At 40.2% G+C, this 144,179-nt stretch overlaps 1 protein-coding gene and 1 long non-coding RNA gene across 7 annotated transcripts; both read right to left on the bottom strand.

The window, feature by feature from the left end:
* Window positions 1-11,178: 11,178 nt before the first annotated feature.
* col7a1 (collagen, type VII, alpha 1) lies at window positions 11,179-86,998 on the bottom strand. 6 transcript variants are annotated; one of them, XM_055010614.1, is made up of 120 exons: window positions 86,592-86,967; window positions 81,981-82,138; window positions 78,625-78,697; window positions 78,326-78,506; window positions 78,085-78,241; window positions 77,891-77,984; window positions 77,617-77,775; window positions 77,171-77,328; window positions 76,679-76,808; window positions 76,432-76,551; window positions 75,324-75,479; window positions 74,965-75,084; window positions 74,717-74,866; window positions 71,983-72,099; window positions 67,619-67,765; window positions 67,406-67,531; window positions 67,160-67,306; window positions 66,682-66,804; window positions 65,593-65,859; window positions 65,333-65,476; window positions 65,111-65,242; window positions 64,820-64,966; window positions 63,592-63,720; window positions 63,351-63,500; window positions 63,124-63,260; window positions 62,872-62,998; window positions 62,612-62,755; window positions 61,391-61,560; window positions 61,096-61,137; window positions 60,864-60,890; window positions 60,731-60,775; window positions 60,433-60,552; window positions 60,289-60,360; window positions 60,160-60,195; window positions 60,017-60,070; window positions 59,835-59,909; window positions 59,424-59,537; window positions 57,563-57,589; window positions 57,418-57,471; window positions 57,220-57,291; window positions 57,077-57,136; window positions 55,842-55,877; window positions 55,715-55,759; window positions 54,859-54,894; window positions 54,715-54,759; window positions 54,575-54,610; window positions 54,398-54,433; window positions 54,230-54,262; window positions 54,069-54,140; window positions 53,907-53,966; window positions 53,684-53,719; window positions 53,515-53,595; window positions 52,563-52,598; window positions 52,331-52,375; window positions 52,147-52,218; window positions 51,965-52,009; window positions 51,835-51,870; window positions 51,638-51,679; window positions 51,352-51,432; window positions 51,154-51,189; window positions 50,995-51,030; window positions 50,603-50,683; window positions 50,464-50,499; window positions 48,838-48,909; window positions 48,649-48,693; window positions 48,203-48,238; window positions 47,837-47,872; window positions 47,211-47,315; window positions 47,068-47,127; window positions 45,263-45,298; window positions 45,142-45,177; window positions 45,002-45,049; window positions 44,860-44,895; window positions 43,852-43,977; window positions 43,475-43,684; window positions 43,353-43,388; window positions 43,219-43,263; window positions 42,987-43,103; window positions 42,826-42,897; window positions 41,373-41,417; window positions 40,495-40,530; window positions 39,154-39,189; window positions 39,004-39,048; window positions 38,866-38,898; window positions 38,677-38,739; window positions 38,507-38,542; window positions 37,901-37,981; window positions 37,715-37,783; window positions 30,288-30,323; window positions 30,134-30,193; window positions 29,976-30,020; window positions 29,856-29,891; window positions 25,529-25,564; window positions 25,385-25,444; window positions 25,147-25,272; window positions 24,967-25,038; window positions 24,673-24,708; window positions 24,518-24,577; window positions 24,365-24,409; window positions 23,873-23,908; window positions 23,691-23,726; window positions 23,322-23,378; window positions 23,154-23,225; window positions 22,662-22,733; window positions 22,503-22,538; window positions 22,315-22,395; window positions 19,913-19,966; window positions 19,609-19,662; window positions 19,438-19,500; window positions 19,289-19,351; window positions 19,027-19,143; window positions 17,971-18,048; window positions 17,494-17,547; window positions 17,310-17,358; window positions 17,077-17,085; window positions 15,975-16,058; window positions 15,485-15,610; window positions 13,903-14,076; window positions 13,274-13,456; window positions 11,179-13,191 (listed from the first exon to the last, which is right to left on the bottom strand). In XM_055010614.1, the coding sequence occupies exons 3-120, from the start codon at window positions 78,686-78,688 to the stop codon at window positions 13,163-13,165; spliced, it is 9,255 nt and encodes a 3,084-aa protein (XP_054866589.1). In that variant the 5' UTR covers window positions 78,689-78,697; window positions 81,981-82,138; window positions 86,592-86,967; the 3' UTR covers window positions 11,179-13,162. The 6 variants fall into 6 exon arrangements, with proteins under 6 accessions (XP_054866589.1, XP_054866590.1, XP_054866588.1 ...); XM_055010615.1 differs by lacking the exon at window positions 81,981-82,138 and having other exon boundaries at window positions 86,773-86,998; XM_055010613.1 differs by lacking the exon at window positions 81,981-82,138.
* A 44,812-nt stretch (window positions 86,999-131,810) lies between these two features.
* LOC129348918 (uncharacterized) lies at window positions 131,811-139,235 on the bottom strand. Its single transcript, XR_008601672.1, has 4 exons — window positions 139,111-139,235; window positions 138,344-138,501; window positions 137,113-137,407; window positions 131,811-132,462 (listed from the first exon to the last, which is right to left on the bottom strand). It is a non-coding gene; the product is annotated as an uncharacterized LOC129348918 (long non-coding RNA).
* Window positions 139,236-144,179: the final 4,944 nt, after the last annotated feature.

Here is a 144,179-nt window from a genome sequence, read left to right on the forward strand (position 1 = left end):
AAAATAAATTAAATCGAAGTAGACCCCCTTGAACCTCCATTCACCCCCTGAGGTATTAATTTTTCATTCTAATCTCGACGGTGCATTATTCTTTGTCAAGCCAATGCTATCACGACTGTCATCATTTAAAAGCCTGTATCCTTCAATTTTATCTACACAATGTGTTATTTCTACCTTTTGCACCCTTGCTATCAAGCTTGAAGATAATATTTTTACAAATATGGCTGCAGCCTAATATATTGCCAAAAAGATTGGCCAGACCAACCACTGTGCATCAAACTATAGCTTCATATGCATTGAAAAGTGCATTAAGAGACCGCATTTGTGGAGGAAGAGTGCTTTGATTGTAGGATGAAAAGTAAGCTGAACTACTTCGTGTGATTTTTCCCAGATTGTACTAAACACCTCACGGTCTCAGCGGAAGGATTTTTAGCACAGTTTATCTGCACTTTTGCCACCCTCTTCTTCCAACTCTCTCCTCCCCCATCCCCTCTGTAACACACCTTTTTCCTTTTCACTGCACCACACACATTGCAGGACACTGAGGGCACCTGTGAGCGCACAGCAGCAACTTTTTTTTTTTTGCAGCAAACATGAAAACTGTAAATTGCCCTTGCTACCAATCTGAATCTCCTGTGAAAACAGTCACATACAAATGCAAAGCTAGCCAGCAATTAGGAGCATCTGCCAAACACCCACATACCATATGCCTGTGTCACTTAGCCAAGGAAAAATATCTAAACATGCACACACAACACTAGCAAGCGAATAAAATACCTATAATGTCAAAGGGGACGCCTCAGAAACAGACACATGCACAGAAAAGCACACAAACACTCACATAATACTGCTTAGATATACTGCAGCTCATACAGTCATATGCCACTGTGACAACTGCAGGGCCCAGAATCAACCAGCAATTCATTAAATTATATCATGCATTTGTAAGTATCGGGGCTTGGCAGCTGTTCTGATAAATTGCATATATTTACTATTTTGATGTATGTAGCTTCTCTTGCATCTACTGTGTGTTCTCCTTCAGCTCGTCTATTTTACCGATTTCTTATATTTCCCACAATGCCTTTCAAGAACACCAAGACAAGGAGCATGAACTTGCTGAATGCAACGGCGGATTGAGGAGGAGCAGCAAAAGCATTATAGAATCAAGTCTTCCTGTTGAGAAACTCAAAGCATAACATCAGAATTAGTCTACAGACTTACATATCTTTGCTTTATCTACTAAGGATTTTTTTTCCTTATGACCAATAAATGTCAGTGCAAAATGATGAGGCCAAAAAAAAACCCCTGTCCCTTTGATTTTAAGGGGTGATATCAAAATATGACATTATTCTCTGATATAGACCAGCATGTAAGTTTTCTGTCAAGCCTCATTGTAGCTACCCTTGAAAGATATCAGTCGGTACTTTATTAATTATCCACAGGAATGAGGGGGAAAAAGTACCACAAAACCACAAGATGCTTGTAAATTCTGATCTTTAGTCTATAAAGCCTGAAGCCTCCAAAGAATGAATCTCAACAGGGTTCAAGGATGCTGCCAGTAATGTACAGTGACCTCCAGGTTGAACCCCCGGAGAGAGATTTCTCCCTACAGGCATCAATAAGGCACCAAATCATTTTCTCCTCCCTGTGGCTTTATTCTTTATTTACAAGGCAGTGGATGTAAACCATCTATGTTCACGTTTCCATAGCAATGTGGAAATGAAACAGTTATTGGGCTGATCATATGCATTAGGTTGTGTGTTTACTGAAGCCTCTGTAGTGTGGATTATTGAGCACATTGCTGTGTCCTGTCTGACAGCAGGCGGGACACTGAGGGGGTCTATGTCTCCGTCTGTCCTGCACAGCATCAAAGACTCTGGCTCAACCTCTGGTAAATCTGGACACAAGTCAAGCCCTGGGGCTTAGACTGGCTGCAGCCCCAGTAATGGTAAACGGAGAGAGGAGGTGGACCTGGTCCTATCAAACATTATGGTGCCTCTAGTGAATGTAATGGGGAGCGCCATCGTCACCATGGTTTATCCTCTGTGGACCATGAATGTCTGTTCAAACTCAAAATCTCAGAGTTTGAGATATTTCAGCCTTGCCTTCTCTAAACTCTGGAAGTAGTTGTTTTGGTTTGACTTACATTTTTAGCACACCAGAAGTTGAATAACACTTGTGAGAAGAGACCAGCTGTTGGCATTCTTGGTATTATATAGAATTAATTAAATTAAACTTAGCCTCTTTTGTTACTTTTCTCCCCTAGTGCTAATGTAATCCTTTATTGCCCCCCAAAACACAAAGAACTTCTATCAAAGACTGGAGGGCTCACAGCAGGGATAATTGACACCTTTTCTCAAGGTTTTAAAACTGATTTTTTTTAGCACTTAGAACAATCCTCAATACACTGTAATAACTGAGACATGTTTAAGCACCAATTTATTTTCAGACACAACTGGATGTGCCCTTGAATGTGGCAGAAGCATGCTGTGGACACAACCATATAGCTGACCTTATTATGTTAGCAGAAAAGACGACCAGCTGGAGCATCCCATAAAACTGAGTCTGTGCAAATTAAAATGTCACGATGTCTCACCATGTCACCTACTGAGTCAGCTACACTTTCTGCTCAGATGATAGGCACTCGAACATAAGAGGCAAGGCTGATCAGATAGAACTCCGAGGAGAAGAAGCAATAAAACCAGCGTGATTAAGAGAGTTCACATTCAGTGAATTTCAACTAATACAGCAAAGCAGAGTGAAGATGCAGACAAATTAAAAAAAAGGCACAGGAGTTGAGACAGTATTGATACAAAAGAGGAAAAAATTAACCATCCAGCTGTCTGACTTGATAACTGTATGCATAAGATGGTAAAAAGCAGAAACAGAGGCTGATTAAAGGGAAGACGCACTGCAATGAAAACCCTCTGCCACTGTGGCTTTACAAAATGACCTTGAGCTGAGGTTTGAGTGAGGCAAATGCTGAGCCAGGGGCATGGGGCAGACGGAGAGGATTATGGGTGAGGTGGAGTGAGAAAGACAGCCAATAAAAAGAACTGAAAAGAAACAGAGAGGGGGAGCAAAATAGATAAAAAGCTAGTGAGAGAAAACGAAAGAAGAGAGGAGGACAACAACCAAGAAGATCCGCTGCAGCCATTTGATCGGAGTCCAGCCAATTACAGTCCTGCATTATGAATGAGGAGAAACAAATTTACCTTTTGCCTGCATAACGAAGGGGAAGCAGGGCACAGAGAGGCGGTTCAGTAAATGCCACCTCTGAAGTATATTTGTATAAGCTCCTGGTGTCCTGCCTAAGGAGGGGGTAGACTGACAGCTTGATTTACCCTCTCATTAGTGTATCCAGGAAGTAGCCCTGGACCTGCACAGTGGGTGTAATATCGACTGTGTCACCGTGACTGTGTGACCCACCACAGCCGGCCAATCATCTTTAGCTGGTATTTGGTGGCACTGTAAACCATAATTTTCTTGACGCTATATGCCCACTGTGAGTCTACTGGCTGCTGCTTTTCAAATAAGTCTAATGGGCTGTGAAATTAGTTTTATCTCTGCACACAATATGGCTATGGAACAATTCTGGACTATCAAGTCCCCCCAAAGGCCGGGTCTGGAAAATGCATTTTCACCCTAAATTACATACAGTGCAGCCATTACAAAGACACTCACGTTCTAAATTTACATATCCATGGCTCAGCTCAGAAGAAATGCGACGTTTGAAGAGTATGTATAACTTTCAATAAGACAGAAACATGTCTTTACATTTGATTGGATGATATTTTAGTCTGGTATGCACTAGCGGGCACAGGCGTCTGCATGACTATGTATTCACCTGTGCTCCTGCAGTCAAATTCAGTCAAGACATTTCTGGTTTGATTGAACCACAAAGGGACTGTGTGATGGATGGAAGATGAGACGTGCACTGACCTGTCACTTCGATCCCCCTGCTTCCTCTCCCAGACCCTTCTTTTCCTGACCCCGGCCTGTGTGGTTTGCTCTCCCTGTGCGCCGTCTGACATCCACAGTCCTGTCTTCATCCCAGCCCTCCTGTTCCTCGTCCACACGTACAGCCTGTCACTTCCCTCCCGTCCCGACTCAGCCACACTTGACTTCTCCAGCGCAGCAGCACCAGCGGCCTCTCCTCTACCCCACCTGCATGCACAAACTTGATAATGGCTTGTGGTCATCTCAAGCATTTTATACAAGCTGCCACTTCTACAAGCTAGTATCTGTGTTTGCTATGTGTTTTTTTTCTTCTTTTTTTATACGCGAGAGCCTAAGGGTGCCATTTGATTCAGAGTGAAGATATCACTTGAAGCCTGCCAGATATAAGGTGCTGAATGAGAGAGAAGGAGCCCTGGAGCCCAGTAATCCAAACTGATACGTCCTCTCAGACAGCTCCCATACATCCATCTACACAGACAAGGAGGAAGTAATCTTCTGCCTCACCTCACCAGTTGTCTCCCATCTCAAGTAAATGACAGTTTCTCTGCATCAGTGTCTTCCTTTTCTCTGCTTTGTCCAATGCAACGTCACAACTTTCAGTCAGTGAGGGGCTTAAATGTAGACACGTTTTAATTAATCAATAGGCAATTACTTAGGGAAGCTGTAGTGATCTCGGTTAAGAAGCAGAGACTGCTAAAGTCATTCAGGTAATGATCTGGGTCCGGAGCTGCGGCACCGTTTGAGTGATTAAGGAGATGCATTGAAGATTATGGTATTTCAAAGCCATTAGCCCAAATGCATAAAGGAGTGTGGTAGAATTAAAAACTGAGGACCAACTATTTAAAATGAAAACTAAAATGTGAGTTGCAGTTGCAAGTTGCAGCAGGATCTCACTGACAAGGATGTCTGGCAACTGAGGCTTGTGGCTAAAAGGGGTCAGTTAAGTCAACAGGCTGCCCTCATAGCTAAGAGTGTAGGTGACATTGCATGTACCACAAACAGTTGTTTTAGGGTTTGAACATCTGCTACTTAGTACACCAGTGGTTTCTTTCTTCCTCAGGACGTTCCAAATGGTTGTACTGGCTATGGCCAATGCTTGTGCCATGGCTGTGATTTTTTCATCTTCTCTCAGCTTCAATATTGCTTGTTTTTCACTCATAGACAGCTTTCTGGTTTTCATGTTGGTTACACCTCTAACTATAGATGCAGTCTGCACAGACAAAAGCCAAATCTGAAACTGAACATAGACATTGAGCGCTATTTATTGTTTGAATAATCAATGTAATAGGACAGACCAGGGAACAAAACACACCTGTCAGTCACATGTTCCAATACTTTTGCTCACATGAAAAATGGATGGGCTTAACCAAAAGGTGCTGTCTTCTAAGTTGTGTATCAGAGCCAAATGTAAATACCTGGAAATAAAAGCTGAAATATTGATCTCTTGTCTCATATTCATTGGTCGATGTCAAACCCAAAATGTTTTCAGTCTACAGCAGCAATAAAGGAATTGGCCTCACTGTTCCAATACTTTTGGAGGGGACTGTATCTACTGTGGCAGTCTCTGCTGTGACAGCAAAGACTTATTTCAGCTCAGTGCTGGAAACTTTAGGGAGACATGAATGGACTGGTTTTATTTTGAACTAAGAATGAAAAAGCAAAGCAGTTGAGAAGACTGAAAAGTGAAGCTCAAACAGGTGAGTGTAACCACCAACTCACTGACTGTTGTAACTCACTATCCAGTGAAGAATGTCAATAATCTCTCCATTGTAGCCCAACACAGAATTGTGTGTGTGCAGTAAACTGTGTGTAAAAATGGCCCAAGCCTACTATGCTTTCATAAGCCAGCAGACTTGGCATTTATATTGTCTGTACATGTCTGTGACATCTTTTATAGTGAGGCTTTATTCTGCTGTTGATTTAATAGAAGTGGAACATTATTAGATTTATGTAGATTAATATTGGCATATAAAGTCTATAGACACCTGGTAAATTGTATTTTTTGAGAGAAGTTCAGAAGATCCGAAACAGCTCAGCATGTCTGTCTGTAAATATAAGGCTGGCCAACTTGCCTCAGCATAAATGCTTGAAACAGTGACAAACCGTGTTGCTATGTGAATTTTATCACCTTTGGACAGAGCCAGGCTAGTAGTTTTCCTGTTTCCAGTTTTTTGTGCTATAGTCATATATTTAGCAGACAAATATTTGGCATCAGTCCTCACACCCAACTTTTGGCCAGGAAGTGATAATGCATGTTTCCAAAAATATAGTATTTATGTCTGAGTTTGCTGCTCCAATTCTTTGAGAGATTCCTGAAACTGGAATTGCATAACTAGTCATGACACTGTAAATGGCTTTTGACATAGGTGTCTGTGACAAAAATGGCTGCATATGATAACTTTAAATTGAAGGGCCTGTGCTGCAGGGGCAAACAGTGGTTACCTGAACCCATCTTGCCTCACTACTGCACCTCACTATCAGGAATAGGTCTAGGTGTTATACCAGTTCAAATAAATAGGAAGTGCCTTACAGGATCCTATCTTAGTGCCATCTCCCCAACTGTTCCAGTAACTAACAATTTCCACCACTCTTTGCTTCCTAGTCAGCTGCAAAATTACAGATTACAGATTTGCTTAGAGTGAAGAGAGGGAAGTGGATCGCTGGAGGAAAGAGACAGATTGAAGGAGGGAGGGAGACAGTAATGGATAGGGATAGCTGGGAAACTAAATAAAATCTCAGGCCATCGGTAGTTTAAACGTAAACTGAAATGGGCTTTTGAATGACAGCATGGAAAGATGAGAAATGGCATGTGCTAATTTAGGCTGAAACGCCTTAGGTATCCCATGAGGGCCTTTTAATAATGCTGAGGCATTGTGACACTCAGGTGGCCTGTGCTCATCACTGCCATAATGAAGAGAATATGCTAATAGCTGACTCATCTGCCGGAGGAAAAATTAGAAAAAGCAAACAACACCGTGCTGTTCTATGTTTATGTAGGAGATGGACAGGAGAGGCAACGTGAGAAGGAGGCAGAGAGGGAGACAGATCGGCACTTTGGAAGGAGGCGGCTCTGCACAACACCAGCAGTTGTTCCACTCAAAATCTCAGAAATTAGACACAGTTAATACACAGCTTATCCTGGTATGACCTTCATTTTGCATTTTTAAAGGTCTCTTTCCAGACTGAATTATTTTTTTATACACATCATTAGGCACAAATCTGTAATGCATAAAAATATAGACTTGGCATCAGTGAAAACAGGAGGCGAACAGAGATAAGACCATGTGCAATAACCATTTCTAAACGAAACAGCTTTGTGTGAAAGTTCTCAGTACAGTCAGGAGCGCAGGAAGGTTAACACAAATGCTCAGATCAATAGACAGAATAAATGCTTAGACTGGCACTACTCTGAGTGCTCAAGTGAAAGACTTACAGGACAGAAAGAACTTCTGATGCCCAGTCCACACTCCAAGAGATAAAGCAGATAAAACATGGGGTCAAAGGACCAAGGGAACCTGCCAAGAACAGCACACATAAGCTTTACACTAATCCCACAGTGTACACTTTTAAAAAATCTTTCAAATTTCTCCTGACACTCACGCATGTGCGTATATATGAGCAAGTGCCAATGCACCTAAGCAGTACCCACACACACACACACACACACACACACACACACACACACACACACACAAACAGCTCCTCTGTTTTGCCCGATGAGCAATATGTGCAGGCAAGTAGGATGGAAATAAAGATAGAAATGATATGGATCATATGCTAATATGGCTGAGAGGGTAAAAGTGAGATTGAGCACATTTCTAGCATGTTTCATTGCTATAGCAACAGCCTTTGTACTTGTGGAGGGAAGTGGGTGGCAGAAAGAAGAGCAAGAGTGAGAGTGAGAGGAGTGACGGCGAGAGAGAGTGATAGAGGGAGAGAGACTTTGGCTTGCTCCGCTCTCTTGGCGAGGTTCTACCAATCCAGCTCTCTGCCAACCCAAGACCCTGGGGCTTTAAACAGTCAAGGTCACTGAAGAGGAAAAATGAACAACTCCTAAACGTGTTTCTGCATACTTCTCATCCAAGAGACAATAGAGAGCAGTTCTGGCTCACACAGGCAGAGGGAGCCACTATTGTGTACACAGCTTGTACATGATTGTCCTCCCTTCTGCTGGTGTGAATTAGACCCACTTCATCATGGTGGCTTAGAAATACCCTTGAAGGGTCACGGATCAAAAGGCTAAACAAAACAATCTAATCCCAATTGGACTTTAATTGGAAGGCACTGTCTTACAAGATTTCCAGTTTTATGGGGAGAAGAATCAAACCACCCACTTCTTCTCTACATACTTAAACAGTTCAAATATGATCAGACTGACTCCTATTCTGTATGCAGAGATTCATAATTTCAATAATATTCCATTATGAGTTCAACTTTTGTCCCAGCAGTACAGCTGCTATGGTGGAAATTACAGCATCAATATGGCGGAACACATAAATGCGGTGCAGCGGGCACTTGGTTGATATTAAATTACAGTTATATCCTACATTCACACTCACACACACATTAGCATAAGTCCGTGAAGGACAACCTTGAGACACAAAATCAGAGTGTGTATGTCTGTTTGTGCTCAGTGACAGAGCCCTCAGGACCCCCAGAGGTAGTAGAGAGAATATCAAATTTGTTATGGTTATTAAACCCCCTCTTGTCTTATGGAGTCACGATTTTGCAGTCAATCTTCTACAACCAAGCCCTTCTATACACACACACACACACACACACACATGCACACACACACACACACACATACAGTCAGACATACAGACAGCTACTATCTTCACATGTCCTTTCAAAGACTTGTGAGACTGCTCTAAAGGCTTTGGTGTCTTGTGTAAAGCTGACTGGTTACGGCTGCTGAAATCAGCGATTGCTGCTATTTTTAGGATATGTGAAATGTATCTGTAGCACACGAATCATGATGAAATACGTGTGTGTGTGTGTGTGTGTGTGTGTGTGCCAGTGAGCAGTCACACACACACACACACACACACACACACACACTGCCATGCACAGAACAGACAGGAGGAGAATCGAGCAGATTGAGGCAAAAGCACAGAGCAGATTTAATGGCAAAAGTATATGTTCAAATCCATATGACTGCTGCATGTGGTGTTGAACTTCCACATTTTGTTTGAGTGAAACAAACCATTCCCTAAAACCTGACAGCAGAATGCAGGTCAGTCATCAGACTGTTTATTACGTAAGTCGGCCTGGACGAAGCTTCGGTGCTTCAGGTAACTTACTGTGGGCATCTTCAGATTGTGGTATCATTGGACGCTGATGCTTTGAAATTGAAAAGTATTCAAGGATATTTTCATTTCAACACTGCTGACACAGTGAGACAGTTATGCATGAGTTTTCTGGTCTTTCTTAGCACATATAGCAACATCCTGCAGAATGTGTTTCATAAACAGCCTCAATATTTTGAAAATTAATTCACTCTGAATTTTATATATAATTTTATGTACTTTGGGGGTTTGGGCTAAGCTTAATAACCACAATAGGAAGTCAAAATGCAAAAAGACTGAGGGTAAGTAAACTTAATCCACTTCTCTCTTTCAGTACAGTTTTGAGATGCTAGTTGTATTTTAATGTCACACTACATTTTTCTCCTTTACATCTCAGAGATAACGTCATTTTGGCAACTTCGGGTAATAGTTTCTTTTCTAGTTATGTGAAAATTCTGCTTACATTTCAATTCATTGGCGCCAACACTTCAGAAATATATATGATAATACAACACTGTAAAAGGGGTTCTTGTAGCACATTTCACTGGTAATTCTTTTGTACTTGTACTTAAGTAAAATCTTGATTGCAGGACTTTTGAGTGTTTTCACATCAGAATATTGATGCTTTACTTCATGTATTTCTACACTAACATACAGTGCACAGTGACCCTACTATAAGTCGACAGTTTGTGGAAGACCATTACATTACAACATGGCAATGACTGTGCACAAAGTATGTACAAGAAATGGTTCTATGAGTTTGGTGTGGAAGAACCCAACTGGTCACCAACTGCAAGCTGGAAATATAATCTAATGACCTCAGTAATGTTCTGGGAGTAAATTGCTGCAGCTTTCCAGAAAACTGATTGCAGGAACATACAAGTGTAATGTTCTGGTCCTCACATGGTGCATTTTGCAGCGTATGCACAGATTTTCTTATTCCTTCAAACTCCAAAGTTTAGAAGCTTTTGAGCTTTGAGAAACTAATTGGAAAGGTTACAATTACAATTGCAAAGCAGCTCTGACACCATTATTTGACTAAATTCAATACTGAAAACCTGAATATTAAACAATACCAGCCTTCAAATAAAAGGCCAACATGACTTCTCTCATAAAAATAGATAGTGGCAGTTTCGTGTGACAGGCCAACAGTGGCCTGTCTTTGTCCATCGACTAAATGATTTGAAGCCTTTTCCATCTATTCATCTTTACATCTGCAATCACTGTCAGCGTGTCACGATCATGTCTTTGCCACAGTGTGCATAATTTGTTCAAGCTGTCACAGCTCCTGCCAACACATGGGAGCCTACAGCATGATGAAGAGCTGACGGAGGTAACTTTTTAAAATGAAGTCAGGCAGAGGAAGAGGACATGGAGTCCACGAAGCTGCGTGAGGCCAACTGAAGTGTGATGGAGATGATATGGAGTCGGCGAGTCTCCAACCAGGGGAAATCAACCGAGAGCAGAGAGCATGGAAAAACCAAGAGAGGAGGAGCCGTGGCCAACAAGCAGAAAATCCTCTCATTAATAAAATCTGCTGATGAAATTAGAACATCTAATCAGTCACACACATCTACACTTGCGCACACGGATGGACGGATGGATGGACACACACACACACACACACACACACACACACACACACACACACAAATTCCTTATCTGCTCATCTTTTCCATTGAAACATTATGTAGTGAATTTCCTTGATTGGGGATATTTTATTCCTGTACACAAACACAGATGATATCAAGAAAGAGAATGTCAACATTACTTGAATCAAACAGACGCCTTATCAGATCTTAGTTGTCAGTGTGTCAACTTATGAGAAGGTCACATAATCAAAAGTCGCGTGCTTTGTTTTTTTTAAACATTGAGTCTTGAGTATGAAAACCTGCTAATGTCGCAAAATGAAATAACACACACAAAGATATATTTTTTTACTCAAACATTTATTAGAAATGTTTAATAAAATGTTCCATAGTAATACAGTTTGTACTACACAAGCGTACGCCTTCAACACAGTATAAAAATACCTTTAAAAATAGCACCTTTTCTCTGGCAGGTAAACATGCAGTCATGAACAGTAACACAACTTCCCCCAAATAATAACAACATTATGTACAAAATATTGGCAGAATATTGTGCTTGATACTTCATATTCAGTACAAATGACAAAACTATATCCAGAATAATAACCCGATATACTTGTGCTTGCAAAGTTAGTTCTGTGTGGAGAAGCGTGAGGAGTTATTTTGGGAATCTGAAGGAAACAGCTCCATTCATCTTTTGCATAGACAGCATCGGAAACTTAGAGTACCTCGGCGGTTCGGATAAGCATGGATGTCTCTTGCTTGATTAAAGTGATGAATTTCCACTATGCTGAGAAGGGAAAAGGACCAGAACATGCACACAAAAACTTGGGGAAAGAAGTCTGTTTGTAAGTTCACTGCAGTCAGAAAACAGACACACTCATAACTTAAAGCTCTTGTTAAAGACTGAAGCTAGGTGCATAAATTATATTTATTTATATTTTCTCTATATATGGTGTATACTTACATACATTTATCTAGATTTATATATACTCCGTTCTGAAACATGAAACATGTCATCTCATTCTTCTTTAACAGAAGTTGGCAAGTGCTTGCTTAAAGGGAATAGTTGGTTTTGTTGTGTTTCTTTTATTAATATTGCAGTGTGTGCCCCGAAGAAATATGAACTGAACAGAATTTATAAAATGTTTTTCTAAAGTGCTTAAAGATAGATGTTGAGCTTTGTATAATTAATTCATTGTTCATAAAGTCTAAAGTTGATTAACCGTCAGATTCAGAGTTTATTGTACTGATTTTCACCTCTAGATCCTGTCTTTTTCATAACAATTACTGCAGCCGCCATTTATTAAATACAACAGTATTTAGCACCATTTTCCAAACAAACGGATGAAAAGACACAATTTCTTAGAATAAAAGTTCAAATAATAAGATAAAATATTACTTCTTCATGCAGTTGACACATGTAAGTTAATTGCTAGCAGAAAAATTTAAAATGTTCATTTAGCACAGTTAGAAAAATAGAACCCACAACCTTGTCTACTTTTATTTACTGAGCTCAACAGTAACTACCAGTTCAGAGAATTTCATAAAAGATGCAGTTTGTCCTGTCATTTGACAAAGTGTCATATTAAGTCATTGATTATTTGAGTACGGTATTTTATTGTGTTGTTCTTTGCAAAGACAACTTTCATGTATTCAGTCATATTTTAGACCTCCATTGACCCATTACTGCATGAAAGAATGAAATGGATGATTGATAATGCTGTGTATTCTCTCTTTTCTCATTGCTTTTATAAGCATTACTTCTAAGAGATCTACTTTATTTGTTGGCCTCCTATATCTCTGTGTTTGGGTGGGCTGTTCAGTTTGGAAATGGGCCACATACATTATATCTCCATATCTACAATTTTATCTAATATACATATATAATTTTTTTGCTGAAATATGTAATCCTCACTCCCAAACAGATGTCATTTTTTCAGCTTTGTTGAATTATCAGAAATAGGGTTAGGATCCCTGTATTGACTGACTGAACTAAAGAAGTTCAAGTACCACAATAGTGTTGTGGTACACTTGACAAAATCAGGGTGGAGCTGGAAAACAAGCCACAAGGCACTCTTCTTCAGTGTGTAAATGTTTTTTTTCTACTGCATATAAAGAAAAATATTTTTGTTTTGTATTTTTTTGCAAGCAAAACCAAGGAGGCATTCTCATATCCCCTGATGAAGAGGGGTAAGTGGTTGGGCTTAAAAAAAACAACAGAAGAACATAAACAAACAAAATCGCAGACATTTGGCAACATGATAATCCATAAAAGTTATACAAAGTCTAACATTCCTGTGGCAGAGGAGGATTTGGCCACAATCATCGTGCTGTCTTTAAAGGACGAGGACCTGCAGAACAGACCATTTGTTAGTTTGCACACATTAAACATCTGACTGAAACCAGTGTGTATGTGCGTGTTTCTTTTTGTACCTTCAGCCTCCCCAAGGCAGACCTCCTCACACTCCTCCAGGTGGAGAAAGCGGTTGTCATTTCCTTCACAACCGCTGTAGATGAAGGGCCTGCAGGCCTGAGCCTGACTGTTAAAGTACCAGCGCAGAGTGTATCGCCCACAGCTCCCCTCCTCCATGGGCAGCAGGCACAGCTCTGCTGGAGCTGCAGCACACATACACGCACGTGAAAAGTTTGCATGCATTGACACAAAGAGAAGGAGAAAAGGGCAGGCCAGGCAAAAAGGAGCAGCGGCAAGGCAGCGATAGGGAGCAGCAGCCTTTTTGCATGCTTGTTACCCAAAACAAGCACGAAGGGGCACCGAGATCCTCAAACCAACCAGTTATTCCAATGCTTTTATGTTTTTATGCCAAGTAACAGGACTAACATATTATTCTTTTTGTCTTATTTTGCTGCATGCATGCATACCTTTCATAATAGTAAAATAACCATAACAGCTTCATTTGTGTAGCATTTTTCACAAGTAAGTGAACGGCTAGTCAGCGAATGCAGCCTGAGACGTGCAGAGAGCCAGACACCAGACGGGCAGGACGGCACAATTAACCCCGAATAAATCCCAGAACAGGTCGACAGCTCATGAACTGCTTTACCTTCCCCTTTGACTCTCCTCTTGGACCTGACTGATCTGGACTTGACTGCTTTCACAGGTGTAACTTTGACTGCTTTCTGACCACCAACTGTTGCCGTTTTCTGAGCGACACCACTTGCTGATTTGTTTGGTTCAAATCTGACTGTTTTCTTAGATTCCTTATTGTCGACCTCACCTGGCAACACACATAGAAACACAAAACATCCACACACAAGCGCAAAACAGACACACACACACACACACACACACACACACACACAAACCAATCAGTCGGGTTGTAGTTACATCCATGCATGTACAGACTCATAAATATATGTAGTGACTGTTGTGTATGTGTGCAAGATATATGCAACTCCCCGGGGAAAAACACAAAGTTGTAGCCATGACCGTGGACATTGCCTCAAATACAGATGCACAGACACTACAAACATTGCAAAGTGGGTGCTTCACAAACATCTTCAACCCAGCAGCAACATAAGATCCACACAGTCAGCAGAGTTGGATACCGAAGAATAGTGTGACCAACCCTTTACCTGACCACATGTGAAATATGATTACAATTTCCCTTTCCGTTTCTGAGTTATGCCATTCAATAATGTCAAAAAAGCATTTTTGCACAAAATAGGATGTTACAGTGAAGCTGACCTTTAACCTTTAGGATACAAAATATCATCACTTCATCTTTTTATCATGTTAGATATTTGTTTGCAATTTTATCATATTCCTGAGTGACCTTCAATGACCTTTGATCGGTTGATCTAAGTTGAAAATTAGCAATAGCTATAATCTCTCAGCAGCTCAGCTTCATGCCCTGTATCGCTATTTGCTATCAAATAAAAAGAATTCAGTTCATTCATATTTTGTGTTCGCAACAGCGTGAAGAACATGAGATCACATTGATGTTGACCTTTGATGTTTGGCCTTCAAAATTTTATCACTTCATGCTTGAGTCTAAGTGAACATTTGTGGCAAACAGGTAGAAATTCCCTCAGGAGATTCCTGAGATGCCACAATCGCAAACATGGGACGGATGAACAACCCCAAAACATCATGTCTGGTGCCAGGGCAGACGTATAAAAAAATGAGAAAAAGACATTAACATGATAACAGGCTGATAAAGACTGACAATCTACACTATCAGCATGAAAGGCCACAGAATGGTGTGTGCTTCTACTAGGCTGGGAGAAAAATACTCAAGGCCAACACAGCGTCTTTTTTATGAAATGAGCACAAACTGAATAGCAGGTGTGTAAGACTGAAACACTCGACTGGTACAAACTGGATAATGCAACATAATTTGACACAGCATTTCAGTTTATCACTTGAAACAGAAAAGTGTACAGGACATATAGTAAGTCTGGGGACAACCTGGTTCTTATCCTCATATTTTTGTCCATTGTTGCTTCTTCATAGCAACATTTCGCTCAACATCTCTATAGTAAGATAGATGTATTTAGTCATAACGTTAAAAAAAAAAAAAAAACATGAGAAAACACCCTGGCTGATGAGTTTTAAAGTTGAGGATAAAGATTAGGTCAGTGTTAAGCTTCCAGTAGAAAAAGACAATAAGAAACACACAGTACCGTCACTTTGGTTGGCAGACGGAGGCAGATAAAGCAGCTCATTCACAGGGTCGTCGTAGGCCTCGATGGAGTAGATGTGCTCGTAGTCTGGATCATTTGTGTTCACCACAACACGCAGCTCCCGGCCTGAAAGAAGAGCGGCATCACACAAGTAGAAGATCCTGCACTCGAATCCTCAAAACCTCACATAGAAGGAAGGACCTTGACAATATTTGCTCAACACAAAAAGCCCCCAAATACAGGTACAGAAAAGTCACCTAAATAGAGCCTAAACCCTCCCACTGAATTTGTCTTGACATAATCAGAGTGATATATAGTTTGTCGGTGGGATGCAAATGGAGTTCTCTGTTTTCTTGATGAGAAAACCACCCAAAGTTCAGAGGTCTCCAAATGTAGCACCACCAGTCACACCTGTTCGTAAGAGGACGGACACACAGACAGACAAACAAGACTGAGGTCAACAGGCACAGCGATGGGAGGAAACACTCACCCTCCTCACCCTTCAGTGCCAGTTGTTGCTCGGGTGCAGGCCGAGCCCTGACGGTGGGCTTGGACCGAGTGTTGGGGCCTGAACCTGAGAGATCCGGATAGGACAGGGAGCAAACAGGGGCACCGAAAGAGCGAAGACGGGATTTAGAGAGCAAGAGGGACCAGGTAGGTGTTACAGGGGGAATGTGGAGAAGCAAAATAAAGGGAAAAAAAAAAGCAAGGACAGAACATTCTGGTAGTAAAACATTTAGACACATGAGCCAACGACAAGCCCAAAGCACCACAAACATCATTCCGCCATTCCAACACAGACACCAGCTACAAGGATCCACCAGGTTTTTGCAAGACCGATCAAAATGATTCAGCCTTCCAGAAACTGGTTGTGATCCTTTAAAGATTGAAGTCGCTGCTATATAGATTTGAGTCACAAACATTTTTTGACTCGACTCCAAGTGAAATCTGGGCTGATTCGATGGAGGACAGCAGACTACAAAACATCACAGAGTCGTTCACTATGAAGCTCGTAACTATTTCTTAGGTAATAGTAAATAAATTAAACATGAGTGAAATTTTGCTTTGGCCTCATTATTTGTAATGCTGCATATTTATTAGCAGCCTGCCTCACCATCGCTTATCTCATGCTGCTGCAACTGCCTCTTCGCAACACTCATGTGGTCGTGCGTTGATTAACAGCAACAAAAAAACCCCAAATATATTATGTAAAGCTGTGGGAAAGTTGAGGTTTTCACGCATTTCTGTTCTATTAATTTACTTTAGCATATTCCATGTTATTTACATTTCTAGTAAATAATTGGTAATAACTGAACAAAGTCCCCAAACATTTATAAAAAAGAGTCTGGAAAATCTCAGTTTTACTCCAACTACCAACTGAAGGATTTTAGACTCTGTTTTGTTTGTGTGCGTGACTTCAAATGCATGTCACTCATTCAAATTCAACACAAACAACAGAAAATGCGTATCAACCTATCCAAATGTCACTACAGACTCTGTAGTGGCATATGTGGTATAGTATACTGCTGTGACTCATGCTAAATCACAGCCCTGCTGTCCACTTTTCTGCTGCAGTTGAGTGGCTCACTCACCTCCACACGCTGAGGATCAGACAGATGGACAGGAAGGAAGCAGAAAGAGAGGGAATAATAAAGGTCAGTTTAAAGAGTCACGGCATCGCTGTCATCCTCTCAGGCTTCTCTTCAATTATACTTCCATAGAGTTAAGCTGAGGCTATGACTCATGTGCTGTGATTACCATCTGAAGTTCAACTCGAGGACAACACTCTTACAAATTAGCAATGCAAGCTGCATGAAAGACTCACCACAGTGCTGACTCATTTCAGAGCGAACGTACTCTCTGATCTCATCCTCCTGAATTCAAAATAAAGAGGGGAACAGGGCAAAACACACTGATAAACACAGCCCTGGTATCACCTCGTTGTAAATATGTGTGTGTAACATTTGGTCTCTTCAGATTGAGCCCCGCGGTAAGGATCAAGCACTGACCGTCATGCCTGGCTCTCCTCGGTCTCCCTTGGTTCCATCTGGGCCCATCTCTCCCTGCAACATGGACAGGTATTAGGACACAGACGACCCACAGAGAGGCTCGCAGCGCATCAATTCATGAGGCCGACACCAGGTGCAGCATATAAAATACCAGCACAACTGAAGTGGAAGGTTGAAGTAACAATAGAAACTTGGCAATGTCCTTGCATGGGATTACTATAAGTCCTAACGAATGGCAAACACAACCTTAATAATATCTGGCGTGGTCCATAAAAATTAACCTGTAACAGCAATGAAAAAAGAAAGTGTTGCCTTCTCCAAAAAATTATTAAAACATGCTGCTCAGTGCTCCAGCATAATTTTGGGGTGTTTTAATGAGGGACACTGGAATTTCCTGACCACAGGTAGCAGTTTCCATCCAATAGTGATGGCCAAGAAAAGAGCCAAGAGACATAAGAAGACAGGTGCAACACTGACCTGCTCTCCTCGTTCTCCCGGGATCCCTGGGATGCCTCTTGGACCAACCATGGCTGGACCGATAGGGCCTCTCTCTCCCTGACACACAGGCAAAATAACATTGTAAAATACAACACGTCTATGGTGGCCTTGTCTCACTGCATCTGCACAGGTCATCTCTGGATATGTGGTATTTAAATGGCTAGTTTTGAAAGCAAACAAAGATGGCAATTAATGTAGCATTATTTATACTCTTATGTCTATTCTCCAAATAAGTTTCTATTAGCTGCATTTACACTTCAAATTTCACTGCTCTCTCATATTCTAATATAGTATTCCACTGACATTCTTAGAAGTTTACAGGTTTTGCCTTCTTTTAAGTTATGGCTTTTCAATCATCTTATCAGTTCTGTAGTCTGCACCAAATAGAAATATCAGTACCCTGGTATAAAATGATGCCACATCCTAAATCAGGAGTGTCTCAGACTGAACAAAAAGGTGCATCCATCAGAGACACTTGATGTGGCCCTGCTCTCCTGTCACCAGCTTTCTTTATTTACTTGATGATGAAGCAGACAAGCCAGTCAAACACAGGGCCCATCAAACTGTCAGTCACCATGAAGCAATACACAGCAACAAAAAAAAAAGAGGCAGGTGAAGAAGAAAGAGGAGAAGAAAGTAGACAGAACAGAAATAAAAGAGGAAGACAAAAAGACTGTATTCTTTTTATATAAGTCTTACATCATACTCTATATGTCAAAACTGTCAGAAGTTTTTTTTATCTTTGTTACCACCACATGGCTCAGACACCTGCCTGCTGCTGCTATGTATTCATGTTGACATAATTGATACTTTTGTCTATTCTTGCTTCTATTGTACAGATTATTTTTGCTGCATCACTATATAATGTGAGCACAGTCATAACCGATGCTGCACTCAAATACTGGTGTGACGGGGCACTGCTGGACCGTCACTATCTTATCTGACCCTCGTCTTAAAAGGCCTCTGCCCCTGCCGATACAACATGTGACCCAAGTGTGGAATTAGCCATCATAAAGCCCAAGTTAGGATAGTCACCTTCTGTCCCTGGAGCCCCTCTGGGCCTTTAGCACCAGCTGGTCCTTGTGGGCCGGTCAAGCCGGAAGCCCCATCCACTCCTCTGGGACCCGGAGGTCCAGGCACACCAGGAGGACCCTGCATGAAGCACAGAGACTGTTAATTGTGGATTTCAAGCTTCCTGTAGTTTTGGGGATGATCACAGAGATCAGGTACAGCATGTAGAATAATTAGAATATAATACATTTTACTGCAACTCCAGCAGTTTAAGTTAGAAACTCACCCTTTCACCTTTCTCTCCCTGAGATCCTTTGGGTCCTGCAACCCCATCAAACCCACGGTCACCCTGAACCCACAAAGACAAATTGTTACACATCTAGACAGTTTTGGGAATAAAAAAATTAATAAATAAAAACTTTCTACTACACATGCCTTAGGACCAACTAGTCCCTCTTTTCCAGGGGTCCCAGGAGCTCCAGGTGGTCCGACGTCCCCCTGGAAAACACAGAAAGCATTACCAGGTGATGACCCGTCACAAGGAAGCGGACAAAGACGTCTAAAACACCTCACAGAGAGTGTTTTGTCTGCACATATTAGTCATACCTGTTCACCTTTTCTTCCTGGTAATCCTGACCGTCCATGAATGCCAGCATCCCCCTGAACACATACACATTTAGTTTTATTTACCACACAATACATGACTCATACAAGTGTGGCTCAGCTTATTTAAATTTATTATTGGCTATAATTTTATTGACCAGTAACCTCGCACACATTTCAGTTTGTTTACTCACTACATAAAAATCCCACAGTATCTGAATGAAATGATCACTGTACAAGTTGTTCATTCATGCCTATTTCTGTGTCTCTTCCTCCCACCGTTCCTCTGTCTGTTTTACTATCCCACCTTTTCTCCCTTGGGCCCGTCGCCTCCACAAACCCCCTTGGGTCCTCTGTCACCCTGGAAACACAAAAGTTCATCATTGAGAGACACATATAAAGAGGTTTGTGAGTCACAGAATGGCAAAAAAAGAGCACTAAATCAGGCAGACAGAGCCCATACAGTCCTTTTACCTATCACTTGAGCTGAATCACTGTGCACATAAACAAATACTAACACAAATGGTGAACACTTGTGCTGCAGGTTGTCGAAAACAACAGATATGATACAGGACCAGATGCTGTTTTGTTCCAATAATAGTCACCGTAAGATTTGTATTACAAACTATTAAAAAAAATCTATATTTGTAACATTTGAATAGAAAATCAATGTAAAATTGACCATCATCTCTAGATAATTATGGAGGTATCTTGTGTTCCAGTTCTGCTTTTTTGCAGTTTGAGTCTGTGTTTCATTCCAGCGGTGCTGCACACTATATGAAAAACAAGGCTAGAATTGCTAGAGGAACTGCAAAATCTGTAAGACTTAGAAAGATGGAAAAGGACACAGGAAAATCTGTGACCAATTAAAAATCAATAAAGATACAGCTGCGGCAGTAATCAGGGTACAGAACGAGCCAAAGCACCACAGATCAGAGGTGCAGTGGTCCTCCTAAAATGATGCCACGGACAGTACTTGCACAACCTAGCTCTGGAAAAAAGATGGGCAAATGCTTCCTACTTGGCACAGGGGTTAAAATAAGTTTCTGTGTCAGCTCAGATCATGTGAAGGACATTAGATAATGCTGGCATTTATGAATGGCGTCCAAGAAAAAAACATTTGTCTGCTCTTTGCCACATAGCTGCAAAACAAAACTTTGTTAACGACATTAAATGAAACATAAAAGAATATTGGGAGCACATTCTATGGTCAGATGAGAGAAAGATAAATCTGTTCGACTCAGATGGGTCCAGCAGGTTTAGCAGAAATCAGGACTACCACAGTGAATGCATAGTCCTGACAGTGAAACACAGAGGTGGTACTGCGATGATATTGCCCTGCAAGTGTGCAGTAAGTGTTGATAATTATAACTGGCCTTTTTAGAGGTTATCTGGCTTTGTTTCTGATTCAGTATCTAGGTATACATCCTTTATATTTGACTGACTTTGTTAAATCACAGTATTAAATAGCTCATATTATGCTCATTTACAGGTTCAGAATTGTATTTTTGGTTGTCTGCTCCAATATGTTCACATGCTTTAATGTTAAAGGAAAAAACATGATTTTTCTTACATTGCAGCAGCATGGCTTCTTACTCTTCATCTAACACATTGTATGATCTCCTGTCTCTTTAAGGCCACACTACTGAATATTCCAGTCGAAGAACTGTTTCCAGTGAGGAAATACTGGTGGACTGTAAAGAAGCTGTTCGTTCTTTGATGGTAAAACTAGGTGCAGGGCAGGTGTTATGGAAATGTGTTGCATAGATACATAAATAAGTAAAAGCCAGGACTTCAAACAAGGCCTTTCAGGTTGGTAAAGAGCAATGTTATCTGCAGGAAAACTTTTTTCAACTTTGCCGACATTTCACACGCACAAACAAGCAGCTATACAACACTCAGGAGAAAAAGGTAAACCCGAAAAAGCAACAATTACTTATTGGAAAAAGAAAATAGAAACAACTGAAAGAAAGCTACTGATTGGTGGGCAAAATGAATTTCTGGCTTTAGATTTTAATATTTGTTAACCGAAACATCTCTCAAGTAGTACTTTTCAGAAAATCCATAAGTAGTCCCCATAACCTTTCAAAGTCCTGAGATTTTCCCATCAATGCAAGTGGAAGCGTCTGACAGTCCTTGTAGCCACTGCTTAAGAGATGACTTTATTGGTATTTACCTAGTATTATTGGTTAAAAGTTCATAATGTAAACAACGGTGTCTCTGCAATGCCTTCATTATTTTGTGGTTGCTGTGTGTCTTCTGTGCTCTGCACGTATTTCTCCCGCTCTATTCAGGTCTCTCTTGGAGATTAGAGGATTAAATAAACGCTATAATAACAAAAAGGAAAAGTCTGCCTCCTCACCTCTGCATCACTGCCCACTTTGAGATTTGATTGGTTCAGCGACTCAAATAGATGAATAGATAAATGAATAAAGTGAAAAGATGATGCAAGCAAATCTCCATTTTCAGATATTAATCACAACAATACTGGGTTGAAAGCAAATATTCGGCATGTATATGTATGACACAATTTGTATTAATCCTCTCCAATTTTATGCTATTATGGAGTTGTGACTGTCATCGCCCACCCCTGAAAAACACTGCAAGGTTGAAACCACACCGCTGCATCTTTAGCATTCTCTTCCACGTACACACACACACACACACACACACACACGTGCACACACGTGCACACGCACAGAAAATTACCTTGATTCCTCTCATTCCTATGATACCAATCTCTCCCTTATCCCCCTTCCACCCTGGCAGTCCATCTTTTCCTGCTAAACCCTGTAAGAAAATTAAGACACAGAAATCATCCCTCCGTCCGTTCACTAACAACAGGAAGCAACATACAGGACATGAAGAAGCTGTATTTGGATGGATGCAACACGGACCAATTCCCCAGGTACTCCAGGTTGGCCTGCCTCTCCCTGCAGAGAGAAAACTGTATTTATAGCGGGAAAAGTACTACCTCTACTGACTACTGACTGGCTGTGTAATTAATCGTGATACTGTTTTATTCACAGTCCTCATCCATGAACAGCGTTGCTTGCCTTCTGTCCACCAGGGCCTCGGGCACCCGGGAATCCAGTGGATCCTCGTTCTCCAGGTTCTCCCCTCAGACCCTGAAATCAAATACACAGAAATGGATATTGATAACCAATAAAATGACATTTTATCTTGGGTTCTGGTTACTGTGATGTCATCAAATTGAATTTTTCTGAGGCTCTATTACAGTTGATAATTTCAGATAAATAACTAATCAATGCTTCAGTCTGCATGGCCACTTCATTAATGAATTTATATTATTCATAAATCATTGTCAACCCAAAATGAAAAAAAAAATGCTAATTTTTGCTTCTCAAATGCAACAGCATCAAGTTAGTTTCCCTGTTTAATATCTATGTTCTTGAGTATCTTTGCATTTTAGACTGTTGGTCTAATAAAATCACCAATACAACTTTGGGTTTTTGGAAATTCTGCTGACTTTCACTATTTTCTGAAATCATACAGTTAATAAATTAAGCTGTAATTAACAAATTCACCTGCTCTCCTGCTGGACCTTCTTGACCTTTCACTCCTTTTTCTCCTTGTACACCTTTGGGTCCTCTGTCACCCTGAATGAAACAATAAAATCCATAACAAGAAAAAAACAATACATCCTGTCAGAACAATAACAAATATTTAACAGTGTGACACATGGTGCTGTTTACTGTTTCTCCTTTGTTGCCCTTTTCTCCAGGAGGTCCTCCCACCAGGACAGTGTCTCCCTGCAGGTGACAGTACAGCTGTGAACAACTGGTTTCACCTCAAAGCCCCCCAAAAAATCAACACGAGGCTTTATCCTTTTGTCTTTTTTACAGACTGTGTGATCGTAATATCACAGCTCATTAACATTGTGTGTATTCATATATTCATCATACACATTACACATTCTCACTGTCAGCAGAATAAGCCACTGCTGACACAATACGTCCTATTTTCCCTCTTTTCTTCAATTTTGTGTCTCAGTCGTCTTTACGAATATAAACAAACACACATGCAGAGAGAGTGAGGCATATTAGATATTAAAATGCAAACACCTTCTCTCCTTTGTCACCTGGTAGCCCGCCATCTCCCTGCAAAAAAAAAAAAAAAAGATTGAGAGGAAAACATTTCTTTCAACCATGTCAATTTAATTGACTACTTTACATGAGCGGAGAGCTCAGGGGACGCAGCTCACATGATGACAGTTAAAAATGAGATAAAGACTGGTAGTGTTCACCTTCTCTCCTCGAACCCCGCGGATCCCGGGGGGACCCTGATGGATGCAGACACAGACCCCATTATAAAAAACATCTCTACACGTTTCTGCACCTAAGATTGTATTTTTTAAAATTTTTCTATTGGTCAGACCACAAATTGCATGAAATAATATGGAATTACAATAATGTCATTACTCTTTGGGGTTCACAGTTTAATTAAACAGCGATCTCAGATAAAAGAGATTTGTAACCCTTTAAAACTGCAACGCTGAAAAAAAGAGACCTCTGGATTCATGCATGCACAGTCCAGGAAATGCATTGTGTAGCTGTGACAAAGGTGTAACGAACAGACTTTCAAATATAACAATAAGATCATATTCCCTGAAACATGCGTGTCTCGTGGTTTGAATAAAAACCCTTGAAGGAGATCTTGAAAGCTCTGGTTGAAAGGCTCTATAAGTGAACATTTTGCTTCTGAGTGAAGGGTAATAGAGGAAACACTTGATATTTACTGTTGGTCCTCTCTCCCCGTCCAAGCCAGCTCGACCCTCCTCGCCCTAAGACATGACAGACGAAAGACGTGCAAATATACCAATGTTAGCGTCGATTCTCTGAAGGCAAATTCATAATAGATCAGTGAGACCGCGGTGTAAATGGGGTCTTACTCTGGGCCCTGGATCTCCTCTCTCTCCTCTGGGACCAGGAACGCCAACACCAACTTCCCCCTGGCAACAGAAATAATATCTATACCCTTCAAAAAAATCCATTAACATTGAAGCAGCAACACAGAAATACTGTATGTGTTGGCTTAAATAGTCACCTTGTCCCCTTTGACCCCAGCAGCTCCAGGAGAACCCTAGAAAACAGTATTGATCATATAAATGACAAATTTCTTTTCTTGTTACCTGTCACTGTCTTCTCTCTCTTGCTCATCCTGAGCTATTTTTGGGACAAAATTTAACCAAGAGAGTGCACAGAAAAGAAGAACTTTTTTGTCTGTAAGCAGCTGTCCAATAACAAACCAGGAATCCTGTACAATCAACAGTGAAGCCAGTACAGAAGCTCTCAGGAGTACGCAGCTAATTATCACAGTATAATAAGATCAGGAACTCACTGCCTGTCCAGCAGGACCAGCAGGACCAGGAGGTCCAACATTTCCTGCACGCCCTGCAAAGCCTTGGAGACCCTGAAAAAAAAGACCACAATAGTTGGAAATTTCACCAGAGGGATGAAGGGTAAAAATATGCTTTTTCTTTTTTTTTTTTTTTTCCCCATTATCAGCGGCTGCACCAACCCTCTCTCCTGGAGGCCCTTGAGGTCCTGGTTGTCCATTTTCTCCTCTCACACCAGGCTGCCCAGTGTTCCCAGACTTCCCCTGCGGCCCTGGAGGACCTGATGGACCAGGAAGCCCTGGATCTCCCTGCAATGCAGTCACAGATTTTATCCTGTGGGCCGTCTGATAGACCATTATTATCTGATTGGAGAGATAAAAACATAGATTTTCTTGTGCTGCAGCACATGTTGTTGCCCACCTTTAAACCTGCAGGCCCATCCCGACCAGGAGGACCTGCCAGCCCGATGCCCTTCTCTCCCTGCAACACACATTTTGTCATTACAGTCAGAGAGAAATTGGTTTGACTTCAGGCATATTAACAAAACATGTGACAAAAGCTCACCTTATCTCCTTTCGGCCCAGGAGATCCCTGTGTACCCTGCATGAAAAACAAACAAAAAGGTGTGAAAAGAATCATTTATGTGGATTTTTGAATATATGCCCAATAAGAAATGACTGGAAAAAAGCAGTCAAACACTAACAACTGAATTACTGCTTTTTTTTTATTAGCATTAATTAAAAAAAGGTGATTTTGCAGCTTGTTCAAATAGTGCTTTACATTTTGCATGCCTCCTAAATATCAGTTTAGCATTCATTTCACTGATAAAGACACGGTCCATCAGTATTGGTATGCACTGTAAGCACGGTTGTCATTACAATTAACAAGCCTTGTGAACCTCAGGAATGACAAATAATCAAAACCTTAGACGTCAGAGAAGATTGGGCTCAGTTACAGCTGACATTTTAGGACAGAAAGTCGACGCTGCTATAGAAATATAGTCAAGTGAAGCAAGATTAAATAATTGGACTGAAAAAAAAGGGTTCTGGTTTAATATGTATGGTGAAAAAAAGGCCTCCCAGCATAAGAGCACAGACAATAGCAATCAGACCATCGTCACGACACTTGCTGCCAAACGCTCTGTCAGTGTCTGACATCCCCGGGGTCTGTCCTCCTATCAGTGTGGTTCTGCTATCAAAATGAAGAATTTATTCATCAGGCTTGGACTGCTAAATAACCCAGGGACTTTACTCTGGCGTTGCTCTACTTCACACATTCCCCAGTGAATCTGATCAGTATGTAGCATCTATCTGCTCACCAGCCACAATTCCAGCCTAAAAGACCCCACAGTGCGCTAATAGAATCCAATCTGACAAACTCTCTCACAAGATCTAATCTTCAAATTAACAGCCGAGTAGAAGGAGACAACCTTGTGAGCACCCAACCACTTGTAGATCAAAGCAAGACATTAAGTCTGCAAATGTCATTTTTAACATTCGCATTCATGTTAATAAAACTTTCTGAAACCTGGATAACCTGGACACACCAGCAGCTCTTACAGAAACTGCCCTGCAAATTATTAATGTTTCCTACTGCAAAGATGCTGAGGTCAAAGAATATCCACAGATCAGCTACAACATTATGACCACTGACAGGTGAAGCGAATAACACTGATCATCTTCTGATAATGCAACGTTCTGCTGGGAAACCTTGAGTCCTGACCTTCAATGTAGATGTTTGACATGTACCACCCACCTAAACACTGCAGGTCAAGCAACCCCCATAGCAGTCCTTGATGCCAGTTGCCACCCTCAGCAGGACAATGCACCCCGACATGGGGTTCTACACTCCCCAGATCCAGATCTTAATTAGCATCTATGGGATGTGCCAGGATAAGCCCGATCTAGGTAAGTCCCACCCTGCAACCCACAGAATTCACTGCCACCATCCCGATGCCACAGGACATCCCCAGAGGTCCTGTGTCTCTCTTCATATGCTGCATATTGTACAAAGACACAACCTTGCATCTGAAATCAAATTTCTTTTTATCTTGCATATAAATAATGTCTTTGACCAGTCTCTTTTCATCTGTGTAGGACCTAGTGGATAAATTAATACAAAACTATCATCAGCTTTTGAACATATCTGTATCTAACCATATCTAAAACATTCCCCAAAACAAAAACCACAATAGAGTAACCAGAAAATCAACCAAATCAAAAGAAACACCGTTAAACGGAGATGGAGAAGACAAGACTTGAGGTCCGATACGTTACCGTAAAAGAACCTCAAACAAAACACAATGCAGCTTTCAGAAACACAGAACGATTTGACTTCTACGGCAGTCCTAAGGTTCATAAACTCTGCTGCTAACCATAACTCTGATCTACTCAATGTTGCTCAAAACAATTAATTTTCTGAGTGTTTTAGAAAAGGGAGCCATCACAATAAATCTCATTCAGTAAAGGCTCATGAATATTTCAGAAAGTGTGCAAAACTTGAATTACAGACCAATCTCCAAACTGCCTTTTCTGAGTAAGAGAAACAGGTGAACATTTCCTCTGTGACAACCCTGTTCCTAGTCTGGTTTCAGGAAACAAGCACAGTACAGCTGGAGCTCAGAATTAACACTGACGAGAACAAGCTCTCCATGTTTGTCCTGTTGGGTCTCAGTGCTGCATTTTGTACTATAGATGATACTAATGTACTGTACAGATTTCAACAGTGATGAAGAAATAATGCACTCGATGCACAACTATTAATCTCTGTAAGCTCAACTGATTACAGTTCCATCAATGGCTTGATTCCACGTATAACTGCCATGAGTCTGTGGATGACTCAACTTTTTACAGCAAAAATCAAAAGAAAACTGAAATCATCTCCTGAGAGAGAAAAACTGTCTGACCACCTTAACTTATCTGCAATGAACACAAAGGAACAGGACAAAAACCTCAGGGTTATCATCTTTTTAATGTCAAGAAATGTGACTAAAGGATCCTTCTATTATTTAGGGAATACTGCCAGAATCAGAATTTCAGATTTCTTTCTTGACACAGAAAAGGTGACATCTGCTTTTATCTTCAGCAGGCTTGACTTTTGACTATCGGCTGAACAAAGCAGTTTGGCTTCATGGCTGTTGTTTTAAATGTGCTAACTAAATAATGGTGACTTGATTTTACTTATGCTCATCTTTCTGGTGTGAGTAATTTAGAAAGCTACTGGTCAAATATAGTTTGTACAGAACTCTAAATGACCCTCAGGGGCTCTGAATCTGCTGACACTTTCGAACAAAATCTTTTTACTGTTGCTTTCTGCTGCTTTAGTGTTTTTACCTGACCTGCCTTATCCTGTAGTTTTAATTCAGTTTTATCTGATTTTATTTTCCTTGCTTTTATCATTTTATCATAAATTCTACTCTCCTTCCTTCCTTCCTTTCTCTATTTATTTATATGCCACTTTTGCACGTCATAAACTTTGTGTTGTTTTCTCCCCTGTAGTTTGTGTTTTGTCCTCTCTGTCCTCTGCCTCCCTGTACATCTCTGCAGGTATCTCTGGCTCTAGAGCTGCATGATCTGATCTGCAGTTACTGGCCTCTCAGTGTTTACTGTTATATTGCTTGTTGTTTCTCTCATCTTGTCTCTCTTTGCTTTTCCCTCAACCCAGCCAGTGGAGGCAAACTGTTGGATTTCGTCCTACGCTATTTGAATGTCATGTCCTCCTGATGTACAGTGCATTGAAATGACATGTTGGGATTTGGCGATGCAAGTCAATTTAAATTGATTACCTGCTTTATGTTCAGTACATCTGTACATGAATTGTACCATAGAAATAATATCTTTATTGATATAGTACTTATCTTAACAACGTTACAGAGCATATAAGATCCTGCAAACATTGTAAAGAAAATAAAGGTACAAAGCCACTAACCACTAAAAATAAAAATAGCCAAACCCATTAAAAGAATAACAGCTAGAATCAGATCCAGTCTGAGGTGGTTTGAGAAAAGCATGTTTTAAGTTTAGATTCAAAAGAACCCACTGACTGAGTCTTTTGTATTTGCTCAGGCAGGTTACTCCATAGCATCAGGGCTGTTATTTGAAAAGCTCTGTCCCTCCTTTGTCTTCAGCTGAGACTCTGGAACAGATAGAAGGCCCCTGTACAGGGATATCACAGTGTGGACAGGGTTGTACGAGGATAAAAGATCTGAGATATACCGAGGATTCTGACCATGGCATGCCCTGAATCTTAAATGGACTTCAAAATGATGATAAAATGTCCTAGAATCCAGTTAAGAGCCTAAAACTATGGTGGTGTGTTCAAACCTATTTACTCTGGTTGAGCCTGGCAGACAGAAAGTTCAGCTGTTTAATTACTTACCAAGGCAAAAACTCTGTTACAGTAATGGAAAGTTTATTATTGAAAAGATTATTATTACATATTTTCCTGTATACCATCTGGACTTTTGACTGAAATCTGATTAACAGAAATGTCATGCCACTAAAAAAAAAAACGAAAAAAAAGTCTGAGATGGATGTGGTTCCAAAAGCTGTGGAGCAAATGATCTTTTATGACTGTAGTAGCACAATCAGCTCACAAACTAACATTTGCCAAGGTCATTACATACAAACTGTTAAGAGGAATCCATTATTTTATCCCATCAGGTTTGTGAAGAACAAAATGTGATTAGTAGTTTGTTCACATCAAATATCCAATTCTCTCTTGATTGTATGTAAAACTACTGATGTTCTAATGGTGGTAATAAATCTTCCCAGGCTTTTAGAAGCACTCAAGAGATGTATTGTATGTCTACATAGCACACGAGTCCATTTAAAAAAGTGATGGCACACACTAAATCCAGGCAATACACAGCTAGTGGAAGCTGATTACTTACATCTTCTCCAGGATCTCCTTGTTCACCAACTGCTCCCTGGTATGATGACAGATCACATGTGAACATGTTGCTACGGTTACATTAAGTATGTGCGCTGCTCCGCATCATGATGGTACTCACTCTTTCTCCTTTGGTGCCAGGAGCACCTTTGTCTCCCCTGTTTCCCTGAATGACAGTAGTTACACAGTCAGTCATAGAGTGTTAATGAAAAAGCACTTAACATTTGCAGCCTGTTTTGTGTTACTGACTGAGAGAGAGCCTTTGGTTTGGTCACTTACCTTTTCGCCAGACAGACCTCTCTCTCCAGCTATGCCTGGCAGCGTTTGACCAGGAAGACCCTGCATCAATCAGAATCAGGAGAGTACTGTCAGCTGCATTCAGCAACTCTGTTCTACTTTGTCAAAGCAGAAACGGCCAATAACGATGACTCACCCGCTCGCCTTTGGGTCCTTGGGGTCCAGCCACAGACTGGAAGAGAAAAATGGAGAAAATAATAGGTCAATGTGTATTAAAATACAGTGGGTTTTTTTGATCAAATTAGTCCAATCAGTATCTTTTCTGGCTCTTGAGCATTAGGAGCCTTAATGTCTTCAGCAATGACAGTAAACAAAGACACTCTCACTGTTTAGCCACTGCACTGAACTGAGTCTCAAAATCTCCCAAACTTTACATTTCTGTCCCACAGTCTTCCCATTTTTGTGAGAGCATGTGCATTAGATATGTTGTGGGGACATCATGGTGTCGACACTGTCACACTGTGTGAAGAGTTTGTTTAAGGTTAGGAAAGGGTTTGGTCTGGTTTAAAGTTAGGATAAAGAGCAGGGTGAAGAAAATAGTAGCTATGATTAGGACAAGGGTAAATCTCCAGGAAATGAGTGTAAGTCAGTGTATTGTCCTCTGAAGTGATGGAAACACACGTACTTGTGCGTGTGTATGACAACAAACGGTGGCAAGCGATCCTGAGCAGATGGAAAAGTGTCGCCTGGTTATTTATCAAACTGCTGTACTCGCTGACAGTGTCACAGTGACTCTGTCCGAGGTGCTGAACCTGAGGCTGTCAGCGGTGGGGGAGCCGTTTAGGACACTCGTCACGATTCATGTCAACATAACCAACAGCAGCACTGGAGCTGAATAGTGAGTAACTCACAAACAACAACCATCTCTGTCTCTTTCTCCAGACAAGAAAACACAACTCTGGCAAAAAGGAGCTCCAGACAATCATGAGTTAAAAATTGCATCCAGAACAGAATGAAAGAGAATCCATTAATACATGTTGTTTTACTTGTCGTTTCTTACAGTAAATGCATCTTTTTCAGGGCCCTACATGATACAGAAAATGTACTATTTATTTATTTAGTTTATTATTATTATTATTATTATTATTATTATTATTATTATTATTATTATTATTATTATTATTATTATTATTATTATTAATTTAAAAAAAATAATAATAATAATGTGTGGGACAACTGTATTGAAGGCGGAGCTGAAATCCACGAAAAGCATCTTCACATAGGTGTTACTACCTTCCAGGTGTGTGAGAGCTGTGTGGAGAGATGTGATGATGGCGTCTTCCGTTGCCCTGTTTGCCCTGTATGCAAACTGATGTGGATCGAGGTCAGCAGGAATAGCAGCCTTAATATGGGATGATATGAGTCTTTAAAAGCATTTGGTTATGATGAGGGTTAGAGCAACAGGGCGATAGTTGTTCAGGCAGCTCACTGTGCTCTTCTTCGGCACAGGGACGATGGTGGCTGTCTTAAGGCAGGTGGGGACTGTAGACTGTAGTTGCAAGAGGTTAAAGATGGTGGTGAAAACCTCTGCTAGCTGTTGTGCACATGACTTGAGCACTCTTCCTGTGACACCATCTGGACTAGGTGCTCCTCTTGTGTTGACTCTGCTCAGGGTGGCTCTGATCTGATGCTACTGCAGCTGGATGGGGGTGTCGTCCCTCTCTGGAACAGCAGTAAAGGTGTGGGCCTGTCCGTTGTGTTGGTCAGATCGAACAAAGAACTGGTTCAGAGTGTCTGCTAAGGGTGCTGTCTGTGGAGTCTGACATCGTCTGACCGTCCTTTAGCCAGTGAGTCTCTTGGCCCCCTGCCACATGTTCCGGGCGTTGTTGTTGTCGAAGTGCTCCTCAATGTGCTGTTTATATTAGCGCTTGGCCATGTTGATGTCTTTCTGCAGGGACCGCCGTGCCTCTTTATAAGCCTGCTGATCTCCTGACTTGAAGGCAGCCTCCTGCACTCTCAGGAGGGCACGCACCTCGATGTTAAACCACGGCTTTTGGTTTGAGAACACGTTGACAGTCTTTGTTGATGTTACACTCTCAGAGCAAAAGTTGATGTAGGAGAGCACAGCAGATGTGTGACTCTCCAGGTCCACCCCTTCGGCAAATATACCCCAGTCTGTGGCATCGAAACAATCTTGCAGGGCTGAGGTCGCTTCTTCAGTCCATACCCAAATTGTTTTTGACGTGTCATGCTCCCTGAACCATTCATTCACAATGTGAGCCCCATGAATCCTGGCATCGTCATCTTGGAACATGCCCATGCCATCAGGGAAGAAAAACTCCATTGATGGAAAGACCTGGTCATTCAGTATATTCAGGTAGTCAGCTGACCTCATTCTTTGGGCACATAATGTTGCTGAACCTGACCAACCCCAGATCAGAACCCTAACTCCTACCGGCTGGTAGGCACTAGACATGATGAGGGCATCATTTCATCCTCCTCTCTTCTTACCCTGATGCCCCCATCACTTTGGAAAAGGGTAATTCTGGACTCATCAGACCACATGACTGACCACATCTGTTCCTCGAAGATGATGGTTCTCCACTATCCTTCAGGTTTTAATAATGCGTTGGACGGTTCTTTAGTAGTTTCAGAAATCTCCTTACTTGTTTTCTTTGCTTGATGCAGGCCAATAATTTGATCCTTCTGAGATGGATTAACTTCTTTTCCATGTCTACAGGATATGCCTTCTGACATGGTTGTTTAAGAAATGAGAATATATACATATACACACACACACACACACACATATATATAGGTGTGTGTGTGTGTGTGTGTTTAGACTTTTAATATGGTTTTAAATAACTCAAGTTTAAAGTCTCTGAACATTTAGTTTTAATGCCATAACTGCTTGAAAAATAAGAAACTCAGATTAGAAGTTTTTTTTTTTTTAAAAATCCTACAGTACACTTGGAAAAAGACACAGCATTTTTGTTTAAAAGCTATCTAATAATTTAATAACGGTTTTCAGGACTTGGTCATGTGTTGAATCTTTACATATGCCTCTATATTGCAGTCATCATAAACATACTATAATATGCTGCTGCTGTTTCTTAATGTAAAATATAACACTTTCACACTTCTTCAAAAAAATTTCTCTCTCCTTTTCATTTTGCCACTGAATAGATTTACAGGCCATGTATGCCCGGAGGTGTATCTGTTACTAAATATATATTCATTGCTATCAGTGGTGTGTCAGCTAAGAACGTGAATATTTTGTGGTTTGTAAATAGAATCAGTACTGGTCTGGTACTAACCAAATATGCATGACCACATTATAGACATATTTATAATTAGACGTGAAATATAGAGAAACATGCGTCGAAATATTACATAAATACTAGTAAAGTTAAACTTTAAAAGGAAAGAAGCAGCAAATAGCAGCATGGTGTCACATTAGTTTCTCTAGTGCAGAATGTAAACATGAGAGAACAGCCATCTGTTCTATACATTTGATTACACAGTCATCATGTAAAGGAATATTTGATGTTTTACATGCATACATTTCCAAGTAGTACATGTGTTTGGGCAACAAGTACAACTGGAAGCAATAAAGATGTGAGAGAAAGTCTCTCTAGATGCAAACAAAGCGAAACCGACAGAATAAATGCTGAGGTTTGTTCTTGTTGCAGATGGCTCTTTTACGTGGCTGAAAAAATGTGTACTTTGGATGCTAAACTGAACAGCTCGAGCCTTGCAACATGTTGCTAAACTGACATTTCATCTCTGAAATAGCAGTTGCACATCTGTGCTGGAAAAGTTGCTAAACTCCATGGCTCAGAAAACACTGCAGCTGAGAGTTAACAGCAAGTAAATGGGGCTGCTACTGTAGGTCATTATAAAATCTGGCAGCAGACCTGATGGACTTGCTTTGCATTACAAAAAGCGACGCTCCAGGCTAAAAAGTTTGATGGCTTGTGGCTCAGACAAAGAAGAATCTGCTGTGTCGGCACCGGAAGGAAAAAAGCATCAGTTTAATAAAAGGTTGTGTGATAACACAAAGCAGATTGGGATTGGTGTCTACAAATACTCGGTGATGTTTTATCTGCAGTATAAAAAAACACACTGCAGCAGAGAAAATGAAAGTATGGGAGAAAACGTTATGTAACTGACCTTCTGTCATTTTCTGTCTTATTGAGCTGAAATTTGGCTTAATTGAGATTCTCATTGGCAGAATTGGCACAAGCTTTGATAAACCAAGCCGAGCCAATCGTGATTAACAGACGTCTGCAGTCATTCCAATACAGTCAACTGTAGGGATTAAATCATATCTCAGGGTGGAGGTGGTTTCTATTTAAGGGCCAAGTAACACTGACAGATCACAGTTGAGCAGAGGTGGTGTTTCTTGTACAGTGTTCATTTAATAATTAGTTTTTCCAAGTGTCTTTTGTCAATTTAAGCAATAATTAACAGAAACTGAAGTCACTGATGTCTTGACTGTCTTCAACATGGCAGCAGTTAACTGGAACATTCAGTTAACTCTGACTTTTCAAATCACACCACAGTTTTTTCTTTATGATGACAAATTATGAGGAGAGTGGCTAAGCACACAGAAAAAAAAGTCATCATGCTGTCTGGCATGTATGTGCACATGCATCCCTGTCAACAATCAAGAGAAAAGCTTAAGACCAGAACCTCAAGGGATTCACCACAAGACGTAAAGTCCAGGCGACTCTCATACACAGAAAGGTAATCAGTGTTCTGTCCCACAAAGCACGATTAATAGATTAGCGAGGTAAGTTCACAGTTTTCAGTGTCAATGCAGGTGGCTCTCTTTTAACCTGCTAGATCACCATGGCGACCGATGCTGCACACCCAACCTGTTCTAGAGGAGGTTCTCTTCAGAGTTTTGGATTTAAATCAGCTGTAAGAAGGACCACTCTTTTATTAATTTCTGTCCTGATGATATTCTCTATGAGGGACACAGATTCTCAGTTGACAGAATGTGTAATGTCTGTAAACCTGTTAAACCATATGTTAGCAATCATCATGTTTCCATGGGAACCTACATGGATGCAGTTGGCGATGTGGAAAATGCATAAGTATGTTCCACAGTCCAAAAACATGTTGAGGTTAATTGGTGATTTTAAATTAACCTTAGGTGTGAATGTGAGTGTGATTGTTTGTCTCTATATGTAGCCCTGTGATAGACTGGTGACCTGTCCAGGGCCTTCACCCTAAGTCAGCTGGGACAGACTCAAACCCCCCTTGCAAACCTAATGAGGACTAAGTTGTGTATAGATAATAGATGGATGTATGTTTTTATGCTTCGTGTTGATTTGCTGATTTCCATTTCGCTGGGAATACAGTTAATATAATACAGATTAGATTAGACAACGGAACACAGAAAATATTCAACTAATAACATTAATTTTACTGATTGACCAAAAACTTCAAAGATTTCCACGTATCCTTTATCATGGGACAGTTTCAAACCTAAATGCACTTCTTGAGTACCACGTTTAAATGTATGAAGCTTAAGAGCCCTAATGTGCAGCTGTGATATTAGAAGTAAGTAGCAGTCATTAGGAGTGATAAAATAAATATATTAACTCGCATGATCAGCCGTTGTTTTACCAGCATTTCCTCTCTTATGCCTTATTTGCAGTAACAGCTCTTTCTGCTGTAATAAATTTTTCATATCCTTCAAAGCTCCCCATTATAACAACCTGTTTCTCCTCGCAGAAATAGGCAGCACGCCATCAGTCCATTTGTGCAGAGGAAGAATCAAATGTTGCATCAAACGGGCCTTTTATAGCAGCACACAGAGCCTAAAGTCTGGTTAACAAAGACAGTTGATAACCGTTGAAGTGACTGAGGTTCTAGGTTCTGTCAAGCCAACATACATTTTTTAAAAAAGCCTTATAATGTCAAACTTACTTCGGAGTAAACCCCTATGGTTTCAGATGACAAAAACATACAACAAACTCTAAAGAGCAAAGTCTCAGAACAAAGATATATGGAGCAACAGAACACAAATCAACCTTTATCAAAGTGATGGAGAGAAAAAAAAAAACAGTTCACGACCTAACGCATCTGATAGCATCTGTCAAACATGGCAGTTCTATCATAGTCTGGGTGTATATGAATGTATAGCTGCCAATGGAACTGACAGACTGGCATTTATAAATGATTTCAAGGCTGTCAGAAGTAACAGAATGTACGCAGAGATATACAGGGGCATTCAGTGTGCTAGAATATACCAACAACCCCAAAACATGTGTCCAGAATGTCATCTAGACTGGGACAATGTTGATGCTGTTTGTACCTCCTCCACTACAACTTACATTTAAACTAATACAAGACAATCCAGAGCAGCCTGTGCTATTTGCAGACTGACAGGCTGGCAGAGTGCTTAATAGAACACTCAAGGCAATTATCCATAAATTTATGCATGGCTTTAGCTGAAATTCATATTCATGGTTGGCCCCTTTTTCATTTTTAGAGAGGGAGGCCTCCACAGGGTTTTCCCCAATTTAGCTACAATTAAAAAAACAAAAAAATCCACGGCTGTACTGCAAAAGATAATCTCTGTCTGCAACCGACATGTGAAAACTAATTTTCTCGCTTAGCTAGTGCCAGAGAATTTGTTCTTTGAATGTCAATCAATAACAGTCATGTAACAGAGAAAGACCACTGAGACAGCTTGCAAAGGGAGATGAACTTCTCATATTACCACTAAATCCCAACTCAAGACACTCTCCAAAAAAAAAAAAAAAAAAGGACACTCTCCAAAGTGCAAGGAATACTTATGCTGCATATTTGCTATAAAATATCCACTAAACAGGTCACATACTGTGCAGCAGGCGTAGTGCACAAACAGAGCGAGAAATGAATTGAGACCAAATATTCACAAAAGATTTCGCTTCCGACAGCCCAGATAGCAGCTCTACCTGTGTTACCACATGGACATGCATTATAAATTCACCGCTAAACATTTCCCAGGTTATAAGGGCATCTCTGAGCCATCATTTGAATATGCAGAGGCAGAAAGAGAGCAGGTCCACAGTTTCCTCCTTTACAGAGCTACGTGAACGTGTTCAACTATGCTTATCACAATTTCCAGGCTGAATAACCCACAACTGCAGCATTTCCCCGGCAGTGTAATGACTCTGGATGAGAGTGGAAGATTTAGTTTCCTTCTGTTTAGCAGCTCTAGCCCTATTACTACAGCTCACACTGCTGCAGCCAACTAAGCTTTATCGGCGTTCAAACATCAGAGTTTGTAGTGTCAGCTCGCTGCAACATATAAACCCCAAACAGTGGGACTCCTGGACAACTTTAAGAGGAGTGGAAATTGCACGGGAATTTATCTGGAGCACCATTTGGTGTAAAGGCAACAGCAGTCTGACCGCAGCCCTTGAAGGAAGATTTGGATTAGGGACCACCTATTGCTGTGCATCAGATCAAAACTCTTACTAGAAAGAGCAGCAGAGAAATGTGTTATTACTTCATACAGCAAATCATTCTGCAGCTGGGATCACATCCAAAACAGGCACAAAGCAAACTGCATTAACTGTCCTTTTAGCCGGAGGCTGCTCAGTAGATACAGCATGTTCTCACCTTCCCTGGAGGGCCGCTATCTCCCTGCTCCCCTTTGAAGCCGGCCTGGCCTGGAGGCCCAGCAATGCCCTGAGGAAGAAATTACACAACGTTAACACTGAGGAGGACTTAATAGGAACAACACCGTTCATGCCGCATGTACACACAACACAGCATAAACATAAGCACACACTGAGACAGACATACCTGCTTTCCTGGTAATCCAGGTATTCCTTCTTTCCCAGGGACCCCATCTCTTCCAGGAACACCCGGTTTACCTGCCTCACCCTGAGGAGAAAGACGAGCTTTGTAACATGTAATATTTATTTAATAACAAGGATGTGCAGTCATATTTATATATGCAAAACTGTCTTTAGGTACATGTACAATTCACCTGAAACACTGCCCATGAACAACCAATCAGCGATGGTTAAAAAAGTAAATAAAAGGAATGTTCTTTTGTAATGTAGTTTGTTGTATTTTTTTGGTCAGATTCTCTGAATACTGAAGTACATTTTTCATACATTTTCAGTGGTGGCACAAATGTTGGTTGTAGTGGTCATTCTTAAGAAAAAGTAGATTTGGTGTCACACACGCTGTGTGAAGCCTGCTACAAAAAAAAGTACAAAATGTAGTGGAAGGTGCCATTAATCAACAAAAGATGGGTGGATGTTTTGGCATTTTTATTTAATTACCTTCCTATTTTCAGTTACAACTGAAATGCCTCAGGGTCAAAACATTTTGTCAATTTTACACTCCCTCACTGCGCTCCACAGTAGAGCAGCAGCAGCCACGTTAGGGTTGTGTACTCACCACCTGTCCTGACAGTCCTGGGGGGCCCTGTGGACCCTGCAGAGGAAAATAAATACACTGGTAAGAAAGAACACATGCTGATACACACCATGAGATTTTCAGTGAATTTAATGAGAAAACGTGGAGGCAGTTTTCCCAGAGGAGAAGCTGTGATTTATGGGAACACGTACTACAGCTCCTGGAGGGCCTGGAGGTCCTGGCAGACCTGTGCTCCCCTGGGCACCCGGAGGACCCTGCAGAGAGGAGTAACAACCTCTCAGACTGCATATCTGTTGTGCATCGCCACTGTTATATGAGTAACTATTTTGGCAAATTCATTCTTGTCTAAAAGATGGAAAATACCACCGTTGTCATTGTACCTGGACACCAATTCCTGCTTCTCCTTGATTACCCTGTAAGAAACAGATTTTTTATGAGTGTGGTCAGCAAGCAACAAAATAATTTGTATATGTGATAACTGGCAGCACACTGAGATGTTGGACATGCAGTGAACTCACCTTGACGCCTGGTGGACCAGGCAACCCGTTTGGACCCATGGGACCCTGATTAAAACACATGCCATCAACATGTATGTAAATTGCAGCCGTATGTAGTTAATAAGAATCTGTCATTGTGTATGCACACTATTTCATGCGTGTCATACTTACAGTTGGCCCTCTAATGCCAGGCTCTCCTGGGTTTCCCTGTAAGCAAAATACAGCCACATGTAGTATAAAACAAAACAAGAAAAAAAAAAGAAACCTGAAGTTGTACACAGGCCACATTTTAAAGGACCATTTTGGAAAAGCTCATTGGCTTTCTTGTTCAGAGTTAGACAAGATAATCACTGGTGTTTTATTTCCTTAAATACTAATTCCTGGCTGGAGTTTCCTCTGGTATCAATTTTACAGAGATAACAAAAGTCCAGGATGTTCCCGGGTAACAAACAGTTCTCCCCCATAAGACCAAAATAAGATGTTGTTACATGTAAGTCTGTACAGATTAAACTAATGAGGTGTCACATGCTGATTAGTGACATTTAGAATTGTGGACTTTTTCACATTTTGACAGCTAAACTAAGTTGCTGCAGGCAGTAACTAACACATATTAGTGATCTTTTCATTTAACTCTTGGCAAGAAAGTTCATAACTACTTGACACTTCCCAAAACGTAGAACTATCCCTTTAAGCAACATATTTGTGCATAAATATGTTTAGAAAAATTGAGTACTGTAAATCGTATGTAGTTTTATGTACTCAACAATGAATGACGTGGAATTGTGACATAAATATTGTCATTCACAGACAGACAGGAGCTCGTCTGTAGGAAACATTAATATACAAGCATGTTAACGTGTGACTGACTCAGGACAACAGGTAGGACAATACAAACAGAGGATCAACAATGTCAACAAAGAGACACTTGCATGGTAAGCTCTGAAAAAAAATCTGTGCTGTGCAAGGGATAAGCACACATCAGACAGCAGGCACTGCTGCATGCATGATAAGCAGACTCAGGCAAATCAACAACAGTGCTTTTTGGAGTCTACCCAATTTAATATCCCCCCCACTATTGTGCACCAGATCCTGGCGAAAGCTCCAGCTCGGGTTGACAGTCAGCTTCCTTTCATCTCCCCTAATGAATTTGTGGTGTTTTATACATTTAAAACTGCAACTTCGAACTTCAGCTCTTGAGTTTGACACGGATGCTTTGGGGACATTTCACTGGGAACCGATCAAGGTTGCAGATGGATGTTTCCAATACAAACGACTTAAGATTAAAGAGGAGAAATTTGTCTGGGAGGTACATGACAGCGTGTGCATCCTGATAAGTTGTTCTCCTGTTGTTAAATCCAGATACATCTTTCAAGCTACCTACTGTCTAAGCTATAGCCCACTCGCATCTCATCGACTTTGGTCCACTCCCACTTGTATCTGATATCACAGGGACAGGTCCCAACCCTCCCTCCTCCAGAGCTCAAGCATGCCAGCCAGCAGCAGAGAACCTACCGGTCTGCCTAGAACTCCTGGGAACCCAGGCAAGCCCTGGAGAGGAAGAAAGTCAAAGGAAAGTGGATGACAGGAGGGCGGGGGGGTGCAGGTGGGTGGGGAACAGTGTTGGAACAGGGGAAACAAACAACATAGAAAAGGAAATGGACAGAGATGAGACACATGAGGAGAGAGAGACAGTTAGAGAGTGAGGTGTTAGCTGCACAGCAAAAGCCTACTATTCAAGGATCTATGAAGCCTCGGCCCAAGGAGGGGAAAAAAAACAGCTCCATTGGCTTTGTTCTCACAGCCGACCCAGTAAATTATCTCTGCAGTTCAAGCCTAAAAGCAGACTGGGTTTCTGGTTACTCACTGGTTGGCCTCGAATACCAGCAGGCCCTGTTGTACCCTGCTCAGACATTTAGGGAAGGAAAATAAAGAGTGTGAGGAAAAGCTTCATATCTCTCCTGCTCTTCTCTCCTTACAGTTAATTAGACCCACACAAGCAATCATGACTTACAGAATTGTGTGTGTTCAGACTTTTAGTGATCAATGTGAATTGTAAAGAAAAAGATAAATCTTTAGTGTGTCCTGTGATGGGACATGGAATTATTCTGATTTCATATTGTCAATAAGGTAAGAATTTGCAGTATGTCTGTGGATTAATAACTTTACAATGAAATACACAAACCAAATATGAAGCTAACTAGCAGATTATACCATTAACTCTATATGATTGCTTTCATAAGAAATAAACGCATACTTACCAAGTTTGCTGAAATAAATGTTCAGTCAGTATTTACACAAGTAATTACAACATCATGCTCTTTATGAAAATGTAAAATTCTAAAGTACAGTACGTTTAACATCAATTTTTCACCTTCAGAATTATAACTTACCGGTTTCCCATCTTGACCAGGTTTTCCCGGTTCTCCCGGTATTCCCTGAAACCACACGTCATATTTTGAATATAAAAGAAATAATAAAAAAGATCAGCACAAAAAAATGACAGCTGATATAGTTGATACAGACGTTAATTCTAAGCTGTTGTATTGTAATTCTTTATCATCAGGATGTCCCGATAACTCTGTGAAAAACCTCCTACTGATCCAAAATGCTGCAGAACCTAAAATCATTCTCCTTGCATACAAAACCATTAATGACCAAGCTCCACTGAAATCTATCATATCTATAGAACTTACTTTTAATGCATATTGTCCCAATCGAGCACCTTATTCTCAGAGCCCTCAGTTACAAGGCTTATCTGGTGTGGAATCAGCTCCCAATTTGAGTCTAGGAGGCAGACACTCTATCTACAATTAGACCTAAAACATTCTTTTTTGGTGAAGCTAATAAAAAAGGCTGGCTGAACCATCCCTCAGTAATGCTGCTAAAATGATGCACCGAGCACCTCTACTCTACCCTCATCTCTCTCAATCTTCATGCATTTATTTGACAATATTGCATGCCATGAACTTCATGTAACGGCCTCACCAACCTGCCAAATGTTTCTCATTCTACTGTTTGTTGTCTGTTTTTCACTGTTATCCTTTTCTCTCTCCACTTGACCCTCTATGAACCTGGCTCTGCTGAACTTTTTCTTTCATAAAAGAGAGTTTATCCTCCAACTGTTGCCAAGGGAATCTGATTTTGTTGAGTGTCTGCTGTAATATTGTGAGATCTTGGCCTTGTGAGATTTTGGCCATTTAATGATGTTGTGAATTGGCGCTATGTAAATAATACAGAACTGAATGGGATACTTGGACTTTTGATTTTGCATATATATAAATATATAAATATATATATATATATATATATATATATATATATTAAAAAAAACTAGAAAACCACTCAGAGAGCGCAGTACTCCGCCATTGTCAGAAATGCACCGTTTTGTTTATAGAAATGCGGCATTTGTTTATTAGTTATTGATGATCAGAAAACACAGCAACATAGAATGTGGCCATTTAATATAGATGTACCCACAAACAAACTGACCTTGCACTGAGCACAGACATGTGTACGACATGTACGGATACAGAATCGTGTGACCACTTCTGAGATGCTGTCGACAAACTTTACTGGTTTTAGACAGAGCATATCTAGCTGTTTCCCCCGTGCTTACAGTCAATATGCTCAGCGGAGCTAGCAGGCAGTTTGCCATCGATTAATATTAGACAGATATGAGTTGATTAAATCTTATCTTCGAATTCTTGAGAAAAAAAATAAACGTATTTTCCAAACTATCAGTGTCCTTTAAACAAGATAGGTTTGTAGCAGCAAAATCGTTTTCCTTTCGGAGTTCGTAATCATTACAATTTCTAATTCTGACTCGTCTGAAAGCTATCTCACCGGTGAGCCATCACGTCCCTTTTCTCCAGTCTCTCCTCTGTCTCCTTTATCACCTCGAGGTCCCACAAAACCCTGTAAGGCAATTTTAAAACAGCTTACTTGTATTAAGAAACACATGACACGGTACTGATGTATGGCTTTGTACTACGTGTAAATCTCACCCGTTCTCCTTTGGGTCCTGTTAGTCCTGCAGCACCAGGCTCTCCTTTCTGACCTGCTAGTCCTGGGATACCTCTGGCACCAGGGGAACCAACTAGCACTGACTCAGCAGATGCTCCCTACAGTACATATACACACGCAGATGTCTTTGAAATCCAACCTTATTCTGGATTTACTAAGTTTTGTATCACAAGCTTTATACTACATCAACACCAGTAACTACAGGGAATTCACCTTTTGACCTGGTGGGCCGGCTGGTCCTGTTAATCCGATTTTGCCCTGATTGACAGAAAAAATTCTCAGCTGACTGTGAAAATGTTTTGCTGAAACATGAAAGTGAACTACATTAATCTAACAAAATCACTTACAGCATCTCCCTTGTCACCTCTCTCACCTCTCTCCCCCTGAAACACAGATATGCACATTATCATCAGATTCATGTTGATGCCGTGATAAAATCCTTGTTTGTTCATCCAACTCCACTCTGCACCTTTTCTCCTGGTCTTCCAACCTCCCCCAGTTCGCCAGCTCTCCCAGGAACTCCTGGAATTCCTGGCTTGCCTGGCTCTCCAGCAGGCCCCGGGGGTCCCTCTGGCCCTCGTTCTCCAATGGCTCTTCCCGGAGGCCCAGTTGCTCCTACGGGTCCTCGTTCCCCTTGATCTCCTTTAGCTCCTCTCTCTCCTGGAAAACCACGAGTGCCCTGATGCACAAAAGGAAATTAAAAAGGTTTAGAATGCAATTGAATTAAATAAATATACACTGTAGTAAAAATCTAAATAAAGTTCCCTATCTGGATTCGCTACGAAGCCTTCATGAAATCTTTTTATTTTTACCCTCAGCTTTCAAGATGCTCTCAGTCACACTTACATCTGCACCAGATGGTCCTCTCTGTCCAGCTTCCCCCCTGTCTCCTTTTTCACCTCTCTCTGGCTTTTGCGCTGGAGCGGCCACGAGTACGTCCTTCCTGTCCACAACCACCTTCAGATCAGACACCTGCATGGAGGGCAGAAATCAGACAGGGAGCAGTTTCAAAGCTTTCAGCAGCAGATGTCTGTGTTAGGAATGCTTTAGACTTCACATAAAGTCCAGGCATTGAGAAATTGCAAGAACCAGATTCATAAGCAAGTACATGTGCATACAAGGAATTTGACTGTTTTATTTGCTCTTAAAATACCCACATGAGGTAGGTGACAATAGTGCAGTGGAACAAAGAGCAGTGTTGGTGGGATGAAACATAAACAGGTATGCAATATACAGTATATAGAGTGTTTCAGGATAGAGATACAAAATGAGTTATTCATCAGAGTGATGGTCTGCCGAAGGAAAATCATCTCAGCAGCTTTATAATTGCTCGTAATCAGTGCCCTTTGTCTCCCTTTCATCGGCTGAGTCCAAAAATGTAAGGTCTGATGAACATATAAAAATCCATTTGGGGAGAAATTCTGAAATCTGAAGTACATAGGTATACAGGTCAGAACCAGTCGTACAAGTGACCATGGCAACTCTGTAATCCTCTTCTACTGGATTGATGACATTTTTATTTTCAGACTAATTGAGGTCTTTAAACCAGAACAAAGAAATGAACAGCTGTAAATGGTGTTGTGACATTTACAAGGAGAAACGGACAGAAATAATACTTACATAAGCTCTAGGAAAATTGCCATTAGCAAGACCATTATGCTACAAGAGTTATCCATATAGCCTTAATGATGAGAAATAACTGAATCCATCCATCTATCTAGAGCATCTATCCAACCATCCATGAAACTTGGAAGACATCCTAATTTCAAATGCGACCACCACATTCAAATCCTATATTTCTCTTCACACAACACAAGCAAATCATAAAATCATAATTAGGTGAAGCCCACATACCTGAATACCAAGGCCTGCCAGTGCTTTTTGTACATCCTGGTAAGAGGTGGTGGTAAAACAGAAGCATCATGAAACATAAACACAGCAAATAAAAACATGGACAGTGACAGATTTCATAGCAGGCGATGTGGGGACGTCTTACCACTGCTGTCCCTGGTTTTCCTGGTGCTCCATCCTCACCCGGATCTCCCTACCAGTAAGAAGACATCAAAGGGTCAAAACAAAAGACAGGAAACCCCAGTGTCTCACTTCCACTATAATAAGGATGAAAGTTTAACTTACAGCATCACCTTTAAGGCCAGGTTGACCTCTGTCCCCCTGGAAGAAACAAAATGTTCAAAATAAAGTTAGGCGGTTACTGATCTAAAGCAAACTGAGGTCAGTAGAGGCAACTAGTACTTACTCTGGCTCCTACAGCTCCTGGGATTCCAGGGACACCCTGAAGGACAGAGCAAAGACGACAAAAACATCAGACACTGTTGGAGGGATGCACTAGCATACACAAATACGTATAGATAAAACACACATCACTGCTGCTGTGTGTGAAAGGGTGATGCTGCTGGAAAACAAGACCACACAACAGCCTGATACATCAAGGGAGTAATATGCTTTGCTCTGTTATTGTTATTTCTGTATAGCTGTCTTTCCTGGGATAATAGGCAAAAGGAGTCATACTTTTATGAAAACATGCAACGTCTACGTGCCAAATTGAAATACTGAAAAAGGCAAGAAACTCGTCCCGTGCCATGACGGGTGCAGCTACCTTCCCCGCAGTGTTTGAGCACCAGGCAGTAGCAAACCAAAGCAGTGATGAGTCAAAGCTGAAAACAATATTCACCACAGCTTAGAATACAGGCAAAGAAGCATTAGCTTTCACTAAGTGTAAGTCCCAAATTATCCCTATGAAAAATACCAGGTGTAATCTGCAAAACATTTATCTGCACCTTAATTCCTGTTTACATTTTAATGAAATGGCCTAAGAAACTACAAATGTTTAGGAACACGACAAAAAAGCACTTTTAAAGTTGATGTCGTAGGAAATGCAGCTAGAGTTTGTACTTTCATTCAAAAGACAAGGCTTTGTGACATTCGAATCATCCGATTATTATAAATTTGTAAAGACTAATTGCAATCTTGCTTTACTGTACATTTTTGCCCATGTTGCTAACTTTTTTCTACTGTTCTTGTATTTATATTTGTTACCTCAGTATGCATGAGTAAATGTGAGTAATGAGTGTGTCTGAATGACTATAAATAGATTAATCACAGCACTATGTAGAGACACCGTAAACTAAGAATCTCATTGGACTAATATTTATTGCTGCATATGACAACAAGAAAAGTACTCAGAGCACAGTACTCTGTCAAGGTTGCTCAGTCATATCATTTCTGATGGCTGAAATCTTGAAAAAAATTGTGGCAGAAATCATGGCACTATAGAATATGTCCATTTAATATAGATGTACCCACAAACAAAATGACATGCGCTGAGCACAGGCGTGTGTTATGCATGTGTACGTTATGTACGGATACCGAATCACGTGACCTAAATATGTAACGTTCAGCGGGAATTGATGGGACTCGGAAACACCCTCACAATTTAATCAATTGTTCCTTGTATTATTTCCGATGGATAAATTCAAATAAGTTTACAACAGTTATTTTGTAGTAGAATCACAATCATGTGATCATCAGCAGGCAGCTGGCATAGTGTTTACTTGTTGTCATAGTTACAGTGGCGCCATGCCGCTATCACACAACGATACAGAACTCTTTAACAAATCCGTGGATACAGACTATAAGTCACATTACTGCCAAAATGTAAATCACTTGGCTCTTGTGTCATTTCTGACCTTCCCTGAAAATTTCATCCAAATCCGTTGATCCATTTTTGAGTAATGTTGCTAACAGAAAGCCAGACAGACAAACAGACAAAGGAGTTATGTTACGCCGTCAAGGAGTAATAAGTCTCCTTGGCAGAGTAATAAAACTCCTTGGCGGAGTAATAAAACCTCTGAATTCTTGAATATTTGGTGCCAAAATGCGTACAGAAAAATTTGAGGTACACCTAAATTACGTGTTGGCGCAACTAAATAAAAAGTTAGTTCATTTTGGAAAGAGCATAAATGAGCACATTAACATGCAATAAGCCTTTCAAGACTGTAATTAAGAACAAAATCAGAATGCTGAGAAGTCATGCCGACTCACAGGCGTTCCTGGAGGCCCCTGTGGACCTGGGATTGGTGCTGCTGCTTTTACAAACACAACCTGAGAGACAGTAACAGAGCATGTTTGAGTAAAAATGATAAATGATCCATGCTATTTTTCAGATGTTTACTTCACTCTCACACCTGTCCAGGGGGACCAATGCTGCCAGGCACTCCAGGAGCTCCCGGGGGACCAGAAGGGCCTACAGGTCCAGCTAGACCCCGGTCCCCTTTTGGTCCATCACGGCCCTGAAATACACATAACCAAGATTCATTCGACACAGGGTTACATCCTCCTGCACTATACTAGAAGTAGAACTATAAAATCAAAGCAGGTGGCCGCTGCCACCCCTCCACTGATGTTCTAGAGATAATTAATATGAATTTGCACATGAAAACAGCACTGTGACATTTGGCGCCCCTCTGGATTCCTCTCAGAAGTGCCTCCTCCTTAAAGGCTAAGCTTGATCATTAGAGGCTAGTGAATTTATATAGCTTCTTCTGAGAAGCTTATTGATTCAGCAGTGAGCGAGAGTGTGATGTCAATGTCAGAGCGAATATGGTTGATAAATATACATTTAAGGGGGAAAGTGATGAGTCGAAAAGAAAGGAGGAGAGCTGATGTGCAATGAAGTCAAGGAAGACATGATCAAAACAGGAAGGTGGGGTGCAAGAGGGCAGGTTGAGACACGGAGGATACAGTGTAGAAACAAACTGACTACACCACATATTAGAAGAATAATGATATGAAGGAGGTTTGGAAAACTGACATCTCTTCCAGCTGCTCCAGATTCTCCTTTGTCACCCTGTAGATGAAAAACAGCAGTGTCAGGCTCCCAGTGAAATATAGACTTACAAAGGACAATTTTCAAAAATAACCATTTCTATTTAAATGGCTGACTTTGTAAACAATTTTTAGGCAAATCAAAGTCTAAAGATGCTGCAGTTTAAGTGGCAATTTTGCATGAAACCCCTCATAATAGGATATCTAAAAAATAAATGAATTTTCACATGAATTTGTTTGCAAAAATCTTGTAATGGCTCCCCCGAAATTACTTTCAGTGAGTAGAACACTAAACACTACAAGATTAAAACTCTTCCTGTTAGTGGCAGGATACTGATAAACAGCCACCGACCTTTCTCCCATCTTCACCTGGTACTCCATCCTCACCCTATGAGTCAAAACAAAATGCATTACAAACTCTGCAGGAAAAAGCTGAATAATGGCCAGTTCGCTGCAGGAGCACTAAGTGCCACTGCTTTAGAGGCTCACTTAAGACAGCCATTATGCAGCAGACCCTGAAATAAATGCCTGGACTGCTTTTGATCAGTAAATGTCATTGACTGGAAACAGTATGTCAAGGCCATTACCAATTAGAGAATAACATGGGCACATGCTGAGAGAAAAACACATACTACTCACAATATTCATACTCTTACTGGGAAGAATCTATATCAAAATATGTCACTCACATCACTACCAAAATGTGCAATCTGTCACTGTTGAGCATGTCAGAAAATATGGATATGATAGTTGGGCTCTCAGACTATACAAGCTAAGAAGAGTTATAATCAGCATTACCATTTTGCCAGGAGGTCCAGGTTTGCCATCTACACCTGCTTTACCCTGAAAAATAACAGCAAAGCTTGTGATACATTTGGGATAATATGGTTGAAAACAGTAAGAGAGAGAAGAGAAATAAGTCCATAATGGTAATGGAGAGAGATGCCGATATCAGATATTAAAGGTTTTATGGGTATTTGTACTCACAGGTATCCCTGAATTGCCTGGAGGCCCAACAGGTCCTGGAGGACCCTGTTCCCCTCTTAGTCCTGGTAAACCCTGGTAGAGCAGACCAACACAAACCACAGCGAATGGACCAGTTTTAGAGTGTAGATTTGTTTTAGAGGAATTTGTCCATGTAGATTCTCAAGCCATCCAGTTCATGATAATCCTAAGCTTAAATAGAAAGCGTAACAGTGTATATGTAGTAAATAATTCCACTTGCTGTAATTTGGTTGTATTTATTGTAGTTGGCTCAATAGCGCCCTCTCTGGAACTGTAGTCTACACATGGAGTTGGTGGCATACTGTCAGTTCCTGAGAGGCGTGCACGAGCTAGGCCAGAGAGCACAGCACGTAGAGCTCAGAAATGGTTACTTTCTTGTTGTCTTTTGTTTATTTTATGAGCATATGTACACTATGATCTATCCATATGTTGACTGGAGTGTAATTAGGGAGTTTGGGACACTCCATGAGTTAGCTACCTAGCAAGCATTAGCCTAATGAACATGCCGCTCCCTTTTTAGTGTGCCCATTAAACAACAAAAGCCCTGCTTTAAGGAACGAATGGTTGACGACTGCCATGACTCAAGGTGTTAATGGTAGTGACACTCTCTGGGGAGAGATCTCAAGACTGCATTATTGGAGACGGATGTTCCAGTTCGACATAGATATCTTCCTTCACTCCTTTCAAATCATCCATCTTCTCTGTGCAGAATGTGAACATGAGTGTCTCTTATCCAGGAGATTATTTTAAGGATGATAATGGTCACATTCTGGACAGAGAAGAAAGATGCTTGATAGAGGAACAAAAGTAATTTTAAAAGAGGAGCTATTCTCAGCACCTCTTATTGGGTACTTATAATGCAGTCTGGAGATCCTTTCCAGGAAAGTTTCACCACATTTGATACCATCCCTGATTTAGCAGTTTCCATTCCTTTTGCTTGGAGGCTTGTGAGTCTTGGGTCATTCAATGGGCCATTAGCCATGTGAGTTGGGGATGAAGATATATATCTGTGAGCTGTCAGTTAGCCTTTAAAAAACAAAACAAGCCCCGATGCCTTCTACTGGGACTCTTATTGTTACAGGAATTGCACTTGCCTAAATGTTTAACATTTGTATATTTTCTGAAAAAAAGAAAAACGCAAGGATCAAAAATGGTATTAACAATTCGATTTTATTGTAATCAGCACCTGCAGAGCTGCATCTGTGCTATAAGAGAGGAATTAGACTCTTTAACTAAACTTAGTTTAAAGCAGATCTGGCCTTTTATCAATATTATGGTCAATATTATGTAATAATCTCCTGTGAAAGTGGACTGGCCTAGAGACATCATTCCCTACAGTTGGCTTATGCAACTGGCCACAGGAGTAAAAACTACACTTTAGCACCTCCACAGTGCCCTCTGCAGCATACACACCTCAAGTGCTTGTGGTCCGTGATTGCAACTGTGCTTGATACAGAATCATAAATGACCAATGTCAGGAAATATAAGTAAATAAGACTGACAAAAATAATGGCATTTATTATCAAGTGTTTACTGTTAACTATTACACATTTGGGCTTATTTTATCTCTTTAAACAACCACAACCTAATGGGAGAAAGAAAACTTACATCTCTCCCTGAGTCTCCCTGTTTCCCAGGATCACCCTGTAACACAAAGATAAAAACAAATGCAGTATGTCAGATATATAGAAAGGCTCTACGCACAATGGAGCTTTACAGTGGTAAAAGGTGGCTGAAACTGAAGTACCCTCTGTCCAGGTGGTCCAGCAGCACCTGGTTTACCATCCAGACCAGGACGCCCATCTAAGCCAGATGCTCCCCTCTCCCCCTGATCACACAGAGATTTAGACTCATTGGATTGCAGTTATATTACGGTCACAAACAGTTTAAGTGGCTTGATTAAATTTTTTGACATGAAGCTTTCTGCTGCCCCTTTGCACTTCACCCCACTGGGAATCTGCTGCACGTGAAACAGAGTCCAAAGAAATAAAAGGTGAGATCTGTCACTCACCAGAAAGCCGTTAAAATCTTTCACATTTTTTTTCCCAGTCTTGACAAAATTACACAGGTCAGTAGATTCGGTCAGTACATTACAGTAGGTGAGACTGTGCACAGCAGTCACACTGATCGATTGCAAACCTTCTCTCCAGGTGCTCCTCTTTCTCCTGCGTCACCCTGGAAACATTACAAAGAGAAAGCGATGTAAATAAATTTGAAAGCCAACTAGAAAAGAGTTACAGATATCTAGTGTGGTTACGTGAGTTGAAGTAGAGAAGCAGTGACAGAAAGCAAACTCACCCTTGTGCCTGCAGGCCCTCGTTGTCCCTCTGGACCCTTTATAGACAGCAGGGAGAGAAGAAGAAGTCACAGAAGATCATCAGTCATGCATATCAAATCTACAGGGAAAGGAGTCGATGTGCATGAAGATGCATATGTAGTGGCCTATCGGATGCTCAGAGAAGCATTTACAAAGTGCAAGAAAGGAGCAAAACTCACTCGTAGACCTACAGCTCCAGGAATCCCTGATTCACCTTTCTGACCTTTCTGGCCGTGCTCTCCTGGGTCACCAGCATCACCCTGGGAATCACAGTGATGTAAGGGCTTTTCATAAGCTGTGCTACATGCTTTTTTTTATCCAATTAATTGACATTTTATGTGAACTTCAAAGCTTTATTTAGGTATTTTAGCATCGGCCATAATTACTAACTTCAAATGAGGATACTTTATCATGTACAGACACAAGTTTTTAGAGCTTACAAATGCACACAGGTACAATACATACCTTCTCACCTCTTTCTCCTCTCAGCTGGCCCTGGATATCAGTCTATTGACCAAAAAACACTAAAGATTACATGCAGTTCTGCTTTCTGTTTTATCAGAGGTGAAATGCAAGTATTTGGTGATAAGAAGATGCTGGAAACTGTAGTTTTCCCAGCTCTACTTTTCTCTTTAAAATACAGTGTTAAGTGACACACTTACCACTTTTCCTGGTGGTCCTGCAGGCCCTTGAAGTCCCTTGCAGAAGAAAGTGAAGAGGGTGAATCCACCACCGGCAGATATCAAGATATATTATCGGTCTGTAAAAAAAAAAAAAAAGCAGACGACATACCTGTTCGCCTTTCTCTCCTCTAGGTCCAGCAGGTCCAGGGCTGCCCTACGATCGAACACAGATCAATAAAGATGCTGAGCAGCTGACCTTCCTCTCCGTTTCCTCTCTCAAGGTCTCGGTGGAATAGCACGAGAGCATATTGAAAAGCTGTCTGCACGATGATACATAAATATGTGTCTCACATTTCGGCCGTGCTCTCCAGGGTCTCCCATGTCTCCTTTCTCTCCTGGTCTTCCTGGCTGACCGGCAAGTCCCTGAGTGTGCAGTCAATAAAAAGGTCTGTTGAGTAAACTTTACAGTGATGTTATTTTTAATTATTAATATTAAAGCTCATCTATAAAAATGTTTCAAAGGCACTTGTCCTACCCTCAGTCCTCTTTCTCCTGACTTCCCTGGAAGTCCAGACTCCCCCTGATGGAAAATAAAAGCAAAATATGACACAGACAGAATATGACTCTCATATCTACAATTTAATTGTTGCAATATAGGGTTTCTTGTTTCTAAAAATATATGAAGTAAATGGCATCAATAAATATTCTTGTCAAGTAAGATATAAAAAGAAAAATGGACAGTACATGAGAACAGAGATCATACTCACAGGAGTGCCTTCATCACCCTTATCTCCTTTCTCTCCCTATAAATACACGTTTAATAATATATTTCAATGGGAATGAAGACATCATATATACAGAAGAGAAAAATTACAGTAGACATGGAAGACATACAGAAAGTGTATTTGTTTTTACCTCTAAATTGTCATCATCAGAAAGAGATGCAAGGTAGAGGAAACAAGAAGGTTTAAGAGGCTGTAGATTTTTGATCACAGCACTGACAGCACAGACTATGTTTACATCAGAGTATACTGTACTGTGTTCACTGAGTGAAGAAAGACAGGTACAGCTTTGTAGTGTAGTGTGGTTTATGGCATGAATAGGAAAATATGGTTTACATCACTGTGAAGATATTAATGTGGAGGTTTTCTAATGTAACTATCAGGTACAAGCATTATTTGGACAGAAAGTTTCCCTTTAGGGTTATTAAGGTTGCAATTCAAAGTTAGCTATTTAACAGTTATTGTGTCAATTTTATTCAATAATAATACAGTCTTATGAACTAAAAGTCTTTGCTAATAATTAATTAAAAATTTTCGTTGTAATTTCCCAGAGCCTGAAGGTGATAACGTCAAAAATTTGTTTTGTCCAGCCATGAAGCTGTTCAAAACTGACTTGACAGTGATGTAAAGCAAATCCTCACATCAGAGAAGTTGGACCCAGCCAGCAAATATTTGTCATTTTATTCTTAACATAGCTGCTGGTAAATCTGTCAATTAACTCTTCCATAAATTGGTAAATGATTTCATCTCCAAAGGTCACACCAACACAATATGATTCAGCTGAAAGTCAAATGACAGTAAAATTGTATTATCAGCCAGCTCTACTCACAATTGGAAGTAAATATATTTTAAAAAAGTTCTTGATGAAAGTACTGAAAAGGCCACAATGATACAAAACTGTCACTACAAGCCAACAGATCTGATGAACCGCTCTGACCTCTTTTCCAGGAGAACCGGGTTTTCCTGGGATTCCTGGGCGTCCGTTCTCTCCCCTCTCTCCTGATTCACCCGGATCTCCCTGACAAAAGAGTTAATAAGACCAGTTTCACAGTCAAATAGACACAAACAAACAAAGTAAGCTAAAGAAGACAGAGCAGGCCTTTCACCTTGGCACCCGGTCTTCCACTAATACCAGCGAGGCCCTGAGGGGAAGAGCACATGCATTATGCATTTTCAGTTTGACTTCCACCAACAGGTGGCAACAAGGGAATGTTTTGTGAATAATGGATGCCATTGTCAGGAATTTATCACAGCAGCTGTAAACACTGTGACTGTGCCATTTGTAGTTCTGATAAAAGAGTCGTTCCAATCTCCTCAGCGTGAACTTACTCGCTCTCCTGGCTCTCCTTTAGGTCCGACAACATCCGACCCTCCTGAACCTGAAGCCCCCTTGACAAAATGACAGAGAGGTATTTGGACACATGCCAGATTCTGAGGGAACACACTCACAATACACAATTAACTACATATTTTCCAAAGCACTTGGCTCACTTTCTCTCCTCTCTGTCCTGGTTCTCCCTTTTCTCCCCTCGTGCCCTCAGCACCAGGCAGACCTTGCTCCCCCTGTGGCAAAACAACAAACAACGGAAACCCATGAACTCCCAGTGAACTCCACTAAAATTGAAAGTTGTCTGAGAAGACAAATACCTCACCTGTTCTCCTTTCTTCCCTGGGAAACCTGGAGTCTGGATGATTTAAATAACACATAAAGACTTGTCATCATACACAAACCCATCTGCCATCGACATTAAGTATATATCCAGAATCAAATTAGAGATAAATGAATATATGCCATGATGTCCTCATGACTGATTGCTCACACTTCTGCCAGGTTCCCCTCGTGCGCCTTCATTTCCCTGGAAACAGACACGTTCACTTATTCTTTCATCTTTGCTTGGAAATTCATTACATTAGATTATTAAACATTCAACGATGGAATCACGTTCATATTGACCTGCTGCTTCTCATGTGATTGCTCTTAATTGAATCAGTCTCACCTTTTCTCCTGCAGGTCCACTGGGTCCTGATAAACCCTGATGACAAATGGAATCAGCCATGAGACTCTCATGCAACAAATACATAACAAAAAGGGACGCGGACGTCATTAGCCAACACTAAACAGCAGTGTGTCACTCACTCGTGGCCCTTGTATTCCTGGGAGGCCTGTTTTGCCTGGGTCCCCCTGAGAAGAAACACTCAGTCAGAAAACTGTCCCAAACCAAGGCAAAAAGGTGACAATGTTTCAAAACTAAATTAACCAAACCGGTACTGTTGTACTCACTCTCTCTCCAGTTTCACCAGCCGGTCCTCTCTCCCCCTACAAAACACAAATGTTCACATTTAGCAATTGCTTTTTAGGTAAAAACTTTTATTCTCCTTAAAACTACAGAATCTGTTATTGCCCCATGTGTTTTTTTTAGCTAAAGTTAGGGAAGAAAGGCCACTTCTTCTTAGTTCTATCTTGATGTTAACAATACCTGCATCTTATTGACTGTGAAACTGCTTTTACATTGTGTATATACTGTATATATCCATACATAAAGAACACCTACACATTTGATCGACGCAGCCTGCTATAACCAGCTGTTTGAGCTTTGCAACTTGCATAAATAACTAATCACTACAAAGGAAAACCAGATAATGTCACATGTTGTTCTGACACAAAAAGGAAGTCCTGCTTTTAACAGCCATTACCACAATTTCCCACTCAGTGCAACTATGACCATAATCTAACATAATCTAAACATAATCTAACATAATCTAACAGAAATACACCTCCCTCCACCTCATTAAAAACAGAAAGAAAGAAATTTAGAATAATGAGACCCTATAACCAACATTGAAGCTGCTGTTCGGTTCATGTAGAAACAAGTTCTCTGCAGCATATTCATATCGTCTGCTCTGTCTCCTCCCTTTTCTAACCATCATTTTTAAGGTGAACATTTTAAAATTACATGAACTTGCTGAGATGCACACCTGGCTCAGAGAGGGAGGTAATAATAATTTTATTTTTCTCTTCTGTCTAGTACAGTGAATGATTAAACCTGTGTGAATGTGGACCACGGTCATTGTTTCTTGGCATTTACGTGCACACACATCCACAGACAGGTCTATACTTGACTGATCATGTGACTCACCCTGTCTCCCTGTGATCCAGGCTCACCTGGCTGTCCTCGGTCACCCTGTCAGGACAGAGACAGTAAAACAGTCAGTCTTCAATTCACACCTTATACCAGATGTTACATTTCTTACTCTTTAGCTTACCTTGCTGCCAATTTCTCCAGGAGGTCCACGAGGACCCTGAAAAACATGAGCAAAATGCTTCAACTCAAATCTTTACCAAAGTGGTTGTGGTGTTATTTCTGTTAAACTGTGTTGTGTAAATGCATTTGTCTGTTAGCAGGAAACCTCAAAAATAGCAAATGTGATTTCAGTTGTTTCAGTTCAATTTCTGGAAAGTGAAACTATGAACCACAAGAGAACTGACAGTCTTAATTGTGGAAAATAACTATGTGGCCATTCCTAAAGCATACGTTTGCTCACAACTCCGTAATTGTTGGGCACAGAAACATATTTTTTTCTTTTCTTTGCTTAACATATATTTACCATCTGTAGGAGATGGTTTTGTGACATATGCTCTCATTTTATTTAGTGAAAAAAATGTAAATGTATGATCTTTAAAGTTATGAATCAGGTTGTTACACTGTTGCACTATATAGCTGATCTGACACAAGTTAAAATCTTGAGCTCACTGTGTAACTGGAGCTACAGATGGGTGACAAATTAAAAGAAAAACACGAATCCTTCACTACTAAAGTAAAGACAGGTCTGACGGTTCCGCTATGCTGTCGGGGCATTTTGCATGGTTTGTGTCCACTTGTCCCCTTACAGATAAGGTTCTGCAAATCAGTATAAAGTTATTCTGACTGATCCTCTTTATCACATGGTGAAACAGTTCTACCCTGATGGATGCGGTCGGCAAGGACAGTGCCTCCATCCATAGTGCCGTTTGATGAAAATGATGTGAATCATTTGCTGTGGCCTTCACAATCATCAGATCTCAACCCGACTGAAGGACTTATGTCAGATATTTGACCATCATGTTAGACAGAGCTCTCCACCGCCATCATTAAAACACCAAATGATGGAATATAAAGGGTGGTGTTCCATCTCTCCAGTAGACATCAGAAACTTGGAAAATCAATGCAAAGAAGCACTGAAGCTGCAATCGTGGCTAATACTTTACCAAGATAATTTATGTTGGTTTTTTCATATATTTTGTCACCTGTATGTATATTTTAAAGTCCTTTAAAACTGATGTTTTGTCTGTAGGTGGTGCTACAGTCTAATGATGAATTAAAATGAACATGTACCAATCGCTGTTCGCCTTACTTGAAATTTTGCACAAATCATCCTTGTACTGTTTAGAATTGATCTAAATGCAGATCAGCATCTTTACCATCAGTCATCCTTTAAACAGTGCTTTGAGTCTGACCTACCCTGTCCCCAGGCTCTCCCTGTTTGCCTGCAGGTCCAGGCTGCCCGTCAGCCCCATCTCCCTGGAAAACAACCGCAGGTCATTTCTTTAAATAAACTCCTCACATTGCCCATCCTGTCATAAACTGAATCAGTCTGCAGCTACCTTGTCTCCTTTTCTGCCCTCTGGTCCTGTTGGCCCTCTAGGACCCTGAGCCCCTGGAGGCCCTGGAGTACCCTGATATTTAAAAAAAAAAAAAAAAAAAAAAGCAATTAGTAAATGCAAAACACACCCCATATGCACACAGAGTTCACCTGCAAACTTAATGTGTCAGCACATTGCCAGCTGATTGGCAGCGCTTACAGGGGAGCCCTTGTCGCCCTTCACAGCCACCCCGCTGCCGACTCCTGGTGGTCCCTGTCAGCAAAGTGAGATAAGAGCTGAGAATCATTATGCTCCTTAGGATATTTCTGCAGTGAGAGGACAAGTCGGTGATGGTGTGACTCACCCTCTCTCCTGAGCTGCCCTTATCTCCCTGTAGAAAAAAAAAGAAGAAGAGACAGATAGATTGAAAAAGAGAGAGAGAAAAGACAAGATGATTCTGAACACTGATTTTAGGGGAAAAAAATTCTAAGATAATCTGCCCAACAGATTGATATGCGCCATATGTATACACATACTCACAGGTTGTTTCATACACAAAGAACCCACCTCTCTGCTGTTTCAAATACTGCATTATCTCAATATTAAAGCAGTCTGACAAAAGAAAACCCGTGACAACACGGTACAGAGAAGAAAAGACATTGACTGACATAACAGAACTGATAAAATCCTTTCAGATTTACAAACCCATAATTATTTAGGTATTATCAATTAATGCAATGCTAGTTTTGCTGGGAATGAGACTAAATACGTGATAAATGGTCTGATTCATGCGAGTATCCAGAGAAACTGTTAAATATGCACAAGAAATGCCCTCAGTACCCGTCTCAGACATTAAAAATCAAAAGAGGCTTGTGGATGTACTGGGAAATACAGAAAGATCTGGGTGTTCACAAATTCGCAAGGAAATAGCATAAATAAAATCTATGACTTCTATGTAAAAACCCACACATCTAAAACTAAAACCATGCATTAGAGATGACTCTGTGTAATAAAAATTATCCCTACATTTTCTGGCACGCAGAGTAAACGGCTCAGGCTTCACTGAAGAAAAATGTAGACGGCTCAATGCTACCACCATGTGTGTGAGTCTGACAATAACAGTTTCATCACTGAGCCCCAATCCCAAGGACTCCATAAAGAATTCATTAGGATGCAGTGTAACCACGGCCCACTCATGTTAGCCAAAAGAAAGATGATGGTATATCTATTTTTATTCACTATCGCACTCTAAAACAACAAAGACATTGATTTTTAAATAAAAAGTGCAAAATGCATCTTGTGCTTGTAATGTCTTAACGCAATTGTAATACAATTCTTTCTTTGTGACCTGCACTGGGAAAATATGTGATCTCATATAAGACAATGGTGTTTTCAAAACCCCTGAACCCCAGGCAATTGCTGGGCATTTTCTGCTCCTGCCACATTTTTACTCACTGTGGCTCCCCTTTTTCACTGCAACAAGTCCTGCAACTCTATAGAAACAGTCAAAACATTGCTAGATATTCGATATCTGAGACAGATACTAAGGGCATAATATAATAATAATGACCATGATCATTAAAAATCATGGTCAAAAATGGCAAAAACCAGGAATAAACTTTTTTCCAAGAGCCCCAGGCGTTACCAACACTGGACAAAAACGGAGACTCTACATACTACAGATATTTACTATTTACATTTTTCATTTGTTTCCATACCAGTCGGAAACTGGTCTGTAGTTAAGCCCAGTTCAGTCAAAAAGTTTCAGAATTTTTGTCATGTGACTATTGATCACAGCAGAGTTACTGAGAACCACATAATTTCTTGCTTTTTGCAGAATCTGGACAGAATAAGCATTTTAGTTTTTCACAGATTTTTAACATGAGACATGTACAATAAAGTGATTTTAGTGAAATATCATGATTTTAAGCTTAGATTTGATGACTGAAACCGTATAATACAGATGAGTAGTTCACAGTCTGTCAGAAAATTAAGAATAAAATGCTTCAGTCTATTTAATAAATACTCCAATTTCATTTTTTTTTTTTTTTTTTTTAAGATAACATGCATTTTAAGCTTAGGGACTCAGAGGGTTAAAATAACAATCATCCTAGTGTAGATTTGAATAAACTGATTTTGAACTTACAAGCAATAATAATATCAATATCTTTCATTTACAGAGATCTTGTGCTTTATGTAGCAGAGAAGAATCAGTGGAGGCAAACCTTGATGGAAAGTCCTGGTGTTCCTGGTATTCCAGGACGACCATCCTGACCTGATGTCCCTGGAACTCCTGGGGCTCCTTTAGCCCCGTCGCTGCCTGGCCGACCTGGAGTTCCCTTAATACAAAACACAAACACTGGTCAGTACAGAAAAAGTAAAACTGCTGATTCTTTATTAAGTACATCCAAAACATTGTGAACAACTCCACCAGACCATCTCTGCTGCAGTGTGGATAGTATGTGTAAAGTAGGGCCACTGTGGGATTTAGGCTTATCGTGGCCATTTAAAAGTAGTTAAAGAATGCTGTGAAAGTCATGTTTTTATCCTCTGATTGTATTTATCTTGACAATGTGGCCATCTCATATTTGTTTAAGTATGAACAGTCTGGACTTGCTTTCTAGTTTCTAACTTACCGGTATTCCTGGGATGCCTGGTTCTCCTTTCCGCCCTGGAAAACCGCCTCCAGGTACCGATGAACCAGGTTCACCCTACAACATCAGCAGAGTACAGTAAACAAACGGACAAACATTCAAAGTGGCACGAACAAATTTCTGCACACACAGCTGTAGGTTTGAAAACAAGAGTTTCAGCTCACCCTTTCACCTTTATCACCCTTCGAACCTTGAGGACCCGTTCCTCCTGGTTCACCCTAGAACAGAAAAAAAGCCTTTAGAAGCACCGTCCTTCATATTCAGACTGTCGCAAAGCAAATCTGCAAGTCAGGAGGAAGTTACTCACCTGGTTTCCTCTGATACCAGGTAGGCCCTGTGATCCCTGTAGGGCAAATACAATTGTTCTATAACTTCTATGCTTAAACAACAACTAGAAAATTAACCTGGGTCTGTAGGTTCAAATCTCTTTACTTACTGGGACACCTGCATTTCCGGGAGCACCTGGTCGTCCTGGCAACCCTGGATTTCCATCAATACCAGGGAAACCCTAAAACAAAATGCTAGTTACTCTGAGTTTGTCTCATTTGTGCTATGTTGGCATGACTTTAACTGTACTTACTCTCTCCCCCTTTTCTCCTTTCACCCCCAGTGAAGGGTCAGTAGGGATAGACTGGCCTGGTGGACCTGGGCGTCCTTCAGGGCCTCTGGGGCCGTCCCTCCCAGGAATACCATCACGACCCTACATCACATATGCATAAAAGGACACAGTATACTATAAATATTGGTTTGAAAGAACTGTGCATTCTATTTTTATGTGGTTCAACCTTAATGCACATACTCGTGAAGCTGGAGTAACATCCAGTAATTGCTATAATGCCACACAGAGAGATCAAGTTCTGTATTTATGAATGACTCACAGGCTCTCCCTTGCGTCCATCTATGCCATCTCTGCCTCTCTCACCCTGTGGAGTCAAAAAATGAAACCTTATCAACTGAAAACACAAATCACAAGAAAAGTAGTAAAAATGCGGTGCAACTGCAGCACTGTACCCTTTCTCCACGTTCTCCCTTTTCACCCTAAAAGAAATGGGAAAGATTAAACATATGTAGAAATTACAGTAAGAAGAAAGGCCGGGGGAGAGGAATAAAACACCTGTTTCTAGCAATGATATAATTTTGACTTTATTCATCAGGGCTGGAGATGAGTCTGCCCAATAAACTGAACCTGTGATGACAGGTTATAAACATCTGTGATACAACATGACAATGTAGAATAACTTACCCGAGGGCACTGAATGGTGCACTGGTCTGGACCTGGAGTTACCTGAACAACACAGTGATAGAAGCACACCTTGCTGAGATGAAAGATGTTTTTCTTCTTATATCACTTGAGAGTAATTCAGTTCCATCGTAAATAAAACCAATTGCTGAACTGACAGTCACAGCATTGTATCAGCACAATAATAGAAAAATGTGTTGTTGTTCTCTGTCAACTGTGTTCAGATCACACCAAGCTTAGCTCGAATTTGAAAAACAAGAATATGAAACAAACATTGTTTTTCCAGATTCCTTCTCACCTCTGGTATTCTGGCAATACCACAGAGCAAGTCTGCCAGAGCTGAATGTAGTGTGTTGAGCTGAGCAGCATCGCGGGTGTACAGGATGTTCTGGGTGCTGCCATCCGTCACCGCCCGACGCAGCTCCTCACTGTCTGCCTGGTCTACACCCACTGCTAGCACCGTCACACCTGGCAAACACATATTTGTTTAATCGAGCAGACAGAGTTTGGAGATTTGCGTGTATTGTGTACATAGTACTTCGCTGTACAAAGGTCATATTAGATGTTTAGGTTCTTATTGATCATACTGCATAATCAATGCATTCTGCAGCATGAAACGACCCCAAACATACAGCCAGAATCCTAGCAAATTATATCCATATGATACATAGTAGTGCCCCAACAGAGAGAAGACTCAATCAAAATGATGTAACATCAGTTAAATACTGTGATACTGTATGTGACAACTCGCCTGTCTGATGTGAAGAAAAGTACAGTTTGAATTGTTAGATCCTGACGATCCAGTCTGAATGTTGGAGATTATTTATACTTAGAAGTAATTAATGATATTTTTGTGTGTAAATATGTGCACCTCTTGCTTTGGATCCTGCTAGTGCAGTTTGTTGCTGCAGATATTTAATAAACTCAAAGTAAAGATTCCTACAAACAGCCGGACGCAACAAACTAAACGTTAGCTCCTGCTGACATTTTGTCAAAACATGGATTACATTCATTATTAGCAACGAGCTCCTCGACTCTGTTTTCATCTTGATAGATTAAAACTACGGACAATTCAGGTTGTAACAAAAGAAACTGCAAAAGGTCTTTTGCACTTTCTGTGATGGTTTTGCACCAATATTGGTGCTGAAATGTGGCAAAAGCCTTCCCTGCAATGCTTCACACAACTCAAAGTATCTTGTAATCTTGTGTGTGCCTGTCTGTTAATGAAATGGCATGAAGTTCAGAAAGAGAAATCTCAATGTCACTAGGTCTGACCTAGTTAGATTTTCGCCTCAACTATCAGGGAAAATTGACCAGGGTGCGCATTTAGACACAAAACCGAAAGTTTCAGCTGCCGTCATATTAATGGAAAGGAGTTCATGTCTGAAAGTGGTTTAAGTTGTCCCAATTTAGCGAAATATACTAATCTGGTAGGATCTGCTAGTTACATCCGTCCACATTTATGTAAACCCAAAGTGTCAGTCAGTAGGTGATCAGAGTGTTTGCTGGTCTGCTTCACCTGTAGCTCTGAGGTTGTTGGCTGCCAGAGTGAGGTTATCAGCAGATCTTCTGTCAGCAATGATGACAACAGCACCAGGTACTGTTGGTCTCCGTCCGGCTGAGGGGGTCAGAAGGTACTGTCTGGTGAAAGTCACGGCCTCACCTGCACAGGGAGACGAGCAGGATCACAGCTGTCACAACACAACACCAAGCAGCTACAGAGATGATGCTCAGTAAGAGCAGAAAAAGAGTCAGAGAAGACAGAGAAAAAACACTGACCAATGTTATTTCCTGGACTTTCGTCAAAGGGTGTGGCCTGGATCTCTTGGAGCAGTGTGTCAGATCTACTGTGACGATTGAGCAGGAACCATATTTTAGGTCTAAATCCATATACTACAACCCCCACCTGAAACAGGTAAAAATATTCAAAATGTTAGCAGTAGACAGCTAAAAAAGTGACCACGACAGCAAGTTTTTAGAGCTCCTTGTACTTTTCTAAATTCTGTTTAGGATTTATTTGTGAACAGGTACCTGTGAGTCACGGGGTCCAATATTGGTAAGTGACCCCGCTGCACTGGTCACGAGTTCACGCAGAGCTCTTGCGAGGCCGATCCGATCAGTCGATGCAGGCACCAGGAACACCACGTCCAGTCGACCGCCCACACACACTGCAGACAGGGAAGTTTGTTACGGTGAGTAAGATATCAAATGTTTACAGGTAATGTGAGTACAGGGTATAGTATGTGTTAATGTGTTACCAGTGCGTTCATCCACAAAGCTCTCTCTTCCCAGTCCACTAGCAAAGGAGGGCTGCACGGTGAATCGGTATCGACGGCCCAGACGTAGTCCAGTGACCTGGTAGGAGCTGGATGAGGAAGGCAGCGTAACAGACAGTCCTGGGCCAGAATCTGAGAAATGTGGACAGTTCAAATGATATGATCACTTCAATAGAGCAGGCATATAATAAAAACGACAAACACCTGTAACAACATGTCTCACCTGTCTCATCTTTCCAGCGAACAAGATATCCTGTGGCACCGGGTAGAGGAGTCCAGCCAAGCCGCACAGAATCCTGGGTAATCTCTGCCACTCGCAAAGTTGTGGTAAATTGCTGGGAAGAATCACCAGCTGTGTACATGGAAACATCCAATGTCTTTGTCAAAATATAAGATTTGGTATACAGTGCATTACTAAAACATTGCTAACAACAATGACAGTGTTCCCTCTGAACCCTAAGCATTTTCTAGGCATGTTTTGCTCCTGTCAAGTTTTCACTCACTGTGGCCTCATTTTAGCTGCAATATAAAGTCCTATGGAAAGAGCACAACCATGGCTAGAAGCAGACAGAGCTCATACATGTCTTCTGTGCAGTGTGAAACTAATATCATGAAATAAGTCAGAAAAAAATAACAAAAAGAAGCTACATTTCTTTGAATATGTATTTTGTGAAAATGAAAAAAACTGTAATCAACATGTACAGCACTTTTTCTTCGTGTCCAAAGGTGTTACCAATACTGGGGGAAAATGGTGAATTTATATATTCTAGATACATTACTACCTATATTTTATTTTAATCTGCTCTGTGTAAACACATCCTGCATCGTGACTGTTGGCCGCAGCTGAGTCACTAATGACTTCATGTTTACTTTTTTACAGTATGTAGTGAGAGCAAATGTTTGGGTTTTTTTTTGCTTTTTCTTAAATGAGACATGCAGAAAAAGTGATTTTGTTGAAATATCATTATTTTAAGCTTAGATTTAGTTCATTTTCCCAACAAAACACCACATCACAGATGAAAAGTTCAAAGACCAAGGGAAACTTTAACCGATGACAGTTTCTGTTTTTAAATTTTTCTGGCTCTAATAAATGCTGCTATTGATGCGTTTTTAAAATAGAAAACATACCTTTCAGACCCGACAGTTGGTTTGAAGTTCAGAGGGTTAAAAGCCTCTCAGTGACTTTCATGGCTTTGCTCAGTGACAACATATTGGCATGTTTCAGGATAAAACTTTTAAGACATTGCTGAGGCCAACAATGCTAATATGTAGCATTTGTTAACTACGTTTTATTCAGAAGCACCAAATATTGTTAAGCTATCCACTCCTTTATGAAGACTATTAAGGTTTTCAGTTCATTTTTTATTTTCTCCAGTCTACACAATTTCAAAGATTAATAAAACTGTTGGGAACCTTGAAACAATGTCTGAATGCGGGTAAACAGGACTCACGTGTGGTGACTCTGACAGACACTGGAGTTCCTTCTCGATTTTGAACCAAAGCCATGACCTGCACCTCATACTGAGCTCCAGGGTCCAGCCGGTCTAAATCCACTGCTGTCACGTCTCCACCCACCAGCTGACTCCTCTCTTGACCACCTACAGCAGAACATAGGCACAATGGTAGGAAGTGAAGGACACACCGGCAGCCATAAAAGTGGGGTGGGTTCAAGTAGCTGTCAGATCTATGAAATTATGTGGGAGAAATACGGCAAGAAAGAATGACAAACCACCAAAACCCACCATCCGTTCTCCTCCATGACACTCGGTAAGACGTTGCCCCCTGTACACCAACCCAAGTGACTCGGACAACCTCCCCACGGGTCTCCTGGACCTGCAGCGACGTCACCGTCCCAACCACAGACTGATCTGACTCTGACAGTCAGGACAGGAAAATATTAGGTATTACCTAATTACGGTTTTATTCTGTGCAAGTTATTTTTAATTTTTCTCTTTTCTCTATACCTGTTCTGATATTTAGAGTAGATGGACTTCCTTCTCGAGACCCAGTCAGTGCAGAAACCTGCACACTGTAGGCTGAATTTGACTGTAATCCATCAATGGTGTATGAAGAGACGTCAGCACCCACGTTACGAGTTGTTTCAACCCCTGCACCCAGCAGAACATTGATAAAACACTAAGCTTTCACCGTACTATTCATTATATTACCCTCTTATCACATGTTCGGATGCATCTTATGTCTCTAAGTGCAAATCATTCCTTACCATCATCACGACGCCAAGTGATCTTATAACCAGTTGCCCTCGCAGTAAGTGACCATGCAATGCGTATCCTCTGAGATGTGACGTCAACGATGCGCAGTCCAGACAGTCCTCCGCTGTGGGGATTAGTCCGAGCAGACAGTGTGGCCACCTCTCCAACACGCTGCCCTACAACAGCTGCTACACCAATTACCAGCCCCTCATCTGGCTGCAGGCCGTCGATAGTGAAAGTCGTGGCTTCCGCTCCCAGCACACGGGACTGTTCTGCACCTGAAAGACAGAACATAAGGTGAGAAAATAAAATGGACAAAAACAATAAAAATATAAATAATAAACAATAGAAAGTACGAACTCTGAAAGATCTACTGCTGTTGTTAAGTTGAAACACTGCAGCCATAGACATTTTATTTTCAAGGAATGGCCAATTTTCTGAGTTTAGGATATTCTCTTCCACTTTTTTAAGCGTTATGGAAAGAAAACATCAAAAATACACATTTGGGTCTTTATTTTAGTAGACTTTCTCCATTCGCATCTGCAGATTTCAGGTATAACATATATATCCTTCAAGGCTGTTTTCTCAGAATGAGTTTTTTCCCTCGTACTAACATTCACCAGACTCTCTAGTTTTAGTCCTGTCTATACTGTGAAGGTTATTTCAGAATATATCATCTATCATTTATTGCCTGATTTATAGAATGCTACACTCTTCAACACATGGTAAAAATAGATTTGTTTTGGCTGTTTATGATGTGATAAGAAGAAAGACCTCGATAAAAAACTTTGACTAATATGTCAACAAAATGAAACAAGAATTTTGAACACGGCTTTAGCCAACACTCTGTCTTGGAAATAAATGAAAATCAGGATTTTCTCACATATATGCAATACCTAATTTGCAAATTTTGCTTTTTTTAATCAGCTAGGGACATTTCTTGGTGGTGTCCATTAGTTACAGATTTTATCACTGAACTGTTATCCGTTAAAGGCTCACATAAGGTAAGAAGTACAATATTTAATAAAAGATTTAATAGATAAATACAGCAGTCAAAATAACACATTTTCAAATATTTTACAACACAATATCACACTTACTGTTGCCTTGTCTCCAAGTCACCCTGTATCCCGTTGCCCCGGTGACACCAGTCCAGGCAATTCGCATCCTTCGACTGTTTGCATTTGTAACTCTGAGATTGGTCACTCTCCCAGCACCTTGTTCTGCAAGAAAAAGGGCATAATGACTCTAATGTGATAAAAAATAAATATTTATAATCCAAAAAAATAAACAGTACAAAGTCTGAGTATTCCAATAGGGCAAAAATAGGAAAAGAAAAAAAGACTGTGCTGCAGGAATTTCATTCAAGGGTACAGACTTTCTAGCCGTTTCTAGATGTTTATAATACCTGTGTTTGGTAATGTTGCCTTAATTCAAAGATTAAGAGATAACACGAATGAATATAGAGAATCTGTTGGACAGCATTTAAGATTTCAGACACTGAAAGTGGCAGATGAAAGGAAAGACAAAGTAAATGAGAAGTTGCTGCCAATTGTTGCATGTTACTGCTCAACTCACCTGGTTTGATGTAGACAGTAACTGGGTCTCCTTCATTTTCTCCCACCAGCGCCGTCACACTGACACCATACGACACTCCAACGATGAGGTCTCTGAGGTCAAGAGTCGTCTGGTTTCCAGGGATAAGTCGGATTTCCTCTGTTCCCACTTACATGACATGAAGCATGCAGACCCACGGTCAGGTTTTCATTCATATTTGGGCAACAGATATCAAAATGAGCAACATGACGAATAAAATCAGTATACCTTCTGCACTTAGGATAATGATTCGGTACTGTGTGGCCCCGGCTACACCCGTCCAGCCAAGTCTGACAGTGCTGCCCAGAGACTCCACCACTCGCAGGTTGGACACTCTTCCCACCGGCTGTTCCTCTGCAACATCAGAGAAAAATCTGATGTAAGCACAAGTAAGAAAATCCAACATCAGCACATTTATGAAGTTCAGAGCCCCGTACAGACCTCTGGATGTGGTGGAGACAGGAGTGGCCTCTTCACGGCCTTCGTAAAGGGTGTACAGGGTGATGACATATTCTGTGTTGGGTTGAAGGCCTGTCAGCTCATGGCTGGTGGTGCTTCTAGGGAAGGACAGGCTCTGGACACGACCTCCTGCAGAATACAACAGTACTCCAAGATCAGTGGGTTTATATCACCTGTATATATCTGCCGTTTCTTCCATTTTTAAAGTGGAGTTGGGATATTAAAAATCCGATTTCTGTCACACTATTTGTGTGAAATACTAATTCAGTCATTATGATGTACATTGTTTTTCTTAACATGCTATTGTTTTTTTTTAAATTATTTTTTTGGCCTTTTTGTCGGCTTTTTATTAGATAGGCGTAGTGAGAGAGAGACAGGAAACAGGGGAGAAGAGTCGGGGGAAGACATGCAGCAAAGGGCCGCGAGCGGGAATCGAACCCAGGCCAGCTGCGTCGGGGACCAGCCCCTGTACATGGGTCGCCCGCTCAACGCGTTGAGCTATACGGGCGCCCCTTAACATGCTATTGTTAACAGACAGCATTACACGGGTCCCTCTAGAGAGGTGGAAGAATGGCGAGATAACCCTGTTAGTTATCACAGCAGCTTTAGGCTCCTTGTACAAAATCTGAACCCACTTAGAGAAATGTGGACCAAACCCAAAGTGTGACAGGGTGGCGAAAAGGAAGTTCCACTCCACCCCGTCAAAGGCCTTCTCAGCATCTAAGGAAATAGCCGCTATCGGTACTTCTTTAAACTGGCTAAGCCACACTAGGTGCAGGAGTTTTCTTGCGTTATCTGAGAATGATCCGTTTTTCACGAAGCCCACCTGATCAGGGTGTATGATGCTTGGCAAGAACTGTTGGAGATGTAATGTAAGTATCTTTGTTAATACTTTGCAGTCCAGATTAAGCAGACTGTTGGGTCGATAATTGGATGGATTTGTTGTGTCTTTATCCTTTTTAGGAATTAGGGATATCAATGCTTCATTAAAAGTAGGTGGTATCTGGCCAAGCTCAAAGGCTTCCTGATATGCCTTCTGCAGTACTGGAGCAAGGATGTCTATATACTCTTTGTAATACTCGGCTGGAAGTCCATCGTAGCCAGGAGATTTCCCAGTTTTCATTAATGAGACAGCCTTTCTTATTTCACTCTCAGTTATCGGGGACTCCAACCTCTTCACCTGTTCAGGGAGTAACTTAGGCATATCAGTTTTAGAGAAGAACAAGTCTTGCTCTTTCTGCTTTTCTTTACATGGTATTGTTGATGTGTAAAGTTTTTCATAAAATTTTTGAAACGCCTTATTGATATCCTTGCCTGCAGTTATCACTTTGTCCCCTTCCTTTATAGCTGAAATTGTATTTGAAAAGTCTTTTTCTTTCACCTGTTGAGCTAATAGTTTCCCTGTTTTCTCTCCTCCTTCAAAAAAGTCTGTTTTTAATCTAAACAAGGCATAAGCCACTTTATTATTGTATATTTCGTGTAGTTTAAATTTAAGTGTGCAAAGTTTCTGATACTGACAATCTGAATAATTTTCAGAGTTTATTCTCTTTTAACTTAATTTCACTCTCCAATTCAGTAATTTTTTGCAGATTCTCTCGCTTCTTCTTGGAGGCATAAGCTATAAATTTTCCCCTAACGTAAGCTTTAGAAGCCTCCAAGACGGTTTTGATTTCCTTAGTGCTGCCTATATTTATTTCAAAAAATGATTTTAAATCCTCCCCAATTAAAGTTTTCAACGATTTATCCTGTAAAAGAGCTGTATTCATCCTCCATCTGTACCCTTTACCCAGTTCCTTTTCCATCTTCAAACATAGTTCTACAGCTGCATGATCAGTTAGTGCAATACTTTTAATATCACAGCTAGTTACATTAGTTATCAGAGGACTTGCAATCAAGAATAGGTCTATTCTAGAGTGAGATTTGTGACAGTGGGAGTAAAAAGTGTATTCCTGTTTATTGGGATTAGTAAGCCTCCATATGTCTGTGAGATTCAACTCATCTTTTAACATCTGATTTGCCTCTCGGTCCTTAGACCTTGGAGTCCCTCTAAGCCTGTTCCTGTCCAGAATGGGATCTAAAACCTCATTATAATCTCCTCCTAGTATAATATGACCATCCATATCTCCCAAAATCTTGTTGACTTCGTGAAAAAAGTGCGGGTCCTCATTATTGGGTGCATAAATATTACACAATACCACTTTCACGCCCTCTATTAGTGCCTGTATACATATGATCCTTCCTGCTGTATCCTTTACTTCTTTAAGAAGAACAAAGTGTATATTCTTTCTAATCAGGATAATTACTCCATTACGTGCACTTGACAGTGAACTGTGAAAAATATGACTTACCCAGCCACCCTTGAATCTACACTCCTCACCTTCATTTAACTGAGTCTCCTGTATAAAGATTATGTCTGCCTGGTTGGTTCTTAAATATGCCAGTATCTTACGTCTCTTATTTGGATTTCCACAACCATTAATATTCCAAGTCACACATTTAAGATATTTCCCTGTCATATTATTTCCCACTGTCTCTTTACATGCCTGTCCATTACACTAAAAGAACTAAGGATCTGTAACTTAATGCCCATGAGTGCAATGTTCCCTCTCAAAATGTTGATACTCCATGTGGAAAAAGAACGTTTCCAACTCAGAACACACACAAAAAGTGAACCAAAACTCCTTCTGCATAACATTGGCAGCCTTAAGCGTGAGAAGAAAAACAGAGAGAGAAAGAGAGGGAGAGAGAGAGAGAGAAACCTAATCCGGTCCGTAGGTTAACGAGCCCATTCTCCTCCTGATGGCAAGTCAGTCCACTCCATCCCCGCTCCGATAGTCTTTGCAGCATCCCTGAGGCTCTTCCATAGAAACATCAGGTCGGCTCTAGTATCCCTCTCCGTCTGCGCACTCCTCCCGGCAACCTTCTCTGATGAACTTTGCCGCGGCCACCGCTGTGCTGAAACTTTTACCTTTCCCCTTCCATGTGAATCGTAAAGTTTCTGGATATGCCAGGGTGTACCTCACATCGAGCTCCTCAAGTTTACGCTTCACAGCAGTGAAAGCCTTCCTCCTCTCTGCTAGCTCTCTTGTCATGTCAGGAAACACAGACAGTTGGCATCCTTCCCACTCAAACCCTCGTTTCTCCTTCGCTGCAGCGACCACTTTATCCCTTCAGACTGTCACAGGAATCGAATAATGACCAGTCTCGGTGGGCGGCCGGGGTCCGCCACTTGTGCTGGTACACGGTGCGTCATTTCGATTTCAAACTCTGCGCCCTCAGAGACTCCGAGCCCTTCGACCAGAACCTTCTGAACACAGCTCGGCAAGGTGCCGTTGGTCCCGAACACTTCTTTTAAACCAATCAGTCTCACATTGTTTCTTTTGATGTGATTTTCGAGGGCTTGGATACGATCCCGCGTCACTTTCACCTCTCTGCCTCTCCCACCTTCAGCGGTGTGCAGCTGCTCTGCCGTCTCCTCCAGACGGGTGACGCGAGCCTCGGTTTCCTCAATTCTTACTTGCATTGTCACTACCGTTGTTTTCAGCTCAGTTGTGGTAGCTTTTATAGTGGAAATGTCGGTTGCCATTGTTTGTAGAGTCGAGTTAACTTTGGTTATCTCTGCAGGTAAACTTTCCCAGCGGGGAGGTATGTCCCCCACCGACTCTTCGTAGACAGGGCTAGCCCGAGTAGCCATTAAGCTAGCACTTTTGGCGTTTTTCTTTGTCGACATTCGGAGTGCGAGAAATTACTCAATTCTTCAGTATCAAATAACACCGACCTTTTACCGGTATAAATACTGTTGACATTATATTAACTATGAGCCACTTGATAAGAATAAGCAGTAAAAAGGCACTTCTCGGAGCGGACAGTTGTTAGCCAGCTGCCATCTTGTTGCCGTCCCCACGTGACTCCTCTACATGTCTTATTTAAAGATTTGCCAAAAATAAATCATTTGCTAGAACCAGATTCTGTAAAAAAGACAAAACATTCTGTCTGGTAGGAGGCAAATATAGAAACAAATTAAAAATAAAAGTCAAAGTATCGATAGATTGTGGAGCCATGTTTTAACTAGTATTGCTAACATCTGTGGGCACTTTGCAAAATATTGTACATGCTGATTTCATTTTTACAAAGTAAAGAATCAAAATCAACTTATATTTTATTCTTGTTTTAATGATATAACAGTGTAATCCTGCACAAAAGACATTTTGAGTTAACTCTACTTCTAGCCGTGGATGTGCCGTTTCCGCAGAGGTGGACAGAGGGTTTAAACAAGACTATTTGTGTTTATGAGGATGAGAGCGACAAGTGAATGTTTCAGCATCCATGTCGCATGCACAGCTGACCTTCCCCTTCCCTCCACTCCAGACGATACCCTCGAGAGGACTGGATGATTCTCCAGGTGAGGCGGATAGATGAGGGGCTGGTGGTAGCTGCTCTGAGGACCTGCTGCTCCTGACGCTCTGAAGGAAAAACAGATGTAATATTTACCTGATGTGTCATGAGTAAAGCTTTCTTCCTATCAATCCATCAAGCACAACGTTGAAGGATAGGTCTATATTTTTCAAGTTTCTCTTACAGCAACACTGAAATGCCTGTATGTACACTGAATGGTTTGTTGTTCTGTCCTAAAATGATTTCAAAGTTAGCGATTGAAGAAAATATCGACTTTTAAGGTGGATCTATAGTGTACTCTGCTGTACACTTTGCAATGAAGTATGAATTGTATGTAAGAAACCAAATCCTCAGAACCTCAAGATGTCACACCTTAACACATCCAACTTAGTGCAGTGACACTTAGATTCAGACAATTACAAGACTGAGAAGAAACATAACGACATTAAGGGGTAAGTGCGTCAGTTTTTCTGTTGAACAAAGTGGTGTTCTGATTGACCTCAATGCATTAGTGATCATAAATCCATAGGACACTGACACCCTTCTGCACTCGACCTGCAGGAATGTATCATGAAATCATATCAACACTTCAGACACAATACCGTACCTGTGACATACCTGTCAAGAATCAGCATTTGAAAATAGGGACAATTTTGCCATGTCTCACTCTGTGCTGGTCAAGGATCAGGTCAACTAGTTCCAGAGCTGTCCTAACCTTTAAGGGGGTTTAAAGTTCTGCCAAAGGGTCCTCCTACCTGAAGCGTGAACCATTTACCACACAGTCACATGACAACCCAGTGCTCCCACTACAATCATCCCTCATTTAAAACAGCTTCCTCCCATTTTGGTCTAACAATCGGTAGATCTATATTGTCAACCCATTGTTTTGCATCTTACATTAGTCCTCAGCTGTAACCCTAACCTTGACTGAGCCACCAGGTTTTCATTATCTTGCTTCAGAATTATGTCCAACTATGAGGAGTGCAATAAAATCCATATATTGTCTGTTTCCCATGGAGGTTGCTGCTGGAAATCCTTGAGTCTCATTTTACACACATGAACACATATTCACCCACAATGTGGTTTCTTTTCCTGAAGTTTACAAACACCTTTGCCTGTGGCCATTTATTAAACATAATAATTAGCTGCATTTCACTCTCATTTTTGTCAGTCATTAAATCACAGAACACAGCACCGAAAGTGGACTTCAAGCACTCAAGACACAGACAAACCAACAAATGTCCAGCTCAGCTCTGTCAGTAAGACAGACTAGAGAGGGATGCGCATTGAGCTACCAAATCATTTTAATGTTATGTTTATTTCCTGACATCAGACTTGCCAGCAGATTGGAAAGGCAAGGTTTCATATTAAAAAATGTCAAAATTACACTATTTATCACTACTAGAAACTTTTAAAACTGAAAGAATTGTCAGATTTTCAACTTTCCAATGGAACTCATCACGTGTGACATGTCAATCATTCGAAACACATAACCAAATCTAAGAATAATATCGTAATTATATTATCAAAATCACTTTATTGCACATTTCTTATTGAAAAATTTACCAAAAATAAACAACAGTTCAGGGACTCTTAGACCTTACTGCCGGTTGTGTCTACCCAGACCACACAGGAGGCAACAAATTAAAAATATAAGTAGTGAAATAGCTGTTGTATGTACAGTCTTTTTTTCCGTCTTGGTAACTTGGTTATATGGCAGAAAAAAAATTCTGTGATTATGTCTACTTCTAGTGATGGTTGTGCTGTTTCCATAGAGGTGCAGAACTTTGTTACAGTGACAAATGAGGCCAAAGTAATTAAAAATGTGACTGTCAAATGAGCAAAAAACACCCAGAAACTGCTCGGACTCGAGAAGATTAATAACCGTCAATGGTGTATTAATATAACTGTAAATAAATATAAGCCCTTCATCCAATGTGGTCCTCGCTAAAAACCCAGAAGTAAACATTTTCTACATCTCTTCATGATTACAAAGGATGGTCTTGTAAATCACAAACCACATGCAAACACAACGAATAGTTGCAACTTTACTGGTTTACAGAGGAACAAACAAGTCAGGAAAACATTCAGCCAGAGTTTGTTATCGTGGTGTACAGTATGTAAAGCACCATATACATCTCACTTCTTTGATCGCAGAATGAAGCCACACAGGTTTTCATTCCTGCCAGCTATCCGTTCAGTACAGTGGCCCTGCAGTGACTCAACATTTATTCAAATAACACCAGTCCGACTGAAGTGACACCATATGGGCATTACTCACGAAAGACAGATGGTGTGTGTGTCTGTGTGCGTGCGTGCGTGCGTGCGTGCGTGCGTGCGTGTGTGTGCGTGTGTGCGTGTGTGCGTGTGTGTGTGTGGGTGTGTAGTATGTGTGTAGGTGTGCAAGAAATGTTCCCTAAACAGACCTAAACAGTAACATGTGGAGGCTCTTTAGGAGAGACAAACAGCAGGGAAAATTTCTGGCCATCTTTTCTATCTCTGTTTTTTGTTCCCTCTGCTTCCTGTCTCTGTTCTTGGCAGCACACAACAGAGCGCAAGAACATTTTCAAAGGGCTTTCTTTTACTACAGTTGCTAATTTAAGAAGTGCAACAGGACACTAAGTTATAATCTCATTCAGCAGTGAGATGTTTGGTGGTGTGGTGAACTAATGAACGCAGACCTACCGATCTTGAACCTGGCTGTTGCTACGGGGCCCTCGGTGTTGCCTTCATACAGCGGGATGATGGTGACGATGTACTCGGTGTCCGGCTGCAGCCTGGACAAAGTGTAGAACTCACTGTCACCGGCAACCTCCACAGTCTCGACATTACGACCTTAGAGAGCAGAAAAACAGAAACATAATGAGATACTTGTGCTCATTTGTGACGATAAGAAATGAAAGATGCTGTTAGATGATATCCTTTGTGCTGACCGGTAAAAGGTCCCCAGACCAGACGGTAGGCTCGTGCACCGCTGACGCCTCTCCATCGCACTCGAACGCTGCCCTCTGACACCGTCTCCACTGACAACTGCTGCACGGCCTCGAGGCGCACTGACACAAGCAAAAACATGAAGGGAGACACATGCGGACAATATGTGCAGTCATTTGTTAATTACCACCACAAGGAGACAGGATCACAAATATGCACTCTGTCAAGTACAAATACTGGGTCAATCTCTTACCATTACATAGCATCATTTTGTGTATCTATGCAATAGCAAAAGTACAGTATAACAGCAGTATCTACACAGGACCAAAGCTACTAATAACGAACCACAGAAAGGACTCACATGTGCGGGCGTTCAGGACAGATGGGGATGCAGAGTTTCGGGGGAACAGGGGGTACAGGCTGATCACATACTCTGTGTCGGGCTGAAGTGACTCCAAGGTGACAGATGTGGAGTCTGCAGACAGTGACTGCTCCAACAGCTGAGTGGCTGGTTGACCTACTCGTCCAGCCAAATAACAGAGAGGACAAAGAAACAGGGAGGAACATGCACAAGACCAATTAGTATCTAAGAGCAAGTACAAAGTTTGGTGCAAAAGTTTGAGAGAACTAGCTGACAGCAAGGTGCAGAAGTTTGTTCACAATTTTATAAACTGTCTTCAAATGCAATTAGCTTGATAAGCCTTGAGCTTTGAGAGACCGCGCACAGTTTGTGTGCGTGCACGTCCCGTATGTAGGTGTTTGTTTGAATTATCGGTGCCAAACGTGCACACTCGGCTGGAGCTGGAAGGCACAGAAACAGGTAGAAACATCACACCTGTCATTACAGGATATACACTGTCCTCATTTAAATACTCTCTCTTACACGTGGCAGCCTAACTAGTCAAAGAGGAACTCAGCGTGAGAAACAGAGACTGGCACTCCTGCCACATGTTCGTTGGCAGAGATCTATATCTCTATCAGCCCTCAGGGGCCACTTTTCTCTCTTGAATCATGGCGTACGCATCCAGACCTCCCGACACACCCTGTCTCGAGAAGTGTAAGCACAAAATTACTGACAATCCATGACATAAGTAAAGGTTTTCTTGGTCTGCCTAATTTCACAACCAGTGATGATAAAATGTATTTGATATTTTAGGTAATGACTGGGCAATAAAAATCTTTACTGACAGCCTGTGCCTGGGGGAAGTTAGTTGTTACAGAGGTTTATGTTCATCATGCTCAACCCAGACTGCTACACATTCCTGGCATGGTTCCAACTTGCCACCAACAAGTTAAATGTCAGAGTAGCTTCTTTTCTCACTTCATCTTCATTGTAATCCTTCACTCTGCTAATAGTAGCTGATGCTGTACTTTGATTTTCTGTGAAGAGAATATTTTGCACATGTCCTGTACTAAATCAGAAAGTCAGACACACAGAAAATAGGAACAGAGATATTCATGTGCCTGACCTCGTGGGCCATACGTGAGTCTGTAGCCCTGGACAGGAGATGAAGGCTCATCCCAGCCCACAGACAGAGAGAAGAAGCCTGCCTGGACCAACCGTAGACTGGAGACACCTGGCAATGACCCTTTATGAGGGAAAAAAACAAGATATGGGAGATGCATGAGAGAGGCTGCATTAGCGTTTTTTTTTTTTTGTTTTGTTTTTTTTAAATGTCTCTCAGTTGACATTGAAGTCTATCACTTTTTACTAACTGGTTCGTTGCTTGGCAGAAGCAGACTCTCCCACGCTGTTAGGATACTGTGCGATGACAGTTACCAAATAGTCTGTTCCTGACCTCAATTCTCGTGCAGTGAAGGTCCTCTGACTCGAAGAAACAGTCTCCTGCAGAACAGGTCACAGGTTGTCTTTTTAAAGAGTCATACCTAAAACAAGTATTTGCAAAGTCTGCAACTGAAAATATAGTGAAGCTATGGGATTCTTTTATCTTTGTCATGCCTGCCAATGTACACAGAAAAGAATTTCAGTCTTTGCTTTGCCACACTTTAATCTCTACAGTGTCTACATGAGGAAGATCCACCCATTGAACATGTTTATACTCAGCCTGAATCCACATGTTTCTCTAGCAAAGCGAGGTTGATTTTGGCTCCCACAACTGCAATTAACTACTTCAATGTAGGCTTATATGCAAGTGCTGCAGTGCATTTCCATCTGTGAAAACAATATCCTGAAACGACTGGACTCACCTGACGTAGCTCTGCTGTGATTGGCTGACCGAGGCCAGAGAGTGGCACATATTGGACCACATAACCACTGACAGGTCCATCTGCTGCACTCCAGCGAAATCTCAGAGAGTCGGACGTCTGGCCTGTGAACTGGATGTTGGATGGACCAGAGAAGGCCTCTGAGAGGAGGAGAGGAGAGGAGAGGAGAGGAGAGGAGAGGAGAGGAGAGGAGAGGAGAGGAGAGGAGAGGAGAGGAGAGGAGAGGAGAGGAGAGGAGAGGAGAGGAGAGGAGAGGAGAGGAGAGGAGAGGTGAAGGTGAAGGTGAAGGTGAAGGTGAAGGTGAAGGTGAAGGTGGAAGCAGAATGAGACATGGAAAAAGTTAAATGCACCTTTACAGTCTAAAATATCAGCTGCACACAGTTGTGACTGTGTAATCTTTATTATACTGATATTAAATCGAAACATACCATCACTGGCATAGACTCCTCCTGCTTTTGAACACACTCGAGGGCTCACAAGAGGAAGAAGTGTGTTCAGCAGTTTGAAGTCTCCAACAAAGGAGGTGAAATCATTGCTGGGCTGGGAGGAGATCTGAGATAATTCATTCCTGTCTGCACTCTTAATGCCTAACAAACACCAAAAAAATGGCAGACAAATAGAAATCACACCTGTTCATAAGCATCTAAAATATTTCCAAACTACTCTGAATAAAAGAGGAGAGACTGTAGACACGATGCCTACCGACTGCAAATACATGCACTCCCTGACTCCGTAGCTTCTGTGCTGGTTCCTGCACACTGTCCTGTGACTTCCCATCAGTGATCAGGATGGTGATCTGCAAGTTAACAAAGAACCACAAGAAGAATTAGCAACATGCAAGGTTAATTACGCTGTAGTATTATTATTAAATATGTCTAAATTGCTGCTCCTTAGACCTTTGGGACATCCCGACTGGATGCAGGGTTGAAGAAGTTATCGGCGACAAACTTGAGTCCAGCACCAGTTCTTGTGTTTCCTCCTTTATAGTTTAGATTCTGTACAGCGTTGACTAATTCAGTGCCATTCAGGTAGGTAGTGAAGGTGAACTCAACCCTGGAGACAAAGGAAAGTGCATTAATAGACTGTAATTCTGCTCCTGCAGCAAAGTAAAGAGGGAAATATTGTTTTGTCATTTACCTTGAGGTGTCGCTGTACTGTATGGCCCCAAACCGAATCCCTGAATTGCTGACGGAGCCGGCAAATGGCTTTACAATTCCAGCCATGAAGCCCTTCACCTGCACGAAGTTTGCTCGGCCGATACTGGAGGATCCATCCACCAGAAAGACAATATCTGCTGCCTGTACATTATTACATCTGCCTGCACAGTGAGCACACAAAGAATAGAGATACTTTACGCACAATAAGAAAACCACAAAATATTTGGTCTATTGCGGCGGTGTGATAGTAGAGGGACAGTGACAGAACATATATTTTACCCTGAGCTGTAGCCTGTTTGATGGAGGAAAACAGGACAGTCACAGTGAAAACCCAGCTCCACATCTTCACAACCTGGACACACAAAGGGCACATAAAACTGTAAACTCTTTTAACAAAGAAATCACAAAATTAAGACGTTCTACTGGTTATTTCCCTGTTATTAGTTCTATCAGTCTATTAATCAGTAGTCAAATATGATTCCAATTATCTAGACACAATATCATATATAATATGGTAAGATATAAGAATTACATATACATACGATCTTGCAGAATCTGTCGTCTTTGTTTAAACAACTCCTGCTTTTCCTCCTGTTGTGTCTCCACTTCATATTAGTCTCTGTGCTCTAAAGATCTCTTGTTAGATAAAATGTTTCCATCCCTCAGCTACTTACTAGTCATCCCCAGTTTCTGCTGGTGGCCTGATGTTGGCATCTTCCTGTTCAGCTGCATCCAATTAGTCATATGTTCCTCAGCATATTTTGAACTTACTTCAGCCCTGTTATTTGTCAGACTCTCTCCGTTTCCTTACAGTTCTAGTCATTGTTCTTGCCTGTACCTGTTCTGGCCCACCTTGCATCTTTGATATCCTGCCTGCCAGCCTCATCACTTTCAACATGTTTGGTTACTCTGACTGAAGTCTCTTTTATTAGATCAGTCTGATGCAGGTCTAAGTTCTGCCTGCATGTCACACTTTCAGAGCTTTTAATTGAAAACCAAACCTGAAGTCTGTATTGCAAGTTAAATTGGAGCAAGAAACATGAAGTTATTAGAGCGTAGCTGATCTGAATGCCATCTAAATGCATTTCTAGATAACTGTGCTCTCTCTACTGGCCAATTAAATGGTCCACACATGTATTTCTACAGCACTGGTTCTTCTGCTTACTATCTACTGCACCGTACGACCCACCACTAAGGCTTTTACCTGTTTGATATATTGCTGTTTAAAATGGCTTCAAATAGTCACCTCCATAAAGGTTAATTCATTAATATCATTCCTATTATGAATGACCATTAAATCATAAAGTTTGTCATCTATAACTGGGGCCTGACAGATACATCAGTATCAGCATATATGTTGTCCAATTTATAATAGAGACATAAAATGTTTGAGGTGATTTAGAAATGGTGTTATCCCATAGTTATTCCCATTCTGACTCCATTGTTAACAGCTGTCTACAGCACATGTAGCAGAGTATTTATCGCCATCGGCTCCGAAAATCCAGCATCACTTGGGCTCTATCTATGACAGCGTCATACGTTCACAAATAACACAGAAAAACAAATACAATTCTTTCTAGTCCCAGTTTGCCCTTCCCAATATAACATGGTTTTCAGGTAATCAATTAGAAATCTATCCTGTGTTTCTCCCTGGTGATTTCTGAGGCCTTAGTAGTTCCATGGATGATGATATTAGAGCTGATGCCAGATAAAATACCATCACAGTTATCATAATTATTATTAAACTGTGCTAACAATCCACAAATAACTATCAGAATAATTAATTAATAAACTACAATATGACAATATAAAATCAATTTCTGGCAGTTATAGTCATCCTAGTTTTCTTTTATTAGATGACTCTCCCATCATTTATACTCAGTAATTGTGATTTCAGGAGTTAAACCACAGATTGAAGTTTTTCTTTTTGACATTACTGCGGTATGTGGGGAAACTAAAAAAAGGAGCTTAAAACTGGTGAGCAAATGACTGAGGTAAATAAAAATGGCAACAAGGCTCACAAGATCTCACTGCAAGCTGATCTGACAAAACGGACAAACTTTAAACAACATCTCCTGTATGATAGAGATAAACTATGTATTTTGCTAGTCCTGAACCCTGCATTAAAAACAGACTTTTGTGTGTCATTTACACTATACAGAGTTCCTTCATATGTTCTATGCATGTTACGCAAAGACATAAAAATATATTAAGAGAAACACAAACCAAGAATCCAGTGCTCTATCAGGCTGTATCATTCATCACATCTACCAGTCCTATTCGCAGTTAAGGACAGACAAACAAAGGTGCTTTGGTCAGAAAGACCTTTTCACTTCACGACATGTCCCCATTTCACCCTCAAACTTCACAACTCTTAGTGTGTGAACATGAAGTATTTTGAAGTTCTGATTTCTCTGTATCTGTCTTTGGTTATTGTATGTCTGGAATGCAGATGCCAGATGAACAATACGTACCATTTTGAAATCGTGCAACGGACCTTTGTTGTTCTTGGAGATAACGTTTTTCTGTCTGAACACTGTCAGCCCTATGCCACACTGTCACCATCTTCTGCTCACAACTTATATCCACAACTACCAGTGTCAGATCATTGCAATGAGCTTTCATCAGGTGAAGGAAAAAAAAATCCATTAGGGAAATCCAAACAAGATTCACCTTTTAATAACAGCTATGCACGGACGCAGATGCTACAGTAAATAGCCAACAGCTGCTTAGCCAAAGATCAAAACCTCTAACCTACTCTGTAGGGCTACAGTAGCTTAAATAAACATATGCCATGAACAAAACCATAAGAAACCATTTAGGTGAACGAAATCAAATGTACTTGGGGGATCAGCAGGGCAGCAACAGACAGAAGTGATTTTCAGAGCCTGTATAGGAATGTTAAGGAATCCACATCATATGGAATTTGGTAGATTTCATTGTTGAGCGTTTTGTTGGAACACTGACAGAAACCAGACGTTAGGGAGCTGCGTCAGAACAAGACCACATGACAGACAGCTGTTGTTGATACACGCTGACAGACCTGATAACTGTCACAGCACACAGTAAACTACATTAAAGAGCCCATATTCTTCACATTTACGGGTTTATTTATTTATTTGCAGCATTATTTCTGAGGTATATGTTTAGCTGCTTTCATGTTCCAAAAACACATTGTTTTTCACATTCTGTACATAGCCACAGAACCTTTTCCCACCGTCTGTCCAAAATGCTCAATTTTAGCTCCTGTCTTTTTCAGGTCACCCTCTAGAAAAGCCAAGTCTGCTCTGATTGTTCAGCTTGCCTGATGAAAGTGAGGCAACACTGGCTATCTACTGTATCCTCCATATCTATAAGAACAAGCAGAAACATATAGCTCTAATGCAAGCAGATCCAGTGACAAAATGATGGCAGACAGAGGAAGCTGCTCATTCATTAAAGGTCTGTCAAACAGGCTGCTATGTGTTACATGGTGATGTCAATAAGTAACAGATGAAAAGCATGACCTACAGTACATATGAGAAAAATTTAATTTGGCATGGAATAGGACTGCACAATGTCTAGCATTATATTTAGTTTTTCTCCAAATATATATTGAAAAACATCTCAGTGAAAATAGCATGAGTATAACTTACCAACTACAAGATACCATCAGTGGCCAAAGTGCCGCAGCCTGGTCCACCTCCTCAAAGCGGCAGCCTTCATCATGTTCACTGAACTGTGACATTGCGGTCCTAAGCAGTCATTGCTCCTCTCATCCAGTATTATAGTATTTAACAGGAAGAGGCTCCACCTGGTGAAACAACCAGGTACTACTGCTAATCTAAAATACAGTTTCTGACAAGAAAACACAGAACACCCGACCCTCCAGACATGACATTTCAGACAGTGCCCTACTAGAGGTTTGCAAGAAAGTTCATGACCACCTATATCACATTAAGAAACAGCTTGAACACAGTGCTTTTTTCCCTAAATGCATCACAGAGTTTTTCAGTTTTGAAGGAAATACAGTGGGTTGATTTTAATAACAATAAAATACTTGAAGTGTGTATAATCAAGGAACGTGGTATCAGCAGATACTAAATATTAGATGATTTGGGTCAGATTGGGGCATAAAAACTTGACATCCGTACCGAGTAGCAACTTTTCAGTTGGAAAGTCTCTTTCATAAAACGCACAATAAGGCTTATGTCGGGCTCTAAAGTCTGGTTGGACCACAAGCCAGTTGTAACTACATGATATTTCACTTGGAGTAGCTCTGTTTCAACTTGTGCTTTGCATTCTTGATACAGCTCTGGGATGGCAACTTGAGAAAAATAGGTGCTTGATGGTGTCAAATACAGCTTGTATAGTCTTGACAGCCTCCTTAGTAGCTCTATTAATTAGTGTAATGCCTTTTGCAAAGTGAAACAATTAATTAGTTTAATCCCTATTAGTGAAACGTCTCTGCCATTTAGAACTTTTCTTAAATGATGTAACACTGGCAAAAGCAACACAGAGCTTTGTGATGCTGATTTAAATGGTGAAACAAATTAGTCGTGTTGCCTCATGTAGTGGCAACGATTGCCAGGCACTCCAAAGGTCTTTTCTGTAACTGAAATATTTCCATACAACTGATGTTGTGTTTCTTTTTGCAACCAGTTCTTCCTCGTCAGTGTTTCCCTCCTGTTCCTCACTCTTTGTACTTTGCACACAGTCTTCATGTCAAATACTGTGCCTTTTAAATAAAGTTAAGGAAAAACTGAAAATGAGAACCTTGCTGCTTTTCATTTTATACCAAGCAGCAAAAAAATGGTTCAAGGTAATATCCCTCAGTTCACATTACACTTACTGCATTGTGACTATTGCATATGATCCTATTGCAATGCCAATGTGGAAACAATGAACCATGAGGCTCGAGCGTGCACTTTGAGTTTGCATTTTCCATGCATAGAAAGCAGTTGATTAACACATGGAAGCAAAAGAAAAATCTGAAAAAGCTTAGTCTGGGCTCTTTAAAGGTCTTCCACTTTGTTGTAGTACCAGCTTTAAAGACATTATTGCATCTATAATAACTATTACAGCCTCAACAATCATTATCCATCCTCATCATGCACTGAATCTGTTGCCTTTTGAAGGAATATAAGCTTTCTAATTACTTGTGCTTTAGATAACAAGGTCAATATAACTTTTATGTCTGTTCATTAAGATTAAAAATAATACCAGCAACTGAAAGCTTAGCATAAAGACTAGAAACTAAGACAAACATCTATTGTAGCCTGGAACAATCTGAAGGTAACAAAGTTCACCTATAAGCACCTCCAAAGCTCACTAGTTAGACATGCTATATCTTGTTGGTTTAATCAAGCACAGAGGTGTAAAAACATCATTCTAGACACTGTTACTATAATGCATTTGCTTTACAGACACAAGGACTATTTTTTTCCAAATTAATGCTTGTCTGTTCTCATATATTTAATACAGTACATACTGTGCATCAAAATTGTAAAGAAAAACAATGATAAATTGAACTCAAACTTAATTTATAACTGTAACTAGATGCCAGAATTTATTGGTCTTGTCCTCTTTCAAACTTTCAGACGCCGCCTGAAGCCAGAAGCTCATAATTACCCATAAATGGTTGTACCCTCAGAAAGATGTCGATCCCACAAACCCAACAGTTTCAGCTTTTTTGTTGCACACACGCAGTACGGATATAAAGCTTAATACGTTCCAAATGTAAGCCCCCTTTCCCTTTTCAAGACTCAAAGGATATATTTTAAGATTCCTAAACATATAAAAAGAAATGATGTACAATTAACGCCTGTCAAACCGCACCAGCTTGCTTAACTTTCATGTTATTTTCCTCTTTCCTGTATGAAATCTAATGAAACTATCTTTATTTCTGGTTACGTAAGCCAGGTGTTGCGACCACAGTATATATCTCCAGCCATTTCTGAAGTAGTTGGCTAGGTTAACAGAATATAATTATAAGACATTAATGATCGGCGGGGCAATAAAAGACCAGCTGATGACTAAAAGCGGCAGCAAACTTTGAAAGCACCGGAAGCAAGTAACGAACTTCTACTCCTTTCTTCGTTTTCCTGTAACTTCCACAATGCACCCACAAACCCAATGCTATTTTCAGGCACTTATCTAATCTGTGTGCACATACAGTCCTGATGGTATATATTCTCTAGTAATTATTACCAGACCAGGTGCCAAATGTGGGAGTGTCCTTGGTAAACTCCCTTTTTTTCTTACAGAATGAGGAAGTAAACATATTCATCAAGCCTATATTAAGTTAATTTATAGTCTCGCTTCCACACCTGGAATTTTATAAGTATGGGTAACTGGCTTACGGACATGGCCACGCCTTCTACAGGCCACCTGGGAAATTAAACCAATGAAGTGGGTTAAAAGGTCAAAGTCACAACAGCAAAGTGCTTGTCAAAGTCCTCTTAACAAGCATTCAAGTGGGGACTTAATGGGACAAAAACAATGTGCATGCAAGGGCATTGACAGAGGAAGAAAAAAGACTTTAAAAGGGATGAAAAGAGTTTAAGACTCATCCCTAAACCTCTTGTGGGAGCTGTACAGAGGCTTGACTGTGCTTTCTAAAAGCTCAGCTCAGGCAGGATCACAGAGTTGTGGTTTGGTAGAGATGCCATTCTCCCAGGGGGGCGGCAGGCCACAGGCCACTGCAATGTGACAGAGTACAGGATTGTGTAAGAGCCGGGCTCCATCGCTATAACACTGGTCCGGGGGACAGAGAGTGACAGGAGTGGACAAGAGGATGGAGGGGTCAAAGGAGGGTGAGATGTCACAGCAAATTACCTAAGCCTGCTGCAAAAATGCTCACACACCAGGATTTTGTGTTCTTGGTACCCAAAAGCTGCTGCTTTCAAGAACAGAAAAACCTGTTCAGAGACCATACGGGAGTCTAAAACATGAGAGATTGATCCAGTCACATTTGACCTCTCAGGACAAGTACATCTCTCACTTCTGAAAATAATGGGTTCCTTAAGCCAACTAAACGAAAGTACTAAAAAAAACAGCATGACCCCTTGTTGGAACAAGTTTCAAGATGAGCTCTGATTTGATCTTCCTTTTTAAGTATTTCACAAGCTTTATATTACTATTTACAGAAGCCAGATGGATTAAATCAGGGAAATGACTGCATTCATCATCAAGGGTTATTCTCCTTGTTCATTGAGGTGAATGGACACAGACAAGTCAGATTCTCCTGGCTTATAGCAGGTTTAGTCCAACACAAACACAGAAAAAGAGCGACCTAAACACATGTACTAACTGCTTAAAGTATCCCTCTTATGAGTATCTGAAAGTAATGTTCTCTTCTTAAACCTCAAGTGTGGGCAACACAAAATGTTCCCCAGTAAACACATCAAACACGCACAGTAACCAGCAGCAGCACCAATCCTCAACAGACACAGAGTTCAGATCCATCCACCAACACTGTGGCACGCCACAAACTTCACCAAGCAGGGCTGCAAGAGTGCAGTAAATCTGGGAATGTGGGAGGGTGAAGGTGAGGCAGAACGGAAAAGTCTAATCATTTGTCCAAAATGATTTTGAGACAGTTTTTTTTTTATCCTGATATTTCAGGGGATTTTTCCAGTGTTGTGTGAGCCAAACCACAGCAAAGACATGAATGCCCTCAGATGTTGAACAGACAATTTGAAACTAATCAAGACACAAAGGCAGAGGAGGAAGTGGAGGAGTGAGATTCTCTTTCTCTGTGCAGCATCATGGTGCAATGCTCTCTCACTAAAGTTCAGCTGAGGTCAGTCATGTCCTGAAGACTAATGCAGGGAGGTTTTGCAAGTTCTTTTTTCCCTTTGACATTCTTTCATTCAAAAATGCAATGGTTTGTTTGTAGTCTAATCACCCTGAGTGATCTGCTGCCAGATGTTGATTATTTGAACCACTCAGCAGCAGATTCTTTATTCCAGTTTCATTTCAGAAAAGGTAAAAATGAGATGATGATTTTATTTTATTATTTTTGCCTGGCCTTGTTCAAGGTCAAGGTTTATTGCTGCAGGGAAAGTAATAATCCAAGGAGCGGTACACTAGTTATTGGTCAGAGTTATTGGATGAATATTCAAAGCTGATCGGGGCCCTGCAGATGGACACAACATTAAGACGTGCGGATTGTGCAGCCTGCAATGCATCTTGCAAACTGCACATCACTGTACACTGATAAAGAGGCTCAACACTCCCATCAGCCCGCCCGAGCCTCATCTTACCTGCGGATCTCTGCTCCGTGCTCCGGGCCACAACCTGCCGCTCCACACCTCTCCACCTGTGGCATATCCAGCCCAGACTCTCCGTGCAGTCAGCGGCCGCTCAGTCGTCGGAGTCCAGCGTCACAACTTGAAAAAGCACAAACCAAACGCCACGGTCATCCGCTGCGGCTCAAACACCCACCTCCAGTCGCTGCATCCCTGCAGGGGTCTGAGAAGAGTGGGAACGCTGTTTCTGGTTCCCCAGGCTGCCTCGGTTGGCGTTGGTGGAACACAAGCAGCAGCAGAACAGTCCAGACTTGTTCGGATGCCTGAAGGGGAGTTCTGAGCTCTCCCTTTCTGCTCGGCTTTTTTTCCCCCCAGCTTCACTCTGATTGCCTCTTGTCCCTCCCTGCTGCTGACTGCATGAAACCTATGATGTAACCATGTGAAGCTGAAACATCACGCTAACGTCTCTGTTGCATTCTCCAGGTGAGACGGGACACCTGGGGTCACGTGATTTTACGCTGCGTGACTTTAGCTACGGCCGGATCACATGGTTTATGGTGGCCTACCGGACATTGGCAAAAAATAAATAAATAAATAAATAAATAAATAAAAGTAAGGCGCACCAATCATCAGAAAAAGTTTCACACATTACAGCTACTTGTATTATTTAGGTCAGTTTGTTGTTGTGTTATTTGATTGTTTTTTTCAAAATTGTGCAACCACATCTTGAATTAATCCAACACGAATCAGCCTCAGAAACTGAACATTTCTTTACACCTGTTTGTCCAGTGCTACACCAATGATGCCTACTTGGTAGAAGGTCAATAACAGAATAACATGAACATCTACTGACCCATATTTTACTGTAGGGACGAGAGATTTTACTTATTACGTGAATCAGTTTATTTTTCTATTTATAAATTGTTGTTTTCCGTGAAAATACTTCCTTCATGCCCTAAAATGACTTAGATGTAGTGTGCCTGCACCTCATTATTGTTCTGCTACAGAGTAATAAAAGCTGTTTGTATTTCTTAAAACCAGTCATCTTGGGTGGAGTTCAGTGAAGGATGCAGAAAAGGTGTCCACTGAAAATCCATCCATCCATCCATTATCTATACACCACTTAATCCTCACTAGGGTCGCGGGGGGGGGGGGCTGGAGTCTATCCCAGCTGACTCGGTTGAAGGCAGGGGACACCCTAGACAGGTTGCCAGTCTGTCGCAGGGCTACATATATAGACAAACAATCACTCTCACATTCACACCTACGGGCAATTTAGAATGATCAATTAACCTCAGCATATTTTTGGACTGTGGGAGGAAGCCGGAGTACCCGGAGAAAACCCACGCATGCACAGGGAGAACATGCAAACTCCATGCAGAAAGATCCCGGGAAAGCCGGGACGCGAACCAGGGATCTTCTCGCTGCAAGGCGAAAGTGCTAACCACTACACCACTGTGCAGCCCTCCACTCAAAATAGTGGGCTTTTTTTTTGGTGGAACATTTGCATGCAGTTGTATTGCACAACCCAAATCCTTGGCAAAACTTTAAACTATTTAGCCATATAGATGCTGGTTGGAGGTGGAGAAAGTGATTTTAAAAACAGCAGCATGTAGATAGTGGAAGCGGAGGAGAAAGCTGTGTGAAATGTGTCGCCAGTATCAGTATTATTTTTGCAGTCTTCATCCAGTGAGTCAGACTGCTATGAAAATGGCGTGAATGTAGCTCTACACATTTGCTTCTTCTATAATGTGCAGATCTAGTTCTCAACTCTCTATCCTGGCCCTGCCATCCCACCTGCTGCACTCTGCTCAAACACTGTGAAACTATTCAGTGCTACACAATGCCAAGTTATATTGGAGTAGCTTAGCCACATGTGCTCAATCCTGAAATTGATTAGGAAGAAGAAGAAGAAGGATACAGACAGTCCACTCTGCAAGCTGACAGGACTGGTTCTTTTGGTTTGTAATATATGAAACCACCGAAGTCTGAATCAGTGTTTTTTAGAATTGTCACCAGAACACTGTGGTTTCAAGGCAGAAATGCTCAGTCATGTGTTGACTGCTTATTTCACTCATAATGTGTCTTCTAGCACATGAAAACACTATACAGAGAGGAAACAAGGCAAAGGAAAATGATTTTCACTGGAGGCGATCTTTAAACCAAAGACAACAGACTTCAGTGGAAAAACAGAATATTTCTCTAACCTCTATGCAAGGTCTTTATTTTATTTTGCATCACCTGTTTTAATCAAATAAAATAGCCTGACTTTATCTCATATCAGATAAATAATAATAAACTAGTAGCCTCAGGTTGTAACGTGTGAGTCACTGAGATACCTTCTGTAGAACGTTATTAAATGCTGCCTGATAATCAGACTGCAGAGCCATTTTGTTTCACTGAGCAAAAGAACAGATGTGAGCAGTAATCCAGAGAGCTGGAACCAATTAACACCAGAAACCAAATAATGGTAACACATATACACATAAGCATGCACAGGCTCCTATAAATATTGTCTGTCATTTAGCTTTGTGAGATCTCATGTGGCCAGCTTGGATCGGCACATTGAACTTGATTACTTACACAAAATAACATCTCAGTGCATTCTGTTCAATGCATGACATACCAAAATAAACTAGCCACTGAAAATAATCAGCTGAATGGAATCTGGGCAGCAGGAATTGTATTATTGACAACAGTCCTTCTTCTACTGAAACATGTAGAAATGCATTATGTGAAGAAACATGTTCTGTCAATATCACACACTTCACATTTGTACTGATGACGTCAGGTGTTGGAAAAAAACTACTGTCGCAAGATCAGGATGCTGCTTTAGTAGTGCAGACATGATTACATGTTGGAAGCAAAGAGTTTGAGGCAGGATCATAGCAGTGTCATTGCTCAAATGTGAACAAGAGATTAGGCCCAAGGCTTAACCAAATAGCAGGAAAAAAGCACATTTTCCCATGCTACCAGAAATAGAACATCACAGTTTCACCAAGATCCCTGGCTATCCTCTGTCCCATTAGCATTTGAGGTATTAAAAGCATGCTAATGTGAAAAGATTATTATACGATTGGTTCTTACCACTCCGAGCAAGTGATATACACAAAAAAATATTTCTTGGTATGTCAAATAAATTCCCCAAATTTTTCATGAAACGTAAATTCAAATCTAAGTTAAAGCTATTTTAAACACAGAACAATTAACGGAGATAAAAAAATTTTTTTAGCTGTGGTTCAGTAGCTGGACCACACCTCAATTGTATGCCTATATATATTGTTCTGCCCTTCCCACTTGTTCGTTCTCCCTTCTCGTGCCCCACCCACCCTCCCTATACTTCTGCCTCCTTTTCCCGTCTTCTCCTTTTCCTAGCGGGTCCACCGGCCCGAGAGCTGCAGCTGATCTCCTACTACCTTTCCCCCAACACCGCATCAGCTCAACTCAGTCATCACCAACATAATGATCCTTTGCATCCAGTAAACAATCAAGCTTCAAATCAATGATGTGGTCCTTGCTAGTGAACCTACCGATTTAATCAAAGGATCAGTTTTCTCAAAGGGTAAACATATTCTTCAGAGTATATATTGTTGTTCATAAAAATTTGTAGTCTACTTCACTCAGTCAACACTTTGAGTCTATTATCTTCTTGCCAAAAACTGCCACCCCCACCTACCTCAACCTCTATAATTCACATCAACACAAATTAAACGCAACCATTCTTTACACAGCAGCTTCCCACTGTCACCTCTTATTAGTGGGTTATTTACTGTTGCCATAGAAACACACGCACATCCAAACTCCATGGTGCTAAATTAGCAGTTATCTTCTGATTTCATGCATTTTATTTCGATAAACCACACTGCAACTTATCAACATGTGCTTGGATATCCAGAGTAAAGTTTGACACTCTCTATATATCATATATCAGTGTCTTAGGCTACATTATGTCTGTGTTGTGAGGCTGTGTTCGCTGTAAGTTGTAAATCTGTCTGCATCAGTATCGCGTAGACAAATTTCAGTGCATTTATTGGACTCTGGATTACATTTTGATACAAGCTGCCTCCTGAGCTCTTTCAGACCCCTCTAGCGCTGAGAGCAGAACACTGTGACATTATTACCACTTATTCATGTTGACTCTTGTTAGCGAAGGAATGGAAATAACACGCATATTCTCACCATTCAGTGGTATTTGTACGTGTTCTCAACATTTTTACGTCTTGGAAACACACTTGTTGTTCAGACTGGCGCTGTAATTATTCGCGTTCATTCTCTCAGTGAGTCAGTTTCCTTTGTACGTTTAGAGAGACAGACAAAGACGGAGGCTGGTGTAAACAGGCAGGCAGGAAGAAAGACAGAGGTCTAAAGAAATCTGTGCAAGGCAGATGTGTTGTGCAGCTCTGGATCTTTTGAAGCAGCCAACAAGACTGAAACCATAACCATGCTGCACTAATAAAAACACATTCCAGCAGTAGAATGTATATTCTCCTGACACTGCTTTTTTTTTTAGCCCCTGCTGGTTAAAGGACAATTGAGACAAGATGACTTGTGGTTTAAATTGCTACAGTTTGTACTTTGCACATAATTTCCCCCCTTAAAAATCATCTCCTTCAAATAGTCTCATGTGCATCCGTCTGTCTTAATCCCAACCAAGTTACAACGGTGAAAAACGTTTCACTGGAGGGCACAAGGTGAAATCCAAGAGCTGCTGAATTTCTCTGGCTAGAGCAGAACAGAGCAAGACAGTTACACTCCAACCTTTGTGATGAATTTCCTCTGCAGCCAGTGTCAATCATCTCCTAGATATGATTTTACTGCTACTACAAGAGTATGTGAACACGAAACCTAAAAACCAACTTGCATCCTCAGCAAATCCACTTGAAAAAAATGGCAGAAAGATGATGTGAATCCTGTTTGTAGAGGATTGTATGTCTACATGGTATGATTTCACTGATGTGCAGCCAAGTGAAGATGTCAGTGAGAGGATATCATAACACTTCCAGCGTACTCTTCTGTGATCAGAGAGCAATTTCTGTCAATCTGTCACTCCTCATGGGAGCACGGAATCTGGAGAAGTAGGCAGTAGGACCCATACGGTAAAAATGTGATAATGTTGGCAGGAATATTTGAAATGAACTCCTACTAGCAGGCTGCTATCGACTCGAGTGAACATGTTTTATGAGGGAATGGGTTGGAGTTGGGTATTTTTTTTAAAAGTTCATCATCATTTCATATGTGTTTCGGTTACTTGTGGTACAACTATTATCTATACAGTGTCTTTATGAAGCTCCAAATGATGTTTTTTCTTCCTCTGAATATAACCTTTGATAATCTCAATAAAAAATCTCTATTTTTGAAATGCTAACTTTTACCTCTTAATACTGGATGGGAAGATGACTTTAAAACATTTTGCCCACTGTGTTTAAGCTTCTGTTATTTGAAAGATGAAGAGAGGTATGCAAAGAGACCGAACGATGACATGTGAGGTCTGTCTTCTGGCCTTTATTCCGTGATTGACACTGATCTCCCCTTTCTCTTTTCTCCTCTGCTGGTTGCTGCACATGCTAAGCTGATTTAACTGGATTTGAAGGAGTGTGACAGCATGGAGAACAAGAGAGATTACAGAGGAGTGTAATGTTTCTTCCTGTAAAGGGTCATTTTCCCTTTTACCTTTTTAAACATGCTATTGTGCGAGTGGATGTGGTGTTTTTGTCTGTGGCTGTGTATACATGTCTGAGTGCTGCCTGGTGACAAAAGACAAATCCGCTTATATTTGTGTTGTCTGAGACGGAGCCAAACTTCAGGGTTTGTGTTTGCTTAGAATTACCCTGAAGTACAATTTTGCCCTGAATCTGGCCATGGCACAGGGACATGAAGGGGGAATGGCTTACCTCATCACAAGGCAGGAATTCATGGGCTGTCTCACCTCCTTCTGGAGAGGAAGGAGGCGGATGAACAGCCAGCCTCTCTTGTTTTGATCCTCAATCGCCTGCAGCTTTCTCCTCAAATACCACCTGTCCAGGTGACAAATAGCACAGTGACCTCCTCTCATACCTCCAGTACAGAGGAAGGTTGTTAGTGAAGAGTGGAGAAGAACTGGTAAAGGAACGCTATAAATGAATTATGCTCAATAAAATTAAAACTGCTTATTAGGAAAATATTACAGAATCAGAATAAATAATTTAACAAGAGAATCCTTGAGATCTGCATCAGGATGCAGATTGTGTGTGAGTGACCAAAGTCTGGTGGGCAGTGGTGGTCAACAAATGTCAAGGTTTATCTCTGTGAAAAATTGAAATGTGTGCCATAAAACCATTTCTCTTTTCTATTTTCATACTTGAAATATCAGCACGATGGTGGTAAATGAGGCAAAGATATGATGTTCCCCAAATCAACAGGTTTCTCAGGAAGAGCTAATTCAGAAACACAAAAATTACAATAATTTGTCACACACTACTCATGGAAAAATGGTATATAGGTATTCAGAATTCATTACTCTGGATGAATGTCTACACTGGAGCTAATTTGAAAGGACGATAGATTTCATGCTTTAGGTCACTCCAGGACCTTATGAAGTTTATGGTTCCAATCATAAAAAAGTGACCACTACTTAACCCCAAAAACAGCAGCTATAAAGCTGCAAGTTGTTGTTTTTACACTTTGGCTTTTGCACCAGTTAAAAAAATTAAGCACAACGTGTTACTTTATGAGCTTTGCATGTTCTGATAGGAAGAACCTTTTACCTTTGCTGAGAGCCAGTCTAGCTGCTCCTCCTTGTTTCTAGTCAACAGACTGCTGGTGTTTATTCATCCTCATAACATACAGAAATCCAGAGTGGCTCCAATCTGGGCATGAAAGTCAAGAAGCATATATCATAGAGTGTAGAAGAAACTATGCCGTGCCAACATATCTCATATATCTGTGTGTGAAATAAAACCAGCTGAGGGGCAACACTTGGGGGCTGTTCTGTGCTGAAGCTGTGGTCAGTGCATGATGTTACGTATTCTGCACAAATGCTGAACAGATACATAATGGAAAATATCATGTACAGTGAAGCTGAATGACAACTTCTGGTTGATATATAAACTATTTCACATTCACTTACTCTGTGAGCAGGGAGCATATCTGAGTATAAAGTTTATAAGGCAAAAGTAGCATTTTAGGACAACAGGTTGAAGCTGCAGGAAAAGAAAGAAACTCCTAAGTAGGGCTGAATCGCTCCCTGTCTGTGGACCCAACAAATGAGGATTGCCAAAGTTTGGTGCTTCAATCGTTACTGTGATATTCACGGATTACTCTCTTTTGCAAGAATATTCTATCTAGGAACACATCATACAGAACAGGTCTGAGGTCAAATGCTCTGTTTTAAATGCATAAGAAAGGCTAAAGGGGATGCTTTGGAGGAGTGAATGCAATAAATCATTTTATAGTCCCTCCGTGGTGATTTATTTAACCCATAAAAACTCATCCCTGTGAATCGACGTTACATATTTAGAATTTTTCACATGAAAATAACCTCTTCACGCCTTGGAATGGCTTAAATGTAACTCCACACTATTGCTTCCTCTATGTGCAGATATATGAAGTCTTCTCCTCTCCATCCTGTCAACCTTTCGCCAGAACCACAGCTCACCTTTGATTTTGTACAGACACTGTGAAACTATTCCAAGCTGCATCACAGCAAATTCTAATGCTGGAGTAATTTCGCCATTCATGTTTGAGCTATAATCAATCATGACGAAGAACAAATATACAAAAAAATCCAGCCTGCACGTTGCGACCATGCTTCCCCAAAATGACGTCACTATTGATCTAAATTGCATTCTTGTTCACATTTTAAAAGAAACATAATTTTCTTTCCAGTTTGAAAGCACCACAAAGACCATGTAAGGACATGGAAGATGTAAGTCAGCATCAGGACTTTTACTCAGGAGACCAGGATTCATGTAAGTTTTTGGTTTTTGCTTACTGTTTTACTAAGTTGAAGCACTAAAAAAAAGTTAATGAGACTGGTTCCTCAGGTTTGTTACCCCAGAAAATCTCTGAATCTTGATCAGTGCTTTTGAGGCAGTCATCAGTACACTGCAGTTTCAAGATGATCAATGCTCAACCATGTGATGTCTACTTAATTTACTCAAGTATAAAAAACACTGAATGCTCAGAAGGTGGAAAAGTAGATTTCTTTAATCACAGAGAGAGGTTAAAACATTAAATAAATTTTAGATAAACTGTTAACCAATAAATTATGATGGTAGTTTGGTCTATGTTCTTTTGGAATTACAGAAAATGTGACTACAGCAGGTGAGCTGCTGCGGTTCTACTCGGCTGGCATTAGACTCAAAACAAATCATGTTTTTATACCAATGTGTTTTTCCATGTCTAACCTTACAGTCTCACACATTCCAGTTGCATTAGAATAGTCACATAGAAGTTAAATGTGTACTGGTCTGCAATTCGCCTCAAGTTTTACTCTGTATCGCCTCTGGCTTCCTTGTGTGTTTGTGTGTTTGTGTGTGTTTCCATATCTTCCTGCTCCAGATCTTCAAAAACCTTCATCTTTCCTTCCAGCTGTCTGTAAGTCACAGTTGTAGCCAAACACAATCCTAACGGTTTTCCCTGCACAAACAGCATTTCTACTTTAGATTCTCCTTCATCCGCTAACCAGCCATCTCCCTACTTTACTCATTTTCAGCCACACTTACTATCAAACCCTCTGCCACCCTCTCCATGGGCTTTTCACCCTCCACCACCATCCCCTGCCGGCTCAGATGCTTGTTCTTCTCACCTGCTCTACCCTGCCTGCTCTCAGAGTCTTGAGCTCCCCTTCTCCAGGTCATCCATCTGCCATTCTTCACCCTCTGAGTTAAAGTTCTCATATGCAACCTTTTAAAACCCTCCCTGAGAACATCTGCTGCATTTGGGTCGCCTCATTACTGAAGTTCAACAGCCAGCTTGAGAAAACATATAGAGCTGATGCATGATTTCACTGTAAACAATGTCCAAAATCTTTGATGTGAAGTCACGCAACACTTCTCAGTGAGAATTTAATCTCCAATACTGTAGTGTGAAAATGAGAGGAATACATGTGCTGGACATTTGTATTTAAAAATAACATCTGCAAAAGAAACAACGTGTTCAGTGCGTATTTTGCACTAACATTATGAACTGATGAACAGAACTCACTTTTTGATCGTTTGTTTGCAAAAGCAGCAACTTCCAGCTCTTCATTGCTCTCTGATGTGTCATTGTTGACTCCAAATAAACATCATAATGTGCTGCATGTTGTGTTTGCAGAATAGATATCCAGGAGATCCAGACTGCTTTTTTTTGCTTTACTTTCACAAATCCGACTGACTTGGAGAGGAAACGTTGTGAAGTGCAGACAGAAAGCTGCAGCTGATGGTAATACTGACTTTCTAATAACAGAGTGGTAACATGTCTGAACACACACACATATAAACAATGGCAGTGTCTTTGATGATTCACCAGTCTGGCATGGATATCCATTTCCCCCATAATAGTACTGGTGGGCATCTTCATTATTGGCTGGAGGATCTGACATGTTTTAAAAGATTTAAAAGCAAAACCTCAAGATTAAACAAATGTGTGAGTCATCTTCACATCCTTAATTTAAAAAAAAAAAAATAGGTGAAATCCCACAGCAGCTCTTTGACCACATTTCTCTTTAATCTTTTTATCTCAGAGCCTCCAGTATAGGTGGAGCAGAAGTTCATACTTTTCGTATTTGGATGATCTTCATGTTGCTTGCAAATGCTGCCAAAGCTCAGACAAACACTTAGCAGCGTCATTTAGTTCTATTTCAGGAATTACACATGATCATATTTTGGGTGTGGTCCTGTTTTCACTGGAGATTTAGCTTTTTGAAATAATACCACTTTACCTTTCCAGTCGTGCCATAACTCTCTATAACAACAGGGTTCTGAGGCTTTAAAGAGAGCGTTCACTCGCAAATACCACAGTGATTGACTTTCAGAGGTGTGCTGCTCAACCTGCAAAGGTTATGTATGTGTGTGTGTGTGTGTGTGTGTCTGTGTGTGTGTCTGTGTGTGTGTGCAGATACACATTAACCCTTTTCTTATCTTTTTAGATGATTTGTTCACCAAGAAACAAAAAAAAAAGTCAGTTGAGTTTTGGGGCATTACACTGTATCCTGCGATATTGTGCACTTTGATGAAAGAATTGTTTTAAATTATCTGAAATACAATTTTTTGCTTTTTAATGAGTGAGATGAGAGGATCAATAGTACATAAAAAAAACCTAGGTTAGTGTAAAGAATGGAAATCTACATGCATTCTGCAGCACAGAATGGTCCAATTGCACCTCATTATCATTCTGCTATAGGAGAAAAAGTGCTTTGGCTTGTTTGTATTTATTTGAACCAAACATATTCATCATGGGTGGCAATAAGCCAAGGATGCAGCAATGGTGTCCCCTCAAAATAGTGACACGGAGAGAGAACTGTTTTGGTGGAACATTTGTAAACAGGGAGGCAAGCACTGTCATGAAAGTTTACCTCCTGATGCCTATTGTCGCGAATTTGCAACAATAGGCAACATTTTATCACAATCATCTATTGCAACTTGTATCAACTGTATCCTTTTTAAATAAAAGGGAATATATTTTCTTCTCATCAGGATGTTGAGGATATCGACTACATGTGGTAAACATAGACACTAATGTTGTAGATCAACATTTCAGATTTTAAGAACTTGAAGCTAAAGAGCTCATTACAGCAGTAAAAAGAAAATAAACATTGATAGTCACGCTTTGGAAATGTTGAGGTTTAGTTTAAGACGTGCGTGTTGTGACTGTATAATCCCTGCTTTGATTTTCAGACAGATGACTAAGAAAATCTCCACATTGTATTGTTCCCAACAGACGTTTGAGGGCTTTCTAGTAGACTCATCTGTCTCATTTTAATGTAACTGGGTGAAAACAAACTGTTAAACACAACAACTCTCTGAGGTCCTCTAGTGTTCCAAGCTGAAGGTACAAATTCTTTTTTATTTATTAGAATGCATCCATTATTAATATGTTCCCCCAAAGATCACTGAGTTCAGTGAGTGGATTGAAATAATTTTACTTTATTAATGGTGCATGTGGACAAGTGGTGGTAAAACAAATGGAGGATATAATGAAAGACAGTGCACTGAATGAAGCAATACTTTAAGGGCAACTTGGCTGTAAATATCCATTTTAGATACGGTTTACTGCTTTCAAGTAGAAAATACTTTGTGTTTAAGGTATTGTACATTTTCTAAAGGCCTCTTGGTTGGTTTTCAACAATCACCCATCATCTGCAGACAGCAGTGCAATGTATCAAATAAATATACAACTTCATAATACTATATCCAACTTCTTATATCATCACCATCATCAACATCATCATCATCATCGTCATCGTCATCGTCATCGTCACAAATTAATAAATATAGCCTTATGTCAATGTCAAGTATGATCCAGTATCATAGCATTACAACAGGATATAGGGGGATGAGATACATTCAGTGAAGTACAGGAAGAAAATATGGAAACTATAGTAAAAAAAAAAACATAATAAAAAAATGTACCATCAAAACTTCAGAAAATGTGTTTGTTTTGGCCCATGGTCCGTTGATTACTATTTTTTTTTTTTTAAAAGTAACTTGTTGTGAAATATGCTACACCACCAGCAGAGGGAACCACAGGACAACAACATTTAGTTTCATCTTGAGTTCTAACTCAGTAGTTTAGGATACAACATGTGACGCTGTTCATTTTTCATGATATGAACGTCACTATAGATGCTTAAAGCACCAAAGGAAGTACACTGAAATCATATAGAGGGTAATTCCATTTGGAGTCGCCTAGTTTGTTGAATTATTAGTCATAAAATCATATACAATGTGCTCCCAGTCACATTGTGGACTATAAAGGTACCCACTGGGTAAAGTTCAGGTGAAAAGTGATGCTCCATGCAACCAAACACCATGATCCGTGTTTAGCAGAGTCATGAACGTAATCCTTTTTTGAATGTATGATGAGGAAAGTGTTGAGTCTTCGGGGCCATCTTAGCTCTGCACTCACTTCTTGGTGAGCGCAACCACAAAACTAAATCAGTTCATAAACATCTGACCTCTTTGAAGATTTCTCTGCAACCCTGTCCAACTTGATGCAAATCAGTTCATCACAGTGTCTCTTCTGTTAAACGAAGCGTACTTCACATCAGCAGATGCTTCTTGTGCATTGCAAGTTCAGAACGTTTCTCTCTCATTTTTAAAGTCAAAGTTACCTCTAGATAGTAACCTCTGCATGATAACAACGCAGAATTCTCCTGTTTAAAAACGTGTTATAAAGCTACATTACCCATAGAGAGCAGCAGAGATCCACCCAGACACTGTGTCTTTAAGATCAACTCAGGAATAAAAGATAAAGATAAGATAAAGAGACTTTATTGTCATTGTGCAGAAGAACAACTAAATTTGTTTGGAAGAACACGACAATCAGCAGCAGTGCAAATAAGAATAAAAACAGATAAAAATACTCTTAAAAAATTAAAATTAAAAGGAATCAAACAAGGTACTATATACAAAATAAAGTGATCAAGTGAACTGCAGGACTGAGAATATAAAATAGTGCAAATAGTGAAAGTACGGTACTAAGGTAAGGTTGTTATTGCACAGATGGCATGACAGTACTGACAGAATTCTACTGATATAGGTTTATGTTGATCAAACCAATTCATTGTGACTAATAAAGGACGGTCACATATTATATTACTATTGATATATTAAATGGGGCCCATGCAGAATATCCAGGTGAGAAGTAATACTGTAAATGTCAAAGTTCAGCTTCCATACAGAAGATTTGGGTACTTAAAGCTTTATTTCACATCCAGGCAAAGGTAGGACCACATCCTCTTGTGACCTTTTGTTTAAAATCTGTCTGATCACTTCAGAATAACTGTGTTTTACATCAATATTTAACATATAATATGCAGCCTTATACTATAAATTGTTCACCCACAGTTTTTGTGTTTTCCACCTGGCTGGCTTTTGCCACCTTCATGTTCAGACCTGTCAGTTTGTGACACTGCAAAAAATGGAGCAATAATAGGGCAAGGCGTGGATTAAAGAGTCCCTGTTCCTGCCCATCCTAATGTTTTTGTGCAACTCAGTCTGACTTTAATGAGGTATTGATGCATCATTATGCTGCATGTTTACAGTAGTCAGACATACACAGCTGGTAGCTAAGCCACTGCTGTGCTTTTATCGGTCGTATGTGTTGTGAGAGCAGAAGAATACATATCCTTTCTCTTTGCACAGATTAATAATAAATAAACCCATTAAGATGTGTGTCTTTCACTCCTCTGATAAATGAGCTCTGCAGTAAATAGCGCACAATGATGCTTGAAGAAAAAAATTAAAAAGGCTTTGGGGATTCCTCGTAATGTGTGAGAGGTCTTTTCAATTCGCAAGAGCCTTTTGAATAGACTCCAGCCTGGTCTTTTTTGTACATAATATAATGACATAGACTTCCCCCTGCAGTCCTTTCAGTCCTGTTAGGGACACGCACACACACACACACGCACGCACACACACACACACGCATGCACGCACGCACGCACGCACGCACGCACGCACGCACGCACGCACGCACGCACGCACGCACACACTGGTGCAACATACATTTCAGTGAAAAGCAACTTTCATCCCACCAGTGAAGTGACGGCTGGACAAATGAACATGAAACAGTAGAGCTCTGGCTGATGGAGGGTTTATAATGCTGTGGGGTTTTGATACCTGTGGAGGTTGATGAGTTATGATTTCTTTTCAAATGTGAGCATGTACCATTCACTGATAGATATATGCTGAAATTCACCAGTCTCTCAGTAGTAAATCATTATTTTGTGTCTGGAATCTACCAGTAACCTTCAGATCTATCAGAATTTGACTCACAGTGATAATTTCCTCTTTCTCCATGACTTATAATTGACAGTCTGAGTTTTGTAGTAGTATCCTCTCATCAGTGGTGCATACTAAAATTGTATTTGTCTTACACCTGCAGTTGTCATTGCGTGTTACAATGTGTACATCTTTTAATATTTAAATCACTTTGGGGTCTTTGCTGGACTTTTGTTTTTAATCTTACAAATGATTTTTCAGTGGCAATCAGTGATGTGCAAACTGTGCATGCTGCTGAAAGAGGTTTCCAAGTCTGATGTACCCTCACAGCCTTATCACATGAGCTCAAACACCCCTACATCGACACCACCTGTCATGCCCCAAATGTGTTATCTGAATAGATTGAACTTTTTTTTTTAAACACTTTTGATAATCTTATTTCAGTGTTGACATAATATGTCCAGTGATCCTGGAAGAATAATTGAATTTTTCAGAAGGTTTAGTCAACTTTAATTTCTTAATGTTGCCTGTGGGATAGCGGAACGTGTCTGCTTTAACTAGTCGCTGATCCATTTCACCGTCCATTTTCTGCTCCAATTAGTTTTCAGGCCTTCTCAGCTGCAGCATGTGGCATCAAGGTGTTACAACAGACACAAGTGTGTCCTGTACAGTCTGCCAGTGATAGTCCAACTAATGCCATTGTTACATAAATAATAAAGACCATAATGTGTGTTGTTTATTTACCAAATCATGATTTCTACTTTAAAGACTGAAAGTCACTCATTTAAAACATGTTAAAATGTCACACTATCTGTTCTTGGCTCTTAATTTGCATTTCATAGCATGATTTAGAATATAATAATGAATAATGTGGGTTTGCAGTGATGCTGAAGAAACCACAGGAGAAATACAATATTTACACTTGTGTGCTAATTACTTTCAAAAGATGAGATCACATGACATTACATTAAACTTTATTAACCCAGGGGGAAATTCTTGTGGCAAATATTGCTCAGAGAAAATCCATAACAAAGCGTGATATTGAAATAAATATTGCACAAACTATTGAGAAAAACACGTGACAGAATATGGCAGGACTGTACACCTGGTGGTGGATATTTCCAGGCATCATGTCCAGTCCTGCTGCTACTATTGGCCCTCATTCTGATTGGCTCTGCTTTCACATTAAAACTACTGCCTCTTGATGTTTTATGGTACAGATAAAGAGGTTGGGTTGGCTGTGCATTCCCTGACATACTGACATGTGATGACAGAGGACTGGAAGCCTCTTTCCATCTGGAAGCTTCCCTCCTGGAGGCAGTCTGGCTATCTGGTGGACTCGTATAACCCTGGCTCTTGGCTGACCACCACACATCTACAAATCACCATGTTCCTGGTTCTACGTTAGTTGTCTTTCAAAATTTCCCACACAACTAAACTGCATTTACAGAGTGAAAGAAGTGTTTTTTCTCCCTAAAAGGAAAGGAACAGGGCTGCTGTGTTCTTATTTGTTTGTGTTTAGTCTCCTGAACTTCTCCAGAGGTGTTGTTTTGTGGTTGGGAAGTGTCACAACAGCGATACTTTGCAGCTGTGGATGTGCATGCACAGATCATCCTCACCACACACTTAGACGTATAAAGTGGAGAATTCCAGGAAGAGTCATTTAATGCGTCACAGTTTCACTCTGTGTGTCTGTGCTTGTCCTGAGGTGAATTAACAGCTCCAGTCATGTTCACCCCATCCCTACCTTTCTCTATCCTCTCCTTTACCTCCTGCCAGTCCTCCTGCTCGGGAGCACTGTTTGTGTTGGTTGTGTGTTTTAGGCTATTCTTACTGAGCAAACATGCTCCATTTTCTTGAGTGAGCTTTTGTCACTTTGTCAGGACTCCTGGCCTCAGCCTCACACAAACCCAACCACATGTCTAAACACACAACTCAAATGAGCACAAACACACAGTTCAGCCAAATAACTTCAAAGCAGCCCCAATCAATATTTCCATATTAACATCAGGTCAAAATTGTTAAATCGGTGTGAAAGGGATCATATGCAACAATGCATTATCACTGAACATTGCAGCTTTTACACTCATTGTTTTGCTTTTCTTAATTGGTGTTCAGTCTTGACGCTCTGATCTGTATCATTTTCAACAGAAACAGCAAACTCAATTCAGCTTCTTGTATTCATAAGACAGTTTTTTTTGGTCACTACCCAGAGCTCATGACCATAGGTGAGAGCTATGAGTTCTGGGTAGTGAGAGAAAGACTGTCTGACTTTTCCTTAACAAGTGTTATCTGTGTAGATAGAAGAAGCTCCAGCAGCTGCGCCGGCTAAATCCACGGCCAAAGCCCCGAAGAAGAAGGCCGCCGCCGGGAGAAGATAGATAGATAGATAGATAGATAGATAGATAGATAGATAGATAGATAGATAGATAGATAGATAGATAGATAGATAGATAGATAGATAGGTAGATAGGTAGATAGGTAGATAGGTAGATAGATAGATAGATAGATAGATAGATAGATAGATAGATAGATAGGTAGATAGGTAGATAGGTAGATAGATAGATAGATAGATAGATAGATAGATAGATAGATAGATAGATAGATAGATAGATAGATAGATAGATAGATAGGTAGATAGATAGATAGATAGATAGATAGATAGATAGATAGATAGATAGATAGATAGATAGATAGATAGATAGATAGATAGATAGATAGATAGATAGATAGGTAGATAGATAGATAGGTAGATAGGTAGATAGGTAGATAGATAGATAGATAGATAGATAGATAGATAGATAGATAGATAGATAGATAGATAGATAGGTAGATAGGTAGATAGGTAGATAGATAGATAGATAGATAGATAGATAGATAGATAGATAGATAGATAGATAGATAGATAGATAGATAGATAACTTTAAATTTATCTTTTGTCATGGCTGTCAGACAGAATTTAAAAACCCCACTCAAACATTGAATAATAAAAACACAGTACAGTAAATAAAAACAAGTAAAGCACATAAAATAACTAAAAACTCTAAAAACACGGTGCAGTCTCTTTTGTGTTATAAGGATGGATCCAGCCTCCCGAAGCTCATCGTTGCCCCTGTGGCCGTGTCCAATGAGCGGAAGGGGATCTCGCTGGCTGCAATTTTTTTTTTTTCATTTTAGTGCCAGTTACTAAAGGAAATTAAGTCAAAAGTTGCAGAAATTAAACTATGTGGCTTGTTTTTAAAGACATACACCTAAAGTGGTAATAATGAGTGACTTTCAAAAGGACAAACTTTGACATAATGTTGGTTTCTGCATTTTCATAGAATTAGTTTATAGTGATATAAATTTATAAATGTAGATAAAATGCATGCTTTTGTGCTTGACTCTTAAATGTGTCATATTATTATTCTCTTCCAGTATTTATGTGAAGTGGTATGGCCTCCAGGCAGAGGTCTGGGATCTGCTTACTGAGATAATGACGGAGACAGACAGAGAAAGACAGACAGGCAGTGAGAGATGTATGTCTCTCAGGGGCTACTTTTGTAAACTTTGTAGCTCCGTGAGTCTGTATATATAAAAGCCTGTGAAACTGACCTGATGCATGTACCGGCTGCCTGGTCTGTCACTGACACTGGTGGGGTCTTGTGTTGTCTTTGTGTTGGGCTCCTGGGCCTGGCACCCATCACACACAGGAAACAGGCCCTGGCCCTGAGCTGCACATTAAACACACAGGAAATACACACAGGAAACCATGTCTCGTGCACACTCCTCCATCCTACACTCCTCTCATCCAGATCCCAGAGAGCTGCTGGCAGCCAGACTCCTCCTGCACGCTCAGCTGACAACCTGTCTAATTTCTCTGCAGTGTGCACAGTCTCCTCCAACCCCCACATTCCCCACTGCACACTCAGATCTGCCATGAACCCTGAATTTAATCTGTTTTTTAGGAAGGAGGAGTGACGGCAGAGTCCATCACTATTTTTGTAGATGCAGGATTATTGCAATAAAAACTTAGATTCATATCTGCAAAATTTTCCTCACACTCTCAGAATAGTTAAGCATTACAAATTTAACAGTAATCCAATTTCTGAGCTGTATCGTTGATTCTCTTGTGAATTTTCTTTCTCCTGGTAACTTCTATTGACATCTTACTCAAATTTCCACTTTGGGATGAATGCCAAATCAATTAAATTCAAATTAAAAAGAAGAACAAATTAAAGTTGTTGTTTTTTTGTTTTTTTTTACATTGCTCCTAATGAAGTTGTAAAACTATTTTACAAGAAAGGGAATTTAGTTCTTGACAAAAACTTTTCCTAATGAATTGCTCATTACAGAGAAATTACCCAGCATTAAGGTTAATCTGTAAATGTATCAGAATACTGCGCAATAATATATTCATCCCTCTAATCTTTCAGGAGTTTGTGTAGTATCGTGTGGGCTCCACTACCAGTCACATTACCTGTACTTAATACACAATGACACAACACCAGTGCAAATAGAAAGAAACAAGTAAGAGCCAGACATGCAAACACCCTGACGATGACTCTTTCTTGTCTGCTCGCCCACGCCGGCTAAAGTCAAGCCATCATTAAATCCTTAAAGACTAAATAATGAAGACCATGTCTATCTTTTTCACTGATGATTAATCAATGCCACGTTCAGCTGTTTCAGAAGTAGCTCTCCTGGTTTGTTGGAATATTTGTTTCACTTTTGCGCCAGAAGCCAAAGGCATTTCATCAAACTGGCATAAATGCATTTGTTGTTTTCTATTAGCGATGTTTTTGTAAGGGTCATCAGTATTATTTCTAAGAAAACAACATAGAAAAAGGACAGAGTTTTGTTTTATTTATTGTAATTGTCATGCATTAGCAGTATAGAGGAGTAGTAGGTACGGTGAATATAGACATTGAAGTATATTCTGCTCACAGAATACCTGCTCTATTATCACCAATCATGATACTACTAATGTCCAAGGCAGGATGTGGTGACTGAAGTTTACTATGAAGTGCTGCTGGTTTGTCTTGTGACCACAGAGATGAAACACAGTAAACACATTCAAGCTGTCCTTCACTAAAGAGATTCTTAACTGACTCATAGTCACAAGATTTCTTCAGGTAATTGGTTGATTGAAAAATCTGTCTTGGCGTCTCTCCAGCACTGTTTTCTTCCTTGCTGAGGAATGTTTTCATGCAGGGGCGCATTTTAACATATGAAGACTGTAGCATTTAGTGGATGTTCTTGTACTTATTAATAGAGCAAATGCTAAAATATCTTTGTGACTAAAAAAAAATATGTCCAAGACTCTATATGTGAAAAATCGACTTGCTGATTGAGAAGGAGAAGATCTAATGTGGATCCTTACTGCTCTTCTATTTATCTTCAGGGTTTTGTTTCAGAACTGATGCACCATCTGGTTTACATGTCTGAGTTTCCAATATGGAGCCATCCATCAGTGAGACAGACTGTCTCCTGAATAGTCCCTCTCTCATTCCTGTATTTCAGGATCTCTCAGTCAGTGTCTCTGTCTTTAAATCTGTCTTTGTGGGTTTCTTTCACTGCCCTCTTTCTGTTCATTAACACACACAGGAATATAAAACAGAGAGTACAAGCACAGCCACATATAGCCCAGATACTGAGGGGAAGAGTTCACTCTGGGGTATAACAAGGAGATGTAATGCAAACCAGGATACATTCCTCACATGCTGCAAGGCAAAAAAAAAAAATAACAATAGAATACAAACCAGATAAAAGACAAATACAAATGACAAGAGGGAATACAGCAATTTGAACTGCAAAAACAAGAAAATGAATGATAAAATAATATAAACACTGGCCATAAATCTTTTTGAGCAAATTCCAGGCGTGTCTTAAGATTTTGGCTGCTCTTGCATCTTCTGGCAGACTCTTCTAACTGTTCAGAGCATGAAGACTAGACTATAGTGCAGAGTGCAGCAAGACCATGATGTGCTTTAAAGACAAAAAGAATGAGGCGACCAATGTAAAATCTTTGAATAGGTGTAATTTGTTCTTTCCTTCTGGTCCAAATCATCATTTGGGCATCTGACTCAACTGTTAGAGATTTATAACTGTTTTTGGGGGCCCAGATTGGAAAGCACAACAACAGTCTTATAAAAACACTCCAGTGTCACTCAGACAGAGAAATTGCCAAACTAATCTAATTATAAGGCAATGCAAAGATCGACCTGCTTCCTGTGTGTTATCAGAGATGCAGAGACAGAAGGAGAGAGCACAGAGGCATGTTTGATAGAGACATGAGCTCTCTGTGATTCCTTTGAGCTTTAAATTGAAAGATGGATTAAGGGTTTCATCTTAAGGCAAACCAGTGAGCTGTCCATATATCCTTGTGACACTTTGAGCTGTGACTTAATTGAAAACTGACTCCCAGAGTTTCTGACTTTTCTGCCCCCCATCAGACCCCTGGGGTAGAGTGACCTCTTCCTCTTCAACCTCTTCTGACCTTGTGCCACTACTTAAATTGCTGACTGATGCTCACCTGCTTTTCATTACTTATCAGTCACAATATTTCTCACATGTGCAGCCATCATTGTATCTTATGCAGAGTTAAACAGAAAGCTCCAGTGTTAGGTGGGTTTTAGTACTCAGTTTCTGACATGTCAAGAAACTCTGCATATATGTAACTTGACACGTGTGACAGTCTGTTTTTTTTTCCCTTTTCAAGCACCTTCAGGAAGCCTGTGTGAAAGTACGACCCTATAGTTTGAGTCCTTTGACCTTGCGTAGAGAATCAGATAAATGGCAGTTTAGCTCCATGTAAAAGCTCGTCATCTGTGCCTGTATTCTGTTACCCGGCATTGACTTACCTGACATGTGTTGAGAGAGCAGGATCCAGATGGAGGCATGACACATACAAATAGGAATGGTCATGAGGATCCCCGTTAAATACAAACTCTACACACACACACTTGCATATATATGCATTTGTATCCATGCATATCTGCACCAAGCATCTCAGCTCCTCTGGAAAAAGTGTCTCAGTGGCCCCTAATTTTTCCATGCAGGAAAGTGTTTCTGAATTCCTTCCACGTGTTTTAGGTTGCAAGTGATATGAACTCAGTGTAAATTAGGACTTACACTGACTAGGGGAGCATATCCGGAGGCCCACTCTCACATGTTCCTCTATGTAAAGTTGTTCTGCAGAGCATCTCAGCACAAAGTTGTTGCTCCCTCAGTCAAGGTCTTGTCTGGCTGATGAGCTTAATGATCCAAGAAGAACAGCAGCAGTCTCCTCAGGCCCATTACACTCTAACAGCACCCTCAGTTTACACCCAGGCATTGTCAGGACTGAAGAAAACAGACCAGATGATGCTGGGACAAATGGTAGAGTTCAACTTTTCCTGCATGGCAGAGGTCATGCCTCTGAGCTTTTCTTATTGTTTCACCAAAAGAGGACATTTCAGTGAAGTAAAAGTATTTCCTGTATATGTAGAAAAATCAATAGGGACTTTGTAGTAGCAAAAAATTAATTTTATTATTATCAAAACACTACGTGACTAAGTGAACTTTTCAGTGAGAAAACAATATCAGACATAGATTTTCCTACAAATTCAGAGTATTTTACATGTCCTAAGACATGTTTGGAGGATATCTTGGAGTCACCTCTAAGAGTCAGTAGAGACATATTGTTGCATTGACCAAAAAGAACAAGTCATGCAAGTGAACAGTAGTAAGTCACTCCGACCATCTGAATATATGCAGATGGAGTCAGGTCTGGTCGACCCTCCAGGGCCTGACCTCAGGGTTAACTACTCAGCAAAGTGCTATAAGTCATAAAGTTAAATGTGAGAGAAAAGGATCATAAAGTTGTTGTTAAAAAGGACTAGTGCGATAATGGTGTGTGTCTCTCAACCAATGACCCTTCTTTCCCTGTGGCATTGTCTCATTTCTGCAAGAACTGATACACAGCATAATGGCATAATGGCTGCAACAATTATCCAGCTGTAGATTGATGTGACAGATGTTGTCATGAGCATAGATAGATAGATAGATAGATAGATAGATAGATAGATAGATAGATAGATAGATAGATAGATAGATAGATAGACAAAACATTCAAAAAGTGTTGTAAAAGCAAAGAAGTTATCACAAAAAGTCACAAAACTCTTCTATTTAAGTGCCGCTCTGAGCTGCAATCCTTGCATCATGTGCAGTAGCTTATGAAGGAGACCTGTTATATCTGTAAAAACAGTCAAGTCATCTGACCTCGACTTCTGAAGGTAAATCCTGGCTTGCACTGCAGATTTGAGGGTCTGCACAAGTAAGCATTGGTTCTGCTGATCTAAATGGCAGGAAAACCTCTTTGATTCCTGTCACATCCTGTGGGCCACGTCTGGACCTCCTAAGCCTGTTGTGGTATGTGGTGGGTGCGATGACAATGTGTCCCCTGGGAAATATTGTGTTACACTGCTGGTTTTTAGATCACAAATAGGTTTCAGGGTACTCTGGTGCGAAGATTTTGGAATCAGAGGAACAAGCGGGGGTTTAAAGAGAAGTATTGATGTCATGTTTGGACAGTAATCCTTGTCATCCTGTGTTAAAACAGAAAAAACAAATTGTGAAAATATTGTTCCCACGCAGACGTTTCCTTCCTTTAAGGAGCGTCTGTAGTCGGTCAGATCAGACTTAGAAATATATGCAAATGATCAGATCCTCTGCATCCCAAGCTGTTTCTTGGTGTATTTATACCTACTGTGGGCTCAAGTTCTGCAACTCTATGGAAGCAGCACTACCATGGCTAGAAGTAGACAGAGCTCAAACTGTCTTCTGCACTGTGTTAAAAACTTATAATGCCATCAATCCAAAAATCAGAGAGAGAAAAGTGGGATTTTTTTGATTATTTATTGTATAAAACCTGAAAAACACAGAATCAATATGCACAACAAATTTCCAAGTTCCTACAGATGTTACCAATAGTGAAAAAATGGTGACTCTGCATACTGCAGATATTTCACTACTTTGATTTTTACTTTGTTTTCATGTTTGTCTACCTTGCCTATCAGTATTGTGTGAACACAGCCCTGCAGTGGAGCCCAGTTTAGCCAAAAGTCTCTGAATTTCTGTCTGGTTACTGTACATTGTAGCTGAGGAGTGCACGATTTTTTACATTTTTCACAGAATCTGTTACATATGGCTGTTTTTTTGGCATTTTGTAGTAGGACGTGTGGCAAAATATCAAAATTTAAGCTTAGATTTGGACAGTTTTCTTCTTGGAATGACACGCCACAAACAACTGGTTTGTTTTACGGGTGTTTACAGGCCAATGGTGAATCTTTAACAGACAACATGCCTTGTATAATTGCTGTTTTGGTTCAGAAGGTTAAAGACTTGAAAAATGCTTTACAGTGGTCTACACAATCATGAAACTAATTCATGTACTCTTGTTCATCAGCACACATGATCAGAAATCACTAAGGCATTTCACTAAGGATTCACATTTTGCCACAACAGGATTCAAAGATTCCATTAGTCGTCTATTTGGAGGTTGGTGTGGTGAAAAAAGTCCCGTCTAGTTGGAAGTGAGTGGTGCAGCAGGCTCTGGAGCAGAAATGGAGGGAGAGGAGAGCAGTAGCTCCATGGGTTCCTGCACACAAGCTTGCTTTGTGCGGAGGCCTGTTTCCTGCGTTCACAGGAAACACTCATATTGGAAACAGATTTTCTCTGACAGTTGATTTGAACCAAAGCCCAGCTGAAACCACTCTCAGCTGCTACAGGCTGCAAGAAGGAATGGAGGGAGGGGGCAGCTTTGAAACTCATCTCCCTCATCTTGCAGGGTGTGGGGTATTTCCTTCATTATTTTTTTCTTTTTTATGACCACATATTTTTTTTCTCCCTCTGCTCGCTCTTTCGCTCTCCCAGCCTAAACTCCCTGCCTTCCCTGCTCGTGCAGGGCTCATGTTTCACTGCTGAGTGGTGTTTGGTTTTTCAAATGTCAACACACAGGAGCCTGCCTGGGTGGAGGAGTCGCCCCGGCCTCAGCGGCTCGGTGAGGGTCCGTGCAGAGCCGTGGTCAGATGGAACCGTCAGGGTCCAAACATAAATACAGCATGCGACACGCCATCACAGCACGCTTTTAAAGCCTCAAACAGAGGAAGTTAACATCTGAGCATTGCAGTGCAAGCAGCCAGTCATCTATTGGGTATATAAAACTGTCAGGAAAAGTCCAACTGACCTTGGACTCAACCCAAACACACGTCTTTTTGCTTCATGCTGCATGTGGACACACAAATGCACATGCAAAAACACGGATACATTCTTATATAACACTGAAATTACAACTTTGTTTTTAAGTTTATCTAGATCTGAAACAAAGGAGGGACACGTTATCTCTCATTCATTTTTGTATATTATATTACAAATTTCCATTAGCAGTAAATTACTTTTCAGTGACTGAGATTTAATAAAATTCTGAGGCTTTTTAGATTTTTTAGAGATTTTCAGAGTTCACCAGTAAATCTAGCAAATCAGTCCTTAATTTATGCTCCATTTACGATTTGTTTCTTGCATTGTTGCTTTTGTTTCTACATATGGTACGATTATGCAGCCCTAATGTGAGAACGACATGCATGTTAATGTCTGTATTGACGCTGCAAACGACTCCTCAGTGACCAACACACCACAGTGCAACTTAAGTCTGTCCAGGTATCACCCAGTAGTTGCTATCTTCCCTCAAGGGTGCTGTAGCCAGGATTACCATGGTGATAACCCAGAGGTCAAGGGAAGTGTGCCAGGGGTGGGACCCCCCACGCTGCAGCCAGGGTCCTCAGGGGCCACGCTGCTACGTCTCTGGAGACTATTGTTTACCTCATGCAATTTTAAAGCGGCCGGAGAAACAGAGCAGAAGACAAACGAGAAAAGTTCTGCAATCATTTGTCCTGTCACAAGCTTTTTGGGAAGGAAACTGGAACATGTTTAGTGCAGCTTTTACTGGGAACATACAGTGTTTGACTGCAGTAACCCAATGAGGGAGGTTTCTAAGAAGGGAAGTATTTTAGTTTACTGGCGACTGGTAGTGTAAACAAATAAATTTATACAAGTACTGTGTTTAAGTACAGATCTGTGATGTCTGATCTTATAAAATATGACACGGTGTGATATAATACACTACCTAGCAGTGCAGAATAGATAGAAATGGCTCCATCTTGACCAGCTACACTCATTAAATTGCTCTGCACACATTAATACTTTGACATTATTATTCTCATGACATGATTAACAGCTCTCACAGGGGCCACTTTTGACACCAAATACTTTTACTCATCTACTTCAGGTATGTTTTGTTAATAATCACTGAAATGATCATTTCAACATAGATACAGGTATTGCTGATTTTAAAGGAAGAGTAAATACTTGGTCCATCGCTGTATTACAATAACACCTGTGGGATATCTTGGCTCTTGTCTTGTGCATTTTCATTTAAAAAATCTAAAAATAATCATAATAAAAACTGAAATTCAATCTCTTTTTGTCTTTGCAATCTGAACCCAGTTTTACAGTGTTTTAAATAAGGTTTGTAATTGTCGCTGCTGCAGTCAGTCCTCATGGATTTCCCATCTTTCCCCTCTTGGTGTTGGATTTCACTATCGCTAATCCCCATCTCAGTCAGGGTCCATTTTTTTTCAGTTCAGTCTTCTTCTCTCCTGCTGTGTGCTGGTTTCTCTGACTGCACATCTTTTGTCCTGTCCTGTAGGTGGGCCAGGCCTCATCTTATCGTCCAGGTGTTCTCAATGAGCCATAGGTTTCCTAGCAACCGGGCAGTAGCTGCATCTCAGAGATCCAAGGCAGATGTGGGTCCACTGTATACTCACCAGCACCAGCACTTAAATCATCCCAAACAACTGTCCTGTTGGATGTGTTATTCCCACAATACCATAAGTGCATTCATGCTTTAATTACAGCACAATCCCAACACCAACCAAATGCATGAATGCACACGCACATGCACCATAACCCACTGAGGACAGAAATAAACCACAGGAGAGAGTACATGTGCACTAGTCGGTGGAAAATAAACATTTCTTCAGTTTCTCCTGTGGGAGAGTAGTGAGATTGTGTTCACAAAGGCCTAAAAGTGTAGCCAAACCTGTAGGGAGTTCTTAGTGATAGAGAGGGGCTTCCCTTCCATCATATTTTATTTACAGGAGTGCCACGCTGCCAAACATGTTGGTTTTTGTGTGAACCTTCAGGGTGTGTGCTGCAACCTTCTGCTGGGAAAGAATGTGCTCTCTGTGTCATTTAGTGCCTCTGCTTCTGTCTATATTTGAACACGAGAATCTCCACAATGGTAAACCAGATGCTTTGCTCTGGTTTCAGACTGGGAGTTTTCCTTGGCGTGGCCTTGTGATTAAACACTGGGACAGAGGAGAGCTGCTGAGCAGATTGAATCTCTCACCACAAACCAGGATCCCCATCCTGCAAACACTGCCCCACGCTCACTGCAAGATGAGAGTGATTATCTTACCAACTGCTGTATGCAAAGGATTTTTTTTGTTATATTTTTCCTGCTGAATATTGTTCTGTCAAGATAAACAATGAGCTGGTGCAGTATGGCAAACGCTGAGCAATTTGTACAAGATAAGAAAGCCTCTGTAAACATCATGTCTGTTTAAAATAGCAATGCAAATATAAGCAAATCATTTAAGTTCAGGAAAGTGATTTTAAACAAAAGGAGAATAAGCTACAGAAGCAGATGTCTCCCACTATGTTTATACTGCATTTCCTATTTTGATTCTGCGTATATTCTATCTCGTTTTTATATCTTGTTATCAGCCTTATCTGATTGAGGCAAGTCATCCCTGTGTGAACCTCACAATGCATATGGTTGGGATTTGTGAAGGCAGAGAGAGAAGTCCAGTCAGACGCTGCAGTCAAAAGCTTTTCACACTAGGATATCAGAGGAGGAGCTGCACACTTCAGCAGAACTAGAAGCAGCTGTAATAAACTGTTCGTCAGCTTTAGATCAGCACTGAACATCAAAGTTTATATCGTTCAAAGAGTTTATCATTCTAATCTTTGGTCAATGACTACCAACACTGAGAAATACTTTTAATTACTTTCTTGCCCAGAGTTCGACGAGATAATCGATCACACACTCATTTTTATAACTATTTATCTTAAGAAAAACCCAAAGGGGATTCGTTTAGCTCAGTATGGAAGCTGGAAAAAGCTGGTTCAGCCCAAAGGTGACAAAATCTGGAAACCAACACCTCTAAAGCACTAATTCATTTATTTTATACAAAAATGGAAATGCACATATATTGATTTCATGCAATGGAGTTTTTCTTCCCTGACGGCATGGACATGTTCCAAGATGACGATGCCAAGATTCACGGGGCTCACATTGAGAATGAGTGGTTCAGGGAACATAAGACATCATTTTCACACATGGATTGGCCTCCACTTCTCCCATCCTTAATATAAGATCTTGGCAGAAAATGAATGCAACTCTGGACAGAAATAAATACTGTGACATTGCAGAAGCTTATCGAAATGATGCCACAGTGAATGAGTGCCATACCCAAAGCTAAAGGCAGTTCAACAAAGTATTAGAGTGTGTGATCTTTTTTTTTGGACAGGCAGTGTATGTTGAGCTCAGAAAATTATCAACCAAACGTACTGCATTACATACACTGGAACAAAATTATTTAAAAAGAAAAAAAAACTGGCAGCAAATGCACATAGAGCAGAGATAACACACCAAAAAATGTTACATTACAAACTGTTTAACCCATTAACTATTAAAGACTGTTACTATTTGGACCTCAAATACAGTATAAATTTGTTCATTTAACAATTTACTTGTAATTGTGGTTTAATGAAAACAAACAAATATCACTTATCAGTCACTTACTCACAATTGTAACCAAGAGCCATTTAATGGAAGCTGACAGATTGACACATGAAGGATAAAAGTAAAATAAAAAGGTTTTAATAAAAATAGAAAAATAATGCATTTTTTGCAGTTCTGCAATCTTCAGTTTAACATGTTAAATTGCCTTTACAAAAGATAGAGTAACAGTTAAAATTTCAGGTTTTTAAGATTCGTAAAAACACAGTTTGGTTTGTTTTCTATGGTCAACATATAAACACATTATTATTTTTCTGGATTGATTCTATTACCCGTGATTCAACAAAACTGTGGAAACAGTCAAATAAAAGTAAGTTGTTTAAAAAAATTACAATTAAAATGTAAAACAATCTAATTTTTTTACAATATACATCCAAAGGTGAACACATCACTGACCAAATACTTCACAGCTCAGCAACCCCTTATTTCAGATATCAAGTTATGACAGTTTCTATGACTTTCACAGTCTTTTATTGGGCTTTTAATGGAAAGATGTAATACGCAGTTGTAATCACAGCTGAGCTGACGAAGGCGATTCCAGTCATCAGTGAGGAACTCTGCTGTCACAGCGATGATTCACTTCATGTACTAAACAATTCTACTCAGCACTAAGTCATATATTGGTATAGGTACTTCCCAAAATGTCAAAAAAACTGTTCTTTTAAAGGATGTTTCCACAGTGGCTGGGTTTGTTATTTTCTCCTCTCACTCAGGTGTGATTTCCATAAAGTCTAACATGAAATGCTGGTGTTGATGAATAAAGGGAATTTGACAAATGCAAGCATGTGGCAGCATGCTGGGATTAGACTCTTTATATCTGTGGTCACATTTCAAGCCATGACTGGATTCTGCTGATGCGAAGAAAAGTTATTTTATAACCCCTGAAACGATACTAATCAGGTCAGTTTAAGGTCATACTTGTCTTGTGTTTGGGCTGTTTGACTTGTAACAGCCAACAACAGATACCTGTCACATTTTGCCAACATGTAGAAACAGAGCTCTTGTGAAGAAATGTTCAGAAAATCGTACAGAATTGATTTAACAGATGCCAGTGCCTTCTGAAGACCCAACTATTCACTAATAAACCCAGACGAGAGCAATGAAGGAGGAAAAAAAAATCCAGCCCTTTCTTTGTAGTTTGCAGTCTGGTGCCAATTATCCTGATTGGACAGGGTCTGCTGTGTGAATGTGATTACATCCCAGCACCAAAGCCACACATCATCAGGTGTGGGACCACATGAAAACCCTGAAACAAGAGATGTGCAGTGATGGGGGGAGCTGACCACTGGTGTAGTCAAGCTGTGATCCACTCAACAAAATTAGGGTTTAGTCCTCTTCACAGCCAGACTAATTGGAATCGGATTCCTTCACAAAATTGGTGCACCATTTTAGAAACTGGAGAAGCAGCTTGCTTCCATTTCCCTGATGCTTGAACCAAAGTTTTACAAGGAGGCGTGCAGTAAAAACAAATAGGTAAGATGTGTTACTTCCTTGGAAGGGCAGTCCATTTATCTTGAAGAACAGCAGGGGACACGGAGGAGATTAAAAGCCAGATTTCATTTTGGACCAGTGCAAGTAGAAATAGCAGAGTAAACACTTGGTAATATCTGGGAATAAGAAATATGACCTCCTGCATTTTGAGGCCAAATATTAAGCAAAAAACTGTTTCATAGAAAGTGCCTGCTTCAAAACTCCCGAGACATGACTGTTGGTGCCGCGGTATCAGAACCAGCATGATAAGCTGCAGCTGTCACTTTCCCCTAAATACGGCGCTGGATACATAATGTAAAACCTTCCCTCTCCATATCCGCCCCACTTGCTATTGTTTGGACAAGCTGCTGTAAACGTCTGCCCACAGGGAGGACTAGCAGAATTTAACTACACTGTTTAAACTCAGCAGCTTTCAGTGCTTCTGCAGCTCTCTCCTTATATAGACCTAAATCACTGGTTTGTTTGGCTGCAGCATCTCATGTCCTCCAGAGCAGCAGGCAGTGAAAGGGCAGCTCTCAGGGTCCACGAGGTCAACGTGTCCAGGAGCCTTTTAGTCCTAGTGAACCCTCATGTCTTTGTGTCCCTCTTGTCTTACTTGTACTCTTATTGCCACACTTGTATCTCCTATTATGAACCGCCAAAGTCCTCGTGCCCTGCAGAACCCGGTGTTGTAAAACACCAGGCCACACTGAGGACTAGTCTGTCACACTGCTGACCCTATTGATCTTCTTCAGCTACCATGACATCTGTTCAGCACTAATTGACTAAAGTTTCAAGTGTACAACTGTCAGCCACTATATAGCAGAGTGCCAGACTGCTGTAAAACCTCATTCTCTCAATGGTGTTAACAAGTCGGTGTTGTTTACTGACAGGCACCGGCCAAGTGCTACAGAAAGACAAGCTAAAAGTCCAGATTAGAAATTAAAATTCGAAAGTGTACATGCAAAGTGGGGTATATATTTCTTTATTGATCACCACATTCATCAGCCCAGTTCCAACAAGCAATCATAAGTGCATTTAGCATTGTGAAAGGAATAATCTAGAATTTAGTTTTTTAGCTTTCTTATCCAATGTTAAATGAAACAACTGATACCCTCATGTCTGTCCACTAAATATGAAAAGGGGCCCAGCAGCAAGTTAGCTTAGCTTGACATAGGGTTAACATAAGGAAAAACCAAAAAATATAAAATATGCCTATCAACACCTGTAAAACTCGCTAATTAAGACAGTTTGAAATTTCATTCAAGGATTTGTGTGGCACTATTTCTTGTCTGGGAGTGACAACTTCTTGAAGTGTTGCTTTCACTTTGATATTTCCACAAATGCTTTGATGCTTTAGATTTGGATGAACTGAACAAAGGAACTATAATATGATAACAAAATAGATTTAAAGGTTCTGTTAGGATAGATTTACCTTTGAAAAGAGTCAGAGAAATGCTTTCATTTTTGTTTCGAGTTCTGACGCTAAGTTAAGCACACAGACTGCTGGTTCCAGTTCCATATTAAATCAAATAGGCATTGATATTTTCTATCTAACTCCTAGCATTAAAGTGAATAATTATCAAACCATCCTTCAAAAATTTTCTGTAAGACCTACTCAGCAAAAGTTTCATGGAGGAGCTTCTTATGCTTCTTTTGCTATTTTATCTTCAGTTTTTGATGTTCCACAGTTATATTATTTGTCCATTAGCAGCAGCTCCATGTGATGTGGTTTTTCAAGGAAAGTGGAGAGTAGATATGGAGCAGACTACAGTAGAACTGGCCATTTTTAGCAATTTGAGAATCTTCTTTTGTAATTCAAATTCTGAAAAAACATCTACAGACTTGTAGTTTAGAATCAAAAAATGATTGAGAACCCATCTATCAGAACTGCACAAATTTTCCATTATAACTCATTAGATTCCTATGGCAGGATATGCACCATCTAGCTGATCCACTGTACTGTTTAGCATGTGGGCGTCAGAGATCCCAGCACAGAGAGCCGCTGAAGGGCAAACATCACCTCGGGGTTCAGGGGTCAAGAGGAGCCACACTTCCTGTAGCCGGGGCCGCCGAACCCCTGCTGACTGCTTTACTGGCTCTCTCATTGTTCAGATTTATCATCCCTGCCACTGATGTGGCCTCTCTCACAGAGACCATTAAAGACCAAAGAGCATCACCCCGAACCAGATGTTCCACCCAACAAAGTCCTCAGTGCAGTCTGTCACTGAAACATACAAAGTACATGAAAGATGAGGCTTGTGAATAATGTTTCACAAGTCATCAGCCAACATAAAACATTCCAGTGATTGGAAAGGTCTGTCCAGGTATAAGACACTCCTGTTTTTAATTTGAATAACCGCGTTCTCTGTTAGAAGACGTCTGTGCACTGTATACTATAAACTGATAGATAATGTGTGTTCTCATTGCTGTGAATGCCCCTGCATCACTGAAGATGCCTAATGATATAATATAATAATAATATAAAGAACATTATAAGCAACCAATGAGCGAGCAGCAATTCTGCACTGGAACAAATAGCTAAAGAATGACAGCATAAGGGCATAAGTGATGAGTAAAAGTGAAAAATAACATAATTATCTGCTTTATTCGGTTTAGCACAGCAAATATTCTCGAGGCAAAACAGTCTCAGTTGTTCTACTTCAAACTATGGGTCATTGCTGAAAACAAAGTGTGTTTTGGCAGCATTATTGGGACCATAGAGTGATGGAGGAGGAGACGAAAACTTCAAAAACAGATGAAGAAAAAAGAAATCTGTGAGATACTTGTTTGGGGTTGTATTCTTCATCATGCTATGATTATAATATTCTATTAACCACATGACGACACCATAACTAAAAATTATGCAGTTAGACTACAAAAAGTTAGCCAGTAATGCTTTGTGCAAAAGCTCAAACTGGTCAGCAGCTTTTTAAAATGATTAAGTTCTAATCACATTATCTTGGTCATCCTAATAAATGTGTGTCATGTGGCCATTGGTGCCATTTAGAAAATATCAGCAGTTTTTGATTTTATAATAGACAGGCAATTAAAGACATTCAAGTCTTGTTTTTGTTGCATTATTTGGGTTTAATTTTTTGTGTGTGTAATAACAGATAGTGTCCTAATGACTAATCCGTACATAGTTTTGTGTGCTTTAACAGTTATAAAACTATCATGACGGTGCTCTAATGCAAATATGAAAGTTGTTTTTGTTTGTTTAGCTTTTTTCAATATATTTTGGTTTTGTACATGATGATGATTATGTAGAAAAGTCCAAAATCTTGTGACATCAAACCTTCACATGGTGCATTTTTAAAGAATGACAGGAATGAAATATTTCCAGAAAAAAATGCATCTTTTTTTTTAGACTAAAATGGATCACCAATGTGACACTCCCACCACCAGCAGTCTGAGGACAAGGATAGCATAGAACATACAATTCACACATAATTTAGCTGTCAGAAACCAGTCAGAACAGCTCATTTTGAGGCATTTTGGTGGTTATGTGGCGTTCTGTGGGGTAGCTGTCTGTCTGATCTGGGGGAAGGAGACTCCTTTGAGGTCAGAGGAAAAAGAAAAGGGAAAGATGATGAAAGTGAAAAAGTTAGATGCACAGAGAGTACGAGAGCCTGCTGAGGTCTGATGATGTGACATAAAAGCTCTCTGTCATTCAAAGTGGCGCCTGGAGTCAGCGCTGGAGGATCATCACCCTGCTGCTGCCTGCTGGGCTTCACAGGCAGAAAGTGGCTGCAGAGTCAGGGGGGGCTAATGATCGCATCAACCCTATTAGGAGAGTGCATGTGGAGAAAAGCAGCTGCACACAAAGGAGCACGGAATTCACCTCTGTAGTCTATAGGAGGAGAGCTCCACATGCTAGGCTGATAACGATCTAATCAATGGCAGCAGTTCAGACTGCTCCCATTGCAGATGATAGACTTGTGATGATGGTGTGGTTTCTAATTTGTCTAATCCAGAGAATGAGGCACGGCAGTAAACAAGCAGGACATTTTCTGGAAGTGTCACCGCCGTTCTGAGAAAGCTGTGTCAGGTGAGGGAACATTTTGCTGACTTAATATTGAGGTCATTTCCCAAGGTAGAATCCTCACAGTGGGATAGTTCTCAATTAACACCTCTCACTTTCACAGCTGTAGTCTGACACAGAGTGTGACTGACTGGGCAAGCATGTGTTTATGATCAAGCAGAAAGTCGTGTGTCATAAAAGATAAAATAACTCAATTGGAAGAAGCCACCAACACATCACAGTGCACACTTCCACAGCAGGCCAGTCATGGTTTAAGTGAATCAATGAAATGTTGTCAGCAATAGTGCTCTTAAAGGGAATAGTTCTCCTTGTGCCTTTGACCAGTGGTAAACTTTTTGCATTTTGTAAGTTCAAAAGGGTCGGTTAGGGTCCATGTGATGGGAATTTTGTCATTTCCCAAGTATACAAAAGTTTCCACTGACCCTTTTGGATACATCTACATGCAGCTCAAAATGTGTATCCGTTCATAGTTTGCATGCTTGGAAAATATAAATGCTAACTTATTGTGCATGGATGAAATGGAATCCTCCCAGCACACTCCACAAGGACTAGAAAGTAGTAAAAAACCTACACTGGTAAAGACATGCACATGGTGTCAATGTCTTCATGCTGATATTACACTACTTTTATACTTTATAGTCTGGGAAGACTTGCATACGTGTACAGCAGGTCACAGCTATATATTCAGTGCATGCAGTAATGTAAAGTATGTGCACTATTGTCAATGTGGTTGCCTTGACGACACAAATTTCAGGCTGACCATGCAGATTCTCATGAATTTGGGGAGATGATGAAATTTCTGTCATGTGGATCCCCATGTACTTGTGGAAAAGGGAAAATGCAACACAGGTCTAATAAAGTCAGTGTTATACTTTCCACCTCCTCGGACATTTGCATGCAGCCCGAAACTTGTGTCTGGATGAACAGTTTGCACAGCTACTACACTACAAGGGCAATATTGTGCTTGATCAGCAGTGGCATGTATGCATGGAATATGTAGATACAAACAACTGCACATGCATGGATTTCATTTCTGTATGGTGCCAATAGCTTCTTTCAGTTCCTAGTCTTTGTGTGCATGTCTGGGTCTCATCCAGTTTGAAGTACTGCATGTTGTTCATTTGGGCAAGGCTAGTTTGGGAACAAATTTATCTGATATTGTTGCTGCTCGATTAGTCTCCTTTGTTGGATATTTTCGCCCTCTTCCAATACAGTTTGCTTTAAAACAATTTTATAGACTGTCCACTGTTAGTTCTGCGTAGCCAGACCATTCTCTAGCACTGTGTAGAATGACCTAGCTGTACCTCATTATCGTTCTGCCACACCAACTCTGGCACATTTGTTTTTCTTTGATCCAATCACAGTGGCAATTGGCAGGGCAAAAGAAAGGATGTCGTGGTGGTGCTCATTTTAAATAGTGCTAGGATGGGGTTAGGTGCAATATTAGCACCGTCGCTAACACCTCCATTTTTCAGTATACATATTCCACTTTGCATTTTTCCCTAATCCAGAAGTATATAAAAAAGTAACAGGGTAACATTATGGGAAATACTACTCTAAATCTGAAGCTACACTAAGCAGCCAATTAGCTTAGTTTGGCATAAAAAACCACTAGAAGCAGTTAGTTTTGGGTTCAAGCTGCCAGCATCTCTAAAGTTCACCTATTGGTGCGTCACTTATAGTTGGTTGTTTCTTTGTGTTAAATAAACTGTCACTTGAAGCATCATAATCACCATATAAAATCAGTCTTCTCATGTAACTCTCTACTACAGATCAAAAAGGGAATATCCAAAAATGACTAAAAAACTACTTCTTTAAAGACACAAAGGATTCGTTGCTATATTACAGCAGTGACTGTTCACCCAGGATTTAAAAAGTGATTGAGTGTCTGAACTGCAGAACATCATCTGGAAACAGGAAAACCCATTTGGTCCCCGATTCAGCTGAAGTTATAGTAAAAACAGTGTGCTTGTAGGTTTACCACTAGGTAGGAATGTGGAAGTTAATTGCCGGCGGACCAGTGTGTTTGATCTGTACCAAGTGACGCGTATTATTCAGCTCTGCAGAGCGACACATTGCTGAAAGCCGGCCAAGAGCACAACCTAATTTCACTGTGTAAACACAAGCATTAATGGAGGTTTATTTTCTCTGGATTGGTTGACGTCTGTGTTCGTATTCAAATACAGAAGGTGAAAACGCAGCGCAGATAACAAAAACGGGACAAAAATTGACTCCTGATAAGATCACAGTATGTTTATATGATTAACAGTGTTGATAACATGATGCAGCGATGAATGAGGACTGTTACTGAGCTGATATTGAGCTAAGTAGAGCCTAATGGGAGTTGGCATCTTTTCTGAAGGCCTAAAGTCATTCAGACTTTTGATTCTCTTGTCAAGTCAAAGATTTCCACTTTTGCCAAATTAGACAGAGTGTTTGGGGGAGGGGTGAGGGCTGTGTGCTGGGTGGGATGTGACGAGTCATGCGGGGGCAAAGAGGTGACGGAGCTCAGCGGCGCAGTAATTAGCAGCACAGTGGTCAGTCTGTGTCGTCACATGTAAAAGCTGCTGTACTGTTGGGCCCTGCAGCTACACAGTCGCTGTGGTGCCTTTGGTCACCAGGACAGCCGGGGTCACGAAGTGGTCGACATCACAACCTTACTGCCTGTGTGTGTGTGTGTGTGTGTGTGTGTGTGTGTGTGTGTGTGCCTTTGTGCCTCAGCGTCACAGGTCACATGCTCAAGTCAGCCTTAAGTCATTTAAAGCATGTCCAAATTATGTTTCTTGTTGTGCTTGATTTTTCTGTAAATTATAAGCATCTTTATTTTGTATGATGAAAGTGGACTGAAAAGATTTAGATTTATTACCAAGAAACTTGCCCAATATTCTGTCAATTAATCGTTTGTTTGTGAAACGTCAGAAAATATTAAAAAAGGTCTCTCAGAGGGCCAAAAATCACTAATTGAAGTCCAAAATATTCTAAAGCTTTTCAATTTATTTACCTGCAAGACAAAAAAAAAAAAAAAAAAAAAGCTGTACTTTGTTGTAACTGCAACAGCGGAGTTTTTCTGTTTGAAATCTACCTAAGATTTTTATTTCTTGATCAGTTTTCAAAATAATTGCTGATTATTTTTAACCGTTTTTGAATATTTGATCTTCTAGCTCTATTGGCCTAAATAGGGCCTAAAAACATTTTGATTCATTTTGGTGCTCCAGTATGACAACCTAAAGTACTTGAGATCTACAAAAATCCCCAAACATATTTTGAAATAGCAATCTTTACACATATACAATCAAATACACCAATGTTGCTCCATAGTATTGTGAATACAGCAGTTTTAGTAAGTTTCAGATGAAAATGAAAAATTGGATTTCACCTCTGCAAATCCATTTTTAAAGATATTTTTCAGGCTTTTTTGCCTTTATTATTTAGGGGCAGTTCAGGTGGGACAGGAAAGGGGGGTTGATATGCAACAAAGGGCCTCGACTGGAATCAAACCTCAGCTGCAGCAGCAAGGACTCACCCTGAAGGCCAGTTCATGTTTTCCATGTCAGTGTGTCTGCAAGAGTCTGCAAGGTTAAGTGTGATGTAAATTTTGTCATCAACTCAGATCCACATAGGTTCCAAAAATTGGGACCTTGTAGACGTTCCACACTATGAGCACCCCAACTGTGCATGTGCCAGGAAAGCAACTGGCACTCAAAGCAAATCCTTGTTATGAGGAGAGCCTGTGCATGGAGCTTTTGGGTCATCACTCTATGATTTACCGTTAAAGACATGTATTTGAAATAGTCACCACAGGACTTTGGAGGTGCTTTGATTTGTAGTGCTATAGTTTCCTTGATGGTCCCCAAGCACAGTGGGATGTTGTACATTCTCCAGATATCCTGTGCTTTGTCCAACTACTGAAACTTACGCCATTTTTTTTTTTTTTTTTTTTTTTTTTGCAGTATTGGTAAAATAAATCTTTGACCAAATGATGTTGAAGGAACTAAAAAGTCATTGTAAGATAAATTATTCTGATGCTTTCTGAGGTGAACATGACTGTCTAAACCACATCTCATTTCATTTTCCAATGAGTTGTGGTTGAAACACTTCACTCAGAGCCACAAATGTCAACCACATGGTGTCACTAGAGGAGCTGTAAGGTGATGAATAAAGTCGGTAGGGTTCGTACTCTGGTGAGCATGAAAGTTAAAATTTCATGGTAATCCATCTCACACTTGTTGAGACATTTCAGTCTGCACCAAAATGATGGAACAAACTATTTTCACTTAGCACTGAACTTTGAAAGGCTACATGACAGCAGTAGCGATGCCAGGAAGATTTTTCCCACGCTGCATCCTGCTTGCCGTTTCCCCATGTTACATGGCTGGTTCAGCCGGTCTCAGGAGATCTTAGGAGTTTTCATATTGCAGTGCCTTGGGTGTAATAGTGATCCATCCCGTTTCCTGACTCATCATCCAAATCAAATCTTCTATTATCCTTCTGTTACGGGACAAAAGGCATGTTGGCAGGTAGAGGAGGGACAGCTAGACATTTATTTTAAGATTTGTCTGTAGACACGCAAGTATTCAAAGTGTTCCTGATTTCACAAACAGCAGCTGCTGGACTGGATATTACAATAAGGCTGTCTGCTTCTGAGAAATGACCCACTCCACTGGCACTGTACTATGATTTGCAAATTGGTTCATTAGTGTTTCTGGATGAGGTGTAAAACAAAAGTTGCTTTCTCATGATGTAGTGATTGTGGCAGATTTTGAAGTAGCTTGTTTTGTTTTTATTTCCTAAATATTCTTGTCTGTACATCTAATAAAGGACACAAAACTTTCTAATCTTACCACAACATGGGTGTATTTATTTGCAATTACATAACCAAGTGTGCTCGTGTGATTGGTATGGCTTGGCCAGGTAGGGTTGATCTTGACATTAAGTTAGTCTGTCAAAGTTATTGGTTTTTCAGTTCTCAAATACTGTTGTCAAATGACACTAATCACGGATTCCAAAAACAGCAATCACCCAGTCGTTGCCTGCTGCTTTCTCTGCCCTCTTACACAAAAGTGTGACTCTCATTCAACTGTCTGGTTAAATATAACTGACCACTATTAGGAGACCAGTTACAATAAAGCTGATGAGTTAAAATGAAAGTTATCACTCAGTTAGACTAACCGTTACCGCTCATAATGACTATCCTACACAGTTAAGGTGTTTTGTTGTGAAATGTCACCCAACCTGTCTCACTTTTTTGTGCACCGTTGACTTAGTCAGAAGATTACTACTAAAGCCAAAGGTTATTGCAGCTACTACTTGAAATTCCAGTTATCAAACTGTCATTTTTGTTGACAAATGTTTCAGGCTGTTTTTGTGGTTTTACTTTGACTCTTCTCATTTCTCATAACACTCTATAGGTATATAACAACTGAGCATTGTACAGGTTTCAGTTGTCCTGTTGGTTTTGTTTTTTAAAAAAAAAGAAGCAAACATTACTCACATCAACTTCAATTTATGTGCAAGGCACTGCCTATAAAAAGGCGCGTACTGGAAAGATCAGTCAACAGAACAGAACTGTTATTAAATCAACTACAATGTTGTTGATCTATGACTTATTCAAGGCATTTATCGCTAATCATACATTAAGCCTGCTGCTTTTAATTCACTATTTTGGAGGGAACCGAATTTGGGATGGGCAGTTTTCACTATCTGTAATATTTTTTCCCCCCAAATCCGTCTTAAATCAGTTCCAAAGCAGTCTATAACCAGTCTTCAACCTGCAACAAAACCTACCCAAGACCTTAAAAATTGAGCAACAATCTAAACAATTACAGCTTAAGTTATAGTTACTATTCATTTTACAAGATTTCAACAAGAACTGAGTTCGCATGTCAGCAACTGTTTCTAAGAACAACATTAGACTTTAATGCTAAACTTAACTGCAAACTTGAAGAATTTATTAATTTATTAATTTATTTTGGGAAAACTGAAAGCTCGAGTCTGACTATATATTTGTAAATGAACTAATAAAAATAATCAGGTACTCAAGTTTAAATGAGTGCTAACTTGAGCACCAATGTGAAGCATCTTCATAGAAGTTAGTATTGAATCAGTTTTTTTGAAACAGGACAATGTGTGCAGTGTGTGTCTGCTGACTGAGAGGTGAGAGAGGTTGAGGGGGGCGGACAACTCCTCAGTTTAATATTTGACTCCGTCAGTCGTACTGAAGCGTTCACTCAGTCATGCGGTCTGCATTAGGACTGACAGCTTTGTTTAAAATCAACAGTAGTCCAGGTGCAGCAGCAGCCATCTGGTCTGGCAGCAGCCCACCTCCACAGGGCCGTGTTGACTCAGGGGCTTTTACCTCTGCTGCCGCTGGGGAAGATTTAGGAATAGATGATGGTTTATTTGTGCATAAGTTAAAAACACTGGTGCTACCGAATTACATGAGAATCTCGCTGTATATTTCCATGTTAGGTAGTTTATGCAGGTTTGTGGATTTAAATCAGCCCCGAATGTAGAACATGATCACAACCTTAATTGCATTTTCTCAATCTAAGATAATAGCTCGACATTTTGAAAATAAAATTTATTTGCTAACTTGGACAGAGCCTGGTCGGCTTTTTCTCTGTCTTTAGTGTTTTGTGGTCGTAGCGGAGCTAACTGGGGACGACTGAGTGGTTAGGATGCTTTTCATGTAGCATTTTAGCACGTGTGGTGCGCTAAACTGTGCTTCTGAAATAAAGGTTCAACTCTTTGCTATACGGCATTTCTCTGTTCTCTTTTTAAAAACATGAAAATTAAATTGTTCTACTTTTTCAGAGCCAAATAGTAGAAAGGGGAAAGATCACACCAATTTTCCAGTGGTCCTTTAATTACTCCTCAGTGGCATGACATTCTGTTAGGAAACTTGAGCGAATTTAAGCTTGAAATCATGATCTTTTACCTTTTTTTAATTCTACGTTTCATTTAAAAATTACTCCAAATTATTCTGTCCTCTCCAATCAGATTCTGGAAAAAAAAAACTAAAAATTCTGTGCTCCTTCCCACAATTATGAAGCCATTAGTGACTCAGCTGAAACCAACAGACTTTTGGTGAAAATTCGGGGAGTTTTTTCTGAACTAGGCCAACTGCAGGCTGTGTTTACACAGCACAGAAAACAAGCATGGAAACAAAGTATAAATCTAGTACTTTATTTAAAGTATGTACAGACACCACTCTTTTCCAGTACCTGTTGACACCTGTGAAATGTTGTACATAATTTATTTATTTATTTAGTCATATTGCAGAATTTATATTTTTGAGTTCTCGCTGCTTCTAGAAATTGCTGTACTTTTCCCATAGAGGTGCAGGACTTTATATTGCTGTGAAAAATTAGCCCACAGTGAGTAAAATGTGGAAGAAAATAGATGAAAAAAATCTATTCTTTAACATGTTGGTTTTTGAATGGGTTAAACAATGCAGAAATAGTGTTAAAATCAATGAGCTCTAGCAGGTGTGATGGGCTCATTTAGCTACTTTTGGACAGAGCCAGATTACCTGTTTCCTCTGTCTATGTTAGTGAAGTTAACTGGGGACGATTGAGTGGCTGAGTGGTTAGAGCACATATTACATAGATTTTATTACATGTGCTATGCTAAAAGCCAGACATTTGCTTTATTGCATTCCTGTTCTCTCTTTCATCACATCTTCTTTCACTCTAGTGTGTTATTTAAATTAAGCCTAAACAGGAAAAAAAGAAGAAAAAAGCTGAGCTAACTGGCTGCTGACAGCAGCTGTATCTGTATCCATGCTGGATAGACAAGAGTGGTATTGATCTTCTTATCTAACTCTTGGCATAAAGGAAATAAGCATATTTTTTTCTAAAGTGTCGAACTTTTCCTTTTAAGCACTGGAAAAATAATACAGAGAATGAAGGAGGCTGAAGATATTCTATGTGAAGCCAAAAGCAAATGTAAGATTTTCTTTGTTTCTTGAAATATGCAAGAACCTCCACCACAGTGTTACTAATATTCTGTTATTGCTTATTTCTCACATCCAAATGATTATGTTTTCTCTCAAATGATCATAGAACTTCACCCGCTGACCCCTCAAACCCACGTTCAACCCAGATGATTCACTACACATGATTTGAATTTTGGGCATACAACACCCCTTTTTCATAGAACTTTATCAACTTTCATCAAATACCATCTCCCTGAAGAACAGAAGCTCTTGTTAATGGTTTTCTGCAGAGTAATGGAGCAGTTTCAAAGAATTTAGTGCAGCTTAATCATCGACTACATCAACATCTGTTTTTAATGGTGGTTTCTGGATTGAATCCACGTTGGTTAAACTGGTCCAAGATGGCTAGAATCCTCTCAAATGGGGTTAACTGTAGAGTTAATGTAGAGACACCCACAGCGGTTCTTTACTCCAATGTATTAGAAATAAATCTCTGAAAGCATAAACAAACAACCCACGGAGTGCCATGATCAGAATTTGTGTGTGACTGCATGACCTCCATAGACATTTTCTACCATTTCTCTCAACATTACTATTTACACTGAGTCTGCTCTGGCATGTATCAGGACAAGAGGTCGCTGAATCGGTTCAGCTGTTTTAACAAATTATCCATAACCAAAACAGTGTGAGAGCAAATAAGCCATGGACAACTGGCTGCAAAGCAAATCTGCACAAACAAAGAGCACATCTTTACTAACAGCCATCTCCAGGAGTCTACGCTGGAGGGGCAAAGATAAATTGCAAATGGTTTATTATTTCTTTTACAGTGATTTGAGAAAACATGACATGATCTAGAAGATGGGGGATGTCAGCAGGAAGTGAAAATGTCAGAGAAAAAGGAGTGGGAGGAAGCGGGAGACTGGGAGACCTTTGAGACCCAACAATGTCTGCTTTCTGTCTGCTTCATCAGTGAAGCCCATCGTAGACTGGACGCTATTGTGCGACCGTCTATGGAGGGTTTTCTGTCTGGAGCTGCAGAGGGACAGTTAGTGGCATGACCACGCTGTGGAGCACCACAGGAAGATGACTTATCAAAGGTCACTCCTCTGACCTCAGTTTCCTGCTCAGCAGAATGACCGATTGTGTGATCGTTCTTGCATTCTGATTACTCCTCTCGCACCAAGACACTTTCTCTCACTTCCCCAACTGTGCTTTTTCATTGCAATTTTCCCATCGCTTCCTTCTTCTCCCTATAATGCAGGATTTATGTCTCTTCCCTCTACCTCATCTTATCTCTCTGCACCTTAAGCTCATCTGAACACGAGCCAGGGCAACCTGCTCTCCCACACTGCTCAAGCCTGCGTTGCTTCCTGTGTCTGCGATTATTGGGCCAAACAGAGCTCCCATTGGTTCCCTGTGCTTTGAATATCAGTCACATGAGATACTTTCAGACAGGAAGGATGGGGGAAAAAATGTGTATTTTTATCTCTTATTTAACCCACTGAATCTCAAAACTTGGCTGTGGGTTTGAAAGGCATGTTGTTTTCCTAAAAAAGACCCCCGAGAAGATGCCATTTATCAGAGGCAGAAACTGTAAAAAGAGTGAGAATAATGTCAGTTTTCCTTCGGTCCTTCAACTCTTCATGTGTGTAATGTTGCTCTATTAGGAAAGTTGTCCTAAATTATGACATTTTTGCAAACCTATTTTATTCTACAGTTCATTCTTTTTTAAAATTGACAAAAATAGTTGACTCTAACCAAATTCTGTAAAAAAAATAAATAAATAAATAAAAATAAAAATTCTAGCAGAACTGCAGGCTTTGTTTACACTGACAGATAGGAGACAAGTATGGGAACAAAAATAAAATGTCCATCCATCCATTATCTATACTGGGGGGACTTGAGCCTATCGCCGCTGGCTTAGGGAGGAGGCAGGGGACGCCCTTTTTGTGGACTGTGGGAGGAAGCCAGAGTACCCAGAGAAAACACACACATGCACAGGGAGAACATGCAACCTCTATACAGAAAGATCCCAGGTCGGGATGTGAACCGAGGATCTTGGAGCTGTGAGGCGACAGTGCCACTATGCAGCCAAAATTAAAATGTAAGTAGCAAAAATAGCTATATGATGTAGAGTCCCCATTTTTCCCAGTATTAACAACTCCTGTGGGTTCTTGGAATAATGTTGCACATGTTGATCCCAGGTTTTTTTCATTTTGTGTAAAACTAATAATCGGAGACATTGAACTTCTAACATTCTAACTGCGTCACACTGCACAAAAGACATTCTGACTTTGCAGAGAGAAGCAGGACTTTATATTGCAGTGAAAATCGAGCCCACAGTGAGTAAAAATGTGACAGGAGAAAAAATCACCCAGGAACTGCTTAGAGTTCAGCAGGTTAAAGCCCAAAGGCTGTTTTAAAGAGGGTCACATGCAGGTTACTGTGGGGGGAAAAGGCTCTATTATGTGCTAAAATCAGAGGACAGTGGGGGCAAGTGGTTGTTTTGGTGCACATATATGCAATGTTCCCTGTAATGTTTCATGAGTCTGAGCAAACACACAAACTCCCTGAGCGTCCCTTGGACCACTGTGAGCAACATCAGACGTGTGCACTGTGGTCACACCAGCATCACATCCATTCAAGTTACATGGTTCATTAAAAGAATCAAATTACAGCATTTACATTTCTGTTAAAACACTTTGTCAACAGGAGCCAGTTGAAGGCTGCAGTGATTTTAGTGACACTACAATGTATAAGAGTGAAGTTATTGAATATTTGTCTCTCTTTACTGTTGCAGTGGTTTTGCAAATTGCAGACGGACCCTGTTCACTCCATAGACACCATGTTATTCCTGTAACTTGAAAGACAGCTACTTTTGATAAAACTGGGCTTGTAGCACATTGTCTGCCTTGCAACAATGGGAAAGAGGCACCGTTTATGTTTTGACAACCTATATCTAATGAGTTATTGATGCTGGAAGTCCGAATCTGTAAATATCTTTCCAACTTTACTGAACTTGGGGCCACTACCACCTAAGGAGTGATATATTTAATTTTGAAAAAAGCATTTAGCCATACTTACAGCTTTAAGTGCTTTATTAACACGGAACTAAAAATTTTGTATTGTTTTATTATCACAGGTTCTGTCTGAAAAGAGGTGGCATCATTTTAAACAGTGAAATCAAACTAACAAAATGTAATGACCAACCAGTGTGCAATACTGGATTCTGCAAAAACATAAACTTCTTTTTTTTAAAAATCTAAATCTTATCTTAACACAGTTAATGTATTAACTTATTTATGTGTGTATGCATGTATTTATTGATTTATTTAGTACTGTTAACATATCAGAGTTCTGAGTGAATTTTTCTTAAGATAGGCAAAGGCCATTTATTGATTACATATAGGCTGTTAAATGTTTATTAAAAACTAAAAAGCATTTTAAAAAAAACAACTTAGGCATTTATTGAGTCACTAAAATACTGTAGAGTACAGACCACATCAGCATGATTATAAGCATCCTCTGGTAAATTAACAACCAGATACTGATGTCTCTCACCATATGGACTTCAGGAGATGACTGGGGGATGATAAACTGTGACCTACTGGTTGGGTTCTCTCTGTTCTCATGTTTCTTACATGTTTGTCCCCTGACAGCCGGGTCCTAATGTTTTTTGAGCAACACACCATACTATGACGTTTTTACAATGATGGTTCTACTATGAAACCAGTTTGACATGTTCAGGTGTTCTTTGTGTGAAAACTCAGAGATTTCGGGTATCAAAAGGTGGTTTTCAACTTTCTTTATTAACTTTCTGCTTCAACTTTAAATTAAATTTCCTTCACTAACCCAGCCCTCTGGACTCCCAGTAAGCTGTGTTCCTATTGGCTGTCCAGGTGGCTGCTTGGTGTTATCAGGAACACCTGAGCAGCTCAGTGTCTTCCTGCTTTATTTAGCTGCAGACAAACATTTCCTCTGCTTCTCTTCACCACTGCTCTGGCTCCGTTCCTGCAGTTTGTTCTTTAGGTGTTGGCTTGCAGCTTCCAGCAGTAAAATCGTCTTTAATGTGTTTCTTGGTGTGTTTTAGGGCTTTGTACTGGATAGTTGTCTTGGTAAATGAGGTTCTTTAGCCACAGTTAGCACATGGTCCTAATGTGTGCAGTGATTAGTGGATTTGGTACAGCTGAGTTGTGTCTTTATCTTGGCTGTAGTGAGTCTTCAGAGGTTTTTGGTCAGACACATTCTGTATTCTTGTTTGAGAACCAACGTTGGTTGTCCAGAAGGTAAGAGTTCCTGTCCTGATTCTCTGTTCTCAGAGGTTCTCTGGTAGGCTGCAGGAGACTTTAGTGTTTGGGTTGTACTAGTTTGGTTTTTGTATGGTTTCATTTGGATGACTATCTTGAGGCCCCTCCATGTGGTTTAGTGAGGTTTTCTGGAACAGTTCTACAAAGCAACCTGCAGCAGAAGAGACTTTGAGAGTTTTTAGGAAGTTCTGGAGACCAGACTTTAGAGCAGCAGAAACATTTGTCAGCAGTTTGAGAAGGTGATCTTCAGAGTAGAAATGAGATGGAAACCTTCTTGACCTGTGTGGTGAGGTCCTGTACCAAGAGTTTGAGCAGGTTGTGAAGAGTCTGTAGTTCTTTGGTCTGAAAGCACAAGAAGAGTCGACTCATTAAAGGAGAAAACGGGAGATATTGTTGGTTCTTCTGTCGCTCTGCAGTTTCCTTAGACTGAATATCAAGTTTATATTTTAAATGATTTACCATGTGAGCCCAAGAAGACTTCAATAAACTCCCTCCATCCCCTGGACACAACAGATTTTATTACCATGTTAAATCTTTTTTTAAAAAAATGTTTTAGCATAGTTTTTTTTCTCTTTGCTTGTATAGTTTTGTCATGTGTAAAAGGTGCTAAACAAATAAAGCTGAATTGATAAACTGAATAATTGACTAACTCATGATTGTGACAACAGAAGTATTTTCATTGTGATTTAAGGGTTTATTTCATTTTTAAGGTTGGGGTTAAAATCTTGACAGAAAAAGAAGATTAAAGAAATAAACTACATAACAAAAAGCAATTAAATCAAAGGAAAAAAATTAATACAATAAAACTTTTAAAAAGTTTTATTATTAAAAAGATTTAAGAAATTTAAGATGTAATTTTCTAATTAAACATTTAATTTTTTAATTAAATGTTTTGTCTTTTTAAAGGTTTAATAATCTAATTAAATGTTCTGCATTTTTAAAAAATGTTTAATATTCTTCTTGTTTAATTGTATTTTTTAAATGTTTAATTAACGAAAATATTTTATCGGTAATTTTTAATATTTGTATTTTAAAAATTTTGTTTAATTTCATAATGACATGTATTGTATATTGTTGAATTATCTAATTCAATATTTTCTCTGTTTAATAGAGTTAAACATTAAATACAATTAAATTATATTAAACAGACAAAGTATTGAATGAGATAATTCAAGATACATGTCATTATGAAATTAAACAAAATTTTTAAAATACAAATATTAAAAATTACCGATAAAATATTTTCGTTAATTAAAAATTTAAAAAATACAATTAAACAAGAAGAACATTAAACATTTTAAAAAATGCAAAACATTTAATTAGATTATTAAACCTTTAAAAAGACAAAACATTTAATTAAATAATTAAATGTTTAATTAGAAAATTACATCTCAAAGGCAATAAAACTTCAAATAGGAATTAAACAGAAAATACAATGAAGCATTTAAAAAGAAAATTAAACATTAAAAGGTGGTAAAACATTTAAAAAGAAAAACCTTAAAGATTTAATCGAAAAATTAAATATTGGGAAAGAAAAAAAAATTCAAACAAGCCTATAAAACATTTGAAAAAACAATTAAACATTAAAAAGACAAAACATTTTGAAATCAAATCAGACATTAGAAATGAATAAAAGGTGAGAAAAGAACAAAACTAAACATTTAAGAAGAATCAAACTAAAGACAAAACATTTGAAAAGACACCAGTTAGACTTTAGAAGATCAAATTAAACAGAAGAGACAATAAAACAATCAAAAAGAGCAAAAAATGATAAAGGTCTTAAAGTGTTTTCTAGTGTGAAACGAAAACATCAAGTTGTTTCTTCAAACATTTCCTCTTTCTATGTTCTTGGTTTGATTGTGGACAGATTTACTAAGAACTCATTTCAGAAAACTGATTTCCAGATAAAGTCTACTAGCAGTTGAAGGCATTTATCAAACTAATGTTACCTTCTAATCTCCACAAAATTTACTGTTCAGTGAAGAGAATCAAAGTTTGTTGAGGATTTCTAAAAAACCCACAGGTGAAGGTCTGAGAAAAACTCAGATGGATGGTCTAAATATGAAATCAAGACTCATGGTCACAAGTTTTAAGGCTTCTGTTAACCAGAAAGATCAAACTAACAGAGAAGTAGTGAGAAACTTTTAAAACTTCAGTCCTCAGAGTGTCTGAAGGTTCAAACTAACAGAGAAGTAGTGAGAAACTTTTAAAATTTCAGTCCTCAGACTGTCTGAAAGCTCAAACTAACAGAGAAGTACTGAGAAACTTTTAAAATTTCAGTCCTTGGACTGTCTGAAAGTTCAATCTAACAGAGAACTACTGTGGGACTTAGAAAATTTCAGCCCTCAGACTGTGTGAAAGCTCAGGTCCTGAGGACTCGGGAGGTGTGGAGGCTTTGGAAAGTCTTGGAACTGAGGGTTCCACCCTCCAGCACAAAGGCTGAAGTCCAACCTCCTGAGAAAAACGGTCGAGTCGAGACTCGAGTTAAAAAAAACTCGAAAATGACAAAAACTAGATGATAAATGCGCAAAAAAAAGAAGAATTTGTATCTGAGTGAATAGCTCAGGAGGATAAGAGACAGACTACCAAGTGGAAGGTCGCAGGTTCAAGACCCGCCACTGGCAGTTTTCTTTGTTTGTCTTTGTGAGGATTTTGATAAAACTTAAGAAGTGTCTGGTCTTGAACCAGCGACCTGCAGCTCCATAGGCAAATCCTTAACTCACTGAGCTACAGATCAGATAAAAAGAAATAAATTCGTCGTCCCTTTGACATCGTAGTTCATGAAGTGACCACATGGGCAGGGCCAAGGCGGAGTCTGGGTGGAGTCAGGGCGGAGAGTAGGCGGGGAGGTAGGTGGCGGCCTCCCCCCTCTACTCCCCCACCTCCCCTCACCACCCACCACACCTTCCCCCGCCCGACGAGTTCTTCGAGTCTCCACGAGTTCTTCGAGTCTCCATGGGTTTTCCCGAGTTTCTGGAGTTTCCAGGTCGGAGGCAGAACAAGCTGTCATGAAGAGGTGTTGAAGTCGGTCAGGATGGACTGACTTTTTACAGCGACTAGAAGGAAGACGACGAGAAGAGCAGGTCTTTAACCACCATCCATAAAATCCATGGAGTCGCTCCAGAGAAATGAAGGGAGGTCAACTTTTATCAACCTCCATCCAGATGTTCAACTTGATATCTTTACTTGGAGATTTTTAGCACCACAAACCTTTAGTATCACATTTTATTATCATTTATTAGGACTTTAATGGAATCCACCAGCAGATTTAGTTTTTGTTGAGAAACTTTATTCTTGTCGTAGTGAGACTGCAGTATTTAAAACTGTTCCTTCTATATGACCCCCATGTTTATTAGTTTTAGTGGAGAAAGTTATTTTAATTGTCCATTAGTCTCTTAAAAACCAAATAATAAATTGGGTTAGTCAGGAGCTTTAAATTTCTTACTTTGTCATATTTTAAGTATGACAAAAAATATAAAAATAAAGCGTCTTGAGACAATTTGACCTGTAACTGGCATTATATAAATAAAATTGAATTAAAATTGTATGTATCTTGTAATGTTGGAGTAATTCAGCCATATATGTTGGAAAACACATTTTCTTTGTCCATTAATCTGTTGATTGTTTTCTCTAGTAATTCATTTCTTGTTTTGGTTTATAAAATGTCAAGCCCAAATATATTCAGTTTACCGTCATAAAAACCAAAAAGACTGACATTCATGATGTAGGAATCAGGCAGTTTTTCACTTTTTATCTTAGTTTAGTCAGAAAGATAGTTGATAATGTGTGAATTGTTGCAGCTTGTGAGCCGTAGAAGGTTTTAATCTTTGGGGCCGAGTGTCAAAAAACATTTAGAAACCAACATCAACAAAACACTCAACAAAGGGAAATCCAACTTTTGCATGACAGTCTAATTAAAGGACATTTATTTCCAACGTAAATGTGTGATATTCATCCTCTGGAGCTTTCTCTTCACATCATCTTCCACCTGGACTGGTTTGGTCGGGAGCATGTGCAACAAACATTTGAAAAACTGCACTTTAACATCAATGAACGACACTGAAGTTTAATCTCTACATAAATGAGAGTGAGTCTGGATGTGCTGCTCTGTCATTAACTCCTAAGTTCAGGGAAAGTTCAAACAAAAGAGGACAGTTCAGATAAGACTTGAGAATGAGCTTATTCTGAACAAACATCTCAGACTTTCTGAGCTTCAGCACCTCTAGCAAGATATTTTAACAACAAGCAACTCAAGAGATCCAGAAGTTGGAGAGAGTTAGCTTTAGCTGAGCCAAAGAACATGTGGGACGCTAACCTAGCAAACATTTCAGACTTTTCTCTGTGAATTCAGAGAAATAATTTCCTATTTAATGACAGAGCTACACATCTTAACTCAGTCTCATTAAAACAGACTCTAATTCAGTGTCATCCATCCATATTAAAGTGCAGTTACCCAAAATGTTTGTTGCATGAGCTCCAACAAAACCTGTCCAGGTAGAAGGCCACTTTGACAAACAGGAAGTGGAGGATTCCACGCAGATTTATAGAAGGGGGAACCGGACTGTACTAAGTGTGGTCGAGTATAGAGGGGTGTTTTGTGGGTTTTTAAGGCTGATAATGATTATTAGTGAGACATTTGGAGTATATTCATTTGGATATTCATTTGCAGTAAATCAAAGTATTTAAAACCTTGGAATTAAACTTACAAGAACACAAACTAACAGAAAACTTTGTTATGTTTTTGTTTTGTTTACAGATGTTAAGTTAAAGGAGTTTTATTCGTGACATATAACCAATCAAATCACTCCAGAAGACAGAGCAACCAGGTAGATTAAGGTTCAGAGCCAAAGTAGCGCCATTTTTAAATGTATTTATTACCGTAAATCAGTAAAAAAATTAAATACTGATAATCAGTAAATCAGTCAGCCCACAATTACTACAATTATATATACTATGATGATGCTATACTATGATGTTTTCTAAGAGACATACTGTTTGTTCTGGCCCTGGGTCGCTGCACTCCTCCTCTGTTGTTTTCTGGATTGTACTCAGCTGCATGCCTTCGTCCACCCGGCCTCCGTTGACTCGTCCCGCCTGCCGTCTCTGGAGCTGAAGCTGGATTGGAACAGACCAAAGTACAGTCCAATCACGATGCCAGCTGCCTCTCAAAAGGCTCCTTCATCTGGCAGGTGGCGGAACTTCTTCTGAGGGGAAGCTGAGCTGGCCCGGCAGAACTTTGGAGATGTGTTCCAGTGGTTGGTGGATGTGTGGGGAGATAGAGAGGGACCTTTGAATTGTTCAGAAAGGAAAACAGGAAACTCATTGGTAGTTTTAGTTTAGGGTGCTACTGCAGTGTGTTTTTGGGCTTGAAGAGGTGAACAGGAAGAGTTTTTTTTTTCGTATTGATTATCTTTTACTTTGTTCCTGGTTGGAATGCCCATCAATGTCAACATGAAGTTCACTTTTAGTTCTGTTTATTTATTTTTATTTTATTAACACCCATTTGCTTTTAACCCCCTCACATGTTGTGTTGTTGTAAACTTACTCTTTCAAATAAATACTCGTCTAACCCTCTGGAAACCAGCGTTTGGACTGTTTTTGTGTTGCTCCTCACCTACTGACAGCTGTGGACTAAAGGCTATACTGTGACGTTTTTAGAGCGACATGCTATACTATGATGTTTGTTGGGCGACACGCTATACTATAGGCTTTTTAATTGACATATTACTGTGACCTTTTTTTGTTTTAGTTTTTTTTGCTTTTTTAAGCAACATATAAGAATTCGAACAGTTTTAAAAGTTACTATACTTTTACTTGTGCAATGAAATTATTATTCTATGGCATTTTTTAGACGACATATTATACTCTGATGTTTTCTTGAATTACATACTATTTTGACAATATACTGCACTATGACATTTTTTGAACCACATATCATACATGACAATTTTAGGTAACATCCTATCATTTTGCGCTTTTTGAACCACATAATAATCTATGTTTTTTTTTTCTTGCCAACATGCTATACTATGAACTACAGGCCATACTATGTTATTCTTGAGTAAAGTAAACTATACTTTGACATTTTCTGAACTACATCCTATACTATGGCGTTATACACAGAGTGCTTTGGTTACATATTGATTTATAATCTAGATTTTTTTCTGTTTTGTTTTTTGACGGGATTACCACAGACCTGACTGTGAACACCGTCGACACCCACCTCAGGGAGATGCTGCCTAAGATCTCAAGGCTGCTTGGTCGTGGTCTTTCTGGCACAGACTCTTCCAAGATGAGCCGGGAAGTTTAACACTGATGGAATGACACAGGTCTAAGCCGACAAACTTCCAGTTCCTCCTCAACCCATAGTCTCTGGGAAACCTACATGGAGTAAGAAAAGTAGACAGAGAAGTAATTAAGTCTGTACACAACATATTAAAAAGAAATCATGCTAATAAATTAAGTACAAATATACTGGAGACCAGAGCTATTTAATTTGATAAGTATAACCTTGTTTAGTAACATTTCAATTATTTGAGAGCAGTCCTAAAGAATTGCCTGTAATCCCAATCATAAAATGGGTTTGGAGGAAGAACATAGATGGTAATCTGGATATACATGAGTTAGGCTTTATAACTACTATTGGTAGTATTGGTGGTAGTAATAGTAATGTGACTACTACTAGTAGTAGTGGTAGTACACTCTACTGCTGCTGATACTGGCACTGCTACTACAACTTGTAATACTATTACAAATGCTGATACTACTTCTACGACTCTAACAGCTGTTTATAATACTACTGCTGCTTGTACATTTAGTATTACTACTACTGCTTGTACAACTATACTACAGCTACTATTAATCATCTGGTATTTGCTTGTCAAGCTGCTAGCTTGCCTTACCGTTTTGCTAGTGGCTAACTAGTTAGCTCTCATAGACTGGAAGCTCTCAAGATTTCATAATGAAAAAAGAGCCAAAAACTATTCTTACCTATGAAAAGTCATTCCTAGTTTCCTTGTCTCTATCGTACGACGCAGTGTGTAACTGTATGCAGCACAGTGAGACGGCATACTTCTTGTTTCCGTTTTCACACCGTCTACATCAACGGAATTCACTGAGGCCTTGTCCACACGTAGCCGGGTATCTCACAAAACGAAGATATTTTTCTACGATTCGGCCTATCATCCACACGAAAACGCAGATTTACGTCATCAAAAACGATTCTTTTTAAAAACTCTGTGGGCTACCTGGTTGATCCTGCCAGTAGCATATGCTTGTCTCAAAGATTAAGCCATGCAAGTCTAAGTACACACGGCCGGTACAGTGAAACTGCGAATGGCTCATTAAATCAGTTGCGAATTCTCCGTTTTATGCGTCTGCATATGGACATCAGTAACCGGGGTTTTGTGTTTCGAAACGTCACCGCCTGCGACAAAATATGTTCTTACGTCACATATGCGACCTGTGTTTACATTCGGTAACAGTGTGGATGCTCTCACAAGGTTTTGGGCGCTGTTTCTTGTACAGGCGCTTTTTACTTGCTTGTTTTTACAAGCCCAGATACTGCTCCACATTCAACAACACAGGCGAAGGACGACGTTAAGGACGGTTATTCTCCACCACCTTGCCATTCCAGCTTACTCTGACTGGATAGGATTTGGGGAACTACTGCCACCTAAAGGTCTGGCATGCTTATGAATGTGCTTAAAAACGCATTTATGCGGTTAGGTGTGGATGAAGTTTTTTTCTAAAAACGAGGTGGTGTGTACGTAAGTTTTTTTCTAGACGGAGGGGGAAGGATATTCAGTTTTACAAAAACCCTGCTACGTGTGGACAAGGCCTCAAACTTTGCCCCCACTAGCTTAGCCTCGCCGTAGCACGCAGCTCAAAGGGGCGTGTCCTATCTACTCATTCATATCTATGACAACAACGCTGGCTGCACATAAGGACGCCTGTCAATGACGTTGATTAGCTGCGTAAATACCATTATATACAGTCTATGGTAAATACGTATGTGAATCGCATCATTGGCTGCAGCAGCCAGTCATCGGTCACTCACTGACTCACACTGAAAAATAGAACAGAATGAATTATTACGTGTTTATTTTATTTACAATTTAGGTTGGATTTTTTTTTTTTTTTTTTGTGCGCAGCACAGATTTTCTGTGCACGGAGACCGTGTCAGCAGCGCGCAGCTTAGAGGGAACAGTGCATATATGTGGCTATATGGATCTAAACCCAAATCAGGGTTTACATGATACTTTCCAGACTGGATTAGATCCATTCCAAGTAGACAAATTTACAACTACAGCTGCAGTGACTCAAAAAAAAGACTGTTTGCTTTTCCAAAATAGAGCATCTTATTCTTGCTGGTTTCTGGTTTCATGGTTCTGATACGTTGTTCAGAGGAGATGCTGGTTTATTGCCTGCAACCTCCTGTCCCTATTGTATCGAGGTAAACTATGTGACAGTGTTTGTGTGTATGTGAGTGTGAATATTTGTGTTTGGCAGTGAAAGTGTGTGTTTGACTTAGCTGAGCTGTTAGAGTGAAGGGCTTGGCTGTGTGACCACCAACACACACTGGGTCATGTGGCTGTGAATGGACTCTGAAGGCTCAGAGACACTCTCACATTTACGTCCTCCAACAGCAAAAGCATGAAGGAATGTAGAGAATTTGTGGCTTTGGCATCGTTGAAAAGTCTCTGCTATTTTAGTCAGTTGTTCCATGTTCAATCTGTTTCTATTGTGGGGCTTCGAAGTGATGCAAACGGTTGGATTGTAATGAAGTTTAAAAGTCTTTATTTATCTATATAAACAAAGAAAGTCTGTGTTTTTGTCCCATTGTGTCAAATAATTGCCTTTTCCAACTGGATCGTGTGGGCTCTGTCCTAATGACAGTGGAACTGCTGCTTTATGGGATCGCTGAAACATGACACTCTGCAAGAAATAGAAAAACCATTAATTGTCTCCAGAAAAGCTAATGCTTTTTCCGTCCTCTTTACTGTGGTATTTTTCTCGTTTTTTCCGAGGCAGAGTGTGGAGACGTCACGTTCGCAGGCCTCAGGCTCTGCTCCGCTCGGTGAACACACTTGCTGCAGGCTCTGCAGAGGCCCGTGATCGTGTCACTGAGCCAAATGAGAATAAACTGGGGCACAAAGGGACGCAAGCTCAGGCAGGTCTGCACTCACATGGGCAGCAAATGCACAGTAAAAATAGATGTCACAAAAAAACAAAGGAAAAAATTTTGTTTATTCAAGCATTAACATCTACAAGACAGCAGAGATTGATTCCTTCTGATATTACAGGAACAGCTTTATTGCGGTATTGCAGTAAAAGAAACTTTAATTTTATCATGCATAAGTAGAATTAAGGATGTTTGGATTGCACACACTGGGTCATATGTGTAGAAATATAATGAATATTATTATTATTATTATTGATTTTAGGCAGTCAAAGAAACCAAATTGAGTAGAAACAATGCTGATTTTAGCTGTCTGCAGAATCTGTTTCCCATATTGCTTTTCTGCTCTTTCCTTGTAATTGTTTTTAGACCAATTATTGTATCAACATGTTTAATATGAATAAAGCACTTTTTACACTTTTTGAAGGGACCTTTGAAAAAACTGAGTTGATTCTGATAAAGAATTAAACCTAAAGCACAAGGTCGCCTGCATTTTTAGCCCCTAATGAGGCAGTTTTATTTATACTATGGGGCTGTGGGTTTGCTTGTAAAGCCGTGTGTTGTACTGAACAGAGGAAGTAGGGTCTGACCTAAGGGGCCCTGTTTGGCCATGAGAACCAAAGCAAAGTCTTCTGGGATATTTCGACCGTGTCATCTCCACTGTTATGATTCCCATGAACCTAACAATCTGGTTTATAGCAAGCAGAAGAAGAAAACAGCTGTGTGATTTCTAAATAAAGTTTGTCAGATGATTGTCCGCATCCCCTCATTCAATTTTTTTTTCTAAAAGGACAACAATGGTGAAAATAGACAGATTTCTGAGTGGATTTGGCAAATAAAAAAATATATAGTTATATATCTACTGTTATTAGAAGGTACTAATAATACAAATAAGTGAGGACAGTTTTAGTGGCGCGATCAGTAAGGGTCTACAGGCAGATGTTTGTCAGATAGAATTATCCGATAAAGCAGGAAATTAATGACAGAATGCGGAAATTAAGTATTTTTTTAATATCATGGGCTAATTATAATGGAGGATATAATGTGTGTAGTGACTCAGAGCAGAATCTGTCTATGAGCTGAAGGTTCTTCTGGTTTTATTTATCCTCCAAGAAATACGAAAGCAAAAACCAATAAAGAAAATTAATCCCATCCATTCCTTGTAGGACTGCATCCTACACCCCCCCACACGCTTCACTTCCTCTCCCAGGCTCAGTGTGTTAATAGGAAGACCCTCCACGTATGCAGATGTCTCTGCAGTATATGAGGAGTCCCTCTGCAGTAAAGGCAGCGTGGAGTTTAAATTCTCTATCAGTGACAGAGCATTTTCCTGGCTGTACAGCAGGCTGACTTTTAATCACCATCTGGTTCTGTGACAGACATAGAAGCCAAATGCTGCTGGGAATCTGTCCAGTGTATAACTCCAGTATTTTAGACTTAACAGTTTCATAAACATGTGTTTGAAAAAGCCTCTACAAAATATACTCTCCTTTTCCCTCAAGCACACATCTGTAGTATGATGTTGCACTTTCGGTTTCTCTGCCACATCAAGACCTGAAACTCAAGCAGCTGTGTGAATCATTTCTTTGGAACTCATCCAGAGCTGAACGTAAATTACATATTTTCATTTGTCATCCGTCACCTTATATCTCAAGAGCTGGATGTCATAATTTAACTGTCGGGTATTTTATCACCTATTTAAACCAGTATGTTTTCTCACCCATCCCTGCAGTTTCCTCTCCATTTAGTGGAAATCTGCCTTCTCTGGAAGCATCACATGATGCCAAGTTGCTCCCGGCAAAAAAGAACAAAACGGCCACATGATGCCATTTAATTTTTTAACTTCCAAGAGAGACTGCGTCATAATGTATGGAATGAACTGTGGATCTATGTAATCAGAGTCAGCAGCCTTTTGATGCAAAATCCAGAGAAACAAAACAGCGTCTCTCTTATTCTGAAGCAATCACAAGGTCTTGTGACAAAATGTTTTTTTTTCAGGCAAATTTAAAACCCGTCATGCATCTTTGTCAGATATTTCATTGATAAACAAGAGTCATCCGGCTCAGCTATGACTTCCATTTGCTCCTGTGTGCAGCGGGTAAAGTAAGCAGCTCTACTGAGGTAAAACAGCTATAAGAGTGTGATTGCTAAGCTCTCATTGCTCACTGTTTTTCATTCACTTCTGACCACTTATTTCCACTCTTTGGTTTCCTGGAGAGTTTCCTGAGCTCATCAACCTTTATATACTGTTCAAACATTTCACATGAGCACTTCTCCCTTTCAAATATATATTCATATGAGTGCAGTGAAGAATTGTGATGACCAAGAGACAAATGTAAAGAGAGGAAACATCATGCAAAGTAATTATGCAGCATTTCACCCGCTAAATAGAAAAGCTGTAGTCAGCAGCAACTTCTGAATCCTGCAGTGTGATTTCTATCGAAGGCTGCTGCAATCCAGAATATGTCTCTCTGCTCTGTGATGGTTACGTCACAGACTCTCAGGTATGAACTTTAATTAGTTTGTTTCTGTCAAAACAAAAGAATCACTGAGCTGAGGAGCTTGCCAAACTTTAACACCCAGTCCATCTCCTCCTCTTGTTTACTAAATGGATAATTACAACATGGGTGATGGAAGAGAGGGATTAGCAAACAGGAGTTCACGCTGACAGCAGAACTTCCAGTGAGGAGCAGAAATGAAATCCCAGAGCAGCCAAACTTTTAATTAACAGGAGATACTGTGTGTTGTGAGTCCACGGCGTCAGACTGGGCCACCCTGTAAGTGTGTGACGCTTCAACGCATCTGCTTGAGATGATCTTGTGTGCCAAAGTCAAGAGTACTGTTTATGGCAGCTGGTGGTAACAGAGTCTAATTTGTT

This window comes from Amphiprion ocellaris, chromosome 5 (genome assembly GCF_022539595.1).
Source record: "Amphiprion ocellaris isolate individual 3 ecotype Okinawa chromosome 5, ASM2253959v1, whole genome shotgun sequence".
NCBI lineage: Eukaryota > Metazoa > Chordata > Actinopteri > Pomacentridae > Amphiprion > Amphiprion ocellaris.

What these genes read in the sequence shown, in the direction of transcription:
- col7a1 (XM_055010610.1), bottom strand. Translation starts at nt 78,956, where the DNA reads ATGAAGTGGAGACACAACAGGAGGAAAAGCAGGAGTTGTTTAAACAAA. An exon ending in AGGGGCCTCCAGGAACGCCT is followed by an intron (nt 45,299 to 47,067) that starts GTGAGTCGGCAT and finishes TCTGTCCTTCAG; the next exon opens with GGTGTCCCTGGAATCCCAGG. An exon ending in CCGGCCCACCAGGTCAAAAG is followed by an intron (nt 43,104 to 43,218) that starts GTGAATTCCCTG and finishes TATGTACTGTAG; the next exon opens with GGAGCATCTGCTGAGTCAGT.